Source organism: Trichoplusia ni, chromosome 14 (genome assembly GCF_003590095.1).
Source record: "Trichoplusia ni isolate ovarian cell line Hi5 chromosome 14, tn1, whole genome shotgun sequence".
In the NCBI taxonomy this organism is placed as follows: Eukaryota; Metazoa; Arthropoda; class Insecta; order Lepidoptera; family Noctuidae; genus Trichoplusia; species Trichoplusia ni.
Genome location: NC_039491.1, coordinates 8,587,112 through 8,731,290, shown reverse-complemented (window position 1 = coordinate 8,731,290; position 144,179 = coordinate 8,587,112). Strand labels below are relative to the sequence as shown.

The following is a 144,179-nucleotide window of genomic DNA, read 5'->3' as shown; positions in this document are numbered from 1 at the left end:
ATGGGGTAATTCGGAACTGTTAAGAGAGGAAACCTTGCCGAACCCTATACATATCGCGATAATACAACACACGGCAACAGCAGATTGCATGAGCGATGAAGACTGTGAGAAATTGGTTAGAAGCATCAGATCTTACCACATCAACCACCGAGGGTTCACTGATATCGGACAATCGTGAGTATTAAAAAGATGTTTCTCTTAAAAAAACGACTTCCACAGGAATTTAATCCTTGTGTCGCGGAGGGTTTTACAAACATACAATTAACATGCACAAAGACACCCAGACTCAGAACAAGCATTCGTGAATCACACAAAATTTTATCCTACGCGGAGATCGAACGACACGTCGAGTTTGGAGTAGGTTTGGTGTGGTGACCTCAACCACTCGGCTATCAGTGCAGTCATTTTAAGATACTATGAATAGGATGGATCTGAAGAATAGAGAAGAATTGAATAAACAAATGGGGGTCTATGCCCATTATTAGGTCATTCAAGGCTGATGTTGATGAAACTATATTATATCACCCTTTGGATGACAGTTAGATAACCCCTCAGGTATGTCCGCTATTGTATATTGTTCATATCTGAGAGTAAAATAAATAAATAACAAAATTATAAAATAAATATACAAAATAAATAATAGTAAGATACATCACATAAATATAACTTACTAGGCAGCCGACTTCATCAGCTTGGAAAAGTTACTTAAGGCAATTAGAAAAGATTGAAAGAAGCAAAATTGACTGCGTTATCGTTTTGATTATATATGTATGGTGTGTAGGTGATAAAACGATACCACAGTTAATTTCAAAAAAATACATTTCCAAAGTTCAGGCACAAAAGTAATCACAAAATCCATAGTGAATACAATTTGAACCTTCTTCAACCTGCAAAACAAACAGCCCAATATACTCACTGCGTATGACGTTGTATGTCTGGAGCAGAAGTTACAGAAATAGCCAATGACGTCACAGTGACAGGTGAACAACCTCTACAACCCATAGAAATCACTCCATACCTTGGAAAATGTTAATAATTCGTATCAAGCGAATTCATATTTAAAAGAGGCTTTAGTTAATTCTTTAATTAATTCAGTACTTAATTACAAAGAATAATCTTAAGAACAATTAAATGCTTGGGCGAAATCTAAATGGATAGCCATACAAATGCCATGCAAGCAAAATATATATTTCATTTTATTTGTGCTATTAATAATTTTATAACGAGCAAATGGCAATCGTCCTCCTGTTTAAATATGAACGCTATGGAATCACAAAAACAAATACAATTGGAACAAACAAATATTTAAAAATGTAACAGTTTCATTTTAGAGAACATTCCATATTAAAATTTAAAAGCATTGGAATTCACTCTATCCCGGTTAGTGCTAAATATAAGCTTAAATCTATAATTCATTGTCGAACCACTATCATTGTTTTTCTACTAATATTAATAGCTTATAAATGAAGTATTTTTTTCAGTTGTCTCTCTTTCACAACAATGAATAAATATGATTACTTTAAAAGTTAGTATTCTCTCCTATTTTCCTCCATTTTAAGAAGTTTTGTTATTCCTCAGGTTTCTGATCGGTGGCAACGGCAGAGTGTACGAGGGTGCTGGCTGGCATCACGTCGGAGCCCACACCAAGGACTACAACAAAAGGGCAGTCGGCATCTCGTTTATTGGCGATTTTAGATGTGAGTATGACGTCGATACTTTCCTTACTACATTGAAACACGAAAAGGAAATACTTACAAAAAAAAGCGTCCCTTATTTAATTTGGGCAGATGATGATAACTTTGTAAGACGTTTATTTCTGTTGGTTTCCTTGAAAACAGCTTTCCATTTCGTTCTCACAATATGTGCAGTGTTTCCTTGTTAAAATCCGAAAAGCGAAATTATTTTTGACGTTTATTCGAAAAGTAATTCTGAAAAAGATCCTTGCTTGATCCCATCACACGCTGACAGATGAACAATGAAAGCAAACAGCAACTTATTTGCCAGTTTCTCTTTATTTTCCCCTTTCTAAAGAACTACATAACATAAAACATACCTTATATTCGTAGCCCCATTCCATATGTATTTCAATTCATGAGGGTTTTACTGTATGCGATGATAAATGAAGATCTTTATCATAATCAACACCATGGCTGGTGTACGAAGCATAAAGTCTGATTAGTGTAAATTGAAGCGAGTATCCCTCGCAATAATTTTAAATTGGACCTTTGAAGTGACGCAGACTCTCGGAGTTTTAGCTTGATGACAAACTTGTTCTCTGGGTGGAGTGGAGTTAGGTTTGTATATATGACATGACTCGGCAAACGTTGTTTTGTCATATGTATAATGTTGAGGGATTTTTTGGTGTAGGAAGACATACATACAGTAAGTGTTTGTATTGTCAAAATAGGTAACTAACTTGACATTTATAGTCATAATGAGATTGGACTAAAGCTAGTTTAATGTGACTTTTGCATCTTAACCCATTTGGATAAGAAAATTATGGATTGGAAATAAAATCTCTACGTCGAAACAACACGACATTGAGATATTCTTGAAACAAATGTTTACAAGATCAAAAAGTTACAACTGCGTCATGGTATTTATTTATATTTGAATGTTCCAAATAGGATGAAAGACAATTTATTTCTGAATGTTTACATTTAGAAATATTAGATTTAAGAACGACAATACTCGAAATGTTTAAACACATGTATAATCGGAGGGCTTCAAACATTTACACAGCGTCTAGAACTCGCCAAAATAAAAGAGTACTCCTCGCCTGTAAAAATATAACACGGCCTTTTTTCTTACAGCCAAGATCCCATCGCCTTCGGCTCTAAAGGCTCTCCGCAGTCTGCTAGCATGTGGTGTGGTGAACAAGTATCTGACGGAGGGATACCATTTAGTGGCTCACAGCCAGCTGTCACAGACTGACAGTCCTGGGGAAACGCTGAGGAAGCACGTGGAGATGTGGCCGCACTGGCTGGATCATGCAAGAGAAATGCTAGTCTAAAAAAAAAATTGAAAAATTTTAAATATCCACGACTTAAATTTTTCCATTCAAATTTTATCAAAACCGGTCCAGTCGTTTTTGTATTTTTAAATTACATTATTATCCGGGTTGAGGCCTTGAGGCTACGATGAAAATTTCGTCCTGCTAGCTTATCGGGAAGTGCCTCAAAATTGAGTTACAAAAATTCGCAACGAAAGACAGACAAACAAGAAAGTGAGTGTATAAAGACGTTAGAAAATATAAAACTTACATCAACCAACTTCAAATTAAAAGTTCTCAGTCAAACTTGGTGATACTGAAGAAAATAGTTTCGTCTCGTTATACTTAGATTAGTTATACTTAGTTAAGTTTGCTTCTGGTGATTGGATACAATGTCCAAAGTAGCAAACTAAAAGTAATACCTGCATTCGGACAAACATGTACCGTGTATATTATGTAACAATTATATTCAAAACTATATTTGTTATATTAAAAACGATGTTTTTTAAAAAAAACCACTTGAAATTCTTTACATCTCATGTGTGAGTTAATTTAATAGTGTCAAGTAACTGACAGTAACAGTATTAATAAAAGATAATGAACCAAACAAAATGCGTATTTCTTTAACCTTCCGACAAAGACTTGAAAAAAAATTTTTTTTTTTTAGGTATCTATAGGAAAAGATATTTTGATTAGGCTAGTTCTAAATACACCAAAAAAATATTTCAACGCAGCTTTCACTCTGTTTTAAAACGCTAAATTCATACAATTTCCACTTCCTACACTAGCGCCATTTCGTTGAGTGTTCGAAGTATAATTTGGTCTAGACTGATGGTGTTGGTAGACACTTTTACAAGTTATCCCCCGTACAAGAAGATTCTCTTAACCATACCCTCAATAGTGAACTGTTTAGAATTACTTAAAACCGTCAATTTACCTGTCGCAGTATATTATATATAAGGACCATAATATACACACTTGATAAATCGCTCGACCAGTCCACCAAACGGTCCACAAACCAGTTTATCGCCACCCCTCAACAGATGGCGCTGTACATGGTCGTCTGAATCGCGCTATGGTTGTGTTACAAGGAATTCCTTTAATGTTGATGTTGACGACCACTAAAATGTGCACGTACACTGAATTTTTGGTAATTTCCCGGGAATTTTTGAGAAAATCTCGTTTACGAGATTTTGTAATGCCTATATTTAAATAGTCTCATCAAGTCAGGCTATGTCTTTACTCAAACTAATTATTGTTTGCTTTTCGACATTGTACATTAATGTGTGTAGGTGGTATACGGACAAATTTCAGTTACAATCACGGACTCTGTCGGACACGTAAAAAAAAACCATATTAAAACATCACAAAAAGAAAGAAAAAACTATCGATCTAATAGCAGCAAGTATTATTTCAAAAAAATAAAATGGCTACATTTAACTTCTTTACGATTGTATTATTATGTATATGTATAGATACAGGATTTGGAAGCTTGAAAATCGTTGTAAGTAATTACTATTACAAAGTTCTACGTAAGTTACAATATAATTGAACAAAAAATGTTAATCCAGTCATTATATACGTCAATTCGTTCATAGTGTTACATGCCAACTATTATGCGCAATTATGCCGTTGTTTGTCAAACAATAACATTATGTTGCGTATGTATCTAATTATTTAAACAAATTGTATGGACTAGTTATATAATATGTATATATCCAAACTAACAAATAACTCTGTCAGTATGTTACGATCTGGCACTAAGCTGATTATATTACATTGAAAATAAAAAAAATCATTCCTATCCTTTCCTTTACCACTATTTCCTTTTCCAAACTAAGTCGGGTCGCTTTCAGTCTAACCGGATGCAACAGGAAAGGAGGAAGTTGGTATCAAATAGATGATAACCCACCCACGGACCGACCGTACCAAGCGTAGCTTAACCTGTGGTGGATTAACTTGTGTCATTGTTGTTTGGCTATAAAAATGTATTTTTGATAGTAACTGTCGTGAGAATGATTCATTATTAAATGATGTAACGGTTTACTCACGCGGCGGGTTCGACTTGCTATCCCGCCGCGTCTGCTCATGATTAAGGACTCCGGTTGGGTCCGAAACTAGTCGGGCTACCCCGATAAATACGCGTGTGTAAACCGTTACATCATTTAATTACAAAAATGTATTTTACGAATAAAAAAATAAAACCTAAGTTAGGACTCAAACTGAAGTCCTTCAATGTATTTCTGTCTCTTCTTTCAAATTGGATATAATACAATACTTATTAAAACTAGGAAAAAAGTGTCAAAGACAGTATGACATTTAAAGAGGCTTTTTAATTTACTTTTATCCTTAAATATACGATAGATATCCCCGCGAAAAGAAAACACGTGATACTTACAAAACGAATTTACTAAATATGTTATAGACTAGAACTTAGGTAGACAAGAACCTTTTTAGTGGAGGTACTCAGAATGAAGTTTACAAAAGAAAATAAAATATACGCTACATTAAGTATTAAAGTTTCAACTAGACGTACTTAATCTTGAAAACAAAGGTAAAAAGGGGTTTAAAAAGAACGAAAAATGATGTCTATGTGTAGCATCAATCAGTCTACGCTTCACTAAAAATAAGTTTTTATTTTCATTTGTTTCTATTTGGTCTTGAGTCAACCGTCTCTTTTTAATATTATTAAATAAAGTTAAAACTACTGTTCACCCATCAAAATGACCATCCCAACATTGCAACAGTTGTTAAACCATTTTTTTTTTGATATATCGGAAAATCTTAACCGTTTAGCTATCACGGTACATGAAATACTATCTAATGACAGATGGACACACAGCGAAACTTTGGGTACGTAATCAAAAAAATACGAGTAAAAATTTTCGGCTTATTCGGCTTTTAATTCCGTTCAATTTTGAATATTTATTAGGCAGATTAGTCCGGGACAAATTTAACACAATTGCAATTTTGCACACCAAAGTTTTGTAATCTAGTATTTGCCGAAATACTTCTATAAAATACTACTATGTATACCAAATACAGATATTGGGCGGATAGTACGTTACAATTTTTTGATAGGCGAATCAAATTCGGGCGAATCAACTACTAACCCAAATTTTGAATACACCAGTTGTTTTTCCAAGTAAAGCAATGTGTTAATAACAAGGAGTTCCAGAATATATTCACACGTGTAAGCAATCGACACATACGCAACGTAAACACAGATAAAGCAATTAGGAAATGTTCAATGTACAATATTGTACAAAGTGCAAGTATTGGAAATTGATCCCATTAATAGATAACGAGTGACATATAAACGTATTGTACGCATCTGTACATAATTATCATTTCTCTATCATAAAGGTCATATCACAATCTATTTATGGCACTGGAATGGTGGGAACGTAAATCTAATTTCGATTGCATGGATAGCCGAGTGGTTGAGGTCTCCACGCCAAACCCACAGACAAAAAAGAAAGAAAAAAATATTATCCACGCGTATTTATCGGGAGTGCCCGACTAGTTTCGGACCCAACCGGAGTCCTTAATCATGAGCTGACGCGGCGGGATCACGAGTCGAACTGAGTAAACCGTTACATCATTTAATAATGTATCAGTCTCACGATAGTTATTATAAAAAATAAAAAATATAATTTGCATGTGGCGGGTTCGATCCCCGTGTACAATAAAAGTTGTGTGATCCAAGAATGCTTGTTTCAAGTCTGGGTATCTTTGTGCAAGGTTTATGAAATAAATAAATTACTTAGTGCGAGAGTCATTTTTTATAAAAAATGGAACTAAATATATTCAAAGCTTGTAGATGAATACGGCCTTGTCTGCTTTCTAGTATATTGATCACAATTAGATAAACATGATGAAATCAATGACGTTACAGACACGTGACTATTAATATTCATAATTTGAAAACATGCTTCTGTTTATCAACAAATGCGTTGTGATATATTGTTGTATAACTGTCACCGCTTTATCATTGTACCGAAACTGTTCGTTACCTACCGAAACAATAAAATCTATTCAAATTTTAAACCTTCTATTGGAATATACCAAAAAAAAATGCCCGAAATAAACAGATTCGAATCTTTCTATATCCATAACCGCATCTGAACGCATATTCGTACAATCCCTGGCTTAGAGAAACATACAGGGCCCCAATTCTTATATTTACAATGACCGATAAATGAATGAAAATTGGCTCAAAACGACACTTTTCCTATTCTCTTAAGCATTACCTCCACAATAATTAGAAATTTAGTATGGGACGGTACACAAATTAATCCAATTCTCATTCAGCCATTGTAAAATAGGAAAATCGGGGCCTAGGAGTCAATTGCTACACTCAATGGCTAGCTGACAATGCGACTTGCCCTTCAAAATTCAGGAAACGAAATAGGTATGTTATCCTCTGCTATCCGCCATTGTCGATACAATGTGAAACACAAATGTGTTTTACATTAATCATAGTATTAACACCCAGATTTAATTTCTTCGACATGTTATTTTTCCTTGTTTTGTACGGATGTCAACATTTCTTATTTAAATTACATCATTTTAAGCTCAGATTAATGGTTAATTTTTGATAATACGTATTTTAATAAATGGCGTATTAGTCATTAAATTAATTTAGAATAACTTCGATGAGATAGATATAATATAGACGCAAAAAAAAAACACATATTTCATATAAAATAGTGTTTTTTCGGAATCGATAAAATTAAAGTAAAAGAATGCGTATTAAAATTCCTTTAACAAATAATTTAGTCATCAATGAATTCATTGCTTTATAAATAGTCCGGTTAAGTAAAAGCCGGATTTTTCTAGTTTTAATTAAACAATTATTCCTGGAATTCAAATAATGAAATATATAATGTTTATTTTGGATCAAAGGTGAAGATACCTACTGCGAAGTTACATTTTAAACATGCCAACGTAGTACATGTGCTTCAATTGCGTCAAGTAACAATGATTTGCGTTTTTTTTTCATTTCAGTATTGGCTTATGTAATGTTTATCATTAGTTATAAAGTGCTATATTCTCATAAATGTTCTCTTTACTAGAAGAATACTTTATTTAACACGTTTTGCAGATTTACATGCCCAAGGTGCAGTTCGATCACAAAGCCGCAAAGTACAAATATATATTTTTTTAAGTATTCCGAGACACTACCGATAGACCAGAATCCAGCCTTCCTCACTATGTTCTCCGACACCGTTTTGTGAGTGAATAATTTAGAAAGTATGCCTCAAGTTAGGCATACTTTACATTACAAAATACATTATTCCTTAGTAGGTACTCAGCCTACGTTAGCATCAAACCTGCACCCTGTTAGGTCCATGAATACAGCCGCAAAGCCACCACGACCCACATCGATAAGAGTTAGTGCCTATCCAAATATTCCTTGTCCATATATTCTCATGTACTAAGAGCCTAATCTTTACATGAATGGTCCTTTTATCAACATCATAGGAAATAAATAATCTATACTAATATAAATCTGAAGAGTTTGTTTGTCTGATTGTTTGTTTATTTGTTTGTTTGAACGCGCTAATCTCAGAAACGACTGGTCCGAATTGAAAAATTATTTTTGTGTTGAATAGACCATTCATCGAGGAAGGCTTTAAACCATCACGCTGCGACTAATAGGAGCGAAGATACACTGGAAAATGTGAAAAAAACGGGGCCGGTATAAATCATAACTTATATCTTCTACCCACGGGGACGGAGTTGCGGGGAACAGCTAGTCTTGTATAATTTCCATACTTCAATATGCAGTGCACATAGTTTTAATCTATTTTGTTCACAATAAGTATGTTCTTGCTCAAGGGTCATAGGATCTGACTTCTTGTATTGTATGTTAATCATAACTTAATAAATAGTAATATAAGTCACGTGACTATCATTAGGGGGTAAGTAGAGTTAGCAGGTTTAGTTATTGACAATAAGTGTTGTTTATTTATCTTTAATATCTGTCTGTGATGTATTATGTTTGTTTGTGTTAAATATTTTTTTCTCTAAATCTAAAACAAGTATAAAATTTGGTTTATCAATTGATTTCATCGATATTAAAAGAAATCTAATTGCCAATCAATTCGTCTGTATTTTGTTTTATGTTTGTTACCTCAGTAAATCTTCAACAGATTATTTGAGTAATATAATTATGACAACATCATTAGTCGAATACACAAGATCAGTAATTAATCATCTTACAACATAAATATAGGTAATCTAAACACATTGTTAACCACATGCCAAGCCCGGACTAATTACAAGGTAAAATACGCTGCGATCAGCGGTGACCACCCACCAATTAATATAACAATTTGAATCCGTTTGAGACTGAAGAAGGTCAAGTTGAACTGCGATTCAGTCTAAATACAAGCATAGCGCGGTCTCATCAACGGCCTAGCCTTTTCCCAACTATGTTTGATTCGGCTTCCAGTCTAACCGCATTCAGCTAAGCACCAGTGTTTTACAAAGAGCGACTGCCTATCTGAACTCCTCAACCCAGTTACCAGTTACCAGGGCAACACGATACCCCTTAGTTAGACTAGTAAGAAGCATAGCGCGGTAATAAAGGATTATGAACACGCCTTCTACAGTTCATCCGACGTCGAAGTTCTAAGTGACAGGGCCTGTTTTTTTGGGTGGGAATTCATCAAAAGACTGGGCGGGTCTGTCAGACTTTCACTGACTAAAACTCACACTTGTGTCTTCCTTTGCCCTCTGTGTACTGGATTGCTACGCATTGCCATACACCGACATAAAAGCGCGGATGACGTAGCACGGAGGTTCTGGTTTAGTCAGTAAGAGTCTGACACTACCCGTTGGCTCCCCCGAGGGAGCCGGTGCAAGTGGATTTCGCCGCCTTACAAAAAAGGGCTATAAGTAAAGTAACAACAATTTATCATTAACCGTACCTAGTAAATAAATCACACTCATGTAAAATAAATAAATAAGTAAAATACATGCATGTGTCGTGCATTTATTAATTTAATACATAAAAATAAAATAAAATTTTAGATAGGTATATGTACTATTAAATATAAGGCTATTTGTTACTGCTTCCTCTCTCCTAAGATATTGCTGTGCCCGACAGGGTCCATAATGGTTCTGTATTATTAGATTATAAGACCTTGTTGTACATTATAGAACACAATAAATGATTGAGTATTGAGTCTACTAAGACTGGATTTTAAACAAAAACTTCATAATTTTTCAATTATTTGACACTGAAAATAAAATGAAACTTTTTGTGGCTTCCCAACTTTTTGCCTCTCCTTCTGCATTTGACCTCTAATGGATGTCATTCAAACGGTGTTGAATTAACTGAGCAGGTCATTTGATCTAAATTAGTCCTTTGGGCTTTATTCGGTCATTGACCTTGCTGATTTTTAATAGACCTTTCAGGTCACGCTATCGCAAATGGCAAAAATTAACCATTACTTGCAGATGCCTTTAAATAGGCACGCAAACTTTTTAAAATAATGAATTTAAAACCATACCTATTAAATTATTTAAGAATAGATAATACACATGACATTTTAATAAATGTCATAGAATTATTAAAATATACATATTACAATTAAAAATCAAAGTTTTAACTTAAACTATTAATAATGAAGTAGAATTAATTATTATTATGGTTGTGGGAGCGAGACAGCACAATATCAAGCGTATAGCTGCATCTCTCTTCCACGCACAAAAATACCGCATAAGTGTAATCACAGAGTTAGTCATTTATCTTCCTATCGTTTGCCCGAGAAATTTTATCCCGACTTCTAATTTAACAAACTCAACTCGAAAACAAACTTTTCGAACTTCCACCACTCGATAGCTACTGTCCTAATAAGATTAGTTCTCAAGTTTCTAATGATTCATCGACAATCAAAGGTTAACGTATGATGGTTAAATCTATATCTATACTAATATATAAAGCTGAAGAGTTTTTTTGTTTGTTTGTTTGAACGCGCTAATCTCAGGAACTACTGGTCCAAATTGAAAAATTATTTTGTGTTGAATAGACCATTCATCGAGGAAGGCTTTAAGCTATAAACTATCACGCTGCGACTAATAGAAGCTAAGATACAATGGAAAATGTGAAAAAAGAATCGGGCAGGTATACCTAAATCATAACTTATATCTTCTACCCACGGAGACGAAGTCGCGGGCAACAGCTAGTATAAAATATTTATTACAACGTAAATGCGTAAACAAGGATCATTAATCAATGTTGAACAAAGGGTGATTGCATCTGAATACAATGACTGCAAATGACTATGACTGCAGATTGCTCTTAATTCACTTTTGGGTCATAGGTGGAGACACTAGCACGTGATAAAACACGTGTTTATAATAAAGTTTAATTGGATACGTAGAAATACACGGTAGACATTGAGAACATAATGCACTCGCAATCTATAGGACGTTTTCAATTTACTTTTAAAGAAGTATTTTGTGTAATAATGTTTTATTTCAGTGATGGATTTTAATCCTTGGTGTGGGACACAAACATTCAAGTCATATGCACAAGGCGCCCAGACGCAGATTAAACATTCGTGGATTAAACAAATGCTGGTCCTATGTGGGGATCGAAGTCGCGCAAATTGTTTTTTTTTTTGTTGACCTATACACACTGACTTTGAATGTTAATCGTTGTAAATAAATACCCTTTTGAATGGTAAGGCCTTGGATGGAATTGAATATGTACTTACGGACACCCATCTCCTTGAGGGAGGAAGTGAGGAAAAACCGGTTAAGCAAGGATCGAAAGCATGATCTCATTTTGGAAATTTTAAATTAGCCCATAAAGTGAAAAAAAAGATTTTTTAGAGTATTGGTATACCTATTTCTGTTGTTGGTGACTATGTTGCTTCGATTTTTTTGCTTTGCCCGATCTTAATGTTGCGAGACAAATATGCATTTGCCCGGTCTTTTATTAAAATCATGAGATGTTTGTATAACATTTTTCAAAGCCAGAGTGTCTGCTCGAAATACTGGTTTCGATTACTGGTTGAAATAATCTCTATCATAATCTCCTCGTAAATCAAAAAGCAAATTGAAAAAGCAGCTGTACAAATAATACGTCAGTTTTTACCGACTTGTATCAAAGATAACATGTTTTTTTTTGCATTTATGACGTCAATGGCAAACAGAGGCGTGGTCTTCAAGCTTAATCAAAAGTTTATTGGGCCCATTATTGAAATAGCGTCTTAAATTTTTTGGGGTATCGGCATTTTAATTTGATCCTTGACAATTCCGCCCCGTGGTATTTCGGAAAAGCTTTTTACAAGAAATTCAGAACTTTTTAATGTTTTCAAAACATTTGAAGCCTAATTTTTAAAGGATTAAAGATTATACTCATTAAAAATTAAAAAAAAAACTGCAATGGTTAAGGTCACCACGTCTCGCTCGATCCACTAACTCCCGAGTCTGTTTGTTATTGTGCATGACTTGAATGTTAGTGAAACCCCTGCGACACAACAACAAAGTCACTTATTGCGAATCTTTAAAGAATACCTTCAATTCACAGAGCACCTGCCTAAAAATGAGAGATCAAGCTTCAAAAGACATTGTCCGAAAAAACAAAAGACATGTCTGTATATTTTGGCTAAACATACATTTACCACATCTTCCAACTTGTCCGTCTGTATGGGTGACTGCCCTTCATTGACACTTGCTTGTGTCACTCCAGACACGCAAACCAGTCTCAATTAAAATACTGTTTCATGTCACTTCTAATTACACTGTTTAATTGCCTCAATCAAAATGTTTGTAATAGTTACTTGGGACTCTGACTCTAAATGACTGTGCCCAAATTGAATTGGTAATGAAAAGTTGTAATTTGCAATGATACTAACGAAGAAGTATAAAGTAAAGAACTGTGTAAAGAGTCGAAAATCTTTTAATTCCAAAATGATTATTTCATGCACGCAGGTATGTAATTATTTTTCCTTATCATGTTATAAGCTTCTAAGTATTATATAAAATCCAAGTCAATTGAGATATTTGTTGTTAGACCGTTACACCACCCTGGATAACACAACCAAAACTTCAAATTAATGTAATAATAATTATTATTTGTAGCTCATTTAATTCAAACAATGCGTCAATGAGAAGTAAACCGGTCCTTTATAAAGGCATGCACAGGGCACGTCCAAGATGCAAAGGCCTTATTGAGAACTTTAATCTAAAATGTGATAGGTTATCTGCCAGGGATCATCCATCCCCGCTCTACGGGAGAACAGGCATGAAACATTAAAAGCAGATATTTTCTTTTATTTAGTTTTTTCTTAAAAAAAACTAACTGATTGTAAACCTTGTATCGCGGGGGCTTTCACAAACATGCAAATCACGTTCACAATGACACTCAGAGCCCATGCACGCCTTTAAAAAGGACGGGTTTTTCGCATTAAGATATCCCGTGTTTGAAAAGGGACATGATAAATCTTAGTGTGTTATAACACAAACTTAAAATTGCAGCTTATTATTTAACTTTATCAATTTCTGTGTCTGGACTAGATAAATTAATATCTGACAGCAAAATATCACATTTTTAGGATCTCTGTTACTGAATACTAAATGCTAGAAAATCATCATCTTGTCAACGTTTACCCGTATCGCTAACTAAGGCCCGATTTTTCAATTTATTTCTCAGATAAAAGTTATCTGACGATTGAAAAATCGGGCCTAAGACGCATAAAGTTAATATCGAATTTACAATTTACGACGACTAGGAATAAAATAACTGCCATTTTTTATAATAATCACCAAAATTTTCGAACAGACAAAAAAAAACTGTTTATTGCTTGCAAAAGATACGCTTATCAAAAAATGCAATTAACAAACTATAAAATGCATACATCCCTTTATTAAACACAGGTTTGTAACATGATATTACTCTTTTGATCACGATATAGCTTCGAATGAATTAACCTGCGCCATTGACGTCATACGAAGTTCAAGCACAAATTGAAACCAGTCTAAGGAATGTGTTGCCAACAAAAAAATGAGACCGACGAAAAAAAAATGCAATGCACTGTCCGAATATTATTTGTAGACGGTTATTTGGTTGGTTGGTTTGTAACAAATGTAATATATTTCATTTTGTGTTAAAGCTTTGAAATATTAATCTGCGTTAAATGCGATTATGAAATAACTAAGTGTTGTTTAGTTATTGGTTTGAGAAACAGAACCTTCTTTTCACAGCTCATGGCTGCTATTTAAATTGCAGCAATTAATTCCTTTATGTTCTTTTTCTTCATATTATATTTTTGTTTATAATATTTACGTAATCAGAACAATTTGAATTAATATAACTTTAATTCTTTCTTAAAACCTTTATTGATAATAAACATAGACATGAAAAATAGAAATAAGGAGCAATAACAATAGATGCTCTAAACCTCATCAATTTAAAGTCTAAAGAAATAATTGTTATTTTTTCAATGCACATTACCTCAACACAACGACAGACCATCTCTTAGCAACAAAACGGAATAAAACCAGTTTCAGGAGATATAAGATTTACACTTGAATTATGACCTATCTCTTACACAATAGGCAACAATGAAAATGAGACGTTTACATCACACATTAATAATTATTACCTACTTAGAAAATTATAGCCTTATTACTTTGTATCCGGGCTAATAAATATCTGTTGTTCATTGTATTATTGTAAGATATTAATCTCCATCTATACGTCTTCATCAATTTTGTACTAGCTCTATTCAATTATGACATACCTGTGATAATAGTGGTTAAGGATGATTTAAGACTAATGTCTCTCATGCAGCCAACTAGCTTCATTCGAAAATCCAAAATGGCGATATTTCAGTTTTTTTTTTTTCAATGTTTCTCAACCTCTGTGATGGCGTGGCGTAGCGTGAACGACTTTTTTTTTTAATTTCCTGTTCTGTCAAAATATAGCAAAGTATAAAAAAAATGTTTTGCTTCTTGAGAAGACGAAATTCACTACAAATTTAATCGTACACGTACATTCTCTATATCCGGATAACTACAATTGGACTCAGTAAAGTAATCATCATTTAACTTTCATGATTAATCAAATAGCTGTTCGGGTCTAAAATCCCAAGAGTTCGCCACAAATACCCTCCACAAACTTTAATTCCTAGCCAGTGCAGTTGGTTCCGATCAAACAGAACTTTTCCGCCAATTAAGAGTACCGAGAATGATAAAACGAGATACAAGTTTTAAATTGCTTGAAATACAGAGAACATGACGGCTGATTGCTATGTTAAATATTGCTTTCCTTCCTTTTATTTTCGTATAAAATGTGCACTTATTTTTGTTTAATTAACAGCTGCATTTACAAAAGACATATTTCTTGGTTAGAGGCATTAATTAGTAATGCCCTTTTTCTGGACTCTACATTCTAATTCACAGTGATACCGATGACACTGTAATTTTTACAACTAATTTTTTGATTATTTATTTGCTCAGCCCGCGACTTTATCTGCGTGAAATAATGACTTTTACCCATTTTTTTTATATTATAATAACTTAAGGACCCTATGGGGCATGCAAAGTTTTAGAAGAGAGTTTTGGGATAAGTTAAGTCAGATTTAATTTCATTTTGTAGCATTCTTTTGTTTCTTATTCAATGGTATATCAATATAGCAGCTGACTTAATTAATCGCAATAATATTAGGTTGAATAAAAATAAAAATTCTGTCAGATTTAGGAAACAAAAAGTTTTGTTACCTTGCTTAAGCAAGAAACGGCTGTTTCTTGAACCATTTAAAACTCTACTCAACTAACTGTACTCTATCCCGCATTAAGACTGTTTTCAGTCGGTACCGGTTTCTGTGGGTCAACGTGCGAACTCTTTAGGTTAATGACGCAAAAGCATTTAGAAGAACGAAGCTTATTGTTTGTGTAAATCACGCTTTTAAGGTTCCGTACTCAAAGGGTCAAAATGGAGTGCTGTTACTAAGGCCCGATTACGTCTATCTGTAACCAAGCTGCATCTAATGTACCCTTGTAGCTACATGGTTGTTTTTTTACAGATAATGTATTTATTTCGACGTTCTAACAACAAGTTTTGAAATAAAATAATAAAGAAGAAAAATATAGAAGTTAAGCAACTCGTGAATTAGGAGAGTGTTTTTTGGTTTTAATTTCATTGTTTTTCACCTAACCTATTCGTATAGAATTTTCACATTTAACCAGCTTTTTATTTATCTTGGGTCACCTAGCTTTTGTTGTAAAAGCGTATTGAAGCCAAAACAGTCTTTCAAACATTCAAAGACCAACGAAGGAGATTGTTTTGAAAGCAAAGAGGTCAGAGAAGTTGCTTTGGACTTTGTGTTAAAGTTTGCCTATTGTATGAACAGGACCCGACTTGGATCAGGTTGTAGCCTATAGTTACAATATAGGTCACCCTTTTTTGTATGATTTCACTAAAGTGTGGTTGGTCTCTTGGACTTTCTCATACAATGATTACTCAATGACTAGCTGTTGCTTGCGTGCCCTCCTGCAACGAATTGAAAATGATCCCACGGCAACTTAAAATTGGGATAAACTATTCTATGCTTTAATCCTGGTCATAAACTATCTGTGTACTAAGTTTCGTCTAAATCCGCCAAACAAACCATACATACAAACTTTGTCGTTTATAACATTAGTATTTTTTAAAATTAATATAGCCCATGAATACAAGAGGTGTATTGCTCACTACGCGACAAAGCGGCGTCTTGCTTTCACACCTGTAGCAGCACGAATGGGAAACACTGATCGTATTCTGATCGTTATATTTAATCTTGAATAAGACTAAGTGCTACTTGGCAGCCTTATTTAAACAAATTACTTTTGATGTTGTTTCATACACAGGTGCCTTCCAAGTTCTGCAATAATATCCAGTTCCCCAAATTCTGCTACCCAGTTTAACTTACCTACATGCAGCTTAATAAGTAATAACGATAAATCTTTATAGAATTGTTTAATGTCCTTTCATTTCATTCCGAATTTGAAACACTATCTGTTCAGTTAGCCCCCGAGTGTTTTTTTGTATAGTTCGTTTAAAACACACCCCAAGACCTTAAAAACTTAATTTACAATTTCAACTCACAAGAAACATCCTGAAACTCGAATTTTCAATGAAATACGTAGACTGCTGCATAATATAATATCTGAGAACGAAATATTTCGAACGATTTCATCGTCGTTCGTAAAGTTTAAGAAAATTCAGTTAATTAAGCTTTCAACGTGAATTTTCTATGTTAATATAGTCAGGTAAATTCAGATAGTTATAAAATGCAATGTTGTTATAACTTACACTTAAACGAAATTAGAAAATAGCGTGTGCTATAAATGTAAAATACTGGCTTTGAAACACGGTATTTTAGACTTCACTCTAAAATATATGAAATAAATTTTCTTAAAATATTATTTGATTCTTAGCTTAAACTAAACTAAAAACAAAAAAATACTTATGTTCTCATTATTTTAATTGTTGAAATCTCACCCAGTGAAATGTTCAACAGGGCGAAACACTTAAATAGAAGGTCGGAAGTGAATAAAAAATCCTTTAGACATGGGATTCCCCTGTCTTGTTATTGTATTGAATTAACCAACGGAAGATTTAAGATTATGACTACACCGTAATGAATGAACAGCATACTTTACTGACGCATTTCACACTTATGTCACAACCGTAAGTTATTTTTAATAGTTATTTTCGATTCAATGACATTATCGTTTACTTTTTACGGCTCTTGGCTTTACCGAATCGGATGTGAATGAATCATTGTAGGTTGGGGTTTATGGAGAACTTTTGTTCAATTTGTAAATTACGTAGTATGCGGTCAACTAAGAAGTATTGCGTATTTCATGTTCGTGTAGGTCAAAACACTCATCCTTGACAGAGAAATGACAACTTTATATCACTTTGGCAAGACTTTATTTTGATTTATTTTGACAATGCAAATTTACTCACGCATGTTAATCTGGATCGCCTTCTCACAATAGAGAACAATTAGTATGGTACTTAGGTGACATGAAAAATGGCCAAGGAAACTCTTTAAAAATACTGGAGTATTCTTATGGACTGATCTCATCACTTCCTCGGAGAAGGAAGAGGGTAATTTTAGACTCTTGAAGTCTAAACCTGATCTGTTTTCATCTGCACCTGCTTCATACCAATCAAACTGCTTTAATTCACCGTACCTATAATTAAAAACGAATGTTCAAAATCACTTTTAAGAAATATGTAGCTTTACATGTTTAAACGAATTTCCTACATCTGAACATGTTTTTTTATTGCCGTTAAGTACCTAATGAATAAAACATCTGGGAAGTATATAAAAGTTAGTGAACTTTAAGCTCCTGTTTTTTGAAGTAAAGACAGAACCTGAAGACTTTAGCAGACTTCATAAAGCAGGAAAACGTTACAACTTATGTAATTATACTTATTGTTCTTTTTGGGTTCAAAGGAATTCTTATTATTTCAACCTAACAAAACAACAAAGAAATATGAGAGCCTGTAAAAGGCTGGCTTTAAAAAAATTAAAAAGGCTTCAAAAAATAAGCAGTTAGAGCGAAAAATAAACTGATATTAGCTTATCAGCTAGGTTCTGACTAAAGTACTCGTATATGCCAAGCCTAAGTGTTCTGGTTGATTTATCACTGAGTATGTTTTTTGAATCTTTTGGTGTTAAATGGCTTATCAACGTCTTCATTCAGTACCTATCAGATCAAAAATTTCGAAGTAATCGATGTAGATGCATGAAAAATCGACCTCCTACTTTCTGTATGTAATTTCTTAATGTTTCTTGGATGCCACTACCAAACTGTTAATGAAAACATCGCAAAAAAATCTCTGAATCTGGAATCGCTAACACGAAGTGAACACTGAACAATGATGTTTCCTTTCCTACATAGGAGGTGTTAGATGTGTGGAGCATTTACTACAATATTTTTTACTTAAAAAGTTCTAACCACGATCTCAAGTGCTGGCACTTTACATATCAATTTAAATAAATGAACAACGAATTTACTTCGCCTTATTTCTAGTCGCAGTTGATATCTTTATGCAGATAGATGGTAAATTCTCGTTACTTTTAATTGCAGATAATTAATTAAAAACGACCTCCCTTATTCCTAAGGTGTAATTAATTATGCCTTCATATTACATTGACAATGGAATCACATAATAGGATTTAAGAGGAAAATGCAAGATTAATACGATTGATTATATTACCTGCCTTGGTGATTAAGATGTTGGATGGCTGTCGATTATGTCATTATCTTTTCAAATCTTGGCGAAAAAAAAATGTTTAGGTGCGAGGATTGGCAACACTGAGGATTCCGTATCAATAAACTAAAGAAAAACATTTTTTTATGTAAATAGTCAGCTATGAGATTTATGACTAGGTACCAACAGTTGCGTAAACAAAAATAAACATATTTAAATCGTCCCAGCCGTTTAAGACGCAATCATGTAGGTACCGTACAATTATATGATGCACAAACATTGAACACCTTACTAAAGTTCTGTGATCGCATTATGTCGCATGTCACGTTCCATCCTTGACTGAGCGACACATAAGTTAATATATTTAAAACCGGAACACAGGAAACTGGCATCACCTACGTCTTTTTTGAAGTCAATGTGCAAATAACTTTCAATCGTAAACACCTAAATTCAAGGTCGGAAATGTCCAAGCTAAAACTAATGCGGAACTAGGATAGGATAGTTTCTTTGTGTATAATTTAGTTCGGAAATACTTGTCAATAAATCATTTTATAGATATAATTTGAATTTTTGATCGGTTTTTATATGGTGCCGTACCCAAGGGGTGAAAACAGAATTTACCATCTTCTATCCGTTTGCCTATCCGCCAGTCTGTCTCCAGGCTGAATATCATGAATCGTGATATCGAAATAGCTGAAAATCTTACATGTGATCTATTTGTATTTTGATTGCCGCTAAATCAAAAAATGTAATGATCAAAAATATTTTGGTACGTGACAAAAAAATAAGTTATTTTTTTTATTTAGCCTAATTGCATATGTATGTGTATGTACGTAATGCACTTGACAGGGTTTATTTTATCGAATTTATATCAGTTTCTTTCATTTTACTTCATCCCTCACAAATCAAGCCTAAATCGGGTCGACACCTAGGTACTTAGGTACTAAAAGTACCTTTTCTTATCCCACTGGTCGCCCCTTTAACGCACCCTTTTCAGAATTCCTATGCCATTTATCACAGATTCCACCTACTACTGGCTACTACCCTCGCGCGACCGATACTTAATGCTCAGGATTTCAATGAAAAGAGTTGTATTAAAAAAACATTTAAAAACAACTTGAGTAGAATAAAATTACTCTAAACGATGGGGTAGTAGGTATCCCGGACCTACTCAGGCCTCCTCTTACTACCTTAAAACGCCATCAACAGATCAGCATCATAATCATAATATTGCATCGTCACGCAATGTACATGTACGAAAAATTGCAACTTTGAAACCGGGACGTTTCCGTTGGTGGAAAAATACTTGCAAAGTTCGATAACAGTCAAAGGGACAGATAAAACTAAATCTTGTTAAAACATGACGTTCCACAATTTACATTCAATTAAAAACAAATGCAGATTAACAAAATTACAACCTGTCTTTTAAGCTGAAGGTAAGATGCCGAAATGCATGACCATTTAGCTTGCAGCACAAAACAATGAAGGGATAAAGGTCAGTACGATGACCTGTGAGGATCACAGATTAGCAAACGAGTCCTTCGAACTTCATACATTCAGTTCATTGCCCCTTTCTTTTTTTACTTTAAATAATTATAACAAACACTAAATCATTTTGCGGCACATCCCTTTAAATAACGTGTCTTTTCATTTTGAGGTGGAACAACGGTTTCCTTGTGACGCAAAAAGCTTGATTGATGAAGGTACCTACTGCAAATTAGTGAGGATACAGTTATAAGGGTATTGTGCGTTACAAGAGCAGGTTAGGAAGTTTAAAAAAGAGTGCTTTCTTGTTGCCCGCGGTTGAAAGCTTATACGGCAAGAGTTCAGACAAAATCATCTCTTCATCTGCAAACACATCCCAATGAATGCTTAGAATAATACGAATAGCACCAATTTAATCCAATTTCTATTCATTCATCGGCCATTGCACACAGCAGAATTGGGGCCCAGGAGAGCATTCATTGCGGAAAGGGATCGATGTATAGGCGATCTAACGCGTGATATTGTGCGAAAATAATCCGACTGACGAAATTGTTTCCATCAATACTAGGAACTTAAAAACTTTAAACTAATTCATATGTACATCCTATGAAATATGCGTGGTCATAAAATAAATTATCATAGCTATTTTGTTCTACTATTAATCTACAATAAACGCCGGCATAATCCCGGAATACCATAATTAATAAAAGCCAAGATTACGCAATGTTTAGGAAGTCAAACGCTATGCAAAATATTGTTTTGATACAAATTATTGAATTAATTTATTAATGAATCATGTACTCGCGGATCAGGGAAATCACACGAGGTCATAGGCTGAACGCGATAATTATGTTTGACTAACCCCGTGGCCGAACATTGGCCCCACGTTGTTGACTTACCAATATTGGCGTCAATGTTAAAAATGTTAATCAACATGATGCACTAAAATGTACTCGATAATAAGGTATATTTGATTGAAAAATATAGTTAGTCCGGCAGGGAGATTTGTAAAAAACTTGTATTCTACTAAAGCAAAAAATATCGAACATAAAACGCATCAATGGTGGTGAAATCTATGAAAGTAGGAGTTAATAACATCACTTGTCGGTAAGAAGTGACGTCACGCTAGATGTCATAATACAATGAGATCTAATATTTTTTCGAAATCTGTTTTTTTATTTTATTAGTTTGACTTTCGAATACCCAATTGACCCTTCTTTTATTTATTTACTTCCCCATTGCCTTTCCGAAACATGTCTCCTTATTCTAGTTTATTGTGTTTATACTACAGTTTTGACACAGGCATACTGCACCTATTTATAAAATTTATGTCGAAGATATGTTAATAATAGGAATGTATTTACATAGATATCGTAAAAATATTTTATATTTAGAGAAACCATACAGATCATTGCAGAAAATACATACGTGTTTACAACTTTAATTGAGAATGATTATTATAGATATATTTCGTCAGTTTTTATTAGTAGGAAGTCGTTACATTTGAATTATGACCAAAGACGCGTCACAAATTTTGCACTATTTGTATCGCACATTTCCGAAAATGTAGATTATTTCCGTTTCCATCCGAAATCATAAAGTTAGGGTTCCGCCCGAATTAAATACAACACTAGTGTCATTTATACCGTGTTATTATTGCTGATGTACCTACCCTAATAAGGCTGACTTTGAGTTCACAGATAGCCGAATGCGCGTGCCACGGGATCGATTCCCGCGTAGGACAAGCATTTGTGTGAACCAGTTTTGCATAATTTAGTAGCTAACTCACCATTATTTTTGCCTCGCTACCTTTTTGCGAACCAGTTATGTAAATTTAAATAATTAGTAGTAGTTATAATGTAATATTAATATTAAATAGATAATTAATTAATACTAAACACACACATTGATTAGAAAACAGCATTGCAACAGTCTGCGGAACAAAGGAATAACATTCCGACTCGCACGCGTTGCATATCTTTCATTTTATCAAAACAAACACATTTCAGACTGCATTATCTCAACCATTGGTCTCAGGGAAACACCTTGGTTGTAGTCAAATCGATCGTTTTACTAATAAGGAAGCTTAGTCATACGTTACATTAGAAATTACCATTTATATTTCAAAAACGTGATATGTTATGCTAACACGTGTTTTTATCTTGTTGGCAATAAATTATGTTTGTAAGTTTGTTAACTTTGATTGCTAGGGCTGTACCCGTGTAGTATTCGGTTAGTATTAGTAATGGATTCTTTTAGTTTCTTCATTAAAAAATGCTGTTATAACATGGCCAATATTGAATCCCATGCCTTTTTCATCTATTAAAAAAGAAGGCCCCAATTCCGCTATTTCCAGTTTAAATAGAAATTGGATTAAATTTGACAACATTCGTATTCTCCTAAGCATTTTTCCAACACAATAATTGGAAATTCATTGTATTGACAGTGAGTGTTCCGCCACGTACTGAATTTGACCGTGTGACACTACGCGCTTCATCCCCCGAGGAAGTGGGTGAAAAAATGGTATAAAGATACAATCATAAACTCGTTTCCTTTCACCCACTTCCTGCTTCCAGAACGGAAAATAACACGAGATGAGCAAGCGAATTTTAATAACAGTAATTGAGTTGTCAGCATTTTGTACATGATTATTAAATTGTATTCTGTAGTTTACCTACTTCATTATAATCAATTATAGTAATAACTCAAGTGGAGGGTCAACAACAAAGTATCATTGGACATCGAACATCGAACATCAAGTATCAAGACTTGACATAAACTAAACGACGCAACTCTACTTACAAGTTTACATTTACTTCTATACTTTAAGTTTAGTTATATAAAGAGTACCATCAGTAGCAAAAGCCAATGTATAAGTAGCATATAGAAAATTGGTAGAGTGCGTCTCAAGATTAACAATTAAGCTTAAGTACCTTTGGCTCTACTTTGGCACGATAGCAACTTGTGTGTACAGTTATAAGAATTTTGTTGTTGACTCTACCAATGCGAGTGGACAGGAGTGTCCAACATTTATTGAAACGGACAGACACAAACCAGACATAAAACACGTAGTATGAAAAAAAAACAGTCAAGTAGTATAAGGACATTTTTTGCTTCCAAGACTTATCACTTCTCGCTGACAGTGACAGTTAAACTTTTTTTTTTCTTGGCTGTATTAATAGGCACAGGTCGGCACTGCTCTTGACATTGGCTATATGACCGGAAGCTGACCGTATGATGAAATGATCGGAACACAAAAAAATAGTAATCATGTTGGAATGATTATATGGCTCTTAATAACGGTAAGTTCACAAGGCGAGCCGCTAACCATAAGTTATTTGCGTCGTGAAATCTTGACGTTATTGAAATTGATACAACACGGAGCTGTTTGGTTTCCATTTTATAATTGAGGATCTACTTAATTGTGTTTTCGAAATCGATGATCACGGAACTAGACAAAATTATTATAATTAAGGTAGTTAAGGACTAAAAAAGTCATAGTGTACGGTCAGCAACAAAAATTCCGTCACAACGACAAGATTAAACAAAACTGTTTTTTTGGTGTTTGCTAAGACTAGCAGGCCTTTATAGTACACATTGTTTTGACGCTAGTTTAACTAAAGACTTAACTAAAAACACTAAGCTAATATGGCTCTAACCAACTTTATTTGCTGACAGTGCCAAATCATGATAATTAAAATTATTAAAGACTGATCAATAAAGTTAGCAGATAAGTATTCAAAGAGCAATGTATCTGGATAGCTTTTTAAGACCGATCTAACATAAAATCGAATATATTCAAAACAAGAAATAAATGGAACCATGTAGGTTATTAACTTGGGTAGTAAATTTGGAGATTATTGCAGAAATTAACATCACAATCCATGAATATTCAACTTATCGGAAACGTTTATGACAGAATCGCTAATCACATGGTAATTTCATCCGGTCTCCGGATATTATATCAATTAGCTCGTCAAGGATCTAGATTAGAACATTTTTATTAGGCTAGACTATAATTAAAAATGGGCTCAACAATTACAACATTCTAGATTAACCTATCAGAATAATTTAAAAATATTTTCAGGGGTCGAAATGTTAGGAAAGAAAATTAATATAAAATAGGTAAAGTACAAAATAGTCCGCGTAAGTTTCGTAAATGATTAACGATTTCAAGTCACAGCGTCATCGATTTGAAAATCTTCACTTGTCTAGGGATGGGTGAGTAAGTAATAAAAATCCAAATAATCGATACAAACAATTTATTGTAAAGCTACTTCTTCTTCTTCTTTTTCTTGTTCATCTTAAACTTAAGCTTCTGCTTAATCTTTTCTTTGCGTATCCTCTCCTTAACGATTTGCTGTTTGTTCTTGAACTCTTTAGATTTGGCCTCTGATGATTTTTTGGCGACACGTTCGTTGTGTTTCACCCAGTGGGGTCTGAACTCCGATGCTAGGAGGAGAATAGAATACCGGTAAATATGAGGTATATACACTCAAGTTAAGAATAGGTTAACAAAATATTCGGATAAGCAAGCATTTTACCTATTTTCATAATTCGATGCGATCTTTTTACTTTACATCCCAACTACAGAACTGAAGAGGTGTGAACCGAAACATTGCACAATGCGAAACTAATTAAACTACTACTCACTCGGTAAAGTTGTTTTACTAGCCCGCTAGATGGCAATGTATCATTAACTTAAGCAATTACTATAATAATAATTCCCCACTTACCAGCCTTCTTTCTATTCTTATCTTGGTGTTCATCATCAGAACCCGCGTCCGCAGCGTTTCGTTTGCGCCACTCGTCGTATCGTCCACTGCGGTATGACGCCGGCACGCGACCACCGCTCTCCGTACGAATCATCTTACGACCGCCGTCCTGAGTGGATGGGAGAAAGTATTCATGTTGAAAAGTGTTGATATTAGTATTTTGGTTTAGAAAATGGACGAAGATTAGTAAACTTTATTAATTGTACTTTTAAATGTTTGCATCGGATAGCATGATACTATCTCGATTTTCATTCAACATGATATGTTGGCATCATAATACTGACAACTAGTCTCACGGTCTAATCTAATCGCGAGCAGCATTTTGCTAGGACATAACTAATATCATGAGTCAATAAAGGCATTAGCGGGACATGTGGACAGCAAGGTATAGTCTTAAAAAAGACCTATTCATCTGTAGGAGGCCATAGAAGTAAAGGCGGATTAGGCATGCATTTGTGTGCACGAAGTGCATCTGCAAGTCTAACGCAAGCCAATTATTAATGTGACTATATGTACTTTCTCAGGTATTCTAAGACACCACTGGCAAACGGCAAAGAAAAACATCATGAGAGGAAACCTGGATTTCGAATATTGGTATCTGAAACCGCCAACTCGCAGAAAACTGGCATGGCGATCAAATGCCCGACCGCTCCTCATATGGGAGGAGGACTGCCCAGCAGACAGACATTTACTAGCTCTATGATATAACCACGCTACATACGGGGTCGACATGCACCATCTTCTTCCGCTTGCGGTCCCAGCGCAGCGCGTGCGAGTGCGCGCGCGCCGCGTCGCCGCTGTCCGCGCCCAGCTCCAGCGACGCCGCCTCCGCGCCCGCAGAGAAGTTCACCGCCATACTGGACGCAGAATAGGATATTAAAACTCGCATTTACGAGGTCTTGATCCACATATAGACACCGAAAATTTCGGTTCGAAATGCACTTTATTAAGGTTCTATCCTTTCTAAGGTGAAAGTTTTACGGATGATAAAAAGATTTCGTAAACAACGCGATACGGTGCCACTTTAATGGGTCGCCTTGGCCGGAGTGCGAACTTACAATGTAAAATCGATGAAGCTCTCGGTAATGCCACCAGATATCACATATTCGAAAAATACTTTAATAACATAAAATATTGAGGAACGCTCACAGTTTAGGGAATTTTAAGTTTCTCCTTTTATAAATGAATTTCTAACACAGTAAGACATTATTTGTATGTGTAGAAAATTATCGGTGACATTAGGAAACTGAAGTAATGATTGCCTATCAAGAGATCAAATGCAAACTTGCTATAAATATCACCTACCCCATTTCAGTGTGTTGATCGCTAGCGAAGTGCGATATATAGTTTTCATCACGAACCACTTCCTTCTTCTTTTTCCTCGGCGGTTGGTTCGGAGGCCGGCTGGACTTTACATTACTTGTATCATCTAGAGCACCTTCAGCCTATAACAACGAACGCAACAATATGTAGAATTAGGTAAGATACGAAAATTAATTTTGCTAAACGTCATTGAAAAATAGGTTTTCAGGTATTAAAAATAAGTATGATATTTAAACTGATATTGTTAAGAGATTGTTAAAACCAATTAATTCTTGATCAAAGGTCACAAGTACATACCTTCAATTTCTTGATTTCACGAACTTTTTGTACAGTCTTTCCATGAACCTGTTTCTTTTTCTGCATAGCTAAATACATCGGCGAATCGTTCTTAGTCGAAAGCTCTAGGATAGTCTGAAAAATAAAAAACGTATTTTAAAAATAATACAAACGAGTATTCAATGCGCAGAATTTCTATCTACAGATTATTGCCCTTAAATATCTTGTGTTGCCATAGGAAAAAAACATCGAAATTTAAAATATGTACAAACAATAAGAAAATCCGGACTAAACTTAAATTTACTGCAAACTTACCCCTTTAGGAGTATAGTTCTTAATTTGTTCTATCATATTGACGGCAGCACTGTCGCTCTCGTCATCTAAGAACGGATGTGTGAGTACGGGGAACTGAGTGGTCTTGGCGCGTTTGTTGGCTTCAGCCGACGCTGGCTCTCGCCATTTTATGTATTGCATCCAACCGCGGGCGCACACTCGGGCTGCGTCTTCCTGTAGAGAAATTATAAAATATTTATAGATATAAGTGACTTGTAAAAGGCTAACGGCCTACTACGGCAACAACTACATCCAGAATAGCCAGTTGTAACAGTGGGAGCAAGAACCATTCTACGCTTCCATAATTAAACTGCTGTACATCAACTTACAATTTCCGAGTAATTCTTCTCCCAGGCTCTAACATCTTGATGCCTGAGCTCCAACTGGGAGGTAGGTATAGCGCCCCACACGCCGCTGGGGCAGGCAGACCCGCGCTCCAACACTTGAGACGGGTATATTAGCTCTGCTCCCAGGAATAGTTGGAGGTCTAAGAGATGTGCGACGTCTTCCGCCGCTATGAGGGAGAATGCTCGTCCTGCGCGGCCGGCACGGGCACTGCGACCTGGATGAATAGGGCGGTTAGAAAGGAAATTTAAATTCACATTTTCGCTTTAAGTTTGAGAATGTATGTAACAACAAGTGTATTGATGAATACGGGAGCAACGACCACAATTTATTGCAGTTTATTTAGTTCTTTCAAACCATTTGTTACTCTAAAATATTCTTTAAATAAACCATTCGTTACTCACCAACTCTATGCACGAACAGCTTCGGTTTTGCAGGGAAGTTGTAGTTAATGACAGTGTCTAGAGCTGGGAGATCCAACCCTCGAGCAGCTACGTCAGTAACAATGAGCACCGAACACTTCTTGTTGGTGAAGCGACCGAGCGCGATCTTACGAGCGGAGGGGTCGAGGCCGGAGTACGCGTATGTTGATGTTATACCAGCTTGTTGGAGTATCTAGAAGAAAATTAAAGTTAGGTACTTAGGTACTGCTTGAAGAAATTAGAATTGAAGGTAAGTACTTTAGATAGAACTGTAACTGGGTGATGAGCAACTTGAGATTTTTTTAAGGTAGAATGACAAGAAAATTACGAACAGGGACTTTAGAAGGGAATGTGCATGCAGTTTGTTTCATCAGCCCCTGTTTTTTTTTTAAATAATGATTAAGTTTAAGAACAAGAAAACATGATTAACCATTTAGAAATACTGTGATAACTCAAGTAATTTACTTACCAGATGCAAATGTTCGACATGATGCTTCGTTGCCGCAAAGACGACGGCTTGCGGAGTTTTCGGCGTCAACACTTTGTCCAAAAGTATCAACAATGCCGCTGTCTTTAACTCAGCCCTGACCGCTATCCATCCAAGCCATAAAGTGGATGGTAACTTCCAGTCAACATCCAATCTGACAAGCATAGGGTCAGTTAGACCCGCTCGAGCGAATTCTACGAGCATTTTTGGGAGTGTTGCAGAGAATAATAGTGTTTGACGGGTTGATGGTAACCGGGCGACTATTTCTCGGAGTTGCTCACCAAAACCAAGTTCGAAAAGGCGGTCGGCTTCGTCGAAGACTATGACCTCTGTAATATTGAGTATAATGATAAGTAACAATGATTTCATATATTCGTCTTTTAACTAGAGACTAATAGATGCTTCAAGGATTGAAGATGCTATGACAAACTGTTGCATGATGAAGTGTCTCATACAGCCATTCCATCTACAAATCAAAGGTGTGTATGAAAGAGAGAGAGATGGGGTGGCATTTTCCTACTAGTATAGCTGTTACATGCTAATTCTTGATCATTATGCGGATTTTATGGTTATAAAAATATTCATTCAACAGTAACTTACTAATATTATCTAATTTCAAGCTCATTTCAATGCAGATGTGCAGGAATCTTCCAGGTGTAGCCACAACTATATCTGGAGCTGTGCCTGACATCACACTGAACTGTTGTTCTATTGACTCTCCTCCGAGGATAGCAGCTGATGTCAGACCAGTGAACTTTCCAAGCTCCCTCACAAATTTTAAGGTCTAGGAAGAAGGAAATAAGAGCAGAATTGAGGATTGCAAATTAGGTTAAGTGTTATTTTGTAGTGAGCAAATCAAGTTGTACAAGGTTAATGGCACTTTATTTGTTAGGCTACATTAAATTAAAAATGTGTGGAAGTTTTTATTTAAGTAGTCAAATTATTTTAACTAACAAAATTAATTTAAAGAAACAAGTAGGAATTAACATTCATTATTGGCCTAGCCTTTTCCCAACTATGTTGGGGTCGGCTACCAGTGCAACCGCGTCAAGCATAGCTTAACCTGTGATCGTTTCACTTATGTGGTTATAGCTTAGCCACAAGCTGCTCAAAGATATTTTAAAACATTTAGTAAATTTCTGTTGTCCTTAAAAAAGTTTAAAAAACAAAATTATATTTAGTATAAGTTATGCAATTACCTGTAATGCCAATTCCCTTGTTGGTGATAGTATCAAGCCTCTAAAGTTCTTGCCAGGCAGAGGCTTTGCGTTTGGCGACAGTAGTTTCTCCAACATTGGCAAGACAAAGCAAGCCGTCTTACCTGACCCTGTTCGAGCCATAGCAACCAAGTCTTTTCCAGTTAGGGCTATAGGAATAGTCTAGAAAAGAAATATTTTTTGATAAAGTGTATTTTTTTTTTGTTTTCGAGTAGCTTCATATGGTGTCATTAATGTTGTCCGGTACTGAAAGAGTACACACTGCACAGTTGAAACAGAGGTAGCTTTAAAATAAAAATAGTAATTGACAGGGTTATAGATACAAGTGACTCTAATTTGGCTCTTTATTTAATTTTATTCTTGCACAAATATGCATATTTAACCTTTTAGAGGTTATGTTTTAAAAATATATTTTAGGGACTAACCTTTCGTTGGATAGGTGTTGGTTGCTTATATCCTCTTTTAGTTATACCTTTTATGATTGGGAAACTTAATCCCATGGACTGGAAACCACCAGATGCCTTCTTTTTCTTTTTGTTAGTTTGACTTTCATTTTGATTTTCGCCTTCCTCCGGGGCATCAAAGCCCGGAAGATGGTCTTCCATTTCTTTAGTAGACACCATTGTTACTTATTTCTTAAATATTAAAGATTCATTTTGCAAAGTTATTAGGCACTCGATACTGCACGTGAAGAAATCAGCGTGTTTTTATTTTGACATACAAACGTCAACATCAATTTGACAATTGTTGCAATGAATGACAGCGGAGTGTTTTCAGTGTACAAAATAGTTAAAGATGCAGATAATTCAAAATATTTTTTTGGAACATATTATTAGTCAAATATTTGATGTATTGTTTATCTTAACTTATATTCTGTCGTGTTTCTACTCAAGTTCTTCATTAAAACAATAATGAACTAGGATGTTTGAATTCTGCAGGTCACTCACGTAATAATAAAAAAGTTTGTTATCGAAATTTTTAGAAATCTTGTAGGCGGAAGTCCCGATGAATTTGAATTATGAAGACAAGAAAGACTAACTGCATCGTAAATCGAAGGTGAAAATAATTGAAATGGTAAGTACATTATTATATAAACAACCAATGTTACACGTCTTGTCTTAGTTTAAGCTGTCTTTTTTAGTATTCAAAGTGTGGTGTGGGAAATGTCTCATTGATATTCATAACTATGTTCCATGTCATCAAACAGCAGTTTAGTTCATAAATACTTCGTTCGGTGGTTATAAGAAGATATAAGTTATGACAACTTTGGTTACAATATCGCAATTTTCTTACGGAACCCTAATATTTTTGAACTAAATTATTAAAAATTATAGCCATGTTCAGCGAGGAGAATTTAGCTTCTCAACAGAGAAATATTTTGCAAATCGAAACAGTAGTTTCGAAGACTATTCGTGTTAAACAAACAAATCTTTCCTCTTCATGTTATTAGTATAGACTAGCTATTTGACATTTTATTCCGAAACATCGTTTAAGAACATTGGTCCTTAGCTAAATACTTTATGGCTAAATAATGTTTTATTCGAACGACAGTTTGTCTTTATTTAGTTGTTCTTATAGGTTTAAGGTCTTATAGGCCTTCACTGTATTTTATGCGATAATAATGAAAAAGAAGTTGTTACCTTTCGCACCTGTCTTTAATAGTTCTAAACTTTTTTTTTGGCTTGTGGAATAAAATAACATTTTTTTTTGTAGCACAATAATTACAATGGGAAAATAAAAGTCATAAGAAAAATCATGATTATGTATATTTAAAAAATTAAGATAAACGATAGATGTTAGAGTACCTACTTACAATTACCTGTACATGATGATAAATAACGAATTAATTTCGAGGAGAAAGTTATCTCGATTATCGGACATTTGCAATATTTTCTTAAACAGAATAATTTAATATTTACCGTAAGCGAAAACGTTTATATACAGATATAAATTTCAACTTGAAACAAATATGAGACTATAATGAATATAATATTTAAAGGTACGTCAATTATATACTATCTATTCGTCAAACGTGACATATAGTTCACCCACACACAAATATAAGGGTACATAATAAATACGGATATATTTTAAGCTGAGAGGCAATTTATACAAAACTATGAGTAGCAGTATTAGGGCCAGTTTATATCGGAGAATTGCATGCCGGCTAGCGGAAGAAATAAGTACAAAGAGCGCAAACAATATCATCTAAAACTATGCTATTTTAAGGCATATTATTGCTTGATTCATATCCAGACCCCACATGAGCCCCAGCCATCTTCACTCCAACGGGATTGATATCAATGACTGCACTGCACTTTGCATTTCTAGCGTTTCAATACACAAAACCAAAGCAACAATATAAACTGACCCCAAATGTAGGGTGTCAACTAAAACATGACACTGTAACTAGTTAATTATCGTAATATACAAGAAATATAAATTATATAGACGTCATAAAATAAAATGCACGGTATATACATCCCTGCCTTGACAGACATTCTTGCCATTTGAAAATCAGTCATATTTATTGATCTATAATATCCTTAAACCGTGACTGACTTCCGTTTTACCTAGCAGCATAGCCCTAGTAAACCGGTATTGGAATATCTGCGAAAGAGACGCTGAACGTCTTTAAGGAATCTTATGTAGAGGATTATAAATATAAATAACAAAGAGAAACGATCAAAGGCACGACTTAAACGTACATAAATTACTATTGTTGCTATGTTCCTCTGTCATAAAATTCCTAATACAATAATGTGGAGAGTAAAGTCTTTTATAACAAACACTCCGATTATACAGGGCTCTACCGTATCTTTATTATTTTCTATGTCAGTTAAATTGAGGAGATATTCTGAAATATTAGAGTGGACAGATCGAAAAATATAAGCATCTCGTCATTGCTATAGTTAAAAATTTGGCAACATTCTCACTCCCTTTTTAAACCTTGTAGATGTCGAGAGGTCAATGATACGAGGTATATTCTAATTAACGTTTACTCCTTCATTTTAATAGTACAATATTGGTTCCATTACCTACCTAGCGGCAACACTGCCCACAACACAGAATAACAATAACTCCATTATCATACATACATTGATAAAATTCATAAAACGTCTATTTTGTTATATAGATCCACCTATATTATTTTGGTGTATCCGAGTCTATCTAGCGTTGGACATTTAACAATAAGATTTTCGATTTCCGTATTATTCTAAAGTATTTAACATCTAAAACAATGCCATTTTCACGTTCCTTTGGCATATCGTTCACATTCATGTCAGTAACAGCAATTTATCATTCGCTCCGCATTCTCGTTTTCCAATGTACATACAGGATAAAACTTAAATTTAATCGGCTAAGAAACCTAAATCTAAACCACTCTTCATGCCTGAACAATCAGTCTTCTCATTGCGAAAATTATCATAATTTCATTTTATTATTTACATATTTTATTTTAGAATTTTATAACATTCTATTCGCACAGTAACCTTTATACATGAAAAATATAAATCTGTCAATCTGTTATTTTTACAAAGCACTAAAGGGTTCTACAGTGGACGGGTCAAACATATTTTGTGAATGATAGAGTGTTAATGCTTGAGCAAATAAGACTAAGATTCCAAGGTACAGCGTGTCAGTAGGGTTATGGCACTAAAATTTACAAAATCTACGTGATGTAAGCTTACATGTTCCTGTGACATGTTCGTGAATCTCAGTTGTTCTAAACCAATATAAGTATTGAAAGATCAATTTCAACTCTCATTTAACACTCTGTATAATGAGAAAAATTGAGTTTCAGTAAGAGAGCGATAACACATTCAATTCAAATATTACTTAAGAAACTTTCAACTAGACATTTCGAAGTGAAGGTGCTCATATTGCAAGCTATAATAACGAAACTTAGGAATTAATTTACCCTTATCGACCATCGACAGCAGGAATTCACATGCAAAAAATCACATTCACAGTAGGCTCAATCCTAAAAATTTGAATAATTACTTATATCGGATTGGCGTCATGAATATGTACAGTCTGACACTAAAGAACATTGACTATCGGGGCACGTTCCTTGGTGTTCCGAGCACTCGGCCGGAGGGTCGCATAAGGGTCAAAATTAAGACAAAACACTAGACGAGGATTTAAAGGGCGGCTAGTTCAGCGGGTGGGGGGCGGCTAGAGGATGCCGTTGGTGTAGTACTGGTAGTTGTCGTAGAGGCGCGTGGACAGCGAGTGCAGCGCGTCGCGCACCAGCTTGTCCACCAGCGCCTGCAGCTGCGGCTCCGTGCGGCCCGCGTGGAAGCGCGCGCGGAACGACGACACCGCGCTGTGCGAGCGCAGGCACGCCAGCTGCCCGCCTGCACACAACACAAAGCAGAGCGTGACTACGGACTCAACTGAGGGATGACGAACTGACGACGGGTACGCATCATGTACTTATGCACGATGAGTCTGGTAAATAACACGTCAGATCTCTGATTTTAACATTGAAAGGTTATTATATTATCAAAGTTAAATGGTCACCAAAAAAAACTTAATGAACTTACCCATGCGCATAAGTTCGACGACGTGTATTATCTGATCGCAGTGCTTGCGCGCCGCGATGAGTCCGCGCAAAATCAGAATCTTGAAGTACTGGAACATGTCTGAATTCTCGCCGTCCATCACCTCTACGAACTCTTGCGTCAACTGGAAAACAATTATGTTTACATTAAAGTATGATGATAAATTATAGTTTAGTGTTTAAAGCTACATGTGCTAAGTACGTATGCATCAGACAAACATAAAAAAGTCAAAAATTTACCTTAAATGGTGAACTCTCAAATCCTAAATTCTTGGGTGATATCGAAAAAATGAATCCGAAATCTATGTGGATGATGTGACCCGTGCTATCTAACAAAATGTTTCCATTATGCCTGAAACAAAAAGTACAAAATCAGAAAATAAAATAAATAATGTTCATCTTCATTGGGCTTTTTCCAGGGACTAACTAGTCACTTGATAAACGCTTTTTGGTACAAAAGCGTTTACTAAGTGATTCAATTCATATCATGATTAGAATACTGACCTATCCTTCAGCTGTAATAGATAGCTGGTGAGCGCATACGCAGCAGCCGACTCCACGAAGTTGTTTTGCGCTCGAAGGAACCCTTCGCTGTTGGGCGGGCCGTGTTCTAGCTCCAACCACGCTCGAAGAGTCTTGCCAGACTGCTTCTTTATTTGATGCAGTGATACTGAGTTTAGGACCTAATAAAGAAAAATAAGTGTGATTAGCGGAGTAACTTTATATGTTAACTACAATTTCTTAACACATATCTACAATTTTATTAAAGAGGTTTTAAGAAGTTGTAGAGGTAATCTTTATAGCTGCTTAACCAATTTTGACAATAGAAAGCTGTATTATACAGGGTGTAAGGAACACCGTACCACCAAAGTCGCATAATGACTTTAAAATAACGTGTTAATTAATATTAAAGAAGTCGCTACCGTCGGAGATTAATATTTATAGATTTAGTCATTTTTGAGCACGCAATGAATTGGTTACCGCGCGATCCTTACGCTCAGCGTACGTACTTACACGAACTGTAATGTGGTAGGAGGGCGACACTCGGCGACACGATCGAAACATTCGAAACGCGCGCGCATTTTATAAAAATGTTGTGATGTAACGAAAAACAATCACAAAAAAATACCAATCAATTTACACTATTCTGACTTCAATCTGTGTCTTGTGTATTATTAAATCAAACCTACTCTTACCTTAATCTCGCTCACTTCTAACCAGATAAGGTTCGAAATGTCCGCCATCTACGTGCACACAAATTTTGGCGCGGCGAAAAATCTGCTGCTGAACCCAGGGCAAAAAGTACCGCGTCCAGTAAATGTTCATCGCGAGACTTGCATTGCCACGTGCTTCGCCATAACACATTAGCATGTTGCCATTCTCCCGGGCGGTAAAATAACCTATCGAGCTACTAGGATCGTAATTTAAATAATACACACACAACACACGCACTTATATCACTTAACACAATAAAATTGTCTGCCTACACGATAATTAGTCCGCGAATTACCCGATTGCACATGCACATTCGATTAGCGTAAGGAACAAACTGAGTAAAAATAGGTACTATTTTGAAAAAAGCCGAACTTTCGGTTTAACCTTTGAGTAGTGTTGGACCTAGGTACCTATGATTCTTTATCGATAAATTACATGAGGTCGAAGTGAATATCGTAAAATTATTCTTGACAATAAAGTACTTAACTTAAACTTTTAAAATTGATTAATCACAAAATGTACTTTTGTGTAAGAACATAATTGTTTTATGTGACTGGAATAATTATTTAGCAGTTCGTAGGAAAAAAAATGATAAAATTTTTTAGGCAGGAATTTCATTAGTAGATGATGGATATTAGTAACAAAACAGAGTTTAATTTTAGAAAAAATAAATTATTGTTTATAACAACATGTTTTAGAACTACAGAATTCTAAACAATAACAAACTGTTTATAATAAAAGGTTTAAATAAATTTCGTAGTACGATAAGTTGATAAACGCTGAGAAAGTGATTTTTTATTTTATAACATGGAACCCGTGTAACAAAAATCGATGTACTATTTTATCCAGTGGCACAGGTACGTCACTCGCCGATACCGCTGTAGGTGTTTGTCGGCGCGCTGGCGGTGTCGACAAAGGCGGCTAGCGGTGCCTACAAAGCGCGCGGCTTTTTTTAAAGGAATAGTAGGCAGGATTACGAATAATGAGTGCGAGTGCGCGCGCAATAGTTGCGCTATCTCTTACGGTTGACGCTCATGTATTGGTTCGGTTTTGACGTCACTTTCGGTTAGATTTGCGAGAGAGCGATGACCGACGAGTACCTTTACGAATCAGCTGATCGGGAGCAGTTTTTGTGTTTCATTTACATTGCCTTTTTTCGTGAAAACGGCTTAATAATTACTTTCGTTATGACAATATTATTGAAATACGTAGGAAAAATGATTTTATGACACATAAAATTAAAAAAACGCGAAAAAAAATGCAATTTTCATGAAAAGACCGATGAAAAATTCCAACGCAGGGGGGTCTGGAATCATGTCTAGAACTCAGGTCCCACGGAAAAGTCACGGTGTTCCTTACACCCTGTATGCCGCTTTCTGCTGTTCACAATAATTGTGTTGGCAAAATGCTGAAGAGAATAGGAATAGTTCCAAATTTGATCCAATTTCCATTCATTCATCGGTCACTGTAAATATCAGAATCGGGGCTCAGCTTGTGTTATGATACTGGGTCCGCAGATACGTACCGGCTGTATGAGCCCGCACTCCTTGTCGAGACACAGGATCTCGTAGGGCCGCAGCTTGAGCGGCACCCTCTCGGCGGCCCAGGCGGCCTGCAGGCGCCGCAGCAGCTGCGCCGCCAGCATCTCCTGGCGCAGGTCGTCGCCCACCTTCACGATGCAGCCCAGCAGCCGCCAGCCGCTCAGCGCGCCGTACGGGGACGACGACCGCATGCGGGATAACTTGCTCTCCCATGATTCCTGGAACATTACATTATACTTAGCTGTGAAAAGAATAGGATATCATTCTCCTGATGTTCATGTAGTCTAACATACTCTGCAGTCTTTTCTGGAGCGAAGCAAGTCCATAACAACTACTCTGTCAATATTTTTCCCTATGCACTTTCACGTATTAATTTTCTCACTTCATGTTTACCTTTAACGCTGTAGCAGAGGGGTCCGCAGGATCATGTCGGAAGGCGTTCGGTGGCGGCGCGGCGGTCGCGTCCGCTAATCGCCGTCGCACCTCACCGGCGCCCACAGCTACTGACTCGCGAGAGCCGCAGGAGGATGTTGATAGCGCTGATACGGCTGACACCTAAAAATAAATAAACGTTGTATTTTAGAAAGCGGGAACTGTTTATCTATTCTACTTAATAATATAGCCAAAACTCGAAAACAAGACCAAGTAAGTCATTACTGTATTTTCTTTGTTTCATGTTTCAAGTTCAAGCTCGTATCGAAAGCAAAACATTCTTTAAACAAATACCTAACTATGACTACATATTGCATATTATAACGGGTAGTCCGCGATTCGAATGAAATTTTAATATAATTTTCTTTGAAATTGTTAGTTTGAGTGAAGGGAATCAATGACATTGTCGCTTGGAAACGCATTCGCTATTGAAGTGGAGCTATTAAAAGTTTAGTTTTGTTTCACAATAGTAATGTAATATTTATGTCTCAATAAATAAATGTTTATAGTATTCGCATCACAAATAGGTTAAGGTTAGTTGTTATAACCTACAAAAAGTTACAAGAAACATCAAGCATAGGCGAAATACGCTAGACACGCTAGGATACACGCTTTATTTAACGCACACGTTCCGTTAATAAATATTTGGCAAGTTCATAAAAGAAATAACTTCACTTGGCGATGCAGTTCAACAAGCTTACTTTGGCTATTATCCAACTGTTACATTCATTACAGTCTATAAGACTAACGAGAAACGTGGAACCGAGTGCTGAGAACCTTTCTATAAGGTAATTGCAAGTTAAATTACAGTGGGAGAGTGATTTTCCTTTATAATTATGTTGTCATGAGTTACACATTTCTCAAGGTGTGTTCCAACGAGCTGTCATTTGAATCCAAGAAAGTGTAAACGAGGTCAGTGTGAATCTAATGTTGAAACAATTGTATGAAACGTATGTTTTGCTAGGTTTCCTCATGATTCGTGTTGTATGGCTGCCGTTTGTCGCGTTGTTTGCCGTTATATTAATATGACAGAAGCTACGATGACACTTAAATATAGGTATAGAGTTGTTTATTAATAGTTACAATGCTGAAAGTTGAAATAATTAAACATGAATCCATGATTACAATTTAATTCATTCTAGGAGTTATTTTGATTACATTATTTTAATGACCTTGAAAACTACAATGAACTGAAAACAATGCAACAATCAAGATAAATAACATCATATAAAATAACGACTTTAATATAAAACAAAAAGTTGTTACAAAAACAACAAACGACCGGTCATTGTATACCATCAAAATACAGACTTGTTATTAAGGGGTCGTTCATCTTTGTTTCATACAAAATGTTGAATAAACCATACATCGTCAACACAATAGTTTTAAATGGAAAATATTATAAACTTAAGTCTTGAGGTTTGTGTTATTTACTTGCAAAGTAAAGAACAATTGGTGTGTAGGTAATATTTAAGAATTCTTTGACAATTTCGTCATGCAAACTTATAATGTAACTCGGTCGGTCAATATAATATAAATAATGGTACAAAAACTTTTTGTGTCTTTCCACAGAAACCAGTCCTCTATGTTTCCACAATATCTCTAATTTATATTTTAAGCTTAACTAGTCGTATAAATAAAAGAGTCGTTATCATTCAATACATTATTTAATGTGTGCTTAGTGAGTAGGAACCTACTCATTTTATTACTTTTCAGAAAACGAAATTAAATTAGCACTGAAAGGCAAACAAAGGATACGCGATATTCTTAGTAAAACGAGTTTAAAAGGTTTCATATTCTTATTTTTAAAACCTATTATATTATATAGTACTTAAGGGGCGTGTCAACATTTCAATTTATATCGACATTTATTTCTATTAAACGTTAACAATGAGTCAAAGAAAGCGTTCACCCTTATTCGTAGCCACGTTTGTGTTCACGTGAATATCTCGACGACATTGGCCTTTGGACATGCACGTGGCTTGGACGCCTTACACTAATGCCATTAGCCCGATGAATGATTTACCGATTATCTAGGGCAGGGAACAGGGTTTTGAACTTAGATTGGAGCATAGACTTTGGAATTAGCTATCATAAACAAAAATCTTTATTAAGTTTGCCTTTGAACGGACAATGGACGAATGTTTTTTGTTTCTAAGGTATGGTTTTCTTAATAGAAAAAATGTTTTATTAAACTGGGCAACTGAAATGACTGATTAGTCTGAACTAGAAATAAGGCTGTTAATCTGATCATTTTTTGGGTCAGATTTTTTTTTCTTTTTTGTTTTTTCTTAAATTCTGGTATTTTCGAATTCAAAAGTCAAAAAATTTGGTTTTTAGTCTCGGATCAGACAAAGGTTGTTTAAATAAAAAACACAGTCGAAATGATTAGCGCAATTACGTGAATTAGCAGTATTGTGGATTCACACGCGTATCTGTTGAATTGAGTATTTCATTTCGTCATATTCAAGGGCAATTCGACTGACAGGAAACTGAAATTGGCATCATCGCTCTGTAACTGTGCGTAAAAAATAACCGTGAAACTATCAATTCGACTGCAAAATTTCATAAAATTAAAACGCAAGTGAGCTGTAATTACAGTGATTATGTTATCAGACGTTTATAGATATCGTTTTCTTTTATGTTACAGAGAGTTATGAAATCTAATCATAGTATTTAGGGTTATAAATTTTACTTCATACATATACGTCATAGTTGGGTGAAACTTTTAGCTTATATATCAGAACATTGCCTACATTGATAGTCCATCGGAAAGGCGTTGCTGGTTAGTTTACGGCAAAATTTATAATATTTACGAAACAAGACTTCCTTTTTCAAACGAGTTAGATTAGTCAGAATTTGCAATATATGCAACAAATATGTCAACCAGATACATCGTCTAACTAATTTACAAGCAGGATCCGGTTTTCAATAGAATGTGTGTCAGAAATAGTTCTTAGCATTCGATACTTACAAATAAAAAGTACCATATTTCTCTTAGAATATTATGTGTTTTTAACGACTGACGCACTAAGTAATTTAAGGATGCTATTATAAAAAAAGCACGTGTATTTAATAAGAACAATAAAGATAACAAGCTAAATTCTACGCACTTAAAAATTGAAGGACCAAAGAAGCCTATATATTTGTCCGAGAAACTCACGCTTAAAGACCAGCGACTTTATTACCTGGCTCGGCGTTTTGCAGACAGCCACGCCTATAAATTTTGCTGGACCTCCTTTGGGAAAGTGCTCCTTCGAAAGAAAGAAGGAGATCGGCAAATCATCATAAAAAAAGAAGCTGACCTTGACAGTCTTCAACGAAAGGAATGACAATTAATACAACTAGCTGCGCCTTGTAAAATCCGAGGATACCTTCGCATGTTTTGTTTGCTTCTATCGTTAGGTAATACTCTTTTGGCTTATATTTTTAGTTTTCTTAATTGTAACTCATTGTTAGATACTATCCATTTCTACACTCAAATACTAACTCACACTCACACACACACAATCAATTCACACACAATTCTACAGCATACTCAACACAGGTATTTTTTATTATGCAGTCTAAGTGCATTCTTACATAATATAACTGGAAAAAATTTAATTACATTTGAATTTTTAATAATACTATAAATGATGAATATTGATGAAATTTCTCGAGAACTTGATAATATTTCAGTTGCAGACTCTAAACTATGCACACCTGACGAGTGTATTAAGGTAGCAAAACCTTCCGAGCATAACCTTCGTATTATCCATATTAATATTAGGAGTATTAATAAGAACTTCGAACAATTTATGATAATGCTAACATTAACTAAACTTGAATTTGATCTCTTAATATTCACCGAGTGCTGGCTACAAGTGGCTGGAAATCTTCCAATTTTAAATGGTTACGATTCATATTTTACAAAAAGTAACCCTATAAAAAATGATGGTGTTGTAATATATATTAAAAACTCAATTAACTGTACCACGTATGAGCCAAAGATTCTCGACGCTAATTCTCTGATATGTTGTTTTAACAAAACCGCCATCATTGCAGTTTATAGATCCCCGTCGTACTTAGACCCCAATAACTTCTATGCCAGTTTACACGAGATAGTCACGACCCTCGAATCTTATAATAGTGTTATACTTATAGGCGATATAAATATAGATATTAAAACTGGTAACTCTGATCGCCTGGCACAGGACTACCTAAATCTGACCTCTACCCTTGGTCTGCTTCCTGCTCATACAATCCCTACCAGAATATCTAACTGCCTTGATCATGTTATGTTACGGACCAAGACTCCCGCCACAGTTATTGTTATAGACACTTATGTTACGGACCATTTACCAGTCGTACTACTCTTGAGCTTACGTAAAACTGCCGCATCTCCTACGACGAGAAAATCATTACGTTATGATTATGACGCTATTAAAAATGCGCTAGATAATTTTGATTTCAATCACATATTCAGTATGTTAGACCCTAATCTAGCTACGGACACTTTTATCTCGGACATACATTCGGTTTTAAATGAATTTTCTAAGACTATTATAATTCCTAATCGAAAAACTATCATCAAGCCTTGGATGACAGCAGGTTTACTCCGTTGCTTACGCAATCGTGATAAAATGCATCGCAAAGCTAAAAAAAACCCAGATAATTTAACATTGAAAATAACGTATTCTCGATATCGTAATTTTTATAATTCGCTAATAAAAAAACTAAAAAGGGCCTATGAAAAAGCAGAGTTTACCAAAGCTAAAAACAATCCAAAGGCTACATGGAAAGTAATAAAGCACATTACACACAGCCATCAACAACGACATTCTCCTAACGCTTTGTTAAAATCATCCGAGAATCCTACCACATCTGTTAATAATGTTAATGACTTTTTCATCAACGTAGGTAGAAATCTAGCCTCAAAAATTCTTCACAATCAGCCTGTCTACATTGACCCGTACCAAAATCTCTCTCCATCCCCCGTTAATTCGCTCGTAATTCCACCAGTTGACGAAACGCAAGTGAAAAGTTTAAATTTTAAATTTACGAAATGACTGCGCAATTGGATGGGACAATATATCAGATAAAGTATTAAAACTTTCTTGTGACACTCTGTCGTCGGTCATAGCTCATATTTTTAACTGTGCCATTGATTCTGGTATCTTTCCTAGGGCTTTCAAACGTGCAATTGTTCATCCTATTTATAAATCAGGGGCTAAAGATGATGTGTCTAATTACCGCCCTATCTCAGTACTTAGCTCATTATCCAAGATCTTCGAGAGAATTCTAAACAAGAATCTTACTAATTTTATGACAAAAAATAATTTAATTGCAAAAAATCAATACGGCTTTCGCTCATGTGTCTCCACGGAGGATGCTGTCATCGATTTCGTCAATACCTTGGTCAATAAAATAGACAATCGCTTAAAATGCTATGGCGTCTTTCTAGATTTGACCAAGGCTTTTGACACCGTCTCTATCCCGAAACTAGTGTCTAAGATGGAGCTCATGGGTATCCGTGGGGTAATCCTCAATATTTTTAAAGATTACCTTAGTGATCGTAGCCAATGTGTAAAAATTGATTCCTTTACCAGTAGTGAGCAATTTACTTGTTACGGCATACCACAGGGTAGCATATTAGGGCCTACATTGTTCCAAATTTATATTAACGACCTCTGCCTATTATCTCTCGATAACTGTGACATATTCTGCTATGCCGATGACACAGCTCTTTTAATATACGATAAAGACTGGACCACTGCTAAGAAGAGTGCCGAGACTTCCTTAGAACACATAATGAAATGGCTTACGCTCAACCTTTTAACGTTAAATGTTACCAAGACCAAAGTAATTCAGTTCCTACCACCTAAAACATCCAAATCTTCATCGGTTCCAAATAACTTAATTGCTCACACATGTCAAATTGCTCATGGATGCAACTGCAGAGAACTGGATATGGTCAGTACTATAAAATACTTAGGTGTTAACATTGATGAGAAATTAGATTGGCGTATGCACACGGACGCTGTATGTGGCAGACTCCGAAAACTGGTCTATTTATTTAGAGAACTAAGGTACTCTGCGGACCAGAAAACAGCATCCATGGTCTATTGTTCTCTGGGTGAGTCAATAATAACTTATTGTATACCCGTGTGGGGAGGGACCTTTAAAACTGTTATGTTACAAGTGGAACGAGCACAACGAGCCGTCCTTAAAGTAATGAGCTTCCGAAAAAGAGACTATCCCACTGTCCAGCTGTACTCGGACACTCAAGTTCTTACAGTAAGGCAACTTTATATCCTCCGCACTGTCTTACGTCGACACTCCACGATACCCTCGGACGTTACTCCTACATCCTCAATTCGGCGTACTGGTTTCTTTATCTACAGACCTATTAGATGTCGCTCTGCGCTAGCACAAAGACACTTTTTTGCGCAAAGCTTATATTTATACAATAAAATAAATAGGAAACTTTCAATCCACAACCTTACTCTTAATAAAGTTAAGCTAAGTCTGAAACAATGGCTACAAACCCTTACATATGACGAAACTGAAAATATATTAACAAGATTCTCCTAACTCAAGTTAAAAAACGCACTTAACTCTTTAAGCATAATAAAATCTTACGTTCCCGACAATGTTCAAACACACAAATATTCCACATTCACATATACACCTTCACAACACATACTCGCACCCTCTTTCATACTCACCCACCCTCACCTGTTGCACACATCCTCTCTCACTCACTCACACTCTCTCACACACACACACACACACATCCTCACACACACACACACACACACACACAAATCTACACTCACCCACCCTCACTCCTACCTACATGTGAATTGAGTTGTTCAGTTCTGTTTGTTGTTTGCTTGCACTTTTTTTTTTTTTTTTTTTGTTTTATTTTCTTTCCTTCTGTTAGTTAGTTAAGTTTCTATTGCTCATAAAACGTAAGCTCCTTAAAAGTGGAAGAGGGCGCTGACTCCCGTAACACAGGTTACGTACCTAGCACGGGTGTCAGAGACTTCATAAATATTGATGTACTTTTTTATGACAATAAAGATTATTATTTTATTATTTATTATTAGTAGTCTGTCCTCCTCAACCTATGTGCCACAGTCTACGAACATTCAAATCACATGCATGAGACACCCAGACTCCGAACAAGCGTCCGTTGATAGCATGCAAGTTCAGATCAGTCGATGATGAACTGACGTTTCTCATTTAGATCACGCAAGTGGGGATGGAATCAGCGAAAAGTTAAACACAATAGGTTTGGCGTTGTGACGAATACCTCTCGGCCATCCGTGTAGTCAAAGATTTAGTGATCTGGTAATCGTTCACGATTTATCTAGATAGAGTTTGGGGTCAATGGCTAAAAATTTCGAGTTTAACACAGGCGAGGACATATCATGCATGTATGATGTCAGTACACGTAAGCACTAGTGGTATACATAAACAAGATTGACATCGTATATTAAACGATATTGAACCGTAAATATTCGTGTGGGCATTAATTGGGCATGGTACAATTGGTGCGATAGTATCGTGAGATAAGGATGTATTTTAGTATTATGTCAGGCACGTAGAATATATTTTTAGAATACACTATAATATGTATTAGAATGTAAAATATTGAATGGATATGATGTCTTTCTAAGATAGATCTGTATTTTTGTCACGGATTTGTCTAATATATAAAATTCCCGTGTCACGATGTTAGTTACCTTACTCCTGCGAAACGGCTTTACCGATTTTTACCAAATTTTATATGCGTATTCAGTAGGTCTGAAAATCGGCCAAAATCTATTTTTCATACCCCTTAGTGATAAGAGTTGCTCACACTAAAAACAATTATTTTATTTTTTTGACGAATCTTTTTGTTTTTATTTTTTTATAATGTGACATTAAAAAATACATACAACTAGAAATAATTGATTAGGCAAAACCAAGTTTGCTGGGTCAGCTAGTATTATATAATTTAGATCAACACGTGCAATATAGGTATGTGGAAGACTTACAATATAGAAAAGGAAAAATATGCGGTATTCAGTAAGTGTTATGTCTCATCGTGTAGTAACATGAAATACTTGATAGGAATGTAGCAAGGTATGATACAGGGGATTTCACTAATACCGCTGGTATTTTTCATTCAATCATAATTGATCAATGTTCCTTGCAATTGGATGCTAAGCAATCCAAGCATAGCACGTGTATATTGCTTTTGCATGTTTATAATACCGGCCACGCGTACAATAAGACAAGAGAAAACAACGCTTACGGATATTTTTATATATTTTATAAACAAGAACATGACCTCATGACGCTATGATACCGGGCATAGATGAGGGCAATGTCAGTAATCAAGACATAACGTTAGTAGCTTAAAATTTGTGCATGCGTGTAAGTCTAAAATCATAGAACGGGTTCATAAACAATTTTTTAGAATCGAAATCGCCACAAAACACCATGCGACGAACAATCTTTCATTGGATTTCTCATCCATTATGAAGGACGTTCTTATCAGTCTTACGGCACAACGTCTTAACATGAAAGACACCAGATCAACCACTAAAATATATATCATAGTCACATACCTGAGACAAGCTATCCGGCGCGGGCGCTCTATGCGAGTACTGAGTGCTGAGTTCCTCGTCATCATGGCTCCAACAGTCACCAGCGTCACCATCATCCAAGCCAGAGTACAAAGATAGGGCTGGCCACTCCGGTACTAAGTTCTCCTCGCTCTTCGTGTGTCGGATGGGAGGTGAGTGCGGGGCTGGCGGCGCAGGGGGCAGCAAGCGCGGGGGCAGGGGCTCGTGCCCGTCCGTCTCTAGGACCTCCACGTACATTATGTAAGGTGCCTGCAGACAAAAATGTATCATTAGATCTATTCTAACATTATAAAGCTGAAGAGTTTGTTTGAACGCGCTAATCTCAGGAACTACTGGTTCAAATTGAAAATTATTTTTGTGCTCAATAGACCATTCATCGAGGAAGGTTTTAGGCTATATAACACGCTGCAGTTAATAGGAGCGGAGATACCATGGAAAATGAGGCAAAAACGGGGAAAAATATTCATCTTCGAAGGCTTCCGTTCAAAAATTCCTAACTTTTATCTTCTAACCACGCGAAAGAAGTCGCGGGGAACAGCTGGTCAGTGGTATAAAGTTTACATTTCATGGATGGTGAGATCACATCACTCACATCATTTAAATAGGTGTGATGAACTAGCAACGACAATGAACTTGTCTAAGCGACCTTGTTTTGTAGGATGATTACAAGCGCCATATTAATTTCAAGGTAAACTATGTATAATGGGTTTTATCTGAGAAGGGTTGAGTGCCTGTTCTTCATTAAAGCATTTCCGTATAGATAACAAAAGTTAAAATTTCGATGCAGAATGACACGTATTTATTTAATCAGATCGCTAAATGATTCGTATCTGGTCACGTTACACATTAATTGAATATACTATATTCAGAAAACTGAAATGCTTAGTTATCTAACTGGATGTTTTCTTAGTGCAGACGCACCAATAAATAGACGATATAGCAGACTGCTACAGGTGTGCCAGTCCAAGATAACATACAATTCAATATTCTTCTTTTATTACGTCTGATGGTAAAGAAACACATTATACGACTTTATCATTATAAACTTATCAGATAAATTGAATAGTCTCGTAACCGGTTCTTATCATAGTATTGTCGCCGCATATTATATTGAACCAGTTCTACTGCGAAACAGAATATTCTTAACATCTTCTAAGTTCTTTTCTAAGACAAAAGAGCATCGACTAGAGTTCATTAGCTTTCAACTTAAAAGTAGTTTTCTGAATGATAACAAACATTTCTTGAGTTATTGTAGGCGTATTCACTTCATAGAGGAAGATTATACATAATCAAGCAATAAACATAGATATTTGAGGATGCATCCCACTCCTAACAAATCATTGAGCATTTTACAGAACCCACGCATTGTGAAAGACCTTGGCCTTTTTAAGCCGGAAACCTGACAGCAATTGGTCGAAAACACTGGATACAGGTTTCTGTGTACAACAAGCTGTTTTTATAATTACATTTCTCCTACCTATTAACATATTTAACATATCTAAACACGTATGTAATTAATACAAACGACAATGACCGACATTGTACGCGAATACTCATTTAATGTATCTAATGGCATAATTAACTAAATGGCGATAATTACACAGAAACGCATGCTTACAAGTTAAAAAATTCTAACCTAATTCTTATTTAGAGTAGAATTTTGTTTCACAATTTGAATTCTAACGTATTAGTTGGTCGGTGAAGGGAAACTATGAGGAAACCTCATGCAATGCCTTAAATCTCGCCTTGACGGATAATGAGGCCACCCTTTTGGCGTAAAGCGTGCGTTTTATGTGGATACATCATGCCAAGGTGACTGCTAACAAACTGCCTATTATTTCCTCAGCTTAGTGAATGACAATGGGAAGAAATTTCGAAAGTATTACGAAATTTATTGTTACGTGAGTCCGTTTAAGAGCTATAATAAAAAGGCGGGACTGACGAAATGTTTCGTTGAACAAAAGAAAGAATGTAGGATGTTTTTCCAAATGTTAACACAAGTGAAATGAACTTTATTGTTTCCGTGTTGGTATAATATAATCACCGTCGGCAGTAGAAAGTGGAAAACTAAAATTTTATGTGTAATTTTAATGGAATGAATAGAGCATCGCCAAAGAACTAACCCTAGAAAAGCTTTTGCAGAGTACCTACTTAAAATTATGAGCGTTAAATGTTTACACGTTACTTTTTCTATAATATTATAGGCTATGGAACAAAACTACAGACGTACAAGCTATGACGTTATTCCGATCACAAACGGTTCAAATAACGTCAGAACACTAACACAATCACCTAACGCTATGACAACTGTAGATTACATATATCAAGTTCATATCGCGAATAGAAAACAATGGCTGTGACGTGACGAAAACTAAATAACTAAGGTTATGAAGATAAATCAGATTAAGTTATCGCCCGTAAACACTGGATGACATTCAATATCGTTGTTAATATAATATTAGTAGACCGGCTTCAATTATTCAGATGCTTTGAAGCCTTACGTATTCAAATTGTAAAGTGTATTATCGTTAATGCTATTAGGTTGATATAGTCTCGGTTAGAAAGGTGGTAAAGACAGAAGATTACCACTTAATGAGTATAGAACCTTGTATGTTGCGATGCTTCGATACGTCAAGCGTTCCCTAGGGATATTTTTTTGGAGTTCATACTTGATTAGCATGATGTAGAAGAAGAGCATCTAATTTATTTATTTATATTTAATTGATAGAAAAATAAATATCAGATTAAAGAATATTCATAAATAGTTAATGCAATTCAATAAATTAATTAACTTGAAAGTCATTTATAATAAGATATCAAGGATGATATTACAAAACGGCTATTTAGAAGTGGTTCACAGAAGCGATATTAATTCAGTCTTGATATTAAAAGCAATATCAACTATTCACCTTTAATACGTATTGCGTAGCCTTCTAATCTATGACATCAAAATCCTTTTAGTAAAGAATTTGATCAACGTAAGTATTTAAGTCAATGTAGTCATAGAGGTGACCTTCAGAAGTGTTTTAATACTTTTAATACAACAATAGTCAAATGAGTCTGGTCCTAATAAAAGGTTTTATGCAATTCTCGACCTTATAAACGAAACTTAAAGTATATTTTCGATAATTATTTTAAGTTACACATGATATATAACGTTTATTGAATATGCTGGACTATCTATTTAATTATAGAGTTAAACTACATTTTTAGCCTAGTAACAATCATAACTCGTTTAAACAAAGGGCCTCTGTTACGTATAACTTCGCTAAAAATAGAATCATCTCATTAAATAGTTTCTTAGAAACTTCTCCAAGAAATCAACCAATTAGATAATAGTTATCATGCTACGAACATTCCATTATATAAAGCGAACTATTTTAATATGATAGTTATTTATATTTCTGTGATTCTGTACATTATAACAAGATTATGTTTATAACTGTACTTCTATAGGTATAACCTGTTTTGACGTTAGCTACACTATATCTCAATAAACCTTTTCGCGTGAATACGTCATGAATTGCTATCATTGTATAGGGTCAACAGCCGCGAAATAATCTTTATATACTCACTTTTAAATGGAAAATAAACCTAAGAAGACATCTATCCATTCTGTTTATGTATTAAACGTTTTTATTTTCATATTTAAACTTAAAGAAGCGTCCCTCTTGAGTTTTTCAATTAACTTTGATGGAAAGCTTTGATTATACACATAACACGTTGCGAACATTTTTATGTTACTCATAGTTATAATAAAGAGTTTTCTCACCTTATCCTTGCTGTTAAGCACGGCGGCTGCATGTGGTGGTATCCTGAGTACATAGTGCGGCCTCTGGTGTAGCGGCAGCCACACCCTCGCCGGCAGGTTGAGGTCTAATGTCGCTAGTTCGGCCCTGAGACGCCCGTTACGGCGCTCCTTGTCCGCCACCCCGGCTAGACGACGCCCGATGTTTGTCAGTGACGTCAGAAACTGAAATGTTTTACGAATGAATTAAATTCACGTTTACATTTTGTGTACGTCATTTCCTATAATTATTTTGGTAACAATACTTAGTTTTTTTGTCTTAAATTAGTTACAAAAAAAAAAAACATCGGAAACGTTCAAGCGTAAAAGTATTATTCTATAAACAATCGTTACTTCAATGACACAGCATTGATCAGTCACTGAAACTGAGAATAAATCCAACGGTCTAAGCATGCTAAGTATTCAGTAAACATAGAACTCGTGTAAAGCATCTGGTTAACAACATAAATATTATATTTTTCTCCTTGCAAGTAGACCTTTAAGTCAATGCTGCAGTGAATAAGCATTGGGTCACGTGTGCCACTAACGTGTCGAGCATAATATTGACTATTGTGTGACTTATCACAGGTTATAAGTACCTGTCAATAGATTTACTTACTAATGCAATAAAACTAACCCTAATATGATATTTGTATGTTGAACATTGCACTCGATTAGTCAACATACTAATGAGAGCTTACTTAGTACCTCTTGTTATGTATCTATCCTAAAATATACTACTTTACAGGAGATGCAATACTACTTAAATGCAATAACACAGTTGTGGTTTATTTATTTAGCTTGATCATTTTATAAAAACGAAAGAGGCTTATAGTATTTTTTCATTGCAAACTCCAAAAAGCAAAATAAAAGCTAATAACATGAGACATTGGATACATGAGAAAGGTGGGTGTTATCTTGCAAAGATGTATTAGCAGAGGTAAAGAAAGTCAATACAGCCGGTGAAAAGTTGATCTTTCTAGTGTCGAGAGTCGAAGATCGAATAGAAAATTGATGGATGTCGAAAGCAATCTCGGATTAGATTAAATGAACACAAAAAGGCTCCATTCTTGTTGAGATACGAACTGAGTTGATTGCAAATAATGTTATTGGGCTGTAATGACTTTATAACAAAACAAATTACCCCTTAATGATCCTACGCGCTGTTTGTACTTTGGAGTACCTTAACGATGTTTTGTGTACGAAACTCGAGATTTTGCTGAAAAGGATTGTATGTACCCAATACGGGTTTTTCCTCATTTCAAAAATAATAATGGATACTTTTTGCAGAAAATGATTCGATATTACTTACCTATGTGCAAAGAGGTATCATTATGTCAGCCACTATAGAAAGTTGCCAAGAAAAATCTAACACTTTCCTACAAGCTTTCACAACGTGTGTACGGCTTGTAATAGGTGAATAAGTACAAACGGGTGACATCTTGTTCGAGGCTTTGTCATTAGGTACTAATTTAGCTTCTATTGTTTAATTATATTCTCATTGATACAGATTGTTGTGGCCTTGACTCCTAAACTGGGTTATCAGAAATATCGTGTAGATGTACCTTGAGATATTGTTAATAATAACTCTATTCAACAAGATAATAACACCGTACATTTCGAGGCACTGAGAATTCAAAGTTTAAGTGGGACTATAGGAAGAACTCAGGAAGGTAAACACGTATGTACAATATTGAAATTCCCTCCAAAGCAACAATAAGGATATACATAAAGATTTCCTTGTAGAATCTTTAGAATTAACCTGTTCATCTGCTCTGTCAGTCTAAACAATGTTATGCACAATACAACGTATGCGTACAGTCGTGATGCGACAAAATTGCAAGGCATAGAGATAGCAATCTTTTACAACCTTTAAGTAGACAAATAGAAGAAGAGTTACATGGTCTCCAGATGAATTATAAGCTCTATGAGAATACCTTCTAACCAACCTAGGTATCTACGTGAATGAATGTGGAGGAAAGCACGCCACAAAAAGTAATAAAATATGTTTTGTCGATTATTCATGAACATGTGTTTAGAAGTGTTGTTGATTACAATAAGCCCGGCTTAACACGTGCGTCTAGTATGGTTATCGGTGAAATGTACAACACAAACTTATGAAGTGACCTTTCATAGAAAAAAAAAATAAAAACATTTCATCCAATCTACTTAGACGAAATAAAATGAATACTAAAAGACAAGCTACTTACAAAACAGTATTTTAGCTTGTAACAAATTAGTACATGGTAAATGGTGTAAAGTAACTAAATTGTTGTGGTTATGGCATCTTAAATATGTTATTACTCTATCGTGAAAACACATAATATACCCAACATACATATACTCGACATGAACTGTAAACTTTTCTCAGTAGTGCATAAATACACAAACAGCTGTGTACGATCTTTATGTCTTGGAATTACACGAGTCTTACTTTTACTCAGAACTTGGGTTCGATAACCAACATATTCTAGTAATCTGACTTCAAATGGCTCATTTTGAAAGGAAGTATTTGTTGAAAATTTAAGATTTTGGGATAACCAATGCAATATCAAACAAATCGCTTTCAACGGAAGTTTTACATTTCGGAAATAGATAACAGTCGTTTATGAGGAATCGGTGTATCTTATAGATTTTATCAATACAAATACTAATAGCCCAATGTAAAATAAGAACCATGACGCACTTTCTTAGTTCAAGTAGCATATACAGAAAACTAGGTACTTGTTTTCTCATTGTGCTTGGATCGTGGAAACTAAATTCAATGAAGTGCATGCTTCGTAAACAGCTGTTTTGCTGTTATTCACTGTGTGTTTACATGCAAGACAGTAATGCTATTAGTGCAGATTGAATTTGTTTTGCTAAAGGTTTCAATTGCTCTTGTTTTGTTTGTATTCATGTGATACAAGTTCTCAAGAAAGTTTTTAATAACAAACGCATCATGCGTTCAAGAAATCAATGGACGGGGGAAATCCATGAAAAGTTCCGAAATAAATGAAATGAGTCGGAAAATACTCGAAGACAAATATAAAGTCATCTCGAAATGTATCCAATGACTCAGTACTTGCTCACGTCACATACGAAAAAGTATAATTTTATAGAGTGACAAAAAATTTGCATGTACTGGGAAGATGTTTACTGTCTTCTTAATGTTTAATTTAAATGAATCATTCACTACAACGCCGGCAGACGAAGTAAACAGATTTAACAGAGTACAAACAAAATATTTGGAGTAATCAGTTCTCAGTTCCAAAAAACCTTAGGTGATCATGACAAGGTATGACTCATGGGTCTAATGAAATGATAAATAGCTGTTTAATTGTCTATATGTCTATGTCTGGCATACATACATTTATACGTTGAATGAGAATGTGACAAAATGGTACTCTTTACGACCGACACTTAAAATCAAATGATGGCATTACTGTATATTTTACAGGCATAAAATCTCATGTTTAACTATTATGGCGTTTAACAGTACAGTATTTTATGTAGTGTTAGTATCAATATCCGCTTCGTTCGCAGAGGTGAGTTTACAGACGAGATACATTCATCTGACACACGTGAAGGTGACACGATTTGATCATTGCCGTAGGTGTAAGCAGTAAACGATTTATCACAACTAGCTATACGTAATATTATTTAGTGAGCGGTCATTTTAGCGCAAGGTCGTCTTGTATATTTAGGTTTTTACTAAGTTCGTTATCAAATAAATCTGAGATCTTGAGCGCAACTGGAACACGCTATGTTTTAACGGCTGTAAGGGAAAATGTAATTTACTGGTGTTAAGTTAGCCTTTCGAATGATTACTATTATTGGTACTGCAAAAGTAAATTCATTTCATAGAAAAAAAGATGGAGCTCTAGGCATAGAACCAACTGATTAGAAGATTAAGCGTAAAAAGCCAGTCCATGTTATTACAGTACATTCTGGGGCAAGCTAGTTACAGACCGGAGACTAAAATCTACAAGGCGACGGGACATCGCAGGTCAAGGAAATGACGATATTAATTAAATGCATTCCACAGTAATTGTATGCTATTAGCTTCATACGACGACGAGAGGAATACTAAAGACTGTGATGATTCGCAAGTTCGCAACTAGTTTGACAGAAAATTTAAAATAGACATTTTGAATAAATTAAGAAAACTAGACCCATTTAATTTCAAAATAGAAGTGTAGTTCGGACTTGCTACGGATTAACCTTTATATAAAATAGCCTAAAGAGGAAGGTCTAAAAAATTACGCCCAGAAAGGTCTTTAGTAAATGCTAGTTGCATATCAAGAAAGCCCACGTATTTTTTTTCTGTTACATGATCAAGTGAATGTTATTTATAGAACCTTGATATGAACTTCTAAAAACCAATTACCTAATCTATCATTAGCTAATTTATTTACAATATTAATGACCAGGGGCCCAATTCAAAAATAAGGTTGTATTCAAACTATAAGCAATGTTAATTTGTTATTTTTGCTTTTTGAATTCTACACGGATACACCATAATGCAGACATGCTAATATCTAAAATGATTAATTGTAACAGCCTTGAGAATTGTCTGAAGCAGCTTACACAGCTGTTAATTACATTTCTGTAATTATGTTAGTGCACGGTGTCACTTAAGCCAAGGTTCCACAGTCCACGTAGGCTGTGGCTCACGACGCGGATACACGCGTGCCGCAAAATGTGAACGCGAATGTCTTTAGTGGATAAACAAGATATTTCGACACTATATAAAACATACTCCAATTTAGTGAATTTAGTAATATCCGCAACGACAAAAGTTGGAAGACATATGATTACGATAATTTGGAATTTTAGATTTAAGTAAGGAGTCGATTATCTACAAACTAAATGACACATCATAGCCCCTTTTAACGTAACACTCATAATGAATATCTTATTTACTGGCTAAACCCAACGTTTCCATAAACACATAAATTCGCGTAACAACAAATAAATATTTTTTATCGTTATCAACCATGTGTTTCGTCATTATCAATGTTAAGGCACTTAGTAATATGCAATGTCAATATTCTCATACTTTTTATACACCACGATATGTATGTTTTAAAATAATGATATCTAGACACATTATTTGCAAAAAACATTTGCTTAATTTTATGAAATATATTGCTTACGCTTCCGCAAAATAAAGGTATGTGCGTTGTAATTAAAATTATAAGAAATCCAATTAGTCCGTAGTTCAAGAAATAATTATCAAAAGATTTTTTTGCAAAATTAAGATTCTTACCTGAATTTGAGGTGCTAATCGTGGTGCTCCACACGAACACTGCTCTCCACATAGGCAACCGTTGTCGAAAGCACGACCAGAGGCAAGGTCTCCCAAATGCCTTCCAGAAGGAACCGCAAGCCTCAACGCTGATGCGTCAGACTGCGACCTATGGTGGCCTCGCCTCGCCGCAGGCCTGATCTCCTCCGCCAAAATGGAATCTCTTAGTTTCGTCGCCCTCGACCTTTTAACATCTCCACCAAAAGCCGTCAATAACCACGCCAGCCTAAGTGAAAACTCAGCACTTTGTTTACACCTGTGCACCAAATACGGTTTCAGCACGTCTGCCACATCGCTCATTTCTATATACATGGTTGCTATTTGTGGCAGGTAGAAATCCACATCCTCGTATGGGAATGAAAATAATTTGTTCGCCAGGTAGGTCTGAACGCCTGGCTCTTTCGAGTTGAACAGATATGAAATTGCCATGCTCATATCAAACAATTTACTTTCAAACAACCGGAGCAGAAAGTCTTTGTTTTTCGATGTTTCTGCGGCACAAACATCAGATTTCACTACCGAATCCACTATTATTTCTGAAGGGTCAGGCGGTTTATCAGTGTCTTCTGGATTACCGGAATCAAGACTTTCTCTAGATCTAGCAGCGGCTGGTGGTTGTGGTCGTTCTTCATCATTGCCATCAGGAGGAGTGTGAATGCCGGAGTCGTCGGAGCCGGTGGGCACCTCTGGTGGAAGCGCTAGTCTCGGAGCGGGCACTTCGATAGGTAATCGAAGTGGCGCCCCCTCCGGCGACGTTGGTGTCATGTCTTCTGGTATCCGCTGAAGAACGGAATCTAGTGATCTGTTTCTTTGATGACCGCATCCTGCTGGCGGTCCGCTTGCACCCGTCACATGCCTACAACAATAGAAAAAATATTTGAAGATACTTACACAAAAAGCAAATACTAAAAGGGTCCTAACACAAACTGCGGAATCCTAACTAGCATTATAATTACGTACTTATAGAACGGATCCTCGTAATGCTGTATGCCGATGACAATAATCTTTCTAACCATTTGCACAGTTTACACTATAACTCACAGAAATCCAACACTTATAAACACAGAGCACGATTATTCAATTAGCCTCCTCACATAAACATAGTGGTTGCGCTCAAGCACAGGCGTAGCGTTAAAACAATGCGAGCAGCCTTGCGATATATCATAGCGCGTAATTAAACACTGAACATTGTGCAAGCGCGGTACAGACGTCCTACTCCGCTGCCGCCGTATGGCCAACTGTTTTACGCAACAAATAGACGCGCCGCTCCGCATACCATTCGAATAAGGATCACCTCGATTACGCAGCCGAAACGCAACCAAACAACTACGAAACAGTATAAACAAATATCTTCGCAAAGATTTCGCCGACCGAGTTTACAACGCTTTTGTTATTTTAGAAACGTGGAACTAGTGGAAGAACACGTTTTATTTACATATTTGTACATATGAAGCTTAGCATGTCACCTGTGCAAATTCACGTAACAGAATTTGGATAATAGAGCCTTGTAGAGTTAGTTGACGCAACCTAGTATAAAATAAAGTTAGTCAATTTTGTCAGTTCATTGACATTTGAATTCAATACAGTTAAGTTGATATTAATAAAGGATAACGCTCACTGGATTTATATTTCGTATTCATTCAATGGTCACAAAAGCAGTTCCTTATGAGACAGCACGGCGTATGCGCTACTGTCGCAAGGAATTTAAATAAGATGGTTACAGTTACAATCGTAAATATTATGTAGAACTTAACTAATGTACCCCTATTGTATTCCGAACATATTTGTACTTTTTGCAACAAGTAAGTAGGAAATGCTGTGACATAACAGAGATTCAAGAACGCATACGAACTCACTAAGTAGGAGAAAGCGGCCGATGACCCCGAAAACTTTATCACAGAGTTAGCTATCATTCTCAGAAGAAACATGTAACGCAGTGCAGTCTTAAGAGGCAAAGACGTTCTCAATGCGGCCGTGTATTCACACAAGAAAGTAGAGGAAGTGGAAGTATGTAGTGGCCACTCAAAGCCTCCAGTGAACGAACATTCCACGAGGAGCGTGAGTGGCGAACGAATTATCGTTGGTTTATTTTTAAAACGTTATCGGGGATAGTACATATGTTGCGTCCTGCTAACAGATGTGCCGTTAAGTGTTGAAGCATCGAAAGAGAGGAGCCATTCATACAATTCTATTTTAATGACGTGAAGAGTACGCGCGCTCTAAAATATAGATGCAGATGCTTAAATTACATAGGAGCCATTCACTGAGAAGTATATGATTCTTGATTACACGGTTGCAGATATCATAGGAAAATATTCTTTACAGTTTCATTAAAACAATTGTTAGATTTCTAATACTGAGAAAACGTGACTGCAATTGTAATATAAGATTATTTTCAATGTTATCATAACATTTTCTGAGTACATCGGTACTAGAGAACGACGCTGTAGGTCTACTCATTTATCTCGCTTTCTACATAATACAACCATCGTAAACATTAAAGATTTTACGATCAATTACCTTCAACATTGGCTATTGGGGATATATGGAGCAAAGCCAAAATGTTTAGTTCACCAGACAAGGATAGCCAGCAACAAATTACAATGCGCGAGTCCATGAAATTTTAACAAGCGTTCGTTTATTTATTATTTAAGGAAATATTAATAGTGGATTACTAAGGAAATATGTAGGTATACGGTATGTATACTTGAATTGCTTCAATAATTCAATTACTATGCATGGAAATATATTTTTTATTCAGAACAAGAGGCTTTTAAACTTAAGCTAAATTACACGTGAAGTATATATTCTTGTCATTCACATTTGGTCCCAAAACCTTTTCCGGTATAGTGTATACTATACGACAACTTGTTTATGTTATCACCCCCTATGTAGGTCAAACCTCCGCGACCGATGGACTTATACAAATAGCCGACCGGCGACCTCGCGTGCTTGACAGGTAAGAAACTATCCAACAAATTCAATATGATGATGATTTTCTAACAGCTTCGTATCACGCATTAGAAATCACTTCAAACAATGTTTCTGCAAACGTCACAATGCACTTAAAACGAGCGATCACAACAAAACAATTACCGCTTATAAAACCTGACTACAGCGCCAATAAAAAAATATTCAGGGAATTGACACCACTTGACGGTAACTATTGCTATATTGATTTCAATTAGGTGTTTACATCTGCGATGGCGCCATTTACTATTGACATCAATAAACCTGGAACGCCCCAAAAGAAATAAATCGTCAACCCTGATGTCTTGCCTAGAATTTTCTACCAAGCAAGTATGGAGATATCTGTTAGGCAGTTTAGTGCTTCGACGAAAGTTTTTAATAGCTCTATAAAGTCTGTAATACCAACGATTAGTTATTGATATTCGTTGAAAAGCCACGTTCCAGCGATTGTTTTAAGTAACAGGTGAATGTTGCCGGGCACTGGCTAGCGAGATACTTGAAGGCCTCTGTACTGCACGAGTACATTTCTCGACGCGTATTGACGTCAGTATCAAACAATAGCGGATTGATTTGTGTCGGTACCGACAGTCCGATACCACACTGCGGTATTCTGTGTGAATACTATGAATAGTATTAATATTAGTGAAAGTCAGTGGTAAGGATTACTGCAAACTGATTTAATTATACAATCAGTGATGTTAATCGTTTTTATTTTATCGACGATGAGTAACCAAGTTATCATTAGAAAACTAATCAAAATGCTTATTATTTAATTATGACTCATCATCATGGTAATATACTTCTGTTTACTAAACAATGTAAGCCATCACATTTTAGAAGACGGAGAAAGCTCCGTGCACAGAATATAAAAGGCTGTGGTAACAGTCATTACATTATAATTGCTTTTATAAGTAAAAATATGATCGCCAAGTGTCGACGGAACATGAATTTCGTGCGGTATGCTCTTAGTATCGTAATAGCGAAAGTGAACGCCTCTTTCGACCTTGTGGCTGGCTATGCTGGCCATCGCATCAAATATTATTGTGTTTCTGTATACTTACTATATTGTGTTGAGGAGCAATATGAATTTTAACGAAAACAACTCAAAATCGACTGCTTATTTTGTTTGAAAAGAATATTAATTATTGAAAATTCATGAGAAAGAGTTCTTTTAACATTTCGTGATTTTAACAAAATATTTTACTGAGCGGTATTTAGATGGAACCATTTTTATGCTCAAACCACGTTAATTTCATAGCGAATCTAATTATTTAAAAGTAATTTATGAGGTCTTGGAGGCAATACTAGGTGAATAGTACTATAGTACTGTAGAAACAAATTTCTTATTACGCAAAAATAATTACCCACCAAGTTGAAGTTTTACATACCCTATTCGTGGAATCTAGCAAACATCAAAATCAGGACAAAATAAAACAAATTTACGAAACACATTTACAAGTATAGCGGGTAAAATAACAACAAAAAGCAGACTGAAACATGTGACTACAGAGCAAATGCTACATTAACACGGAGGATACAATTTCCGTTTCTGTATGACCTAGTTACTGAACAAGATTTAATTTAGCTCGGATAAATTCAGGAAACACTAATTGAAACCTGTCAATAGTAAGAAACTGGTATTATCGAGAACATAATGATTCAATGTATTTAGATGTAAAGTACAAAACGGAGCCATAATACTGTTTTCAATCTAGCCAGTCAAAGAAACGAGGTCGTCGGAAAATAAAGAAAATCTATCACATTCTAGATTCAAGCTATTCTTTATACCCACCAAATGCATGATCCAATTACATAACATTGTAATCGTTTTATACAAACGAAAAGCCATAAACTAATGTAAAAGAGGATTGAGTAACGGAATGTATTCTCAATGGCACCTGGACCGTAATATTAAGTTGTGCAAGATATTGTGAACGATGGATTGCAAATTTTATCTACTTACTGTAATAAAAAGATAGGCTTTACATCACTTTGGTATTAATCTGTTGTTACTGATTCAATCTTCAAAATTCTTCCTAGTTCATTAAGAAACATGTTCAGTTTATCTGAATAATGTTTAAGCTCTATCGTCAATTACTAATATTTTACATATGTCCGTAATCAAAGTGTCGTGAAAATATTGAGAGATGCAGACGAGACAAACCATCGGACTAAGCACGGAAGGATCATGTTATGAAAATAATATACCAAACAACTCGGACACAATTAAACAATGTCAATTTAATAGAGATGTCCATTTCAATTACTGTTAAGGGCAGACATACTGGCATAGAGTCACGCCTCAAATGTACGTGTGCCTCATACAAAATCAATAAATAAATACTTGCTAACGATACTATACATGCGAATGTTGATCACCACGTGTTACACAATTAACTCTATACGAAGGCACCAGTAATCCAATATACGGCTCTAACGTAACGTAAACGTATATACAATAATGGGATATTAGACGTTACTTGATTTTCTTGTGGGGTTTCTTCGATACAGGCTTTATGAGATTTTATTCACATAGATGTCGCTAAATTCCTTATGTAAGGTATCTCACCAATAAATTGATATATAGAGAGCTTTGAAAGCTAAATCAATTGGGCCATAGATAAAAGAAAACGAAGTAGTCTTTGAGATAGACTTCCAAAACATACATATCTTAATGCGTAAACAAAAACTGAAAATCATACATAGGTAAGTTTGAATCTCGTGTGTCGTCACTCATGTGTACATTTTAACAGACAAATGACGTTATTTTTTATACGTTCCACCATCTTTGATGTGTTTTACTAACATACGGACTAATTTTTGTTCAGTCAAATATCAAATAGCTGTGGGGTTGTTTGGGATAAAATTTTACAGACGACATCTGATGATGCCGCGACTTACACAAGTACGCTTCAAAATTTCGTGTTAAGTCGGCAGCTAAAAATAAATAACGCCCGTTTGTTCGGGGAGTCTGTCCTAATAACCTCCTGTAGAGATTATTTCTCTCCCGCCGAGATCATAACAAAGGACAGCAAGGGGAATTACTAACGTTGTTGAAAACAAATCTCAATAACCGAGTTCAGAGAAGTAAATAATGTTGATTTATTATGTAAGCGTACAAAAGTAGGATAGACTTTTATACTAACTAGACTTTTTTATTTCGTTTTTGTATTTCTGTTTCACTACTATTTACTAAATATGGATTCCATTTGAAATGTTTGCTAAGTCGAAACAAGTTTTACGAAACTTGTTATTAAAACCGTATTAATTATTTTTTTATTATTATTGCTAAAAAACAACCAAAACAAAGAAGCGCAACTATTTTCTCACAGGAAACTTGTTTGTTTTTTTTAATGGTTCTGTTAAGCCGTACCTAGTGTCTACTTAGAATGCAGATTTAAAGAAATCTTCAGGTTTAGCCTTTGGAACGCAATTAACGTCAACTAACAGAACACTAAATAATTACAATACTAATTAAACAAAGAAGCTACAAATAAAGTTTACCGTGAGAAGTAATTAACTTACGTTGAGTAGTTACCTAAGGCATAATAAGTCAATAGATTTTAGTTTGAAGGTTAAATTTCAAGTAATTGGTTTGTAAAATCACTTCCGATTCATACGTAGCAGGTATTGAAATAATCTTTATAATAAGCAGATAAGATCACAAAATATTTAAAGAGTAAAACACCTTCCTCTATATAAAAACATACAAGTTTCGGGATACAGGGATGAAGGAGGTACAAAAAATCAGCGAGGCTTCGCAAATGTTTGTCAGCATCTGCGTCTGCGTACATCTGTCGAATATAACGGTCCCGGATTGGTCGACGGTGGTTTGCAAACCATCTGCCACTCGTTACGATTTTATACAGAGATAAGTGTCGGACGACAGATGGAAAATATTCAAACATAAATATTAAATCAAGATTTATTATTTTTGACTCTTAATTTCGTAACTACATTCTTGAAACAAATTTAATATTTTCACTCAAAACTGACAAAGCAACTGTCGTCTCACAAAATTAAATTGCTTAATTATTCAAACGTTGATAAGAATTTGTACTTTGACCTAACTACTATAAATAAGATGGTACCTAATACCGCTGCACGGCGGTAGGTTAGTTACTGACCGCCAGCTGAATTTATATGCGTTCACATGCTTTTAGATAACCACAATGGGAAAAGTACACGAAATAAATCAAGCATTTAATGTGTAGAAGTGTATAGACCGAGGAAAGAATTCCATTGTGGTACCAAAACGCATTAACGCATGCGATGCAATCGAAGTTCGAACACGTGCATTGATAAGAACATTTTAACCGGTACAGTGATCTGATTAATTATGTATAATAGTTTATTGTTATTTTGTCATGTAGAAGAGCAAACTTAGAGCATTAATTGGTTCAACGTGTGACCTCGACTGGTGCTTATGTACTAAGCGTCGGAAACATTTATGCTCACGATACTTGGGTGTACGGAATGATATTAATCTGTCGCTCATCCGGAATATGATAAAATATTTGGAACTAGGAGTAGGGAAAAACAATAAACGTGTGAAATCTGAAGATTTTGATTAGATTAAGTCCTTTTGAGTAAGTCTTCTCTCTACTGCAACACATTTAAAGTAATTTACAGAGCCTTCATAAATTTTAGATACTTGTGATGTAGCCAAGAGGTGGTGCCCATTGGGACGAAATACATCATCACGACGCTAACTTAACCTGCTAGAAATTTGAACAAACTTGAGCACAATATCGATTTATTTTACATAAATAAGAGTAGGTAGACTTGTTATAAAGTTTATGCTTGTGAATCTACATAGTAAATAGGCCTTGAATGTTAACAAGGTCAGAAAGGATCGTAGGCGTGTCGATCCAATTGTGATCTAAAATTCAATAAATTGAATAGGGGACTCAATCGGCCCGTACATATTCGGCGAAAGGTCAACAGCAGACGACCACAATTGTGGATGGCACCCCTATCTTTTTAATTATTAATGAAAAGATCTTGATGATTCACACGCAGTATTTTAGTCCACATTACAGTGAGGTAATCTTTGTGGAATCAAAGAAATTATGTGTTTGTAAATATTAAAAGCTTTTGTATCTTTAATTGGTGTACGATTAAGTTAATTGTAAACCACGGCTGGGTATCATATTAACATGACAAGTATAAATATTTAAATTACATATTATATAATGCACCACGTAATACATAAATGCGTTGAATATTGATGGTGGTTTTATTATGATGGACATGACGGTTGGCAAAATGATTTAGGAGTTTTCGTAAACACCAATAAAATGAATTATCGAGTATCGAATCGCAGAGGTTCTAATGCCACGCCTCAGAGTTACATTTTTATGAAGGTGGAAGCGTGACAGCGCAATACGCAGCGTAGAGCGGTATCTCTCTTTCACACCCGCAATATCACTTTAAGACGTGGTGGTAGCAACACTCAGATCTAGCCACTCCTACATTCTAACTTAGGTTACTTTAACAAAAAGCCAGCAAACTTTGAAAGCGAATATATCTCAGTTCTTAAGTGCAATGTTATGCTTTTATCTTCGCTTTTAAAAGCCAGTGAGAACAAGATACTGTGCTTAGTAGCAGACAAAGTGACCGGTGCAATTTCCGGCCATTTGCCACCGGATCAGACTATTTCTGCCGTGCGTCTATCATAGTGCCACGTCCTTCCTTTTGACCTAATACTACAATACCACTCACTGGCATATTATGCTTAACTAAGACATTTTTTTAATTTTAATTTATTAATCTTGAACTAATTATAGTCACACGCGTCGCACTATATATGGAGAATGCAAAAAAATGTATGTAACAGGTGGCATCGGTATGGCTAGTTAACAAGCTACCTCATTTTGGTAAATGTACGAGAGTGAATGTTATGTCAATTTGATTCAATGTACTAGTAATACCGAGCTTATTTTTAGAAAATCACTCCATTTTTTCAAATGAGAATTTTAAACTTCATTCTAGGCCGTTTTTTTTTTGTTGCATAATAATAGCGTAAATTCACGCCTCTTCACTGGAACAGAAACGTTTTGAAATTTAAAAGGTATGTTGTAAATGACCTAATCAACGCTATCTTTGTACTACAACAATAAGAAATCAAGCGATGGGATGGTTATTGCCTTTTAAATAAAATACTCTAAAATACCATACTCTATCATTGACAAGGTCCAACAAATAATTATGTAAGATCCGTAGGAACAAATAAAAATTAGGTATTCTGTACACATTCACAGATTCTGACACATGTCTTACATTTGGATAATCACCAAAAATCATGAAATCCATAAAGTTGGAAGAACGTAGTAAAATAACTCACCTTTGTTTACCAGCTTTAACCGTAATTTATTCAACCAACACACGTTTTAACTAAGGTTAATATTTGTTCTAACCTTTGTAGGTGCGGTAACGTATATATGTTAATAATAATTGCTCAGTGAGTATATCTATCATTATATAATCTCATCAAACACCATGCATTTTATTAGCGATACTTTCATAAACGTCTTCCTAATCCCCCACTTAATAAAACCACGGAAGTTGACGTTCTCCAGCGGTAGATCAGGAAGTCGTTGTGAAGAATTTTACTCATAATGAGGTTAATTTACGATCGATACTGATCAAATATTTATGACTCATTAAAATAGCTAATGTATCTTGGTAAAAGAGTATACAGAGTACATAGTTTGTTTACGCAGTAAGCTTCATAAATATTTTTGTGTTCTCTTTACAATGAAGTTTCCTAAACACTCAAAAACGTTAGCTTCCTTCCATTGCAAGGGCAATTATACCGCTTCCTCTGAACACAATAAAATGTAAAAACCACTTTCCGTGACGAAGCAACAATTAAGTGAGGGTGACACAACTGCATTTTACTCAATTTACTTATTTTATGAAAAGAGAAACATTTTAAATCAGATGAATGAAAACAGATACTTTTAGAATCATTGGAGGTTTACAGAAAATACGTCTTCGTACGAAGTCTAAAAATATTAAATAAAGTGATACATATTTTATTCGTTAATGAACGCAAAAGGGAAATCCTGACTTAAAATAGATCCGTCGGCATCATGCGTCATTATGATTTGTAGTTATTATATTTCATACTTAAAACATTTGTAAAATAGTAAAACAATACATCAAAAGTTTTGATAATAGCAATTGGCAATTGAAATCTAGTCGTAAATCCATGAGTGACGTAAATTCCACCTTTTACGAAACAGATTATGTAGGTACCTTAGTCAAATCTATTTCTGAAACTGTTCATAGGCTTATAGAAAGTTATGATCAGTCTTTGAAATGCGAAATTCCAATCAACACAAATATTTTCAGTGGAACAAAAAGTAAAAAAAATATAAGGACCTCCCATATTTCCGTCCAGGTGTTTCAAGAGATGCTAAAGCTTCGAGCAAAAAATAGCAATCTTGTCATCGAATCAACTAATGACATCATAATTATTAAACTCAATAAAACATATGGCGAGCGTGGGGATTATTATCTGTATAACAGAGCTAGGGAGTCTGTCACACCATAGCCGGATACCATCATGTATGTTTAAAACAATACGAGATGCTTGTTTCATTACAATATCAGTACAGTGTTCAAATACCCAGATACGTTTATGTTTTAATCGGGGTGCGAAGTTTCTGAAACTAGGTTTACTCGTACCTGTCGAATACAGGTCAGACAATCAGTATACCCCATTAGGTATACCATGTATATTATCTAACGTACATTGTTTTGAACTTCGCGATATATCATTCGTAAGAATACAATAAATCCATTAGGGCAATGTTTTACGACGTCTCGCAGACAGCCACATCAAGTAGTAATGTATTACCAGCTACTCGCTTCTTACTGGCCTCATTGTTATTTTATTGACTACAGAAAGCCAATATTTTACCCGGTCGATCTAAGCAATCACTGTTCTGGAGATACACTGTTACGATTGAGGATAAACGAATGTTATTTAACTCCCTATCAATGTGCAAGCAGTATTAAAAAACCGCATCATATAATTTTTTTTGCACTTTACGTAAGTTTAAATTATTTGAACAATGGACCTCTAGGCTACTTTTAATTGTTATGCAGTCAATTGCATAAGAGTACGGGTAGTTGTCTTGCTAGTTCGGTGATGGCAATAAGTCTTGATTATAAACCTGATGCGTTTCTATATTACCTAAGCTTAAAACAAATTTAAAGACTCGTTTGCTGACATTACATTAATCATGGCAAGTAATATTACTTTATTATATGAACCGAAACCCACGGTAAGTGGCCCGCTTAATTTTTACGACAAAATCGACCTTGTAGCGTGCAAGGCGAGTTAAACCTATGTATTGCCACTTCCGAACCGAACGAACAAGGCCGACTGCCGAATTATCCGAGCAAATATTTCAATTGAAACCAGCTAGTCACTGAACGTTGCAGTTCATTAGCGCGTTCATTTTAAATGTCAGCTTCAGCGAGTTTACTAGGTGTCTGCGTGTCGAGCTAAAATAATCGTTTCAAGGATTACCCAGAATGTATTGTTTGTAAACCACCCAAAAAAGCCGTGACTAGCAAGGAAAATCATCTGCCAATTTCATGCAGCAAAACATTGGGATGTATTCCAAATTTTGGATGAAACATTCACTGACTTTAGCTTTTCATTGAATCAGGAAAATAACGTAGCAGTATTTATTTAAACGATGATCTTACGGAGATACTAAAATTATCGATTGTTTAGCAAGTAATATTTTTTATTAAATCCAACAACTTAATTCAATTATGGTCTTTGCAGAAAAACCTTCTCTTATTTCGCTTGTTTTATTTAGTCCTTCGAAAGATCTATTCCTTAACAATGATTAGCAGACAAATACGTCAAAATGACTAAGCGCGTTACACATAACGACCGAGTGTCTTGACCTATGTAAGATTACGTAGATTAAATCATCATACTTAAGTCACAAGGGGCAGTTGCATCGGACAGTGGGCGACGATACGTCAGTGCCCCTCTCGTGGGTGAGGGCCTCTGATTGATGATTTCCGTCCATTGTGTCACTCCCTTTTGTACACCCCACAGGCCTATAACATTCCAGCTCGTTTAGCGCTCACCGTGACGAATATCATTCGAATAGGCTATCAACTGACGTAGTACTCTGTTACTAAATTTATCAAACCAGAAGTCAGACATAGTAGCCGTTTTGTGAATCATGGTTTTCCATAAATTGGCGCACAGAATGGAACGATGGTAGAAATTAATTATGTTCTAGAAACATGATACGACGTGACCTACACTGGAGGCATCGGCTTCGTTGTGTAGGGGTGTGTTTTAATATCATGTGTATAATAAATATAACCTATTTGGGGGTTTCTGGGGCGTCCCCATTTTACAGGTCAACGTACAGTTCTTCCCATTTAACTCCAGTTAGGGTATTTACCGCTTTGTATTATGAATATTTTATACCCAATGAAAGGTTTATGTGCCAGTAGTACTTGAGATTAAATATAAAAATCAAGTCATTCAAGCCGACTGGTTAAATTAAGCATTGCCAGACAAAATAAAAAGTTTTGAGACAAAACAGACAATATGAGTCAACAAGCTAATATAACATTTGCCGTAACTGCGACTAACAGGAAATAATATTGTACATTTATCTGAGTTATGTTGACGCTGGGACTTTTTAGTTTTACATTTGATAATTGAATCAACCATAACTTTTCACTGTAAGTACGTGTTCATAGTTCTTAATATTCCAATCCTGTATTTTCTTGAAGTCAATTATTTTAAAATACATCATTAATAAGGAATGATATCATTCTGTGATATTTAGTGGGTTCTTCGTATCTACTTTCGCATTGTTAATGCGTCATCTGACTATAACCAGATTGAACAACCGTATTTTTGATCGTCGCGACTAATGGTAAGCTACCAGTGAGCAACATTAAGAACGTGGGCGGGATTAGGATGCCGGCACACAGGACGATGCTTTGATATCCGTTTAATCTTAATATGAAGAGTCAACACATTAAATATGGTATACTTTAAACGTGGTATATTGCTTAACGGTGAAATCCTACACAATCGACGTCTCTCGGTGACAAATCTGCACACAATGAAAGATCAAACACGAATGGTATTGTTCAGACAATCTTCATGCACAATATAACATATAATACGTTATCATCACGTCTGTGACCACTTGCGAATACTAAGACGAAGTTTGGTTATTTGAAGACATTAACCTCTCAGGAACACTTTAAATCGATAGTGTGTTGTTGCCTTAGCCGGCCTCGATAATAAATCCGTGGGACGAGGTATTATGGTCCCGTCTCTTGTAGTCTCACAATGAAATATCTGTTCAGTACGTTGGTCCGTTAGTCGTCCCATGAGATTGCTAATGCGACGCCATCCGTTATGATTGCCTCCAATAAACACTGCGGCGAGAACTGAGCAGTCCTCGTTGGTAAGAGTATGAATGCAACATAAATCGCATACTTTGGATGATGATAATATGCCATTATTTTATACGAACTATCGTGTTGTTTATTTTGTATTCTGTGAAGAAGAAAATCTAGTAAATTGCATGTGATTAGTTGTTTTTTGATATCATGCGATTTTCGGATGTCTCAAGTCGTCATGCATTGTATCATGAGCACTACAATTAGAGAATCAAACAAAACTGACGCATGCTTCGGCCTCTGATCGGTGCAAGTACACTATGAGTACTATGACTCATAATAACTGTTGTAAGTTTTAAAAGAGGAAAAGAGTTTTTGAATGCTTTAATCTTTATCTTCCATACATAATATATACGTGTATAATATGAAATTACTTGTACTATCAAATGTAGAAAGTGATAATATTGTCCTCACGAATTATTCATAAATTTTGATAAATATTGGTCTTTAGATTAGATACGAAATACAAATGTTTTACCTAGCCATTTATTCATGTAAATGTTGCTAGTCTTGTCGCCTGAATACTCTTTGATTGGATTTAATCCACTTCACTTGAGAATCGAGATGAGGCCTACTTACGAGTTGGTTTTGCTCTAGATCATTAGCAGACGAACTGCGCTAGATTTAATAGTAGGTATATAATAATTGCGATTCTATGTATTAAGTAATAATTTTCCTCCAATAGCACTTTACTGACTATTGAATAGTTGTTTATTTACTTCTCATTTATTTACCAACAGTTTATTGCATACAAAGCATTCCTCAAGTTTTACGATGGTTAGAGTTGTAAAGAAAATATTTGAAGTTTTATAGCACAATACGTATATTGAAAATAACTTACATTTACCTCAACAGTAAAATGAGTTATAAATTGGAAATACCCACACTATTATTAAGCACTATATACAAAATACATGAACGCAACAAATATACAAAATTGTGGCGAATGACATGAGAGATCTAAACTTAGCCATTTTCCTCAAACTTCAGTAATTAACGATTGTTTAATTAGTAATTACTATTCGACCTATTAGTCACCAACAAGAGTATGGATAATCACGTCTATGAATCATAATTTACGTAGATACGGAACCGTGATTCGGGTTCAACTTGGACTTTAACATGTCAACATTGTAATAAAAGATTGTAAGCAGTATCACATTATCTTCATTCAGCGACGATATATTTCCAAACACTTTTTCTACTTATAAAACTTAGGGTAACGTAATACACAAGGTTTAGTATACAATTTCAAATGTGTCGATATTAAATTACGATCGGGTCAATTTCACGGAACAATTGGGTTGGTCAGATTTCACAAACTGCGCTGAATTGCTACTGCAAGGTATTAATTATTGAGATAATTAATTATGTATGTAGTAACCCTTATTATAGTAGAATTTATTATTAATTTTATCATGATAATATCGTAATGGAATTGAATTCATAACCGACAGCTACGTTAACTAAGGATCATAATTAAAATAAAATTCGATATTATCTCCAAAAGCGTAAATTATCGTCAATGAAGTCATATTCTCTTAATACGCGAGGAGTAACAAAAACAAAACAGTGAAGCCCGCAACATAAACTTTATACTTCTAAAAAATATTTATTACATTCTAACAACTGCTGAACTAATTACGTTAAGCCTTACAAGTTTTTAATGTAGAGAAACAAACTCATTGAACGCCACGTGATCATGACACCAACTTTGCCCAGTTCACGTGTACCGAGTTATCAGCTGGCGACCGAATTAAACGTTTTTAAATATATTTCTTGTAAGACACTGTATGACGCTACATTAGTGCTATGACTCAGAGCCAAAACGTACTTTAGCTGGAGTGTATAAAAAACATAAATAAACTTGCGTGGTCAAGATTACAAATACATGTGTAAAAGTTTTTGGCCAAGGTCCAAGCAAAAAACCGTACAGGACTGCTTTATAACATCATTAATATACTGTTAATCATTTACAAGTACTAATTGTACTTAAACCCAAAACCATTAGTTTATCATAAACTGATCTTAGTGTCCTACTTAAACGAAGACTGGACGACTGGACCTTGTTAAATATGTCACAATATCTTATCATCACATTTCGCCAGTATTATTTACACAAGTTAATGTATTCAGAGGCGTGTGCATGCATCGAACATACTGTTCCACAATAATTAGTACTCATATCATACACAGGGGAACGCAATCGTGTCACGGATTGACTTCAAAAAATGCGTATGATAATAACAAGACCATAATTGTATGAGCTCCGAACTGATAAGGTTGCTTGAGAATTATTAGTCTTAATCAGTACGAAGGAAGATTGTATTTTGATATACAAGAGCTATGCGAGGTGGGTCTAGTTAGTTTGGACGATAACAATAAAGCAGCTCGTTTAATAATCGCGGGCGTCTCGGGCAGTAGCGTGTCGCATTCCACGAGTGCCTTGTTGATTGGCAACAATGAAGGGTCAACATCATTAAATTGTAATTGGCTAAGCAAAATTACTTTCTGTCAAGACACTAGATAACTAATTTTACGCAGGCGCCAAATGACTCAGAGATACGAGCAGAAAGATTAAAAGATAAAAGTTTTTACTTTTGATGCCCAAGTAGATAGGAAACACATCGACGCTAGCAAGCAGATAGCACAGTTGAATAATAAATATGAATGGTTTACGCAACATACTTTTGCTTTTGTATTTTTTTGGTATACTGGCGAAGAAGGAGCTGACTACGATATAACTTCCGATGTTCGAACATGGCCAATAAAGAAATTGAAAGCATTTTATTTATAAAGCGTTTCACAACTTACGTGACCGTGTTTGATAAGTATTCGCTATTTCAACCTAGTAAAAATATAAAGTCACGAGAAGTTCAACCTACTATAGGTACTAATTGGATAGGTTAACAAAACCAGTGTCACGTTTAACATAGGCTATTCATTTCACCGTCAAAATTAGTAATTTTAAATAATATAATTAAAGGATCGACTATGATCCACAAAGCGTTTTTGTTATCAGCGATCGTAAACAAAAAGCAATTAATCATCAGAGCGAGCCGTTGATTAATCCTTTCAAATTGTTAACTAAATTTAAACTGGGCGTGAAAATGTACGCTTAGAGGGAAAATTAAACACTCCGAATAACAGATTTGGTATTGTTTAATGAAGTGACTTAATAAATTCTGAAAACGTAGCATGGATGAGCGGTGGAGAAGACCGTAGGAAAAACGCCAGTCAAGGAAATCATTAAGCATGACAGTGAGGCTACATTGATGCATAAAAGGAATTTACATTTATAAATTACGGATCGTGGACGAAAAATTGTCGTTGATCTTCGACGACAATTTGACAACCTTGTATAATATTGGTTGCGAATGCCACTGAGATGACAAAAATAGCTTGTCTTAAATGGTTACGTTGCCTCGTCGCGTCAAATATTGCTTACTAAATAAGTTGCTTTCTTTGCCTAAGGATGTAAGCCGGAATAAAACGTATTTTCAGGCCAACAAAAACAATAGAAAATAAAACCGCTTCATCAATAGAGGTTTGGATAAGGAAGGAAAATTAGGCGAATCAATTGCTTCCTAAAAAAAACCTTCGTTGCACATCCCCGGAGGAAAGTGAAAACTCCGCCTTATTCTAGTCCTAACATTAATAAAGATTAACTTTGACGGAAAGTAATTTAGCAAGCTCTAGTTGGCTTAGAAAATATTAATTTACGAGATATGGAAGGATTCCCTTGCTTCTGAATTTTGAAAAGATTCATTTATTTGCCGACGCGAAATTCTCTTTAACAACTTACTTAATCTAACTTTCTTAAATTATTAGCTTTTTGAGCCCATATATGTAATGTGATCCTTATCATTTTTGGTGTATCAATGTCAGAAGTAAGTTTTTTGTTCAAGAACAAAACTTTTTATACGTAAACCTACGTATTTATATTTTCATTGATAATGTTAACAGTTCAAGGGTTTTACGAGAGTTGAAACATAAAAAGTGGCGTGTTGAGGTAAGACCGTAAGACCATCAGGAAATCGTGGCGGCCGCTTTCCGCCGAGACGGTGTCCACTTTTACTTTCGCCCCCGTACATTCACCTGGGCCGAGAGCCGCGGTCAAAGACGCCCTACATACCGTTCACTCGATGTTTACTGAATCTCTATTAGCGAAACACTGATTTACTTCGATAGCTAAATTAGAACGCGAAATAGGGAAGTGCTTTTTATGTATACATTTTATAGGAGTAACGTACGTAAACACGTAATTATCTACGTTCATATTAATTATTATCCATTAGGGGAGAAACATTTAGGGCATGTATCAACTATATTATGATTAATAATTAAGTGTTCATTAAATAAAATCGTAAGTTTTTAGTAATAGTTAATATCGTAAAAATTATCCAAAGAGTTATCTAGTATGTATAACAATTTTTATTGATGTATATATATATATCATTACATTTTTAAAAATTAAACACCCGAACTGAAAAATAAACCATACCTTTGTCTGTGTTTTGCAAATACTAACCTTAATTTTACAAAAGCACTAATTACCATAGCTTGCAGTCAGACTATAATCAATCAATGTTTTTAGCCTAGAAAGTGTGAATCATGACTTTAGGTCAAGTATCTGTTTTATACTTCCCGAGTAAAAGAGGTAACAGGTGTTTAACTTAATATAATATAGCTGAGTTTAAATGTGTTGGTTTAAAGGAAACATCTTTTAGTATTTAAATCCCTGATCCTGAAGAAAATGAAAGGCCATTAAACATACAATGACACTTAACACAAGTAATAAAAACCATAAATATAAATTGTTGAGTGGTGTTTATCTATGAAATTACCAATTAATGCAGCTTAGATTATTTTGTGAGGAAAAACCCACTGATAATGTGCCTGACAATTTATTATTTATGATAAGCAGAGCACATAATTAGCACAGCACAGCATAGCACGTACAGACGTGTGCACAAGAACTTGCACATGGTATTCATTGACCTCGAGAAAGCTTATGATAGGGTGCCTCGTGAAGTGTTATGGTGGGCTATGAAAGAGAAAGGTGTGCCTGGAAAGTATGTGGAGTTAATTCGTGCTATGTACAGGCAATCTTGTACATACGTCCGATCGTCTGCTGGCAACTCCGACCAGTTCAGTGTGGCAGTGGGCTTGCACCAAGGGTCGGCATTAAGCCCTTACCTCTTCCTGCTGATTATGGATGCCCTTACGGCAGACATACAGGAAGAGGCACCCTGGTGCATGCTGTTTGCCGATGACATTGTTCTGGTTGGGGAAAATGGACCCGAGATCCAGAGCAGATTGGAGGTGTGGCAACAGAAGCTGGAGAGTGTGGGCTTGAAAATCAGCAGAACAAAGACAGAATACATGTTCTGCGATTTCGGCGGTCTCTCCAGTCCTGAAGCTGTAAAGCTTGATGGTGTGCGCCTTCCAGTCGGCTCCGACTTCCGGTATCTTGGTTCATTCATTCAGAGCGATGGCGAAATAGATCGGGCGGTTAAGCACCGAATTAACGCAGGATGGATGAAATGGCGGCAGGTAACGGGAACGATTTGTGACCCCCACATTCCCCTTAAATTTAAGGGGAAGATCTATAAGACCATTGTCAGACCTGCTGTCTTGTATGGATCAGAGTGCTGGGCGACAAAAGGGATGAATGAAAGACAATTGCATGCAGCAGAGATGAGAATGTTAAGAGGAATGTGTGGTGTTACGAGAGCGGATAGAGTAAGAAATGAGTATATAAGGGGAAGTTTGAAAGTGGCACCGGTTACAGAGAAACTACGTGGTAACCGGCTGTCATGGTATGGGCATGTTATGCGGAGGAATGAAAATCATGTGGTAAGGAAAGCGCTAAGCATGGATGTGGATGGATATAGGGGAAGAGGACGACCAAAGAAACGATGGATGGATTGTGTGAAAGACGATATGGCTGTAAAGTGTGTTTCTTGTGAGATGACGGCCGATAGGAAGGTATGGAAGAAGATGACATGTTGCGCCGACCCCAAATAAAATAATTGGGATAAGGGCAGGGGAATGATGAAGCAGAGCACATAATTGATATGGTGGTTCATTATCCATACAATTTCTCTTGATGTTAACTTTAACAGTCAATTATTGTCTAAATAGAAAAACACTCATGCAACAAGTGACATATAGTAAAAAATGTTTTAAATATCTGTAGTGTTGTAGTTAAAGTATATAACAACAAGAGACTCCATTGAATAACTTGACTGAGCAAGCACCAGTTACACATTTGTTTTTTTCTAGCATATGCATGTTACTTTATGCACAACCACATTCTATTAAAAATCAATAACAGGTGTTCAGTTACTAGAGCATAAATTACCTTACATATTAATAAATCTAGCGGAAATAATGGTATACGAGTAAAAAAGGAAATAATTAAGCGGCAACATCTGAAGGTTCAAATAGAATAATTTGTTGCTACTCAAATGTTGTAATATACTTAATTAAAATTAAGTGTTTTAATTAAGTTATAAAATTATTTTAATATTAACATTTCACATTAGAGGATTATTCACAAAGGTTTGTGTTTAACTTGAATAAACATAAAGTAATAAGTTAAGTAAATTATGCAAAACTCCTAAATTAAGTAAATAACTTTCTATTATAAAAAAGAAACTAGCATATTAAAATATTAACTGATTAGGTAACTTTAGACAGACATATAGATCATATCATTAATTATGCTTGGGTTTATTTAGATTATCTTTTCTTACAAATATATTGTCAAATAAATCTAACAGATAATTAAATCAATTTTTGATATAACTATATAAATTGTGAAATAAATAACAATATTCTATCATATCTATAAGAAACAATTTCATTTAAGGACATTAAAACATTTTTGCTCTATGGATAAGATTATAATATCAACAATAGATAAGTAAATGAGTGAAACAACATACAAAAACTAAAGTAGTTTATTTGTGATAGTTAGCAATCTTGATAAATTAATTCAGTAGTTAAGTAGATACCTATTACAAGTAGGAAGGAGGTTTTAATACTCTTCAATTCAGCAGAATGCAGTACCTATTTACTTGCCTTGTTTTAATATATTATGAATAATAAAACTGAGAGATATGATATATGAATGATTTCTTGAATTAAAGAAGGTAGAATAGCATGTTTAGTTTACATGCTAGTCTTCTTCATCTCCTGCTGATGTTATTTGTTTATTATGCTGGCGTATTGTCATCTCAACTGTACTTCAACCTCTAACAATTGCAATTAAGTCTTATAACAGTACAGTCATTACAAAACAATACATTTAAAAATGATGATGATGACTGGCCTGTTGGTCTAGTGGTTAGTGACCCTGACTGCTATATCGGAGGTCGTGGGTTCGATTCCCACCCAGAACAAATGTTTGTGTGATGAGCACGATCATTTGTTCTGTGTCTGGGTGTAATTTATCTATATTATTTATGTATTTAGAAATATATAAGTAAGTTTATCAGTTGTCTGGTTACCATAACACAAGCTCTGCTTAGCTTGGGATCAGATAACCGTGTGTGAGTTGTCCCAAGATTTATATTATTATATTATATATTATATTATACATTTAAAAAGGTATTTCAATATAGTTTATTGCATACTGCTTGTTTCCTTAATCAAAAATCAATTTTAGTCAGTATTTTTACAGAGTAACTATATATTATATTTTCTTCATTACTTAAGTAACACAGTGTTTTACCGTCTAAGAAAAGGAAGGTTTTAACAAAGAATATTAAACCACAAACTTGGAACCCCTGTAAGTTTGTAAAAACAACTTGTTATCATCAGTTATCTATATTTAAATTAATCACTGTTTATCTGTATCAAGATACACAATATCAAATTGAGGAAAGATAATAATCACTTATCTTTTTTATTACACTGTCACAAGAACCTATGTTACGTGCCATTAGCATACCAGAATATCATTTGAAGACAATTTAAACACTTTCTGAGAAGATACAAACCAAAACACGAGACGTAAAACGTGGTGATATTCCATCTGCAATCTGCAGGGATGCATCATATCATATCGAAACTCTTGAAAACAAATAGTAAACGGAACTTGGAAATTTACATACCTAAAATCCAGGCTGAGGTTTCTCTGATGAGCCGTGGCTTTCGAGTTTCGGGAGTCGCTTCGACTTCCGTGGACGGGTACATCCTCCAACATGCTCACACACGCGATGCAGCGGCACAACACAATATACCCATATCACTACCTCCCCGTAGTAAAATCACAAAGTAAATAACAACATGGCGTCCATAACGAATACTACACAAACGTAGATGACCCCAGCTGAATCTTTTATAACCAGATCCCGAACAAAACTATCTACTCACAGCCCTCAATATAACTTTATATTCATATATTGTAACACAATATTACAATATAGGTTGCTAAAACATGTAAACCTTCAGCTGCCCTACAAACTAAACCAACACGTAACCCAGAGATTTGTGTGAAAAACAAACAAAGAAAAAACTCGTAAAACGATTTTTGAATATAAATCAACGGTACGCGTAATAAAAGAAACAAATTCTTCAAAATTAAAGAAATCGATGACGCTCCAACCGAGACGACATCATATTATTTTTTATTTTGTGGGTTTTTTTTCTGTTAGCAGTCACGAAATACTTTCGACAAGCAACACAAAGTCACAGTGCTATAATGATCAGTTTTTCCGTTCACTTTTATCCTTACTGCGTTTAGAATAAGGACTATAATTAATAAACGTAAAATAAAGTCACATAGTTGGAAAACTCACAATTCACTGTGTATATTTACTAGAACTTTAATGTTGCCATGCATGATAAACTGTGCTTAGTACAGATAGAAAATCCGAAGATTAGTCATATTGTGTTAATTTTGTAGACAGCTCCTTAAGTATTTCTAATTCATAAAACTGTAGTAATGGTGGTTACGTAGTTTGAATTCCAATAATAAAATTATAATAATAAGAATTCAGGACAGGGACACTGCAACGCCTTTAGAAATATTAGTAATTTTAATGTTTGGATAGACTTCGATCTAACAGTTTTGCGGAATTTTGTATAAAGATAGTTTTCTATGAAGTAGGGATTCGGTTTAGATTTTCTTCAGTTCCTTTATCTACTGCGGCCTCTTGAAGAATAGTTTTTCTTTAGTTAATTTTTTTATTGGAATGGCAACATTTGGCACTGCATTTCTTCCTCTCATCAGAAATACTCATCATGTGAATATTTCTAATATTCATAATGTAGGTGCGTTAAGACTTCTGAAAGTGAACCTTTTGCTACACTTTGCACACCAACATATTTGAATAGTTTTATTGGATCAATTGCGGTCACTAAAGATTACTTAAACGTTGGTAGAAACTAAGATATTTTGTCATTCTGAGTTAAAATAAATTCAAATTGTAGGTAGTTAAGCTAAAAAGTTTGGCTTTTTAACTCAGACAACTATCTGAGAAAGATTCAAAAGACATATTTTAGTATCAAAATACTTGATTATTCAGTGAAGCATTAAATAAATATAAAATCTTAACATAGTGCATTTCAAGCTATAAATAAGAGTTACTATAGTACTGCATTTAACAATATGGAATGCAACATATTATGGTTTTGGAGAAGGCTCCGTAGATTGTCTTGTTGAAGGCTGTCTCTTGTGAACATTAGGTTTCCTGAGTCTATGGTAGTTAGGCATGACTTTGCTTAAAAAGTCCAGTTGCAGTAGTTGTGAGGGTTGTTTCTCCAATGCTTCTCTGATGTGATGATCAGAGCCCCAGATGACAGTATTATCTGCTAATGTTTGAGGTGCAGTCAACCGACAAGCAGCACCTGAAAAAATAAAGCACTTACTGATATATATAACTTCATTATTTAGGTCTCCCCGATTTCCTATAGAATTATTAATTTAAAAAATATTGAATAAAAAGGTATGCATGTATAATTACCAATAACACAACCACTTCCTATTTTAACTTCTTCTCCAACAAAAGATCTGCATTCAAAGACATTGCTTTCTCCTATATGACCACAAGGTGACTCCAACTTGCACCCAACTTCAAATACATTATGAGCACCAATGAAAAGGGGCTTTGGAGGATTCTCTTGCTTATCACTTTTCCTGAAAAAAAAAAAAACAAGTCTATCATTAAAATCATAAGGATAGTTTCTTATAAACTTTATGCCACTTGTAGTGAAGGCACTAAGGCTACAGCTTATGTTAATCTGTAGCTACTAGAGTAGGAAGTCAAAGGTTTAAGTATTAAACATGTACTAAATTTGCTAAAAAGATACTTACTTGTGAATGATAGTTGAGTATTCTTCTATAATACAGTACTCAGCTATAATAATTGGTCCACCCTCTGCTATGATTGTCACTCTTGGGTGAATGACTGTCCCTCCTCCAATGGTGATGTCACCCTCTAGAGTACAGTCTTCGCAAACAGTAGCCCCAGGCAGAATTTTAACGCTAAAACACAAATATTAATAAGTAAGTTTGGCTGATGAAAATTACGGATTTTACATACTGAATAGTAGTTGTAAGCCAATTACTTGTGTGACATAATAACATCTATAATGTAGCTCCCCTAAAGTAGTACAAAATAATCTAAAAAGAGGTTTATATTGAAGCAGTAATATCGTTCGTAACTCTAATAAATTGTTGAATTGCAAATTTGACATTTATGACTTTATGACAGTATTGACAATAAAGTTTAGTGAAGTTGACACAAGTCGTGATCTCATTTGTGTTTTTAATGGAATAGTGAGAAAACAAAGAATTACTATGTAATAATTAAGTTACGAACATTTAATTTAATAATATTTAAATATATTTACGGGTGTAAATAATAAAATGGTGAATGTGTTAAAACCAATCGTTTAAGAAAGAATTCAAATTTACGGTTTTGTCCTTTCACTGATACGGGTAAATAAGTTATGTCACAAATGTCACAACTGTCGAAATCTGAAAAAACTTGTCATGAAGGGAAGTGGCGGCAAAACAGTGAAACTAAAAGCCCGCACCTGTAAATTGTAATAGACTTATTAATTATTATGTAAAAAATAAATATTGTGAACATACAGAAGTGTTAACGCTTAGTTATATAACCTATAGTACAAAGAATTTTACTATAAACAGATTATTTCCGTTTAAATATGGAGATAAGCTTCCCATTTCCATTTAAGCCTTACGCTATTCAAGAAAAGTTTATGAAAGAACTTTATTTAACAATTGATAATGAAAAACTGGGAATATTTGAGAGTCCTACTGGAACGGTGAGTCAATAAAACATCTAACACAACTAAGAAGATAAATTGATGTAGGTTCAAGTTCATTAATTGCCCAAAGGAATGTGTTTTGAAGTGAAATATATTTTAATGTGAATAATTATTATTCGATACATTGATCGCATTTGTCTCTTTTAAGATGCATAACATCGTACAAATTGAATGATAAGGTCTATAGGAAAGTTAAGGATGCACATACACTCCATAATTTGTACTATTTGCTTTATTTGCTTTAAAGTCTAATATCTATAATCTAAATATATATGTCTGGGCTATTTCAGGGTAAATCACTAAGCATATGCTGTGGAGCTTTGAAATGGCTGAAAGACAGCCATCAGAAAACTGTACAAAACTTAGAAAACGAAATTACAAAATTAAAAGTTGATTTAGCTGGGAGTGCTGGTAGGTAAAAGTGTTTTGACATTTTCATGACCTCTAGATCAAGTGTACCCTAAACTCTAAATATAAAATTGTGTTTGAAAATGGTAACCACTCCTGATGTATCTTGTACATAAACAATTTTTCAATTGTTTATTAGTTGTCCTTTATTTTTACACTGAATTTTTAGAAAAAAAAGGTAGACTAAGATTATTTACTTTCTGTTTAGTACCTTAGCCTAATGGATTGGATTTAAAGAATTATACTTTTATTACCGCAATGCATAGGAGTGAAACTGTAAACTGATGTTATATTTTACTATTTAGTAAAACTTAGACCTAACTCGGCTTTCTACCTTAAAACATACTTTTATATAATTCCAGGCTCAGATGACTGGCTTACAGAAGAATATGAGAAGATAAAGAAGAATCAAACATTAGTAACATTACAATTAAAACTAGACAAAATAAATAAACAAAAGGAATTATTCGATCAGATGAGAATCAAAGTTGCAAAGCAAAAAACTAATACAGGCAACAAGATTGATTTGTATTTTCAAAAGAAGGATAAGTTTAAAGGAGATGATAATAAAGAGAATGGTTTAGAAGAGAAGGTGGAGACAGAAGAAGATAGAGATTTGATTTTAGAAGAATGTAATAATGAGAAGAATGATGAGTCGGGTGATGAGGAAACTGTAGATGAAGATGAGGAACAAATAACTAAGGTATTAGTAATTTAATGATATTTTCACTGGAATTTGATATATTAAGCTCCTAAGTGATTTAGTTTTAAAACCCTTTTCACATTCATCATAATTCTGGGCATGAGTTTGTGGGTTCCTGAAAAATTTTCATGAATGAATCAGAATGCTCTCAAAAAAGAAAAACTATATCCCAGTATATAGTTTTTCTTTTTTGATTCTTCGGAAAAAATACACTAGTTAAGGTCATAACCTCGCCAACTGGTTCACTTCACTATGATGCTTAAAATGTTTTAATTCTTACTTCATCTAATAATAGCCGTAGTACTTTACAAGCTTAGGTAAAAATTATATTAAATCAAGCAGTCTGCAGTATGAAAAAATATGGTGAGGATAATGATGTTCTTAATTTGTGTTACTTTTTTCCGGAAAATCACCCTACTACTATACTACTAACTTTTTATATTAAGTATTACTTGCTCTTGTAAAGTGTAAACTTTGCATAGACTTTTACTTCTAATCATTTACATAAAAGTCAACAAAAAAGTTTGAATCTTTCGGTATTTCTTGGTCATAAGAACAAAATGAGTAAGATCACTGCTTTAGCTCCACTACATAAAGTTACTATTTCTCTCTCCAGGTATACATAAGCAGCAGGACACACAGCCAGCTATCACAGTTTATAGGTGAGATTAAAAGGACAGCCTTCAAGGAAGACACAGGAGTGGTGACATTGGCATCCAGACAGCATTACTGTATTAATTCTGAAGTTAATAAGCTGAAGAATGTTAATCTTATTAATGAGAGGTATGTCTGACAAGCTGTGTTTCATTCTCACAAAACAGGGCATGTTAGCCTTGGACTGGAGTATATGGAAGGAGGAAAGGAAGGCTTCTGCCCTGTAGTGTGCATTAACAACTAAAAATAATGAGTCAGGTACTCTTAATATGTAGCTTCTTCTTATTATGTGGTTGGTATAAACAGTCTAACTGCATTGTACCAACATACCATTCAAAAATTAAGAAGTGATTCTGGGTAAGGTTGAGCTTATACACATACATAACAGTACTAATGATCAAAAATGTTGCAGTGACTTCGATTTTCGCTTAAACATTTAAAGATAATACAAATACCTTTTGTTTCTCAGATGTCTCGACATGCAAAAATCAAAAACCAAATCAACATCAGTAGGAGAAGAAGGGAAAGTCCTTAAAAAGACTAAGACAAGGTCTTGTGCAGCTTGCCCATACTACAATCAAAACAATATCACTCGCTTAAAGGAGAGAATGCTGGTAGACATCATGGATATGGAGGACCTGGTCAAATGTGGCAAAGAGTTGAAGGCATGCCCTTATTATGCCACAAGAATGGCTATGGATGATGCAGAGGTATTTATTGTGTAGAGTTAAGCTTGTTTTTTGAAGTTCTTGCGCTTGTTACAGTTGTTAGGCATGTCTTTTTTTTAATCCTTATGTTGTAATATGAGGCAATTATAGAATGTGTCTGCAGTACAGAAATACGACAGAGAAGTTAATCAATTGACTCCTAATATCTTTAAATGTGATAATTGTTTCAAATACCGTGTCTTTCATTGATAATAATGAACCTTTGTATTTTTATACGAAAGTCTGCTAACTGAACAGTGAAGTTTTCAGTACGGATGTCTTATTTAGCAAGGGGAAAATTATTATCAACATGCAACCTACAGTTTTCTCCAGAACGACTTCTCAATTAGTCTATATTCCAGGTAGTACTCATAAGTCATGCTGGCATAGTCAGTTCTGGCGCTCGATCTGGCATCTCTTTAAAACTAGACAACAATATACTAATACTGGACGAAGCTCACGGACTGACTGCAGCGCTAGAGAACGCTCATTCAGCCCCCGTGTCCATCAAACAGCTGTCTTCAGTGAAAACCTTTTTACATTTTTATATCAACAAGTATAGATCAAGGCTGAGTAGTAAGAATCTGCTCTCTTTAAATCAAATCAGTTTTGTAGTAGGGAAATTGTTAGGTAAGTGTGTAACTTCAAATATTTTTAATATTTTTAGTTTTAGTAATTATTAGAGAAAGAATTTGTGTATGTAATTTGCATGCTTGTGAATTTATGTTATATATCGTGTGAATCTACTTTAGTTTACTTTAAAAAGAAAAATATCAAATAAAATAAATAAATCAGTATTGCAGGCTTCTTAGGCCGACATAGCTGATAAGCTACTATGCCTACTATTAATCGTAAAATAAATTTAATATGTACTCAATTTGTTAAATCTTTAAGTTCTAATTCCCATGCAGGTATGATAAAATCGAAACCAGGAGAGAAAAACCAAGACACAACAATATTCAGCTTAGAAGATTTTGTTATAAAGGCAGAGATAGACCACATGAACTTGAGACCTCTAGTAGAATTCTGTAGGAACACAAGACTGGCTCCTAAGCTCCATGGGTTCTCTATGAGGTACAGTCAGCAGGCACTTGAAGAGGAAATAAAGAAAAGTACCGTCAGCAAAAAAAGTTCCTTTGAAATGTTCATGAATAATATTTCGAAAAAGAAACCTGGTGAGAAAGTCGAAGAGGATAAAGTTGAAGAAAAACCAGTTGCGCAAGTTAACGTCAATGTTAGTAATTTATTACACTTAGGCTAATTTTTTGTGTCTCGCAAACTCAAGTCTACACACTTTCTTACCTTCGAACGAGGACTTGCAATCAAAAAGCTAGGCAATTGATGCATGTATTCTGCAATAACGATAGATATAGATCCATTATTATACATTTGTTTAAATCTCGTCATAGTTATAAAGACGACAGTCTATTATTATTATCACGTTCGTGAGGTTTAATCGGTATTGATGGAGTCGACTTGCGAGCGACTAAAAACTCGACTTGGGTCCAAAACTAGTGAGGCAATCCCGATATAAATAAATATGCTTGAGAAAACCGATGTTTAATAAATATTAACGATACCTTACACATACTTAACATAGCTAGAGTTTGACTATTTATTCCGTTTAAACTGCAGGTACCTACTGAAACATCCGCAGGTAGCGGCTTATACGCGCTCCTAGACTTTCTAGAGATGCTCTGTGATCGTAGCGAGAACGGTCGAGTGTTGGCCCAGAGAGACGACCAGGCTGGACTACTGAAGTACCTATTATTAAACCCTGCTGAACATTTTGCTGAAGTTGTTAAGCAGTGTCGATCTGTAAGTGTTGCCATATTCACCTCAATTTGACACTACACATATGTTCCAGAAAACTGACTCAGAATGGTTTGATTGCCTATTTTTGTTAAAGTGATATGAGTTTTTATATTTAAAAGCTGGCAGTGAACCCTATGTGATAAACTTCCAATGCAAAAAATTAGGTCAGGAAGTTAAAGTTAAATTAAATGAATGTTCCCCTATCCTTCGGTTTCTAGGTAATAGTTGCTGGAGGCACAATGGAGCCTATTTCGGAATTTCATGAGTTACTTACAAGCAGCTCCAATACTGACAAAATCAAAGATGACTTAGTCAACATAGTCAGATGCGAGCATGTAGTACCTTCAGAAAACGTGCTGGGAGTGTGTCTGTCGAAGGGACCCACCAATGTCAATCTCAACTTCTCATATGAAAATAGAATGTCGAATGAATTGGTAAGTTTTGTGGCTAAACTTACATACACAATAAAAAAAAAACAAACTAAACTCGACCTAGTTGCTATTTCAAATAATAGAAAATCGAAATTTGTCAACATAAATAAAAGTAGAAATAGCTTGAATAACAAAAAGTATTATTTGAACCCTGCATTTACGCCTATTGTACAGCAGATCATACATTGCTGTATAATTCCTGCGCACATTGGAATAATTCGAATATCCCAACTCAGTACAAGATTAAAATCTTTTAATCTAAAAGGTTTAACTCATTTAAACCTTTTTGGTTTACAGCTCAGTGAAGTAGGTCGTATCCTTAGAAACGTCTGCAGCATAGTACCGGGTGGTGTTGTGTGCTTCTTACCATCATATTCATATGAACAAACAGTTTACGACCATCTCAAAAACAATAAAGTTATAGAAGCCATAACTAAGAAGAAGACTATTTTCCGTGAGCCAAAATCAGCTGCTGATGTTGACCAAGTGAGTGATAATTTGAACCTTATGTATATGAAGATAAAGTTGGTATTTAAATGGAATGACTTGTATTTATTTTTTCTTTAAGGTCTTGCATAAATTCGCCGCAGCCGTTAAGTTAAAAGATGGACAGCATAACGGAGCCTTACTCCTAAGTGTTGTGGGTGGAAAACTTAGTGAAGGATTAAATTTTAGGTAAAACCTTTTTTTTGAGAACCGTGTTTTCGGGTACAAAAATTGAGAACCTACTTTTAAATAGGAGGTCAAATAACAATTTATGTTTGTTTTCAGTGATGACCTAGGGCGATGTGTCATGGTAATTGGAATGCCTTATCCCAATGTAAAATCCCCGGAATTACAAGAGAAAATGAATTACTTGAAGAAAGTCGCAGGCGGTAGTGCTGGCAACATTTATTACGAGAATCTGTGCATGAAGGCTGTTAACCAGTGTATTGGTAAGATTTTACTAGATTTGCCTTTCCAGTATAGTAGTTTTTCCAACAGTAAAAACATGTTATATTAATAGCCATTTCTCGCGGCCTGTTTGGATTTTGTTGTGTCGAACCCAAGTCTCACGCCATAAAGTACATACTGGCAAATTATTTAGATAAGTATTGCGTCGTGAAATATAGATTATATTATTATTACAGGCAGAGCAGTGAGACACGCCAATGATTATGCTAGCGTTGTTTTGGTTGACGAAAGATATTCGAGACCTCAAACTATGTCGGCATTACCGTCATTTGTACAAGTATGTATTGTGGTATTTACTATTAATAGTGTCCGAAATGTGCATATTCTTACGCTCACTTTCTTTTTCAGAAATCACTTATAGCAAATTGCAATTTTGGGGCAATGATTGGGAATATGGCAAAATTCTTCACAAGACATAAAGAAAAATAACCAAGACATTTTTTCTCTAATTATTAATTTGAAGCTATTTATTCGTAAAACAATGTGATAAATTAAATAATTTTATACATATTTACACTTTGTTTTGTATACTGGAACTGTTATACCTTATGATTTTTGACAAATATTATCTTTCAGTAATGGCTGTAATTCATTTTCAAACATATAATTTGATTGTTTTATAGTCAAATCACTTGCATAAACTCAATACATTTACCAGGTAATCTAGTCGAGTCGAAACATGTTGTCAAGATTGTATGTTGTCCTAATCTGATAGAGCAACAGGTAATGTTGTGCCACAAGGTCCTTGGAAGTAGAAATGGAAGTTTGGTGTGGCGGGTGTAGGTTCTATGTTGAACTCTGCTACAATTGCCCCTCGGTCTGCCGCTTGTGGTGCAAACATGGCTGCTGGGTACACAATTGATGATGTACCCACCACTAGACATAAATCACAGGTTGATATGGCTGCCTCTGAAATTATAGGAAACTTAATTAAATATTAAATGTCGCGAGTCGACTCGCGAGCCCGCCGCGTCAGCTCGGATTAAGGACTCTGAGTAAAACATTGAACAATTTAATAATGGATCAGACTCACGATAGTTACAAATTTTGGCAATATGCAAATTTGAAATAAAATCCACAATAGTCTGCTAGAGTTATAAGGACCTTACTACCTCAGAAAGCAAGTTATTATTTGTTTGCCTTAATATAGGTTCCACTAGTAGGTATCACAGAATAACTTACCAGCTCTTTGCAAGACCTCATAGTCTAAGTTCTCTCCAAACCAGACAATGTGTGGACGGAGTAGTGCGCGACAACTGTGCCTCCTGCAGTGTGGCAGTGCTTGTTCTGGAATATCTGATCCAGCCACATTCTCATCGGGAGCGCCTCTGCCTGCTAGTGCCTAAATTTTTTTAGAAGATATTGCTTTTGCAAGATGAAGTTCACTTGATAAAAAAAAAACGATGCAAATGCTGCAAAAAAAATATAACAAAAAACATACCTCACAGATGGGGTTGTTAAGGTTAGTTACCACCTCATTACATTTAGTACACCTGGTTTTGAATAGATTACCATGGAGTTCAATTAAATTTTTAGACCCAGCCCTCCCATGTAATCCATCTACATTTTGGGTAATCACAGTAATTTTCTTTATTTTGCCATATTTTGCTTCATATTTAGCAATGGCTTTGTGACCCTGAAATTAAAAAAGTATTGTTAAAAACAAAACATACGTATTATTTAATGTAAAGTATAAAGTCTCAAATATATATACAGCATTAGGTTCCGCTTTAGAGGCCACTTCTCGTCTGTAGTGATAGAACTCCCAAACTAAACTGGGACTGGTCTTGAATGCGCCTGGTGTAGCCAAAGCCGATGCTTGGAATTTTCTCCAAAAGCCTCCAGCACCGCGAAATGTTGGAATACCAGACTCTGCACTAATACCGGCTCCAGAAAGAATGACAATCTCTTTCGCGGACTTCAAAACCTCTTTAAATTTTGACATATCACTAGACTGTCGTAATGCCATTATTCTAGGAAAACTGCAAATAACTGTGGGTCTACTTATTGGAGTAATCAATCTAATGCACATAATTATAACAGAAGTAAATACAAAGTTCAAAAGTGTAAATATTTATATCAAATTAAGTGTCACTGTCAGCTGATTTTTCTTTGACGTTTCGTTTCGTTTCCTCTACAAATAAACAGTACATGTTATAAACTTGTTAAGAATTGAATGTGCAAGTGTAGTGTATCAGTTGTAAGACGTACTTTAAATAACATGATTATAAAATTCGACACTCATTTGCATAAACACCGCCATTTTATTACAAAGGGGCAATAAAGTTACAAACCGTTTCATTTTATTTACAAATGAAAAAAGTTTTATGTTTCATAAAAATATGCTGGTTCGTCAAGTTTTGTACAGGCATAAAATTACAAAGGATTCAAAAATAAAAAGATTTCTCTTTGGATATGTTCTTACAGGGAATACCGGGTGTTCTTTGGTTTGATGAGATCATCAAGGTTTCTGATGTGGGTTGCAAATATTACGGTTAATATCTTGCTAGTATGATCATGATTTCTACTCTGAAATTAGACTTGATTAAGAGCAAAATATGCCAAAATCTTTGAGAGTACAATAAACGAATACTGCCCTAACTCTATTATGATTATAATTGCTGTATTAATAGCAGTTTGTACGTAGCTAGTAACTATTGAAGTGTAGAACGCGGACAGTAAGGAACGTAGTCAAAGCATAAAACAGGCTGTTTAGCAACACGTACAGGCTGTTATCAAGATACATAGCTCGATAGAGTGAAATATTCAGGTATCCGCAGAAGGTATAAGTAAATAGTTTCACGTCGCTGCTATGCCGAACCATTATGGAGTCATCTTTTTTTAAATTTTACAGCGTAAGTAGATATTGAATGCACGGTAGCAACATTCAGCTTTGTGGCAAAGAATTCCTTTCCTTCTTTAGGCCACAAAAAGAAGTAGGATTACTGTTCACGTAATCCGCATGTCTTCCACACCGTGTAGTCAATTGACGACTGCGTGCAGCTTGCATGCATATATCCTAGATAGAAATTAAACTGTCCTCGGAGTTTCATAGTTGTATGACTCTCTCGTCATGGGGTTCTCGACAGCAGGCCTAATAGACTTAGATAATCACACTTCGATTATTTTATATTGATCTCAATAAGAATTCCGACCCTCTATCAAGTTAAATAGTTAGCGTGAATAATTTTACCGATTTTTTGTTTACAAATCAGAAATAGCAATAAACAATGGTATGATAATCTAATTAAACAGACACTTCCCAAGTTTGTATCTGTTTTTTATTACATTTTGTTCAAAGATGAGTATTGATTGAATCAATAAATATAACAGACTGGAGAAACAATAATAATTGTGAACTGTGAAGGTCTAATTTGTAGCTTGTCGTGTGAATATTACAAGTTACAACAGTTGTTATTTTTTAATAGGTCAATGAACAGTTTGTTCTCTTTCTTGTACGATTTATAGTTCCTGTGCAACGTAATAAAGAGGAGATGTAGGTGTAATAGTAACTGAAAATACTTTTTGGCTAAGTAACTAATATTTTGCTAAGAGAATTTCCGGTTTCTACAAAGATTCGAAATATTTTTTTATCAAATTCTATTAACACTACTGGCAATAATTAGTAAATGAGTTATAATAATAATAAATATTATAAAATGTTTATTTTCTCATCATCACACAATTTTGCAATACCTATTTTTGTACTAAAATAGAGTGGTGCCTGTGATAGATCGGAATACATCGGGAAAAATTGCTGATTCCAAAATGAAACTTGATATTGCCAGCGCAAAAGTGAACAAGTAGGGTGAATCATCATCCTATATGGAAGGAGGTCTGTGGTAGGTACATTAACAGGTATGTATTATTTTTATTTATTGTATAATAGTTGGTACCAAACAAAGGAATCAACTAAATCGTTTTTAACCAATACAGCAAATCATCAAGCACTCGTAAACTTTTGGTCAACTTATACTTACACTTTTGGAACTGGATGTAGTAAGATAGTTAATATTTTTTATATTTTAGATATGAGTCTCTGCCCAAGACGGATAGCTTATGTACTTAGATCTAATTTTCCGTCTGGATTCCGGCACGGATAACCGAGTTAAGGTTGCCAAGCCAAACCCACATGTCGTGGGACGAACGTTTGTGTGATCCATAAATACTTGTTCCGATCGGGGTGTCTTGAGCATGTGTCTTGAATGTTTGTGACATTCCCCACGACACAACGATTACATTTTAAACAAGGTTTAAACACTTTGCGAGAGGCGTTTCTAAAAAAAAATACATTAATAGTAGAATCTCTATGGTACTAATTTAAATCGTATTAAAACCAGCCAGTTCAAATACAAAAAGGTTTCACACAAAGCTCGATATTTCGGAATAATAAAAAGTGATCTCCTTTTAGTTCCTGTAGCTTTACAAATACGAGTATGAACCTCGCAGACGAATGCTAATAACTCTGTCAATATTGGTCAGCAACAACAGCGAGCGGTTTCAACCGGACCATTGTTATCGTGACGGCGTTTAATCAATGCTTTACGCTGCGTTAGTCCTAATAGCTAGTGTTAAATGAAACATATCTAAATGTTGTTCAAATGGTTGTTATTAGTGTGTAGTTGATGCATAGCAGTTTATTTATTATACTTTAGGAGGAGAGCAGCTATTTGTCTATATTTTTTGTCTCAGCACTTCCGACAAAACGCTTGGATGAAACGCTTTTGTTGATGCTTTTTTTATTTATATTAAAATAGCTATCAGCTGGTACCAACAATATATTTATCGATTAAAAAAATCAAAATACCCACGTTTTTAAATGTCAAGACATTATAATTTTTTCAAAAACAGTCCAGCCATCTGTCATCGGATTTGAAGATGCCCTGAAAATTTCAGAATGCTAGCTTATCGGGAAAGTTCTAAAATTGAACCGGAACCACAAACAAACAGACAAACAAGAAAGTGAGTATATAAAAACTTCTGGAAAACGTGGGCGATTGTTATCGAGGTTGGCTCAATAGTTTTCATTTGAAGGTAAATTGTGAGTAATTATAATGAATGCAAGTAGCTTCTCTGTACAAGATATCTTTGTATTACACTAGGATAGTAACAGATCAGGGTTATTCTGTCAACATTTACCTCCAGGTCCTCATAGGCCGTACCACGACACCTTAAACTAACAAGTTTGCTATGAAAAGGAGATGTCGCTCTACGCAGTGTATAGCGCTATTCTGCTTTCACAAATACACCAGTCTTACTTCCAGACTTCGTGGTAGAGCCCTTCAGTCCGTATTAGTTTTGTTTAACGACCTCCATTCAGTGAGGAATGTTGGTAAAATTATCGTAACTACCTTTGATTGATGATATGCGCATCTTCTTATCAGATAATTATAGTATACGACCTAGAGATGTTGAAATAAAAATAGTCTGTGATTTATAAGGTTAAAGCCAAGAATACGGTAGATACTAAATATTTTTTCATTCATCAATTAAACCTATGAAGATAATTAAGATATTAAATAAGATAGGTACTTTGTATAGGTATAGGTATTTATATATATTCAAATGTCATAGAATATTGTATCTTCAAACAATATTCGTCGTACTGAAAAAATATGCCGAGCGAAAAATAATCCCTTAAAAATTCTCAAGAAAACTGTACTCCGTCACACGTAAGAACTTGACTAAAACGTAGAGATATTGAGACACGACGAGATTCTTGAATATCTCGTATAATACAGTCGAGAACATCGCATGTATACTGTATGTTATTGAGGTAGATATACGCTTTCTGCCACAGTTTCTTGCAATACGTAGCCGCGCGCGGTTGTGTCTACCGAAAGCAGTTTTCACAGTTTCCGCGACGAAAATACTGGCCGCGTTCTCTGAACAAATTTCATCGTTCTTTTAACTTGAATTATTTTATTTGAATTTGAATATTGAGCTGTTTTTTTTCTCAGTGAGTGTTATAATTAAATAAATGAAGATCAATTAAAATAATATAGGTCGTGTTATAGTCAAGGTGGTGTGGTATTTTGGTACTCGGGCGTAACGCCAAATAGTGTTGATTATGATACTGTGACGATGACGATGTAATTGGTAAACATCGATAAAAAAAGTTGAAAACTAAAATACATTTTCAACGAGTAATGTGTGAAATATTAATTAGTTTCCATAATGGTTTCTTAACACAATGGGTTTATAGAAGCCTAATCATTTTTTGATGACTGCTTGTGAATTGTTTCTTTTTGAGTGACGAAAACTATTATTTACATATATAAGTGTTGGAAATGTGTTTGCTATGAACGTGCCTACTATTAAAACGGATTCGGAGGTTGGTCTCCAATCTCAGAGCACTTCTCGCCTCCAGCCAAGGCGAAATGCTGGACCTCCGAAGAAGTCTTTAGCTTCGAAGTTATGGGATTTACTGCAGCCCTTAGCTAGGCTATGGGGGGTTATTACGGCAGTCGGTAAGCAAAAGCTTAGAATAGTAAAATCTTTATCTGTTGTTTTTGATAATACAGACCAGAAAAACTAGAGCGTCAATACGAAGAGATTAATTGTGTCATATGACGTTGATTGGCGTTTTTAATATTAGTGCTTGGTATATGTGATATGTGGTATGTGGTATGGTATGGCTTCAAAAGAGAAAGGGGAATTATTGGTAGTATAACCCAGTAGAGGTCGTTGAACATTTTCGATATTGATACTTAAAGGTATTTACCTTTAAGTAAATATATTTCAGTTGTCCTTAACAGCGCACCTCTGCTTACCCTTCAGGGGTTAAAGTCGTGAGTCTTTAAATATATTTTCGAGGAATATTGAATGCATTAGTGCCAAATGTTGTTTACAGGATCTGTCACAACACATTTGGCTATTTGCAACATCTGTGTACCGTTTGAGAATGGTAATAGGAAGAAAAGTGCTCGAGAAATGAGGGTGGTATCTAAATGTAATTGTTTTATACTGAGGGCCTATTAGGTTTTACAGTGAGGCTCTTGCAGGTGTGGAAACGAGATGCTGCTCTACGTTTTGTAGTTCTCTATCTCGCTTTTGTACGTGCAAACGGAAGTGGTAATACTGTCTGAAGTCTGTATGTATCGTGATAATATTAGGCTAAAAAAAAAATTTTTTGGCGACGTAATTTTTCCAAATGGTGGCAAAATTATTTAGAAATTCGTTTGATTTTATGAAGGTGTTTTTTTTTAAAGTGGTATTCGAATTGTTGATTCAACAGAAAACAGTTTGTATAATGTTGATTTACACTTTAGTGATTGCTAATTCATATTCAGCACATAAATATTTATTTTTAGTTTATCAAAAATCTTAGATTTATTTGTTCTTAATTATTTCTTACCCTCCTATATACAGAGGACAAAATTGTAAAGACTTTTAAAGAATTTTCGGCTCAATCAAAGACCGCCATAACCGTTAAAAATCCTTAGATATTTTTCCATTGCAAAAGAAGATATGGAGCGGCGAAATGGAGCAGAAATTTTACTCGCTTTGTCTGATGTGTACCCATAATATTTGTAGAATAACAGCTGCTTGATTTCAGCATGTTTATGTTTGTCATAAGGAAGCATTCACAACAATGCTTCAAATGACACATTTCACTTTTGTTATTTTACTTTTTGTTTTACGAGTATATACTTCAAATGATTAATTTCGGTAATCGTTTATATAATATATAGTTACATAGTTAAACCCGAATAGTTGCGAAGATTCTGAAAAAAAAACAATGCTGTATATCATTAAGGCGAAATCAAAACAAAAGAGAGTCTTTATATTATATGTGGAATAAGTTTTCACATAGAAGCATTTCCCATCTTCCTTTTTTAACGGAGATGATGATCAAAAAATTAAATCTATATTCTAATTGTTACGTTTCCGAGATTCCGAAACTTTTGTGATTAGTTTTCGAATTAAAACCTACATTTGTCTTGTAATGACGAGAAAAACATATATTTCAAATGAACACACTAGAAAATATTGCCCCAAAACAATATCAGGTATTCAATAATTATATTAAGCTGACACATATCTGTCGTAATATCGAAGCACATTAAGATTGGAATTCTGGAAGTAATATTAATTATGTAGAGTATTTAATGCTTGCATACTTAACTACTGGAATAATTTACGTCAGTCTACATTCATAATGTATGCAGAGTGTTGTTATAATATATTATATTAACATAGGGGCACACGATAAAGTAAGGTATAAGATGCAAGAATGCGCTGACTCTCTAATAAAAATTGTATTTTATACAATCAATTAATTATTGATAAAAGCTCTTTTATGAACTTGTTAATCCTGTGTATAATTGTTTTTTTTTAAACAACTCCCGCACTTAATAATTTCGTCCTTGTATTTGTATCATTCTTGAACAATAAGCAATGAACAATTGAAGTCTAGTTACTAGTTTAAGTAACTAGACTTCTAATTATCAATGCACCTATGGATATTTACGCGTACTTTACAATATACATATACCTACTTAAAATTATGTCAGTAGAAGTGCGGAGGTGATTCTCCGACGAACAATAACAGAGTAAAGGATAGTAACTTCGCAAACGTATGTTCTGTCGCCGGAAGAATCATCCAGTGCTTTAAGTTAACGTACTTTTCGAACTCAAATACCAACCGTATTATAGGTATTAATAGAGCACTGTTTATGTAAAAAAAATATTGTTTTTCTTACACTTTAATTTAAATAGTTGTGAAGAAAATGTAGAGTTTAGACAAACGCTCTCAATGTGTCACACGTTGCTGTTCTTGATCATATTGTAGGGTTTTTACGACCGCCGTTTCCCGAGCAAAGTAGCCCTTGAATCGCAATATGTCTAGATATATATAAAAAGAGACGTTACCTATATAATTTATTATGATACTGTTGTCTTGTTTTTCGTACTAAGCTTAAATGAACATGTAATATTATAGAACCAGACACAAAGTGAAATTCAAGTAGAAATTACATTTCTGTCTATGGCATTATGGCTCCCGAACGGAATTTCAAGTTTAAATTTTAACTTATGCTTAAAAATGATTCAGCCATGAAGAGTCTTCAGAAGTCCTCCTCGGCAAAACATTTGAGGTCAAATTAAGCAAAATTTTGACACGAGCGTAAACATTTACCAAGCATTGGCGAAAGCACAAAGTGAAATTAAAAAAAAAAAAACTATAAATCTTGTGTACTTAGTCAACACAGACAGATCTACATAATATTCCTACTTTACATAAAAAAATGCGATTCACCTCGCTACAATCAGGGTTCTGTATAAATATGGTAAGGTTTTTTTATTTTAATATAGGTTACATACCTACCTATCAAATGTTTGATCTTGATTTTTATTTAACTAACATCAAAAAACATCATCAGAGGGACAAATTTCTACACGACGATATTGTTTCAAGATTTATGAGATACATCTCGGTGCCAGACTGACACATTGACCACGGACCCATAGTAATAGTACAGCCTAAAAAACATGGAATACCGTTTTACAATTTTCGTAAGGAACCCAAAAACTCGTTAAAAAGTCATTGTAACTATTGACTGTGACGTCTGTATAAACATTGTTATTTGAACAAATATTTCGATTTGACGACACACAATATTCCAGTTTATATTACGTAGTGATTTCGGCTTTACGAAAATACGTATATTTACTGTACGTGTTTGTTTAGGTATTAATTATGTACACTGTCTTCATATCAAGTAATTATGATTCTCAAGAACGGTGGTAGAATTATTGTTGTACTGCTGTATATTGAGTAAATAAAAGAGCATTTTTTTAAAAAGGCTAAATAAGCAATTGTTTTTTTCAAAATCGACTATTTTATTATTTCTAAAATGTAAAAATTACGTTGTATAACAGCGCCTTTATTAAAATAGTAGATCAACTGCAGTACTATAAATAGGCTAAAGAAAAACACATACGTTTGGTGACATTCATTTGTGGACGAGTACTACAAATTGATTTGGCCCCAACCAATTTATAAACATAAACAACGTTACGTCTTAAACTTGATCTATATATTTATTATTTACATTTATTTATTTTTTAAGCGGCAACAAAAATAAATTATATCTGTGAAAATTTCAACTGTCTACATATCAGGGCCCATAAGATGCAGCCTGTCACAGAAACAGGGTTTCATTTTTATCTATTTGATACGGAACCCTAAAAAAGATTCATTAAGAATTTCTGTTGACATGAAAACATAACACAGTTTTCGGACAGTTGCTATTCGTGTCAAAGCAAAATGAATCAGAAAAACTCTTCGTATGCAGAACTCTAAATTTCCTTCACTTAGAATATTCAGTAATAGAAGCCACATAGCGTCCAATTGACTGTATATTGTTACCTAAAGCGTCTTTTCTGACTTGTTGATCTGACCAGGTTAGGTGACGATGAAACAAAATCCCGGAAAATAATGTTATAGGAAAACAATATAATTGGATTTTTCTGTCAGGAAAATCTCAGTGTTTCCTACGTAGCGTGTAGTTTAGGGTGGGCCGATATAGTTTCTTATTTAGAAGTTCCGTCAAGCCGTGAGATCTGTTCTTAATTTCTCTTTTCTCGTATCGCCGGCGTTTACGTGTAAGATAAAAGATAACATATGTTGGTGTTTGTGTTCATTATGATTGATGTTTGTGCTCATATGATTGATGATACGTGCGCTAAAATATCTTTTGCGATGTTGGCATGTCTCTACCTTTTGTATATGTTAGCAATGAGTAAATTGAATAGCAGGTATTTGAGAGCTCAGTTCGTCCTTCTGCAAAAATGTCACGTATAGTTGTAGTAGAAAGGCAGCTCATTTTATTACATTTTATACTTACATTGATAGAACTAGAATAAACGTAATGTCCCAATTCTAACGACTGTTCTCACATATAGGACAGGTTTGAACAACTATCACCATAGATTACTGCGGGTTGGCGAGTTCAGATACCAATATTTGGTATCTAGATTTCCTCAACATATTTTCCTTCAACATTTTGTCAGTGGTGTTTTAGGGTAATTAAGAAAGTATCATAAAACTTTAAAAAGAAAATATGGATATATGCCTGCTAATAGCTAAACAATGGGAATCTCTTCAGGCATAGGTAGTATAGGTACAGCGTAAGCTTCGCCTCTATTATTCTTATCCATGAAAAAGCCTTACGTTTGTCTGTCTACCATCATGTCGATATTAAAATAATCAGGAATTTAATTTCGCTAGTCCTGCCAAAGAATGTGAGGTAGACTGCGAACAATGAATTCTGGGATAAAATCTTTGCGGGTCTCTTCATTCCTGGGGTCACTGAGCCACATTCCTTTTACACCATTTTCTCTCTCAGTGAATAAACCAAGTGAGACTTACGCCCGATGATATTTTTCACTACAAATATAATAATGCGGGATATGTGAACAATATAGATGAGAAAGAAAGGTACTGGAGAAAAAAACAGAATTCTTTTTCTCTGAGTAGTGTGAAGTTGCACAACTTTCGCGGACCTATTAAAACAAAAACAATGTCTTATTAAACTAATGATTCAGAATATTCCAGATTCAAATTATCTGATAAAATATTCGAGAAAAACATTTCCTTTCCAGATACATAACTTACACATATTAACCACTTTCCAATCCCGCCTATTGATACAAATGTTAAACAATAGACATTTTATGAGAACTAGTTTAAAATGTACTTCAGCAATCTAAAAACTAACTCACTCTACAAAATGATTTAAATCGACGTATTTAACACCGTCACGATAACATTTAGCATACAATTGATACAACATCTTTAACATTATAACATAATATAGTAAAGCTTCAACTGGCTTCGATCCCAAGTACTCGAGAGACAGCTTGTGCAAATCGACTGGCTCTGCCAACACCTAAGTGCAGTACAAACCTACAATCTGTATAATCTTGGATGGACCACACGCGATATGATAATATACGTGTAGAGACGAATTTTATCTTACATCTAGCTGGTACAGGAGTTTTAGAAGTGTGAGGGCTAATCTGAAGCTACATCTAAGAACGATAAATGCTAAATAGGTGTGTTTTGACGTGATTTTTTGCTGAATCGATCGTCAGATTTTCCAGTTTTTGTTAATAATAATATTATTCCGCAAATTTCAGACAACGTTATCTAGAATCAAACTCAGCAAAACTTATATTATGAGTACTAGATAACTGATAAACATACTTATATTCCTAAATACATATAATAGATAAATTACACCAAGACACAGAACATGCTCATCACACCAACATTTGTCATAGATGAGAATCGAACCCAAGATCTCTGGTGTAGCAATCAGTTCACTAACCACTCGACCAACCGGACAGACAAAAAATACATTTTTAGTTACCACTTTTTAAACTTTTTAGGTGTATGTTTTGGCAAACTTAAGTCCTAGATTCTCTAACAGTACAACCTTTTTAAATTATCCAATTTAACCAACACGCTCATTTTAAAATCCCATTATGTTCATAACGAGTTACTCGAATTCCGATTAACATATGAAAGACTGGAACCTAAGCTTGACAATTGAATTAGAACTACGAGACGGAGCGAACTGCGAGCTCTAAGAATAGCATAAAAGGAATCTTGTTATCTGATATAAATAATAGCTAAATCTAGTTGTGTGATAAATGACAAGTAAAGTATAGAAAGGAAAAGGTCAAGTGCTCGTCGGACTCGTGATATTGAGGATTCCGTAAGAATGCATTACAAAAGACACTCATCAAAATGACCGTATCAAACGTTCCTTGACATCGATTCCTTTTTTATTAATTGTTCTTATAACCACAACAGAATTACATCACTTGTGTACTTCACCTGTCTAGCTATAACGATTTATGAGATACAGTCAGGTGACAAATGGCCCACGGAACGGACAGACGTCGGAGCCTTAGTACATAATATAGTTCCGATTTTACTCATTTTGGAACGGAACCCAAGTAAAGTCAAACTATTCATACAATTTTTTGTAATTTTGCTCACCATTCATTATATTAAATTTATACTACAACTTCTTACTAGATTCAAACAGACATGAAATTACTTACAGTGTTTAATTTGAACAGTATACTCAACAAATTAGTTGAAACTGAAAACAATAAACGGGAACTAATATTAAAGTTTCGTTTGTTTCAATAGAATTAAATCGTTATACCACTTTGGCATTCTATAGCTACGTATAAACTTCATTTTAACTTGCGACCACTTCCCAAACCAGGTTGTTGTATGTGAGAAAGCGAGACGTCGTGATACGCCGCGTAGAACTCTATCTCTTTCCCACAAACAGCTGTTTTAAGAGTTTGCAGTCGGCTTAAACCACTGGGCGCCACTTGACATGAAATAAAAGAGACAGTGGGTTAACAGCACTCGAGAATTCATATTGAATTAACTATTTTAATTCACTAGGCGGCTACGACCGTTTTGTAGGGAAATATTTTGTTGCGATATTATTACGTAATATATAGAAAGTATTTTGTAGAGTTACTATGGTAACTAAATGTTATTGAAAGTACCAAGGAGGTGCTTTACATTAAAGAAAAAAAATACTTAAAAAACTCTGGATGTGAGCAGTATCGAAAGGTAGAAAAGTTAAAGACAAGGAGAAAAAAATGTATATCAAGTCTATCTCAAAAATGCAATTTTCTTACCTGAGATAGGAAGAGATAAGATAAGCTAAGTTTTCTTAACCCGAAATAATGCTCTTATCAAAAAAAGCGGCGCCATTCAATTGATCCAGTCAAAACTTCGAATCAGAGCGGTCCTTTTATCATGATTCGACCAGTTCGAAAATATTGTACAATGGTACGTGAACGTTTATCAATCCTACTATTATTGTAAAGGTGAAAGTTTGTTTGTGTGAACAAATGTTTGTTAATCTTTCACGCAAAAACCACCGTATGGATATAAACGAAATTTGGTACGCAGATAGTTTATAACCTTTATCCCGATAATGTTGATTCATTATCGATTTCTAGCAGGGCGAGCCCCTGACAAAAGCTAGTTATCTGTAGGAATATTTGTATATATATCTTTGCTTCATTTTGAATGATCCGACAGGCATATATGATTGCTTACGTGTAGATTCAATTGGTTGGACACTTATGAATATTAATATTTGGACGTGACTGCGAACAGCTATGGCATCTTTATGTTAAAAATGTTTCATATCTCTGATTGAAATGTATAATGAGTGTGTCACGTGTACCTACTAAAAACATGCAGAGATCGTGAACACGTATGGATAGCGAAATTTGATTAGAATAAAATACATAAAAAATTAAAAAATGCAAAAATGTTTCTTGCCGTTTTTAAAACCTCCTTTGTTTAACCTAATCTAATCTGATATACTTATCAGTGCAAGTACACCTTACTTAGGTATATTAAGCATACAATTTTCTAAATATCCTTTTAATATCTGGCTACTTCTCCCTTTCAAAGCAAGTCTGTCATACGCGTGAGAGCGAGATAGTGAATACGACGGTATAGAGCACCCTCTCACAACTGCAACTGTCCACTTAAGATGGGAGGCCTTGTGGTAGTGTTCATCAACTTTTCAACCGACTACGAAAACCAGGAGGTTGTCAATACGTCTGTTTTTTTATTGCTTGTTAGCTCATAACTTCTGACTAGATGAAGGGATTTTGTTGATTCATTTTAAATTTAACGTTCAAAATATCTGTCATTTGGTTCCATAATTACATCAAGATTGGTGGAGTAGTTTTTATTTAAAGTCTTTTGTTGTTAAAAATATTATACATATAGGTAACTTTACTCTAAAAATTCACGGAATTATTATCTTATATCCTTATCTCAATTTTATCTTGTCAAGGCAACTCATCTGCATGTCTTGTCTTGTTTATCGCAATATCAGTGTATGACGTGGGAAGAATCGTTTTATTGGTTTGCAACGCATTTATGAGAAGTCGGTTGAAAATGTCGTTGTGATTATTTCTGCAATAGTCTGATACCCCATTGTTGTGATTAAGTCAGCATCTATCCATTTCTTCTATACTTACAAAGTCTAGACTTTGAATATTCTGGACGTATGCCAAATATATCCGTGACCTAAGTTTTTCTGTGCTTGACCTACCATTCTATGAATGAAATACTATATTTAGTTAAGATCTATTTCTTTCAAATTCTTACTATGTGTCCACATTGTTTTGATCTGGATCCTATCCACTGTTTTTTTATACATCTTTTTTGTTCAGATTCTGTATTAAGTTCCTGCAGTTTTAATGCCGTATTTATGCCACTATTTCTTGAGATCGCATAATAATTATAATTATCAGTAAACCCAATACCAGTCTCAGTTCCTGCTCATAACTTTTATTCCCATGAGAAATGACCATTTCTTTTTGACCTACCGTTTACAGAACTTTCCGTCTTTAGGAAAAGTTGTTAAAGAAAAAGTTTTATAATGCTAACAAAGGGAACTGATGTTGGTCCTGTATCATTGAATTTTTGATGTTTCCGGGAAGTCTTGGCTTTACATTACCAAACTCATTCTGTCTAGGTATTTTTTTTCCTTCTTCTAATTCAACGGAAAGATTTTCAAAATTTTCTTTTAAACAAATCGTACTTTTTGTCGTTGATTTTTGAAGCACAGCCGATGAACGGACATGAACTAATTTGGGTAATCGTTTATTCCGCAAAAAACACTGGCTGGTTTACGTGAAGTTGACCATTTATGCATAGAAGCGAAATATACACACACAAGTATAAATAAATAACATTTATAAAATCGATAAATGTCGCAAAAAATACTAGTCTAACAAAGGATATTCTTCCGGCGTCTTGAATGGGATCTAACAAACATACGTCTTCATTCGTCGAAATTTCGCGGCGCTATAAATATCTGGGTTCGAGCATCAATGCGCTACTATTTATAAAATCAACGGCGATCTATCTTGTAGCGAGATGTGTGGAGGATTCCTTTTCAATTTCCTTGAGTAACATATTGCAATCGATGCTTATCACGTGTAATACTTATTTTATCTTCAATGGTTCATCGGATCTCTTCGCCTTTATACCCAGTCGCACAATCCAAGATGGAGTCGGCTATGGTTCTTGCCGAAACTTCGTAAAAAGTTTGTATTTCATGCTTTTGTTTATTTATTTACATACTAGCTGTTGCCCACGACTTCGTCCACGTGGTTAGAATTTTCCCCATTTTTTTCATATTTTCCATTGTATCTTCGCTCCTCTTAGTCGCAGCGTGATGTTATATAGCCTATAGCCTTCCTTGATAAATGGTATATTCAACACAAAAATAATTTTTCGAATCGAACCAGTAGTTCCTGAGATTAGCGCGTTCAAACAAACAAACAAGCAAACTCTTCAGCTTTATATATTAGTATAGATAAATTGGTAGAAAACACACGTACAGCGACCAACTGCAAAGATCTTTTGCCTATTGGTCTCCTTCAAATCAAATGATATGTGTAATACTGTCTATGAAATCTCACATAATTATAAATATTACTGCGTATATCGCTTTAGAAATAGTCATTGGATGGTCAATCGTCTCTGATAAGGACTATAGAGTAAACAGAACGATTTGATTCTGCGTGGTTGTTTAAATGATATGGCCATGGGTATGATGAAATTGATTAGTAGTTTATTTATTGATAGAAGTTCTGACAGATTGTGAAGTTTTAATTATTGCTTCGATGTTTTCACTAAGGTTCTACTAGAATTCATCCGTTTTTGGGATAGTTATTTCTGATTGCACGGATGGCCGAATAGTTGATATCACCACGCTAAACACATTGTGCCCGACGTGTCGCGGGTTCGATCGATAGTTTATGTTATTCACGGATGCTTGTCCTGAGTCTCTGTGTAGTAGCAAAAATCTAATTATTTTTGTGGTAATAGGCTGTCTGATACTACTCTTAATTCCCCGTCAAGATTCTAAGACTTCTTAAGATCTAATTATCCATTTTATTCATAATTTTTTGTTTAACTAATAATGTATTAATGGAATAGTATAGATATATAACAGTACCTGTCTACTTACCTATGTAAGTGTAAATGACAGATGTTGTCCCAAAAGGACACTTCCACAAACTTCTAAAAATACAATTCTTGCCATAGACGGCAAAATATAGAGTTACGTATTGTGCTCACGTTTGTACATAATGTCGATGGTAATTCTCTTTTTTCGTCCTTAGGGCCCGTGTTGCGGGGATCATTTTACTATTGTTGTAGTTTTATTTTATATTTGTAGACTCAGCGTTTGTTTGTAAAGTTGGTAATTATTAACAGCCGAAGCGGGTTCAATTTGTGAGCGGAAGGTATCGGGGTATTCTAGTCATGAACCTGTGATAGAAGACGATAAGCTGACACAGTTGATTGATACTCTCGTAAATATCAACAGGCACAATTGGAGACTATTTATAAAAAGTTGGCAAAAAGTATTTATTCATCAAAGAGTGGAGAAGAGCAAGGCCCGCTTTGCGTTCAGGCAGCTTACCCTGCAGTTTTTAAAACGAAATAATGTACTTACATTTATTGTAGACACAAAGTGAAAGAACTTTTTATATAACGGATGTATTTTGCCCCAAATCTCGGAATGAGCTACTATAGAAGCACAAAACAAATATTTATATGGATGCTGAAAGCGCTGGCTAGCTTTGTTCAGACTAGTTTTGACTTCCAGTGTTTGTGCATCCGAAATTAGTGTTTGTACGACGTTAAAATGAAGAGAATGAGACAAAACAACTTTTTTTGGTAATAGCTGGAATAAAGGAGAGGATCGTAATTAATACTTTCGTTTTTACTCCCAATGACGTCTTTTCTATCACAAGAGTCTTTAATGGTATAAAAGGACGAAAATTACATAAAATATTTACTATTTCGTATCAATGTATGTTGTGGTACTTGGAGCTGATGTGTGTTTGTGATCGCAACACGGGGTATGGAAATCAATGATTTGAAACGTCTGACACGATCCTAATATATAGGTATCATAAATATAGATTTATGATCCATCCCTGCTTTGAATTGTTCTACGAATAAGGTTTTAGTCGCAGACGATATAAAGATACAGCTCGTCTTAAATCACTACCACACTGGCTAAGAAAAACTAACTTAAATTACTAACGAGCTGTCTGAAGAAAGTGTTACGCAATATTTTAAACAGTTTTACGTAAAAAGATTTTATCCAGATGTTTAAATTTCGACCTTGTTGAGTTTGCAATATTAGATCAAATTATTTTTAGAATCACCATTACGCGGTTGTTCTAAAAATAATTTTATCTTATCGTTTTTTAGTTGCCTCAAGTAACCGTAACGTTAAGGTTCTATGTGAATGAAACATTGACGTATATAACTTTTTGGAATGAAACTAACAAGTGTTAATTATAAACAATGATAATTTTATTCATCATTCAAATTCTAGTGATCTGATGATTATATGTAATTCTTACTAAAGTTTTTTATTTGCAATGCTTCTCACAGGATTGGATAACCATAATCTGTTCAAACATCTTCAACTTTTTTCATACCAACTAGCTGACTCACGTCCAAAATCGATTCAGTAGTTCTTGAGATTTCCTCTACAACGTCACTAACTCGCAAACTTTACCTGTTTATGACATATACTGTATCCATACAATCATATCAATCTTCATTCAGTTTTCAACACTAAGGTACCTAACATTGCATGTTTCCCTGAAATATTTCATACACGTGTATAGCTTATCCAATTGAGAGTTTCCTGCAAAACACAATACCGTTGTTATTCAAGGAAAAGTTTTGATATCCACTTTTTAGATTTGTGATGTTTTCCTGTCTATGTCCTACGTTGTAGTTTTCTTTATCATCTTTGTTCATGCTAGGATATCGATAGATTTGTATAAACTGTGATGGGATACTCTTTATGTAGCACCAGGCAAATTTCCCGATTCCAATTGTTCTATAAGATTATTTTCTCACTAATATGTCTATGTTCTCATAAATGTGAAATGCAGTGTGTTTGTATGTATATACGCTTGTTAATTAGCGGGTCAAATTTCGATGAAATTCGTTATCGAAGTAGCAAACACCATTCTTTAACGAAGTCAGTCACTACCTCGTAGGGGAACGAAGCGGCTAACTTGGTAATGCGTTGCAATTCATCACGTCGTACCTAACAACTTACAACCTATTAACCGATTGAAACATAAATACGAAGTATTTAATCTTCCTCATACTCATAAAAAACAGTACAATAAGCTAATATGATCTAAATAAATCTGTGTATGAAATAAAGAAAGCGAAACGCTAACACAAGTAGGTGCCTAGTAAATAATTAATGTTTCAATCTTCGGCACTTCGGCAATGCTGAGCAGAGTTTGAAATTCCGTTTACAGTTCATTGCTTTGAATGTCTTGACTAATGTATTTGTGTCACGGTTAATGAATATTGTATAGGTTTAACTTAATAATTTACGATATTTACGTAAGAACTGGTGTTAACAAAAAGTTGGAGTGAAGAGTCTGCCTAGCGACATTAAGGCCAATTATGATAAAGAAAAAGAAATTGATGACCCATAATTATACCATTGTATGTACTAAAAAGTCTGATAACAGAAGGACGGACAAACAGACAGACATCAGGGCTTTAGTTACAGTACGGAACCTTAAAATTGAAGTATGAATAAGTTAAGGAAATAGAAAGAATAATCAGGCTTCGTTAAAAAATGTTTGCTTTCTATGGATGGTTTTAATACCGACACATTCAAGCTAATACGCATAACACAGCTTTGTAATTCCACGAGCTTCTTTCAATAAAAACAGAGAGTTGACTAAATCTTAATAAAACACAAAAGAAGGTCCTTGTTGAAAATTCTCTAAAAAAGAAGGATAACTCTTCCAGTTCTCAAGCCAGTGCCAAAAAATATATCTGGCAGAAGCGCAAACTTAACAAACTTCCAAGTATTTCTGACACTTTCAACTTTGTAACTTAGGGGAAACTGAATTTCGTCAGCTAAGTTTTCTAGATAATAACTTCTCCTACACATATAATAAAGCAGCATACCTGCTAAGGATGTCTGCGCTCCTGGTAATTCTTTATAGCTTTTGTCGTTACACCGAGGCTTACTTAAAACACATTTTTTATCATGTTTTCCTATTGTGTTTTAAATGGCCTTATAATTTTGTGTCCTCACAAATTTCAAGCTTAATGACAATAAAATTGATTTAAAATGCCTTAAAGAGCTGTTATCTTGGTTTAATGGTAGCAAAACAGTGAAAATAAGTACGAGAATCGGCTGAGTTTTCTTAAGTTGTAAATAGTTATTTAATGAGTTTTGTAAAGAGGATGAATATTAAAATTTTAGTCTTCAACGCTTTATCGCTGCACTTATATTCGTGATTAATTATAATCACATTCAGTTTCATAGGTATTTTTTTTCTATACTGGTTTACTCACGCGTGTTTATCGGGATAGTTTCGGACTCAACCGGAGACCTAAATTACCCGCCATTATTAAGGACTAACCGATTGGGTCCGAAACTATTAGGGGTATCCCGATAAATACGTGTGAGAAAACTGTTACTATATGAATAACTATGTCATTAATTGATAAAATTAGTAATTCGCTTACCGCACGGGCTGTTTCCATGTGGCCCCGAACAGAGAATCGTTCTTCTCAGAGAATAGAGAAAAATTTGGGAGAGGCCATTGCCCAGCAGTGGGACACAGTAGGCTATATAAAAAAAGGAACAAAATAAGGCTTACTTAAAGGAGACAGTCATTCTTCTATTAGTTTTTTACAGGGTTAATCGACTTGGCTAGGTTTCGACTTGGACAGAATTCGAAAAACAGTTCTAAATGTTTCAATAGTGTGTGAGATTAACCTCTCATTTTTAGTCGCACTTTTGTCATATACCTGTTATCGAGCGTTTCGTTCACCTATTTTTCTGGTCTGTACGAAAAAATAGTGGATGAGTAAATGTTATTCGACTGATGGTTTTTTGTTTTTCAGTTATGAGCGGCGCCGGAACAGAGCTTCTGGTCCTGGGGTACGAAATAGCACCGGGATTGCTGTGAGTACATTTAGCAATTATTTTTACAGTTTTTGTTACTGAGAATCAGTTTGTCAGTTGCTGACTACTGGGAAACACAAATTACAAAACAAAAAGGTTTTTTTTTATAGGTATGAAATCGGTTTTGTTTTTCATTGTCCATCATATTGTAGTTACTAAAATGGAAGCGTTATTTGCCCCGCAACCATTAATTGGTCAAATTATAGTGAATGGAACTAACTTACTATTGTGTATTAATTTCCGAAGGTCACAGGTCTTAAACATAAGCCTTCTCTTAAACTGTCAATTGATATTGTTCAGATGAAGGCAAAAATACGTTTAAAGTATTTGTATGAGTAAAGATTTTTAATTATTGATTATAAAAATACACAGTCATCATCCCCATGAAATATAACGAAATATTCTTAGGAAGAAACAGTATTCCTTAAGCATAAAAACGTGCAACCCTTTTACCACTTGCTACTGTAACGGCCATTTAAAACCAATCTTTAGCAGTAGATCTACCTATTACTGCCACAATGCCCACCCGAATAGTCATTTGTTTTTGACTGAGACTGGTCTGGGTCATATCTCATATAGCTAACGACTAGCGTGTCCAAAACAGTTCCACAAACTTGATAGCTATTTGAGCAACGATAGCCATCTATAACAGTTTATACAAAGTGAACTCTTTCCGAAAATTTCCCATTTATTTTCTAGGATCAATATTAAGTAAATGGTGATGACATTATGATAGTGCAAACTTGCGAAATAAAACGCATTTTATTTATCAGCATTCCTATAAATGATACTTATTACGTGCTGATATTTTGCAGGCTTTCGTTACAAGAATTTAGCTCAACTTTAGTTAATTTATTACTCCTTGGATCGGAAAACGGCTGTAAACTTTTTTATGACTTCCAATTTCCTAAAAGTAAAAGATTAAAGTTATTTTTAGCCGGGTCTCGTTGTTTGTGGTGTTAAATTCGTTGCTGTGGCTTCAAATATAAATGTTTTATTAATAGGGAAAAAAGAGGTATATCGGTATTTTTCCTTCTAGAGTAGATTCTGAGATGAAATATCTATAATCAAGTTTTATAAACATTGAATACGTGTAATAATAATCTATCCGTCTGTACAATAGCCTGTACGTAAAATTAAAACAATAGGCATATTCATATATGACTCACTGGGCTGGGATGTGTAGGTATAGGTACATTCGTTGCCCGCGGTTGGTGTATGAATGATTGCAACGCATTGCCATACACCGACACAAAAACGCGGATGACGTAGCGCGGCGTTCAGGTTTAGTCAGTAAACGTCTGACACTACCCATTTACTCCCCCGAGTGAGCGGGTGTCCATTTGGATTCCCCCGCCTTCAAAAAAAAGGTATATATACGTAAAAAATACATCCATAAAAAATATCGTGCATCGTTCTGCAAAGTCGAGGCCTCATAAAATTTCCAGAACTAGTGTATAAAAACGAATATGATTTATCTGAAGCTAACGCCCCACTTAGCTGTGGATCTCGATCTAAAGATATAATTCTAGTAAATGGTCCTTGTTTGTAGCACCAATACGGAACCTTCAGTGACAACAACCCAGAACAAACAGACCCCAGGCCCGTTTACTTTCGTGATCTACGGCCGAGTATTTTCAGTTTACGCCAGCTAAATTCTCGTAAATGCCAGAGCTGTCATGTGCGGTTTCGGCTGTTGTATCGAGTGTTTTACTAACGGTAGTTTTTGAGCCAGTTTGCTGTAACTGAAAATGAGAAAGTGTAAAGTCATTATACCAAATATTTCTGCACATTGTTCTTTTATTTGAAAGAATTTAATTCTTCATTTACTGAACACTCTTTTTACCCTTTGGACATGGGACTTAAAAAGTGATGGCATATCCAAGCTATGTCCAAATCTGACAACCAGTGTAACTAAGGGGTATCGTGTTGCCAAATAACTGGGTTGAGTTGAGGAGGTAAGATAGGCAGATGTTGTAAAACCGTTAAGTACCAGCTTAACTGAATTTGGTTAGACTGGAAACCGATAGTTGGGAAAGGGCTAGGTTTGTTTGATGGTATATCCAAGGTGTTTTATGGTGATCCCTGACATATAACCTTAATTCCAGGGTGGGAGCTGCTCTCGTCCTGATCTTGGAGACGATGTGGGTAGCCGCGTTATTCGTGGACTTGCTGTGTCGCCGCGGGGAGTACACGCTGTCACTCCGCTGTTGGGACTTCATGCGGTGGTCGTGCGGACGTGCGCGTGCGCCGTTCTACGCATGTGCGGCGACTGCGCTGCTGTTTGCTCATCTGACGCTGCTGGCTACAATTGCAGGTTATTTTGTAGATTGCTTATTTTTTTTTTAAATTATGTGTCCTAGAATCGCTATAAGGATTGAAATCTCGAAAGATTAAAATTGTAGCTAGTACCATGGTTCAAGAAGAACAGCCTGATTACAGATGGACAGATGGTCTTAGTTATAGGGCTCCGTTTTTACACTTTGGTCCCGAATCCCTAAGAAGTAACCCTTTTAAACGAAAATGAGCTTACTTAACATATAAATGCCTATATTAAAATATGTATCATATGATGATTATGATGCGACAAGTAACACACACCATCTCATCCTAGTAATCTATCGAATTCCAAAGGATCGGACACATGTACTCTTCTAAAATAACTAAAAACCTTTGCATAACGTTTTTACATCCCCAAATTGTTACCAAGTATTTGATGTGTAATACTATAAATCAGTACGTGACAGGCAGGCGTGTTGCTCAAAGATTGAAGCTTTTTGTTCACTCTAAAATACTTGGGAAGCGGTGAAGGGTGACTGAAGAGACGTAAGTGCTGCTCCGACGCTCCAAGTATTCTGATTATTATTCGAGATGAATAAAATTATGTTTGTGAGAAATTTTATTTTTCAAACTGTGTGTTGTGAAAAAAAAAGCTGATGCTTCGCAGTTTTTTTTAAATTATACTATCTATTTTGTGCCAATGTCAAATATGTCCTTGATTGTATGTGATATAACCTCCATGGTTTGTTTCGACATTTCTTCTTAGGATTGTCCTTCCGATAAGAAATGTCGACTCCAGTATTAGCAAAAACGAAGACATCCAAAAATGTTGAAGTATTCTTTGATACTTACAGAATCAATTATTTTCACTCATTTCATAGAAAAAGTAAAAAAAAAAATAGATCCTAGTTCGAAACATGCAAGTTCTTCAATAAGAAATGCCAGGCTATAAATATGTCGCCACCACGTACCTGTCACTGTACATTAAACTCTTTGAAAAACATAAAGTTCGTGCCTTAAAGCTTAGTGTTCCAACGCGACCCGAATTCTGTTTGTGCAATCTAAGAGATGTTTACGCAGAATGTTTTCGTTGCTTCAAGAACGTTACTCATGAACTCGCTAAAATATTGCTGAGGTTCTTCTAGTAAAAAGCAACTTAATTAGTTAAAATAAGAGGTTAAAAATATGAGAGCGATGTTCAATTCTTTTATTGGTTACTAGATAGTTTCCTTAATTTAACAAAAACTCTTGCTTTTAAATTATGATTACAATTCGGTCAAGATTACTATCAAGAAGGTCATGTAATTCAGTCAGGCCACCGTTTTTGCTAAGTCGTTAACGTCTCTTGGAATTTTCATCATAATCTTAATGTAATATTTGTAGGTGGCATGTTGCTAGTCCTGGCGGCGCTAAGGGCTGCTGTGCCATTCTCGCCGTACGCCACGCACGGTCCGCACTCCCCGCGCGCCGGCAGCTCCCTGCTAAGTCAGCACGACTCGCCGCTTCCAGACGTGTTCTACAACGCCGGCCACAACGAAGAGGAGGACAGGTACTTTATATTTATGTTCTCCTGGTACCTCACTAGACACTAAACTATCTAGGTAACGCGATTCAGCTGAATTTAATTTGCATACATTGAACGCGACGCGTGTTTGATGGTTACCATTTGTTTATGTTCGCCTAGTACTCTGACCCGCGTCCTACCGAGGTAGCATTATACGATTGCTGATCGACTATCGACTGTTATACTAGCGGAGCGCTCTGAAACGGACAGGTACGATTTGTCTATGTTTTCCTGGTACCTTCGTCGTTTATTAACAGGTGTTCAGTTTGTAGGTATAGAATAGAATAGATTGTAAATAATTGAGATTCTGTTGTTCCACTGACGTCATATCGAATGTTTTCTCATAACATTAGTCACCGTGGAAATAAAATAAAATTATGACATTATTCCACCTATTATCTTTAATTAATGCAAATTACCTTGTGCATTGTTAACAGCTTCAAATATCGTGTATGCCAATAAAAATATGTGTATTTTTAGCCACGCAAGAAATAATTATTTTTCTAGCTTTTATTTAAAAATCACTTTCATATTGCAGATCGGAAGAGATGACAGTTCTGGACATCAAGACCACAGAGAGATCGCGGTCAGTGACACCAAAGCCGCCACTTTTGAACTTTGATTCGTAAAATATTTTTGTATTAGATAGATTACTTTAGCCAATGAAGAATCGTGTATGGCAATAGCGAATGTATGGACAACTTTTACCTATCAAATAAATTGTTCGTCCACTATCCAAGACAGAGTGTATCGATGCAAATTAAAAATTCAAAGGTTTGTCAAAGGACCGGAAAATGTAAAAGTGTATCTAAAGTCGGAATCCCGTGCTATCGGGACGAAACAAGGTGTCATTTTCAAGTAGGATTCCGATCGCGCTCCATTTTTTTCATTTGACGTTCAATTTTTTAAAATGTGCACGGCGTGTTTTCTTTTTAGAAAAAGAATTTATTATTCCAGCCAGCTAGCTGTAGAATACACCTAGCCTTTTTACACAGTAAAGTGTACAGTACAGTTTTTACTTTTTTTTCTGGTTCATGGAGTTTTCATACATATTTCAGTTTAAAGAGCTCAGATTACCAGAATTCCATTAACTAATTTTACACCCATTTTGTAATTTGCATCTATTATACGAAAATGTGTCAAATTTCACCTTCTCTCTCAAAGTGACACAATTTTATTGCGTTCTTTGAAATTTTCCGCTAGCGTTCATCGTTTCAAGTTTCATTTACAAAGGGGCTTTGTAAAAATATAATGTAACAGAAAGTCCTTAAAATTTAATTCATTTTTATTCGTGTCTACAATAGTCAAAGTTGTTATTGTTCTGTATGGTGGTAAATGTAGGTTTAAACTAGAAAACTACATCTAAGTTTTATTACTTTTATAATGTTTATACGTACGAAGAAACTGTGATAGTATAGATTGTAGTTATGTGCGGAGTTCTGTGGAGCTATATTATAATTAAATTATATTACAATTAAATTGTATTTTCTTTTTCATCCTTTTGGCTTAGTACTGCATAATATGAGTAGGCCGCTTTCATTATCTGGAAAATAAAGTTATTTATTATGTCTTCTGCAACCAAACCTCTGTATGGACTCTTATCATATGGGACGCGCAATGCAATTCTTCATCTTCCCTCATAATAACAACAGTCCCTACTTCAAGACTTCTTAGTACAGGCACTTTATCTCTTTCTCCTATAGTCTACCCATAGTCTTCCTTGCTGTATTGTGTGGTAAAAATGCCTAAACGAAAATGGTACAAGCAAAAACAGTAGGCAATCACCTGATTCTATTGTTTGATAAGGGGGGATTTTATCGCTTTTATTGAATTGTATTTTATGTTTCTTGTCGTGAATGTATTAAGCAATATTGGAAGGAAGTATGTTTTAGGTATTTTTCTAATATCTCCTCGTCTTAATCGAACTATGTCTGACGCTGAGTCAGATAGAACCAATTATTAAAGAAAATGAACTTAATATGATGAACTTAATTAAAATTCCAAAATTATTAATTCTAGAGCTCTGAAATACATATACTTTAAGTTCAACTAACTCATAAAAGCATTGCGTGGCAAGGTCCATACAGCATGAAGTTTTTACTGTTTCTTTATGCATTTATTACTTTCGTATTTTTACTTTCGCTTCGAACTATTATGTATGGAATTGATTGTTTTAGAGCGTTCGTCGTATGATGTTGAGACAAGTAATCACGTGATGTGCATGTGAATAGAGTAGTTGAATGTAAGAATTTTGATTGGGAATAATTTGGTTTTATTATTATGCAATATACCTTAAGTTTATGAATAAATGTGAGGAAGAGAAGGCTGTTAGTTAATAGATACTCTAACAGATATAATTTCCGTGATTCATGACGTGATCCAAGTTGGAGAGCAGGGAAAATAGAGAGTAGTTAAAATTATGGCACGTTAAACCAGTCAAACCTTGAAAAAATAACTGCAAATCAAAAGAAAAGCAACCAGAACTACTTTAGGACACAAAAAACTTAACAGTGCAAAGGTAAGTAAGTGAAAATAAACTCAAATACAATGCAATAAGGTTAATTATCTTACAGCAAGGAAACACGCGTTATCCATGTGAGTGAAGCCAGCGGCGGTCAGCCTCAGAGGACGTTGAGCCCTCATCATCATCATGAGCAGCAGACGTCGTTGTCGCGGAGGGATCCGCTCCCACTTGCACTGCATCACCGCGTCTGATATACGCTCGGCCTGGTCACCGAGATTTAACTAGTTAGCCTTGTAAAGGTTATAGTGAGAGATGTATGTGAAAGGTGGTCTGATGATGTGAAAGTTGCAGAAGTGATTCTAAACGTTATGTTGTCCAATATCTCGCTTCCTCTTCTGCTAGTCTTACTTTAGAAGGTGAAGAGCGGGTCCTCCTAATACAGGTAAATGCTTACCTAAAGCGGGTTGCTATGTAAGACTGACTGAAAAAGTTTGTTTGACGAATAAACATTTTTTTTTAATGTGTTGGACGAACCACCACCTTCTTTACCACAGTCACTACCTTCTTTTCACTATAACATTGTATACGCATTAATGTTGAACAGACAAAAAAAACTTATTAGTCCAAATACCTGTAGAGTCAACTCATTTCCAGTGAAGCATTGTATCGCCAGCTGAATGATCATGGCCACAAAAAATGCCAATGACGTCACCAATTTAACAGACTTGAAACTCGATGCGTCTTGCTGCAAAGGTACACGTAATTAATTTAGGAAGCAACAGAAAGGAGGTTCTATTCGGCTTAACAAGAGGCTTGTTATTTTTGGCACGATTCCAAAGTAGAGACATCAAACTGTCATTTGTAGTCCCCACCACTCAAGCCACGTAAGTTTCAGATTACTTCAGTTCCTGCTTACGGTCTCATTATCTTCAGAACTTTCCCATTTATACATGAAGTTTTGGTGTGTGGAACTTTCATTGTTTAGGCAATTCAATTGTAATGGTATTGATTTGGAAGGTGGGGTAAACAATGGTAAATAGGTCACTTTAGGAATACTTAATTTGTTTCGTATAATGGCTGGTAAAAACCGACTTTATGATATTTATTCACAAATAAACAATTTATAGACGAACAAAGTAGAATTTTACGCTCAAAGTCCATCTAAGTTCTTAATAATAAACAGCCCGGAACGACAATAAAAATTAGTATCAAATTTTATGCAAAAATAAAAGCGAAGTAAATCAGAGAATTTTACCGAAACTTGAACCATTACAACGCAAATAGCAGCCATGCTGGATAGCAGTTGAGTCATAAACCCGTAAGAATAAGTCCTGGAGAATAACTCGACGCAACTGAAAACCAAGTTCAAAAATATTACAACAGTAGTAGGTAGTGAAAACTTTATTCTAATATCTGTGCAGATAGGTGAATATAAAGCACAGATTATGTTGATCTAAGAGTGGAAAAAAGGCAAACCAACTGACAATATTGAGGTTGTAATCCTGAGATATTGCAGTGCGTCATATCCACGAGACTCCGTCCCCTTATTGCTTTCGTATCGACTGTGAATTGACATTTTTTACGCAGCGGGATACCCATCATTTTTCAGACCTGCCCTTTATTGACCCCGCAAATATCTCTATTTGTTGAAGGAGGCACGTTTCCAATAAGCGCGGGAGTCGCGCCTTTCGGATTCTATTAAAATGAAAATAAACGTCTTGAATAAACATATCTGTCCTTTATGTAAGGTTTATTAGTACGATTTGGTTGCGTACAATTGTTTAAGGATGAGGGGAAAAAGACTGTATGATGATATTTTTTCCTTTACAATATTATCGGAGATAGAAAGGCTTTAGGATTCCGCTCTCCTTTTTATTGCCATCAGACATTGTATTCCCATTTGCAACAGATCGTGTTCCGATGTAATACGTTTCTTCCATCCGATTAGGTTTTCTAGTTCGCTATAATTGCCGGCTATTTATGTGGGGTTATTCGTTAAAGTGCGCTAGTTTGGCTCGAGATCCCGGTCCTTACAGTTAATTCACATTGCACTTTATGGCAGTTTAGGATGTTCGACTGGAGGGCCAGTCCAAGTCGGTCGGATGCCAAAAACTTTAGCGTGCACTCAGGGGTAGTCCCGACTCAGTCGAAGCCAACGATTTGTTTGTGATTCCTGTTTTACTTGATTAATTTTTCAGAGCGTATTTTTTTGCCTGACGATTGTAAATTGAATGAAGTTTTCGTTTGATTTATTTTTAATTTTGTAGTAACAATGTATAGGTATTTCTATTTAAAAAGCTATGGTTTTATGATCTACTGTTTGCCGTATAGTATTTAAATAACATATTACAGTATGTCGTTTTGGTTGTAAATTATTTGAGTAAAGTAAAAGACAAAATCGACCTATGCATGAACTTGAAACAAAAAAATTAAAACTTAGTTACGATCAAAACTTTTGTTTTAATGTTTCATTGTGTTGCCAGATTTAAAGAACTTATATACCTGTATACCGCATCTTTTACTTTTATTATAACCTTAATGACCCAAAATATATACTTATAACTAACAAGACCAATTCTATTTAAACAACGACAATAACATCTACAAGTAAATCAAATCAGCGACTAAAAAAGTGTAAAACATTTCTCTACACTTTTATAATCCGGAAAAATGCTGAGCAAACAGATTGAAAAGTCAGGATGGAATACAAAGTGTCCCTGATTATCTAGCCCGGTCTGATTACTTAACACGACGTAACATGGCTATTCCTTAGGGTAATAACTAACTAGGACGCAATGACTTTGTCAGACACGTTGCCAAGTGATGCATATTAAATGACTTCTTAATCCATAGGCGACGATTTAGAATAACCTCTTATGTCTAATGTGTATAAAGCTTTGTCGTTTTTAAAGTCTTTACTTCATAAGTTTTTACTTTACTACTTATATTTTAAAATGCTTTATAATCTTTTTGCATTCCTGATGGTTGTAATAATCATAATGACTCGATCTACCACATACTTATTTGGCCAGTCTGCTATTGCTAGCCTACGATGGGTAATACTTTTTCTGGCAAGATTGTTACGTCTCAATGAAGTACAACCCTTATATTCGCAGACGCTCTTTGAATATAACTCGGGACATTATGTCTATAACTGTCATATTCCTCAGTGTTTGACCCCCCTTATCATTACCATATTTCATTGATGAAATATAAAACAAAGGACGCATGGACCCAAGTTTATCGCGAAGACAATCGGGGATTACAGTATTTTATTTGGTTCCTTACCAAGAGTTAGCGTGGTATTCAAGATTTATTTTATTTGTACGCCCCTAAAATTATGACTACTTATAACTCAGATTACTTAGTTTGATTTAGGTGTTTGTTAGAACATTCTTTTGTTTTTGTTCTGTGTCTGTGTATGGAAGGATTTGTTATTTTTTTAGACGCAGCTGTGTAGTATGTATTTTTTTTAATTATGGTTTTTTATTACATTATGTGATACTCACTGCAAAAAAAACTTAAAAGGACACACAATAAGTTAAGTCATATACTCGTACAACTCAAGCTTTGAATGTAATAAGGATCATGAAAATATTTTGTAACTTATTTCACACTTACTTTATAAGTACTTGATGTTGCTTAAAACAAACCCTAAATGTATTTTGTAGAGCAGTTTCAATTTCCTCTTTCGAGAAAAACGACTGAACAATTTTTTCACTGTTATCATCTATGTCGATTGCGCTGGATTCTCCCCCTGGTACATTAACTGCGTCATGATGTAATCCTTGGCGTAGAGTTCCCATTGTGCGATCGTATGCAGTCGTTATTGCTTCGTGTAGTATCTCGAACTGAGAGCTCATATGCAGGATAACTGACGCAATAAACGTGTCTATCGTCATGACAATATGCCCAGTCCACAGTAACCCCACGGTCTCCAGAACAAACGTAGGTATAAATGAGCTATCCTTCTGGTAATTCCAAGGTATGTAAATCGGCTGAGGTAGAGTCCGAAATGGCCGCTCTGATGTATCGTTCAGATTCGCGACGATGGCTTTCCATTTTATATCTTGTATTGTTCCGTAAACATTTGTGTTACCGATAGTCATCCATCCAAAGAATAGGAACGACCCTGTCATAATTTTAGAGAAACGTACGGTTTTCCTATTTTTATCTTCGTTCTGATAGTAGTCGTACATTTCAATTTCTAAAGTTCGAACTATGGCTTGTATCTGAGCATTTCTGAAGAAGAAAATGCATAGTTTGATGAGGGTTAGGTTGTGGGTGATGACGAAGGAGAGACTGAACATGAACCGGTCGAGGTCTTTTTTGCCGACGAAGGGATCGATGGTCTCTAGGCCAACGAAGCCCGCGACCCAGATGACTTGGGTAGCGATGGAGTAGTACAAGTACCAGCTGGGGAAGTTCTCCGTGTTCTCCTCATCAGGCTGGTGCCACCATCCTAAACCCAAGAACCTTAATAGTCGAAAGTGCAGCACAAAGTACCGACTCGGCCGCTCAGTCTCAGTCATGGTGTTCACTCTGCAGATTTATGAATATTACTAACACTTTCGTGTCTCTTGATTGACATTATGAATGTTACTTCGTTAATGTACAGGAGGTTCAAAAGTTGTGCTGTGCTTGAATAGAAAAGGCGCCTCAAAGGGTTGTATAAATAGTGATCGTATGCACATTGATATCGCGATAAAATACTTGACATGCAATGTTTAGGATTCCACAGTTTTTTTCAAGTAATATAAGCCTACCAACATTGATTACTGTACCTACCTTTCATTACATATTGTAAAACATGATTAGAGGAAATTTTAATTAAAACCTGTTTTGAAACATAAAGATAACAGGAACACTTTGTGAGATTGTTGCTTCTTGTCTAGTTTGCTCTTAGCAGGGAAACGAGAGATGAAAAACGCCGGTGCTCTACAAACGAAAAAGCGAACGACACCTCTACAAACATATCCGTCAAGTATAGTACCTGAGCCTAAGTAGTACGGAACCGAGGCATATTGGTGTATTTTAGTCCCGTCCCTTTCTATTCTTCGTTAAATATCATTTGGAATAGATCAAATTGACGTATCACTTCACTTGTATCGACTTCTATCTGTTAGGTATGCATAAAAAATATTGAACACTATAAAAGATTAAGGGTTTCTCCCCCTTAAAGCATCTGAGTTCACGATGAAATCTTAGTGACCGCACACATTAAAATTTCTGAACGATATACCTAAATGTTGTAATTATAGTTTGTTTATAAGAAAATGTGCTCAAACCCACCAAACTAATATCACTGAAGCCGACGCCATTTTTAAAAAGGACCTCATTTATTCATATCTCCATTGCCAAAAGCAAAATCTCGAAGGTTCATGCTGTAGGCCAGTTACTGGCCCGAAAAAGACCCCGCGCGTGTAATTACCTATTTAGGGTAGCCCTGTAAATTTACAAGATGAGGTTGTTAAAAAACAATTTTGCTATGTTATAGATATTCATTTGTACATCCTCGGTTATTTATTAATAAAGGATTTTAAGTAAAATCCTAATATGTTCTGGCCATTTTTATTTAAAGATTTTGATTGAATGTTTTATCAATTCCAGTTTTAAACTTGAATTTGGTATGGATATTTCTTGACACGAAGGCGTCGAAATCAAATGTTCTAATTTAATTTTTTTTAATAATTAGTTATCATGAATATGGTTGTAAAACTTAAAAACAAAACATTTTAAAAACATGGCTGTGCTATTTACTTTCGAGAAGATCGTTCGCTACTCTTTCAAAAGGTTAACTTTCTAAATTACTTATACTTTGTTCTTAAAGCGCAAGGGATGTTACCGTTACGTAAATATGGTGATGTACGTAGTTTCCCCCGAGACGTGAAGGGCGGCCCTTAGTATAAGAGCGAGGCACCACTTAGCTGCTGAAATTTCATGTAACTGCTGAAAATGAAGGGAAAATAGGCATAAAGAGTTTTCTTACTCGGTTGATACTTTTAAGAAAATGTGGAGAAAACGGGGGGAATTAGCTGCTGTTATTATATACAGAAAATAACTTTAAACAAGGCTGTACATGATGATGGAAACAAACAACAAATTCATAGAAAAATTAAAAGTAGAGTCGTATTTTTATTTAAAAATTCAACTCAAAATGCAATCCTCGGAAGTATCTTCGTGCTTATTACAAATCTGCTAACACAGCTTTCAGTATGCAAGTGACATAATTGGATAATTTTCTCCGTTTCCAATTAAAGTTTTCACAAAGAATAACTTAAAACTTTCATTAACAGTCACTTTGACTTTGTTTATTATGGAATTTGATTTATTTTGATATTACTATAAGAATTATTTAAAAATTAACAGTTAAACTTCCCTATATACTTGACCTTTTTTCTTAATCTCTATAAAATGTTCTGCTGTAGTGTTTACTACAACAAGAGATAAACAAAAAACATTTTTTAGTAGAATATCTCTTAGGTACTTTACATTTGTCCTGGTTAGAACATCCCGGAAGGAGTTTCCCGGGATAGCTAGCATCTGTGTATCAATGAAGAAGGAAAAAGGATTGATCAACTATTTGATTATACGAAAGTAATATTTTGCAAAAATCAGTAGCAGGAAAAACATTTTTAAATATACAAAATACCATATGAATTAAAGATTCACCATATTTTTATGGTACCGTCAGCAATAGAAGGCGATGAAAACTGTCACTTTCACACCGCAGCATTGCTGAAATACAATATTACTGAAAACTTATTGAACACCAATTTTATACACGCCTTTAAACGTTTAATCAGTTTGTAACCAATTTTCACAGATTTTTTTTCCGACCCCACATATAACTTGTGTATCAAGATAACACGTGGTACCTATTATGTGCACCGGGTACGGACGCGACCAGAATGTGAGAAATATTATCCCCGGGAATGATATTTGATTATGTTCCGAATATGATTCTTTATTTAGTATCTTTGAGAGATATTCTTTGACATCTTTTTGCTGTTGACCTTTGTATTATAACTATTATGAGGTAATCTATCTTTCCCATTTTGCTAAGTTGATTTTAACAGATAATATAATCTGTATACGTGGTCTAACAGCGGTATTCGATAGTAATTTTTTCAGTTGTAAATAGTTTGCGTTGTGCATAGTCATTGTAAAGTTTTGCGCTTTTTTTGAGGTTTTGATATCAGAATATCTAATGAAAATATACAGTGTCTGGCCACTGGATTAGCTTATCTAGGGCTTAGTTTTTTCTCTTCCAATACTTGAGAAAGAATAAAATTACTGCAGACAGGTTTCTTAGTTAATTTATTTAATGTAAACAGTTCCTTAACATTTTTTTGCAAGACCACTTTATTTTTACTGTCTAAAGTAATTTGTAAAATATTATAAAACAATCAGACTGTATACCTTCACACCCTTCTTGACTAATATCAAGTATTCATGAACTGGCACCGAATGATTTTACTATTCTATTGAGGCACGTAATAATTACTAGTCTTCAAACTGAATCGCCGTAAGTGTTAATTTCATATGAATTATGAATATTTACCTATTACCTATAACACACTATAACAAATTTAATTCGAAAAAACTTTCCATTCTTACACGTGTTTAAGTAAATATTTTGGTAACCAAAAATATCTATTGTCTGAAGTTATAAAGTACTAGCTGTTGCTCGTGACAACACTGGCTTTGATAGGGTAATGGGACTGTCAAGACTACATTTTATCCCGACATTCCCGCGAAAACGGGAACCGCCGTACAATGTTAACCAAATGCAAAGCATATAAAGCATCATAGTTCTTTCCAAAAAAAGTTTCATATAGACCATGACCCCCCATTACGACTACCCTACGTATAAAGTAGGCTATACCCTTCTCAGGGTCTAGGCTACCTTGTACCAAATTTCATTACAATCGGTTCAGTAGTTTTGTCGTGAAATCGAGACGGACAAACTTACTTTGAGGGGTACTTTCGATTCATAATATAAAGTATAGATTAACACAAAAATATCTTAGTTTCATTTATCATTAGTTAGATTTGATCTTTATTCAAAAACTGAATATTTGAACGTTATTTATGAATTGATTTAATGTAGATAATTTTTTCAAATAATTCATTAATCAATCGAGGTGATAAAGGCCAGTATAACACAATATTGAACAAAGAACCGTTTTTTATCAAATATCAAAATAGATTTTTCTCTTTTTCAGTAGAAAGAGATAACTGTAGAGATAGATAGATACATGGTCTCGTAATATATTGTTTCAGTATACCACACGCGTGGTCCACTTTCTTTAGTGGACTCGTAAGTAAGGCTTCTATTTAGTATCAATTTACTATATTGGATTGTGGTATAGACGAGAGCAATTAACCTTTTTTGTGGCGCTATATTTAGCAGACCCGAAATGTATCGTGTAGATTCCTGGGCTATTAGATGTTTTTTCTTAAGTTTTTTTTTTGGTGGAGTCTGTAACTGGAATTCCTTCATAAAGGAAAACTTGCGGTAATTTCGTAGTACAGTATTTAAAATATTATCGAAACGGTTTGGGGAGTATAATCGCGTAGAGGAGATTTAAAATTCAAAATAATATATAATAGTGAAAACTAACAGTTTTAGATAAAATTGAATTTTACAAGAAACACATTATATCCTGGAGCGATACTAAACTATAGGTATCTTAGCTGCCTTAAGTCAGTTCTTGATGGTTGCAGGAACAGTTCCATTTAATGGTCAATAGGAAACCAACACGAAGGGGATAATCTGGCTGTAAAGCGAGTGGAGCAAACAAATACAGTGTTAACCTAACCTATCCTTATCGCGGTGCTTTGGGTCTTTGTACCCTGAGATTTTGGTTTACTTTAAGTTCATTTTGGTGCATGCTGAATTTATAGCCATCATAGTAGTTCTTGAAGTTAAAAATAGTGCACTTTTGCGTCAAGGTTTGGTGTTTGTTTCTGTTGTTTGATCTTTTAAAACAATATAAAATGCAGTTTTTTTTTAGATATGTGACAAAGAATATATTTTTATCTCCATTATTTTTATTTGATATTTTTCGATCCGTCTCAACTTCGATAAGTTTCGACTATTGTTTTTTCATTCTAGATAGATTTGTGTTAATTCTAAGTTATTTATCGGTATATGATTTTCGAAATTACATATTTAAAAACGCCGAAAATCAAACGTCCCATATAATTTCAAGAAATTTCATGTGATAAAATCAAGTTGACACCTAAGCACAAACACAGATAGTGGGTAATATACTATAGACCTATACACCCTTATTCATCATGTTTCCTTGACTTATAGGATCCGGAATACCTATTCCAAGATGAGAACAGAATACATAGATAACATTTAGGGTAGAGTCAACAACGTAAACCTAAGAGCGCTTGATTTACAAACCATTTTGATAGTACAAAATGCAATAGGTAAGTTTTTATACCTAGTACATAAAAAAAACACAGGCTATCCACTGAAAACTTTTTATCTACCCAAATTACTGTGTATTAGATCGCTTTAGGAGAGTTTGAAAATATAACTTTGTACATCGTTTTTTTGCTGACTCTACGTACCTATTACAATGGTTAATATGGTCATATACCCTTGATGATAGCTTTGGTTTGGCTATCTCAAGATGAAGGATTGATAAAGGACTCTTCTTGTTTGTCCCTTTTTGGCTGAATGAAAGGGAAACGATGGGCTTGTATATATTATTCTATGCAGGTGAGTTCTATAAAAATGTTAATAAGAGTCGGTCTTGCGACTTTAAGGAACAAAAGATATTAGCAAAACGGATTCTTAACCTCGATTTTGAATTTAAACATTTGTTGTTATAGCGACAAAAGAAATGCATCATCTGTCAAAGTTACAACTGTTTAGCCATAACGTTTCATACGATAAGAGCGTGGAGACAAACAGACAGATAGACAGCAGAGTCTTTGAAATAGGGTACCGTTTCTTCCTATGGGTACGTTATCCTAAAAATTATCAGCAAATCTCCGAATTTACTTTAAAAACAATGGTAAAGCTCGTCGAATACACGAATCCTAAACAAAAAATGCGGGTTATTTGTTGTCTAATAATAATTACTGCATGGGACCACCACAGGGGCGCTTCAAGTCGTTAAAAGGATTGTGTGCGATTTTGTAGAGCATAACCAGTCCAGCGTATTATGCTTAATAGGGGTCAGAGTTTTAGGTGAGGTCATAAAGAATATTGAAGAAGCCGCTTTCTTTTCTTTGCTGACTTATGCCTCTACATTTCTTCAACGTACGTGAACGCACGTAGTTTCTTTTGCTCTATATTTTTTTATGATATGAGACGTATGTTAATGTTTATCCACTTATACCTATCTTGTAAAAAAAGGGCAGTACTGTTATTTTACACACCTCAGATGATGTTATAAAAGTTCTACATACAATTTTGATATTTTCCTCTTTAAGTTACATTAACTTGTGATACAGGAACTTTTACTGACATTTTACATCACTTAAATGCAAGTAATTATACAATGGATTAAATACTCCATCACATAGGTTTATTACCAAAGCATGGCACGTAGCGCCATCTCGTACAATCATCGGAATATTTTCGGGGGCAGGGGAAAATCTCAGATTTGCGTAAACTTTTATCCATATTTTTAACAATCAAATACGTAAATATAACTGCATCACGTAAATAAACCTGTAAATTTTGTTTGATCTGTTATGATCGTGATTGGAACCAATGTACCTATGCTTCAAACCTGGATAGTAGGTTTGTAGGTCATGCAAATATTTATAGTATTCGTGTACACAATGAATTCGGCAACAATGTATTCGAAAGCTATGGTATTATTACCTAAAATGTGCAATTGACTAGATTCATTTATTCGTGTCAAAAGCTCAAAAATGTAGAGTCAATAAGTTGTCTTCATATTCATCTTCATTAGAGCATTGTCCATTTCTTTAGCTACATTTTTAAATCAATTAATAAAGTTCACATGATCTGCCTGCATACCAAAGCCTAGCGATAAATTCTTGGCAAAGTCTACATAGAAGTCTGTTGCTCAGCGAGTAGCGTTACTAATCGATGTTAAATCAACTCGATAGATGGCGTTGTAGGGAGTTTCTAAATTGAACTAAACTGCTCACGTGTGCCGAGTATTAATTAATTTGAATGTAATTTAAAGGCATAATTACATTTTGCCTTAATTATAAGTAGTTAGTATCACTAAATGCACAGTTATTTCTAAAAACATGTGAAATGCTCACATTTTTCGACAATTATCGCGAATATGTGCGCGCGCATTTTGGTCTTTACAGCGCTGAAGCGCTTTATTTTAGCTCTTGTAGAGCGCAAATAAAGAACTGAGTGTTGAAGATACCATTAAAGTATTCAATTAAAGTCGAAGTGGGATATAAAATTTAACACATTATGTTTGAGCTTTTGATAGTTTACGATAAAGGATGTCAAGTAATCTGATGATACTGACAGATTTTTATTTATAATAATCCATTGGTATTTTAGGTGGTGTTTATTTTTCCATTCTTTGTCTAAATTGCATGACTTGGAATTAAATTAGGTCTTTTAAGTTGCTATTGCTTTCATTTTTTCTTCACGTCTCCGCTATAGAAATCATGTGACACGCTCGCAAAAAAACTGTTTAAAAAAAGCGCTGAAGCCGCTTAAAACCTTGTTACACGAATATCGTACGATCTTAAAGCATTATAACCTCTCTGCTAACAGTTCCCTCTATGCGAGCCGTAAGACTGTACGGTCCTACATTAAATCAGTCATGACCTAAACAACTATTCGTAAATTCATTTTGCAGGTGATTTTGATATGAACAGACGTGTCATTTGTGACGTTGTAATTTTAAATCATTCTTAAATATCTCGGGGACATTATTTAAAGTTGCCAAGGTTATGTGATGTTTATGTATTTAGATATTTCTTGTTTAATTATAATGCGTTGAAACGTCTTGTTGCCGACAAAAACTCAGTGCACGTCAATTTTTTTTTCGCTGCTGTTACGAGATTTTTGTGAGTAATATTGGTATTTTATTATTTGTTGTAAAAATTTCGATTGTTTCCTTTTTTTAACTGGTTGTTGTTAGTTAGTATTGCTCAAGTTTAATTACGGAAATAAATCATTCTCAAGCGCGAAATTGCATCACTGTTAAGTTTACGCGTGAAGTATAAAGTCGATGTTTACGTATTTATTCGCTGGCAACGTTGAATAGCGGGAAACTTCAAACGTCTGTTGTTTAGCTATAATATATTGTAATTAATGAATTAACATTTGGAAGAGGTGATTGACTTTGAACTTCAAATTCAAAATACTGACGTAAAATTCTAGGAATGTCTAGTTTATTTTTAATTAATTGAATTGAATTAAAATCAGAATTGAATTAAAAAATAACAGAAGAATTATTTATTGGAGATAGATTTATGCATATAAATATTTTTCATTCTAGTATTATTTAACAAATCAATAGGTAGAAATCGGGGATTTTACAAATTTCAAAATACGTGTATGTAATTAATTTGATGGGGAAAAATCTTAGAAGGAAATAAAATGAAAGTAATACAAAGTTTTTGTAAAATAAAACCGTACAAACCGTGTTAAATATAATTATGCAAATTTAATATCACAGATATATTTAAAAAACATAATTATAATGTCCCGTTAAATGGTTGAGAAGTATTATCCTAAATATATTAACGATACGCCTACTGTTATAAACATAAATTGCAATATTTTCCTACACGATAAAAATCTCTAAAAAAAACAAATGGACTTTGAACCCGCGTGATTCTTGAAACAGTCAACCTTATACATTCGATACGTGCGTCTATTGATTCCATGCAATGTCAATTTAATTCGATGTTACTATAACGATAACATTCATATAATTCACTCGCGTGATATAAGTTAGAAATAAAAATCGGATTCAAAGTTTTAAAGTGCACGCAACTTCTCCCAATTTATGTAATAATTTCATCCTATTACTGCTCTTCACCCATTAGTCACAGCGTGATGGTAAATATCATGTAGCTTTCTTAATAAATGGGCTATATAAAACTAGTGTGAAGTAGAGTGAATTTTTAAAATCGGACCAGTCGTTCTTGAGATTAGCGCCTTCAAACAAATGAATATATACACTTTTGAGCTTTATAATATAAATTTCGATTAGGTATGTAAATGTATTGAATATCTTACAAAAAATAACTACTTATGACTTGAGAGCAAATATTCGTTTCACGCACACGCTACTTAGTTGGGATGCTGTAGTATAATATATTTTAACTTATCTCCGTTATTTTGTAAAATCATACAATAAGTAACCATGTGGACTTAAAGTATACATTGCATATGAATTAATAAAATCCGGGCAATGAACCACAAGTCGAAAAAACGTAAGTATTCAAAGAACATTGTTAAACTTGACCAAAATGTATTTCACAATATGTTTAAATATTAAAAAATACCGGCGTTTGTCTATAGTACCATAGGTCTTTGAACTCTGCAAGATCTTGAATAACTTACTGTTTTTTGCGAGAGGCGTACTTCTCCGTTACTAGCTTAACAAACCAAATAATTTTACCGCTTCTAAAACATTTTTATAATTTATTTTAAACGACTTATACGATGGTGTAGATATTTCATGACAAAAATTGAACTTGCAACAAAATAATATAAGGTTGCTAGCTGACCTGACCGAGTAAACGTTTTGGGATACAAATTAATTCTAGGAAATAAAAAACAAAACGAAATTGGGTGTATGACAAAATCTAGCCAATATGCATAAAAAACTTTCGAGAATCAGTATAGATTAGATTCTCACCCTGAACTTTACTGAAATTTAGATAAGAGCAGTGTCAAACGGTAAAACGACATCACTTTGATTAATTAATATAATAGTTTTTTTCTCAGTAAGTGCAAGAAATTTCTTTCTGTAAAACGTTTATCTCATCCTTCGCAACTGTAGAGCTTATGAACAATTTAAGATAGGAGGCACAGTTGGGAGAAATCATGCATGATTCCCAAACTGTACCCCTTACGCCATGTAAACATGGTGAAATTCATGTTAAGTCATTCATTATCCTATCTATCTAGAGTTTTAGTATCAGAACATTAGGTTATTAATGTTCGGATATATCTAGCGAATGAAAATCAATAGTTGCTCTATGATAATACGAACTGATGGTTATACTTTTTGCTGGCTGAATTTCAGAATGAATCGTTTTTTGAAATCATCCATATCAAAATTTTAATGTAGGATACTGTCGGTGTCAAGTTGTCCTCCTATTGTAAAATATGTAATGTGTAGTAATATTCAATGAGTTTTATGCAATAGGTTGTATATTTTTTGTCACAATTTATTTTGTAGAGTCTTCTTTTTTATGCTCTACTGTCAAGCCGTGTTGAAATTACTATATATATGTTGATATTTGACCGGTAAAACTGGACAGGGAATCTTGCGAAAAGGCTAGTTTGACGGATTTTCTCGTTTTTTATATAGTAGTAGTTTTTAGTATATTTACAAAGATGAGAGAAAATGAGAATTCTTTAGTTGAAATGTGTTAACGCTAACAGGTACGATTCGATAAAACACTCCCCAAAAAGATGATGTAAACCATCGTTAAGCATAAATATATGAATGTACATATAATTGTAAACGGTAAATAAATTAAGCAGATATCAAACACACTTTTATTCGAGTGCATTACAGATTAAATGAAACTTTTATTGATTTATAAAATGTTAATAATTTCCGTTACATTATCTATTGCAATATAATTAACACCTCTATCACATTTTATTAGATACAAGTTTATTGATGACAAGAGGATTTACCGGTCACCTTTTTCATTCATCCTATGTTCCCTTGGGATCACTTTTAAATTGTAGAGCGTGGGACCGGGGACAACAGCTAGTTTAAAAGTTGCAATATTTAAGTGCTGGCATGACATACCTAGGAACAAGCATTTTAGTCTAAATGATAGTAAATAGTTGTGCGGCAATGGAACCAAAACCTAACTATGTAGCGACCTATGGTCGTGAACTCGTGACCCAATACCACCGGTTATACATGTATAATCGGGCAAGAACATAAACCATTAATTTTAAGAAGCTCTTATATTTGTTGGATATTTACCTCAGAGAACGTATAGCCAAGTAATACAATTTACTTCAAAACAAATTGAATTCAATGAAACTGTACTACAAAGTAAAGAATATGTTTGTACTGACAAAATAAATTCTACGTAAAATTTCAATTAAATACTAAAGTGCTCAATTCGTACAATAATATATTTACTATGACCTCGATTCTAGGAAATGTACGGATTGTACCAATACTAACTGAATATGCTTACTTTAAAATATTACGTATTGTTACATTTACATAAGCCATTGCCAATTATCTTTGTTAACAATTAAATATATTTTTTCCTAAAACCCTGGCATTATGTGAAGCCAAGCCAAGTCTTTTAAATAAAATTTGTAGACATACATCGTTATCTTAAAACGAGGATAATAAAGATTCACTACAATTACAATGTCGTTATAATATAAAATGCAATATCTTTACAACTAATAAATACATAAAATAAGTCACCTGCGGCCAGACGGCTGATAAAAACAAAAATAAATGATTCAATGTAAGGTCACATGCGATAGTTATGCTCGTTGCTATGGCAAAATGGAATTAGGAAAAATGTTTTTTTTAAAAAGCGAAGCCTATGCACTCTTTCGTACAGTAACATCTTAAAAGTCTACAAAATATTTTGTTGGGGCGGTTATTAAGGGAGACCTCTCTCTAAAACTTTTTATACACACTAATTTATTCAGTGACTAAAATTGTTAAATACTCTTTTAGTCATTTCTAAAATGTGTCTGTTCTTTACAAGGTACACAATTTACAAAACTGTTAGTACTTTCTGTCCACAAAAATACCTCGTATGCTTGGACGGATCCATCCATCCATTTCGTAATTCGGAACTCGTGTTCTTAGTTTTCAAATTTTCCCTGTTTAACTTTTTGAGATCACAGAAAGGTAAAACTTTATTCCAGATCTTTCGAAAATCTAGCCAGTGTTTTAACATCCAATTTTAATTTCCCGATAAAGAGATCAATGTTCTCTATATTGTGTAATGCGAGGCACGCTCAACCCGCGTGAGGACAGTAGGCGGCCATTCAATCAATTTAATTGATTGCTGCGATAGTGTAGCTTGTTTCAATTATACAGCCGGCCACATTCAATGCTTTCATTTGTGTCGTCGTTTTCATGTCTACCTTTATGGATGTCTGATTTTGATAAGGAATGTTCAGGATGGATGATTTGTTTTGATTAATTTTTAAGTCTCAAGTTGAAATTAACTGGTGTTACTGGACCTTAATGTTGAATTGTTTTCCAAATTGTTTTTTTATTGGATTTACTTTTGCAAGATGGTCGCGCTTTATAAATCGCTGTTACTTAAAATTTTGGGAACCTACCTAAAAAATCGAAGAAGTTAATACAATACTATAAATATATACCAACAAAATAGTCTTTACAGAGCAGACAAAACATAAAACGCAAAGATTTTTACACGTGGAAAGATATAATACTGATGCAGCGAAAACTGAATTCTGAACTATTTTTACGATCCTATATCTGGCATTGATCACGAAAACGTTTATGTTTAGCAAAAAATTTTAATTATTCACAATTGCACAACATGCTTTCCTAAAAAGTATTTTTAGACAAACAGCTATTCCACTGCTGGGAAAAGTCATTTCGCTTGTTTCTAGATTGTTGAGAGCTTAAAAAAAGAGTTAAAAAAAGTCACTATAAAAATATGGTACTGAGATAGAGCGTAGTTTCTTAACAGTTGTGTTTATTGAGTCAAACGTTTAATTAATATTTCGTAAATGAAGCGTCGCTACTTCGTTGACGACTTTAGTTCCAACGAAACGTGCCCATCAAAGATCTATGAGCTTCTACAGCAGTAGTTGTACTAAAGACATAAAAAAATGATTCGTACTATTACTTAAAAAATAATTGTATATTCAATTTTTAACAACTTCTAAAAGGCGAAAATTGCCAATTTATTTTTGTTTGTTATCTTAGAAATTTGGGACTGGATTAACCGATTTCATTTGAAGTGAAATAGCTATAATCTGGTCCCATCAAATTTCACCAAGTTTGGCTCTGTAGTTTTTTTTTAAGTCCGTCGTATGTTTTCCTTGATAAAAAATATTGAACTATCTTTTATCAACTTGGTAACCAAAATGTCCGTCTGATTGCATCACGAACATTTTCAGAGGCACTGCACCTTTCGTTTGTATCATGCAATATCAAATTATAAAGCCACTTTAGTAGTATTTTAACCCATCTTGTGCTCTATATTTACACTTATAAATGAGATAAAAGTCTTAGATGTACTTCATGATAACAATAATCTCGTGTTATCATTACGATCATATTTATATTCAGACTTTGTTAAGATCAAAATATTATGTGTGAGAATAAACGAACGAGCTGCATCATGCATGGCTGTTGCTGTAGAAGTTTTTTAAATATATAAAAATATTGTGTAATTTTAGAAAATATGGAAGTGAGTTGTTTTTTTAATTAAGGAAAAATTAAAATGATTATTTGTAAATTGTGCTAATTTTAATACTAATACGAATAATCGGTAAAACAATATAGAGATGTGTTTGACTTCTAGTGACTCTATTGACTTTCATCAACTCTAATTTTTCATACACAGGAGTACTAAAACTACTTTAAATTGTGTTATTAGGCTATATTATTATTTTTTTGTGATTTGTGATTCTGCGCTACATATATGCTTCAAAATAACACTGCCGGAATCTGATGACAGTAAAAGTCAACCCGAAAGTTATCAGGAAAATTCCAAAGGATCGTTAGAAAGAAGGTTGGAGGTACTATACCTGTTTAATTAACCTTATATTTTGATTGTTACAGTTCAACATGGTTCAGTCGGTGTTCGGGCCGTGGGACTACGCCATCATGGCGGCGACGATGGTCGCGTCAGTTGCTATTGGACTGTATTTCCGCTTTAGTGGTGGAAAACAGAAAACAAATGAGGTGCGTACACTTATTTTGTTTTTTAACGTCATTGTAAGGTGATCGCGTACGATGTAGATTGACCGCCAATCTCTTGTTTTTGATTGCGGATCGTAATTTAGATGGCGTGTAGGTATTCATTCTTGGAAGATTAATATGAACATTTTAATGAACCAGTTTTCGGTATTTTGAAGTAAAAAGTATCATAGATATTCATATTTGGTAAAGTTACAGGGATAATACTAAAAAAAATATTTTAAATTCAGGACTGTTTCCTTGAAATCCCTGACTTTGAAGTATCAATATTTATCATTATCTTACAACTTACTGCCTACAATTCTTGTAGCTTTTCGGCCTGTGGAAACTAAACTGCTCATTACATAGCGTGCAGTCTAAAACGTTTGTAAACGAATCGTAGTAGTTATGACAATACTATGTTTGAATCTCCGTTTACGGTCTACACCCACGGTACGGTAGTATAAATAAAAGTGTGTGAGAACCGTATTTTTGGTAGTCGCGGTCTCAACTTGCAGTGGAATACAAAAAGTAGGGAAATTTTGTTGTTATTAGACCTTTGAAATGCTACTAGTCGAATATAATTCGTTTCAATCAACTCATTTACTTGCGGTCCATTTGATTTCATTGTCGTTGGACATTTGTCATTTGCTTAATCATCATTATCATGACTTCTAGTATCGTTATTTCATTCATTAATAGAAATGTTTGTTTCAGGAATACCTCCTCGCCGACCGCAACATGTCCATCTTCCCCGTGGCCGTCTCCCTCATGGCTTCATTCATGTCAGCCATCACTCTCCTCGGGGTATCAGCAGAGAACTATTACTACGGCATGCAGTTCGTCGTCATAAACTTATCCTACGGCATAGCCACCCCTATAGCCAGCAGACTGTACTTACCGGTCTTCTTCGGCCTACAAAAGACCAGTACTTATGAATACTTAGAACTAAGATTTGGACCACACATCCGTATGCTGGCATCCATGACTTACACTTTACAAATGGTGCTCTACAATGGCATAGTTTTATACGCTCCGGCGATTGTATTAGAAGCTGTAACAGGGTTGGATAGACTGATCTCAATATTAGTAGTAGGTTTAGCTTGTACTTTCTACTCTACTCTGGGAGGCATGAAGGCTGTCTTGTTCACCGACCTTCTACAATCAGCTCTCATGTTTGGAGCAGTGTTCAGTATTGTTATATTTGCATCAATACAAGTTGGAGGATTCGGAAATATTTTCGTTATAGCTCGGGAAGGTGGAAGACTGGACTTTTCTAAGTGAGTACAAAACACATACGACACGATTTTTTGTTTTTAATGTTAATAAATTTACTGATTGTGTATTTTTGTTCTGTTTATAGTTTCAGTGTTGATCCTACGGAAAGACATACTTGGTGGTCTCTGGTAATTGGTGGTTTAGTCACCTATCTCTCGTTGTATGCTGTAAATCACACACAGGTAAATATAAAAGCTTACTGTGACTATATTTTTATAATAATGTCATTCCTAAATCAATGAAACAAAATCTCAAGAACTGTGATCTAAAACTCGAACAAATGCATTCAAGTTTAGAACAAAGAAACAATAAGCAGTTTTTTTTTCTTTACATTGGATTGTTGGAACGACATTTATGAGTTACGGTTCTCAAAGTTGCTATGCAATATTAATTTATAGATACCGTTTTGATAGCGGTAATTCATATTTCTTTTTCCTGCAGTAAAATCATACATTAAGCTGACAAGGCGTATCGATGTAAATATTTAATTTTGAAAGTACAGTGTATTATTATTGTGTAACCGTTCAACAAAACAGGCAATCACACATTGGTCGTTAATGATAATAATTAGATTCTAGTATTGAGGTAGGACGTAATAGCGAGATATTGACAATCACTATTAAAATCAATCTTACTGCACATTAATATAGGGTCCATTTTCTAATACAAAGTTAGGAATTTTTCATGACGACTTAATCTCATTAATATTCCTTCAACATTTGATAGTATTAATTAAAAGCACATTGTTTTGACGTTCATTTAAGTACGTTATCGGGCCTAAAAGTAGCATATTATGTCCTTAAATAGAGTTCAAGAAATATATCAGAATCAGTTGACTGAACCGCTAGTCGTATAAGTTTATCTGACAGACAGACAATACCTACTTTCTTTACTTATGATAGTGAGGTATTCTACTGCCATAGCTTGTAATCAGTATAAGAATAGTCCTCAAGTCTGTTAGATAGTTTAATCTGTACTTGTCGATGCGTTTCTTATCAATGTTTGCTTGTCTTATATAATTTATAAGGAAATGGTAGATGGAAGGTAGTAAGGTCACATAGGAACTTACATAGTCGTCGTGTTATGAACTCATGTAGACGATGAAGATTTTATATTATTGATGATGCCGTGTCCAAGGGGTAAAATCGGTACCCAAAGGGGAAAACGGAACCCGGTTATTGTGACTCTATTTACTAGGCTGTATCTCAGGATCCGTTGTAGCTGGACAGTACAAATTTGATTATCGATAAAATAATTATTACTGCCTCAAAAACTAAAAGAATAAAAATAACAATTTGACAACCATTTGTAGTCCATAGTGATCTTTTGTTGACTGGTTTATAGGCTATAGCCTGTAGGTATGGCTTAAGATTGAGATACTCGTGAGGTCCGAATAAAAGGTTCCAAGAACACAATTCGCTTTTTTATTGACGTATCACTGTTTGAGATATTTGGCCCTCTCCACAATGCCCGAAGGTCCCTGGGGACATATTATATTTGTACGACCTTGTCCGGACAGTTTCAAACGACATGTTTACAAATGTTTATTTGTTTTATAAAACATTTTATTGCAACATCAATGTTCTCTATTTATACCTATAAAGTCAGATCAGACAGATAGCCGGATTCTTTCATAGTGAAACTGCGATTTTAGGATGACATTTTGTTATTACATATTTCTCTTTTACTCTGTTGGATATTTTTGGGGTCATATAGATGACTTATTTGCCCATCTTGAGAACAAGCCCAAAATCAATTTCCTTAAATTATTATTTAAAGCGATTTTTTTTCTTACATTCTTTTTTCTCTATCTCTTATCGCGATAATGTCGATGACTTATTTGCCAATCCCAAGAACAATCAGATCGAAGACCAATTTAAATTTTCTCAAATTTCTGTTTCGAATTTTCCAATTTATAATATTTTTTTGTTTCCCAGGTACAACGTCTGCAAACAGTGAATACATTAGACAGATCTCAGAAGTGCTTGTGGTGGAGTTGGCCTGTTCTCTCCGTGCTCAGCGTGGTGACATGCATGAGTGGGTTGGGCATTTACGCCGTGTATAAGGACTGCGATCCTTTCCTCAGCCATAGTATTACTGCTGTGAGTATTAAAGATTTTTTCTGATATTTTTTTGGAAATCTACCACACGTAAGAAATTCATCCTAGTGTCGCATGTCACAAACATGCACAAAGACAAACCGTAAGTTGTCAGTTTATTCCGTATGCATATTATTATGTGTGAACCAATATTGATGAAAAATAATATAGAACAATAGCCGTCCCGTTGCTGCCTTTCAAATACAATTGAACATTGAAATCAATTACCATAGCAATAGCCTCTGAATCATGGCACTTCTTCTCTATAGTAGGAATTTCCTACGACAACCTTTTCAATTAGAAACAAAAATAAATTTACCTTTTAAATGTAATAATGGCAAACAAAAACAGTCAATGATATTTTGATTAAGACTTTTCTATAAGTATTTTTTTTTTGCTATGAACAGATGGACCAATTGATGCCGTACTACGTGGTGGATGCTATGAAGCACATCCCCGGGCTGGCGGGGCTCTTCGTGGCTGGAATATTCAGTGCCTCCCTCTCTACTATATCTGCATCTTGTAACGCTTTGGCGGCTGTTACGTTGACTGATTATGTTGGCAGGTAATTCATGAAACTATCTACCACAAAAAAAAAGGTTTTATTTATTTTTTTATTCAAAGGAGTCACAATATAAAAAAAAAACCAGTTAATTTCGATTTCGAATTTCGAATTCAGTCTGATATAATATTTTTGTTGCTGTTTGTGCTGTTTTGTCTTAAATCGAAAACGTTTGTGTCATTGTTTAATCCAAATAAAACCTTATCTTCTCCAACAGATGGTGCAAAGTCCGTCAATCCTACATCCCCTGGCTGACCAAGCTGGCCGCCTGTTTCTACGGTCTGGTGTTCCTAGCCCTTGCCTTCATCGCGGAGTACTTGGGAGGTGTGCTGCAGGCTGCCCTCACGATATTCGGGGCAGTTGGAGGCCCGTTATTAGGGGTCTTCACTCTCGGCATGTTCACTACATATGCTACCGAAGGGGTGAGTTTATTCAGTCCTTATTGTTATGTTGGTAATGTATTGTTCCTCAAGGTGATTTGCTTGAATTCTGTTAGTCGGTTTTGTTTTTCTGTAGTGCGAAAAAAAATATCGAAGAAGAGTAATATCTATGGTGAATTAATATAGTTTTGTCTATACGGAAGAGCTTGCATTAAGAATATAAATAATAACCAGGTTTTGTTATCCAATCTTCATTGCCCTCGTAGTTTATATAGATTGTTTATTTAATGTCACTATGATTAGAAGTGTCCTACATCCTTGTCTAATATATCTCTACTTTAAAAGGTGGCTTTCGACCCACCACCACTTCTTATAGTAGTATTATTATGGTTGTGCAAGCGTGACAGCTATACACGGCGTAGAGCGGCATCTCTCTCTTTCACCCGCAATAAAATCACTATAAAACTAATGGTAGGCCCCCTGGATATTGAACACGAATATTTTCTAGATCATTCAAATATAACAATAGTATAATTAGTTCAGGGCTGTGTCACTACTAAATTGCTTAAAAACTGTAAGAAAATGAAACTGCGCTCAAATGTTAACCACGTGTGACATTGACCGGTTAAATTTAGATAAAAAACGTTTATTTATTTATGTTTATTCTGAGAAAGAGTCAACCGTATCATTGACTGCACGGTTAGTGTAATAATCGGTTACTTCTCAACCGACTTAAAAAAAAGAGGATTTTCACAATTCACTTTCGGACTGGGTGAACTAATTATGTTGAGCATTTTTTTATTTAACGTCAAAATTACTGTCCCATATAATTATCAAGCTTGGTTCATTAGTTTTATTTGTAGAAGTTTTTGTTGTTTAATAATAATATTATCTAATTATACAATGCCTGTAATATTTATAGACAAAGACAATTACAAAGAAAATTTTAAAAGCGTCTTTTTATTCTTATTGTTTGATCTTCTTTTGTCATTGGGATACCATTGTTTTTGAAACGAATGCAGATGATTATGTCAATATCTCCAGCCTGTATAAACAGAATGATTTAAAACATTGCTCGGTAATGTAATATGAGTAATGTGGGCAAGTTCCATTGTTTGAGAAAACAAAACTATTTGGGATACTCAACTGTTTTTATCTGAAGATTATTTTCTCATTTAGATATGAGGTGGTTAGAGCTTTGAAGCATTGACTGCTAAAGTAAACAGTTTTATCGTTGGAAAATCATCATGAAAAACCACTTTTTTGTATTGATGTTGGTCTTTCGTTGGGGATTTATGTCATCTTAGACTTCAACATAAATAATTCTGTTTCTATGTGCTTAGTATACAAGGTTTTATAATATTATTATTATGCTGAAGACGATTAAGAAGCTGTAGATTTGCAACAATCACATTTAAAAAAGTTACACTATTTGCGAAACAATCATGACTTAAGCCTACTATTTGCGACGATAATTAGCATCAATGTTACTAATGGTTTTAAGTATCAGTTGAAAAAAAATATGTTGAGTTATCTTAACGCTGAATCCAACTGAAAAGCAAAAACACTATCGATCAACGTTAACAAGCTCACAGAGACGAGTGTGACGTCTACACAAAAAAATTGTATATAACACGACCTTATCGAATCTTACGCAACAGATGTTTATCTATACAGAAGTTATTTCCTGGTTCACCAATAGAATAGATTACAATGAATGCGAATAAGAAAAGGACTAAAATAGCTTCAAAAAATCTTATTTTCCTGTTCGAATTAAAAAAAAGTCAACAGGTAATCGAACGAGAATCAACCTCATCACTTGGGAATTAAGTCTACTTTATCTTTCAGGATGTCTGTATCAATTTACTGTCAATATGGTGTAGTAAAATTTCCACTGATAATTGAACGAAAATCAACTTCAGGACCTCGAAAATTAAGTCTAGTTTACCTTGTTCGCTCCAAACTGCCTGCCAGTGCGCTATCCAATAGTTTCTTAGATCATTAAATGAAAGTAAACCTCACGCTCTTGAAAATTAAGTCTTTTTTCCCCTGTTTCAGGCTGCCTGCATCAGTCTGCTGAGTGGAATGGCGATGATGCTGTGGTTCAGTTTTGGAGGTCCACGGCCTCCGATCGCGAAGCTGCCGCTTAGTGTCGAAGGCTGTGGCTTCAACGTCACCGTGCCAGAAGTCTCGTACAATCCTAAGGATTACTTCTACATGTACAGAGTTTCTTACCAGTGGACGAGTCCTGTAAGTATTGCAGTGCTATATGATTTATTAAAGTGTTGGTATATGTCCTTATAATCTTTTTTTTCTAAGGTGTAGTGATACAAGTTCCTAACAGTAATGTCCTATAACTTTGTTTTGAACAACGTTTTCTTGTGTATGAAAATCCATGGCTTGCATGACCTTTGATTCCACGATTGGGTTTCCATATCCCATTTTTCCATCACCAATAAATTTTATAATTAAAACGAAGCTAAGAACAGTCTTTATTAAGTGAAATATGCCTAAAAATACTTGAACATAATTCACCGTCAGTACCAAAACTTTTTAACATCGTTTAATCCGTTCGAGAGGTATGATGCTACAGACGGACAGGCAGACACATCAAACTCATAACCACACACTTATTTTTGCGTTAAGTGTTTATAAATATAATCATAGGAATGAACAAATAAAATTAAGAAGCAACGTCGACTTCAAGTTATAAACCCATATCTCATGTTGACATCATCTCATACAGAGTACATTGACGGTGGACAAAACTAGACCTATTTTGGTAACAGTATAAACATGATTCAATTCCTTTGTAATTCCCGTTCTATGACTATGTATGCACACTATGAATGGAATCACGGTCGTTAGGTCAATAGGTTGTGCTGAGTAGATCATTGTGTAACTGATAACGAGAATTACGATATAAATAACATTTATGTAATTAATATCAAACGAATGACGAAGGAATCACGTGCTTTGATGTAAATCTTGCTATGTAGGTATATAAGGCTTGTCTATAATAAGACAATGTTGTTGGTATGAGAGCAAAACTATACAATGTTGCGTGGGACATTTTTTTTTATTGATAAATTTGGTTACTTGAGACTTGCTTGAGACGGAATTCAGAATGTATTTATTTTTTCTTTAAAGTTAGTATTAAATCTAGAATATTAAAAATAGTCGTGAAAATTTCAACGATTTTAAACTAAGAATCAATTAGAAATGCAAAATTGGCGCCATGTTTGAATTTTGGCACTGGTATTATTTTCCCTACAACTGTTTCGTTTCGTCTGTGTTATATCTAACATATCCCTTAGCATAAATACGAAGTCCTGAAGCATATCCTCAACGTTCAAATTTAAATAGCTCATTACATAAAATATTTACAAAACTCCGTATCTTTCGCTCTTACGTATTTCATTCGTTAGTGGCGTTAGTGCTATATCAATGTCATTAATATTTACACACGTTTTAATCTTACCAATTACTGCTACTAGTAAAATCCGATTTAAACCAAATGCAACTACTTTTGTTTTTTGCTTAAACCGCAACTATGCTAAGACTATGTTACATACGATTGCCTAGCAGGCTTGATGACCTGAATAATACCGGTTATATGACGTCTTTGTATCTTAGTACTTTAAGTAGCATTTAGAAATCGCAAAAAATGTGCGAGAGTGCAAATATCAATTCGATAAATGATTTCTTTCTTTTGGAACCCAATTCTCTATCTACGTTTTCTCTTTATGACTACATTATCCTAACCTTTTCCCAACTATGTTCAAGGCAGCTTCCAACTAACCGGATGGAGCTATGTACCAGTGTTTTACAAAGAGCAACTTACTCGTACTATCTGATCTCCTCAACCCACCGTTACCAGGGCAACACGATACCCCTTAATCTGAATGGTTGCCATATTTTCTAACTACTCGCAACGAATGTCAAAGATGTGTAAATAACAGCGTTCTTAAGCCACTCTGTACATGACTACAATTTCTCTAATCTGTTTTTCTTTTCCTTCCAGATGGGTTTTATCTGGGTGATGGTAGTCGGCACGTTGATATCGTTGCTATGGCGACAGCAGCAGCCTTGGGAGCGAGCGGGGCTCTCGCACCCTGACCCAGAACTCTTCACACCGCCTCTAGCCAGGCGACTAAGAGCCAGACACGGGGAAAAACCTGCCGTGCAGGTAACCAAAGAGTAGCCTAGAGTAGAACGCATAGAACGCACTGCATGATGGACGCACAAGTAGATTTTCCAAATTAACCAAATTTAAATACTTTTTCTTTTAGCCTGTAGATGCTAGCTTGTAGTACGGTGTTTTAGAAGCAGCATGTTTTAGTATTAGAATGTTTTAGAAGTGTTTGCTTTACCTGCCGAAGACGACTTATTGGGTTTTTCTTTTTATTTTCTGACTTCTTAATAGAGCTGTATAAAGAGAGTTGTAATTATTTATTTTTGCAAGGGTAAGATGTTTTTTTGGGTTACTAACTTGTGGAAAGATATTAATGAAAATGTATGATCTTATTTGTCTGGTATGGTTTATTTAAGTAAATTAAAATGTGCAAAATTAAAAGCTAAAACTACAGGTCATTAGCTGGTATTTTTTTTTCTTATTTAATTCAAGAGTTATTTTCATAATTTTGTTTAACTCCTATTATTATATTATTGCTACTTCACATAGCAAGTTCTTAAGTTAAGTATATTTTTATAAGTATAAAGTAAAATTAATAACACCTACCTACTCAAGTAGGTGCACTAATAAATGTTTTCTTATTGCATGGCTTGATACTCACCCTTTGGATATTAATTTCGGCAATTAAGATGCAAACGAACTGACAGAGGTGGGTAAATATATCTCAAAAATTCTCGACTCAATAGCTACTAGTAGCTATTATTGGCCTAAATTATTGAAGTGACCGCGAACTGTCCATAAACAGTGTGATGAGCAAACAGGAACAAGGTGAAAGGCTTCAGCACGGCTCGGCGGTATCAGGATTTATCTGATCTGCACCTACCTTTTTTAGCAACGTCTCCCGGACTGGCGGACGGTTTGGCATGCATAGCAATAGGGTAGGGTACTCGTGGAAGGGTACTCTCGGCAATAAGGAGCCAACTTCTTTCGCATTTTGGAAGCCGACGTGTTAAGTGCATTAGCCCCTTGGCCTCCTACTGTTGCAATACCCGCTGCACGAAATGTGGCTCCTTGCCGGGGATCCTACAATCAGGGTGGGAAAGCGAGTACTGTATGAGCTGCCTACCTTGCTAATATGACGGGAATTTGAATAGGCTGCTGGAAACCTAACATTGCCTGCAACCTTAAAGCATGAATGCGTCGTGCAAGCGAGATTGTGGTGTATTACAAGGCTTGCAGTAGCGTCTTGCTCCTACTTTTACGAGGTTTTGTAAAGCCCGGTAAACTCCTTGTACATGCCCAAAGATGACCCTTGCCTCTGATATTTTGTTTGCCTTCTCAATCATTTGCACACAATACTACTTAGTGCCACTTTGTCATAACGTCACAATATTTAAACCTGCATGGATAAGTTTGTACAGAATGCTTTTATATTCTCTTAAAATTGTTTTATTATTTATTTTAAATATATACCTACGAAGAAACGGAATTGTAACTGGATGTGGTTGTAAATTCCATAGCCAAGTAGTAGGTTTAATTTTAAATACGTGTGAAACATATCTTTACGTAACATCGTTTTTAATTTTATTTACCAGTCGGTGACCGGTCGATTTGTACAAGCATTTGTAAATTAAGTTTGCGAACTCAACGGGTAAAAATACCTCCCGTTGAAGATGGTTTTATATTATGTAATTACCTGCGTAAACAATTTTTCAAGAATATATCACGTGTTAAAACTTACACCTATACAATTTCCGTTTCTTTACTTTCCTTACCTACACATTTTACCATCATCATCATTTTTGCTTTTTGTGAATTCAGTAGTATAGTTTGATTCTAGATGACACGTGTGTGAATTGATTCCTTAGCACAGCTATTGGTGATTTGAACTTAGGACTTCTGAAAGGTTTGTATATTTTATCTTTTGAAAAAAGCTTGCATATTACCGGGATCATTGGCATGTGATGGGCTAAATTATTTTAAGGTAACTTCCCCTATTTAAAAATAAAAAAACTGTGTATTTAATGTTATAAGCTTTTTTTAAGGCGTATAAGCATAAATTCATATGCCTTTAGATACATTTAAAAAATGTTACGTTCGTTGATATTAACCATATAATCATATATCGAATGTTGTCGCAATTGACTTACTTAAATGTAGAGGTTTAATTTGTAACTTTGAGAACGATATAAGTACACATTATAATGACTAATTATAATTTTGGAATATAAAGACAAGTCACTAACAAATTTGAAAACAAAATCCTATTAAAAATAGGATCTTGTTCCATAGCTGAAAGACAATTAAATTAAGACATTTTTTATTATATTTTTCAGTGTAAACTATTGAAGTCGAATGGTGTTCAAGAGTAATTTTCTCCACTATTTTTATAGAAGTTTTTTTTAGTTTTAAGATATTATTATTTAATAGTAATTTGTTTTTCTTTGTGATTTAGAAATGTTTGTTACATTCCTAGTTTAAAAACATTGTATTTATAGACAAATAATATATTGCAGGCGGTATTTTTGTAAACAAACACTTAATTTATTTTGGAAACGAAAATTAGAATATCTTTTATTACATCATTTTATTTGGACGATCATCAAAATTAGTATTAGATTAGCAATAAAATTATTTATGTAAAAAATATTTATTTAAAATAAGTGGAAGAACACTATATTACCAATTGTGTCTGTGTAGATCAGTGTCAAAATGGTTGATGACACATTTTAGTTTATAAGAGGAATACTAGACAATACTACCTATCTGTCTAAAAATATTGGTACAGATAGATATTTGCCTAAATACTTAATGAGATCGAATTATAACTATATGACCTGAATAAAAATCTTTAGCTAATGTGGGAGGTCTTTTTGTAATGCTCTGCCGAATATAATCTAAATAATTGAATCCGATGGACCTCGTGAGGAACGTCTATGTAGGATTTCTATTAATTCGACCTTAATTGAGAAAAATATATTCTAAACTACACAAGTGTCATATTGACGACTGTAGAACTTGTTGAACTGAATTCAAATGTATGGAATATTAATTACATTTACACATTTGGGCGATTTTATCAGCGCTTGTAGGAAAAAGGAATTGTTGAGGTTGGGTAGATGACTTGACTTAAGAATTAGCCTTATAGCACGGTATAGATAATAGACGTGCTCACGTTGATAGAAAATGTTTAACAAACCATTATATACTTAATTGACTGCAAAGATGGCCGAGTGGTCGAGGTCACCACGAAAACTACTGTGCGCGTAGTTTCACTTTTTTCGGAGGGACGCAATGCACAATTTTGTTTATAATTTATTCACTCGTATTTATCGTGGCTGCCCGATTAGTTTTGGACGAAATCATGTGTTGAGGTGGCAACAGGCGAGCGAGTCTATTGCTTCGTCACCAATAAGTGTATGTTTTTATGAAAAGAGTGTTCCAATCTTTAGTAAATCGTCATTTTTTGCTTTTAGATCCTTCTTCTTTATATAGGCTGTGTATTTTTAAATAATGTAAACCAAACTATGTGACGTTTTAAGTTTATTTTTATGTTACTATACACAAGGGTGCAACTAAATTGTAATATTATTATTGTACTTATTTTTTTAGACATAAGATTGTAAATGTAATGGCATCACGGAATTACATTAATTCCTACAGCAAAAATCTATTTACACGATTCTTCGACTCTTACTTGTATAAATATTTGGATGGCTAAATAAGAAAAAGGCTTTTACAAGGCACGGACAATGCCATTTTAGTCTCCATGCAACTTTTGAAAATAGTATGGTGTTTCTAAGGTCTGACTGATGAACAGGTACACTGCAAATCTAACTATACATTATTCAACAACTATTCATTATTTTCCTCTTTATTTGTCCACTACTATATCGCATCTCGGTATTCGCGGTACCGTTGCCCAAATATTTATATAAGTAAGGCAGTTAATAATACAATATGTAACAATATACCTCTGTTTTCTTGATTCCATCACATTCCATCCGCTTGTAATACAGAGTTTAAAAAACAAGGAAATGTTTATAAAACTGATTGAATCACATTTTCGACCGAAACTTTGAGTTAAATTGAGAGACGTAAATACAATTCAATTTATTTATAATAATATTTATTTTAATATAAATAATTATACTTAATATTAGAAATTAAGAATACATTTTTGAAATTCAGTATTTATTTATAAATAAATATAAATACATAAATGTTTGTATAAGATACTGCGTGATGCAAATTGTCTTCCAATTTTCGGTGAACCGATTGTGTGTTGTCTTTGTGAAATAGTTGATGCATTTTAATTGTGTAGTTTTAATGTTATGCTTCTTAAATGCACATATCGTATTTTGTAAATTATCTTAATTATGAAAATGTATATTTAAATTATCAAGCCGACAGACCACCTCATGCTATTGTTATTTTTGCTCGCAGGGTTAAGCTAGCTACTCAAATATGCTCGCTATGCAAACATGAATAGCTGGCAGAAA

The 144,179-nt window shown here is 34.7% G+C and overlaps 9 protein-coding genes across 14 annotated transcripts in view; 4 read left to right on the top strand and 5 right to left on the bottom strand.

Moving 5' to 3' along the window:
* The window catches only part of LOC113500570 (peptidoglycan recognition protein-like), a 4,110-nt gene extending 1,059 nt beyond the window's left edge, over positions 1–3,051 (top strand). Inside the window, exons 2-4 of the mRNA XM_026881417.1 lie at positions 1–174; positions 1,579–1,697; positions 2,814–3,051. The exon at positions 1–174 is cut by the window's left edge and continues 31 nt beyond it. Coding sequence (XP_026737218.1) covers positions 1–174; positions 1,579–1,697; positions 2,814–3,013 — 493 coding nt within the window. The 3' untranslated portion in view covers positions 3,014–3,051. The remainder of the gene's footprint in view (positions 175–1,578; positions 1,698–2,813) is intronic.
* A 21,905-nt stretch (positions 3,052–24,956) lies between these two features.
* Positions 24,957–30,623, bottom strand: LOC113500580 (ATP-dependent RNA helicase DDX54). Its single transcript, XM_026881431.1, has 12 exons — positions 30,315–30,623; positions 29,872–30,051; positions 29,273–29,456; positions 28,655–29,001; positions 28,168–28,378; positions 27,748–27,980; positions 27,401–27,592; positions 27,107–27,220; positions 26,792–26,931; positions 26,208–26,343; positions 25,448–25,595; positions 24,957–25,163 (listed from the first exon to the last, which is right to left on the bottom strand). Exons 1-12 carry the CDS (start codon positions 30,510–30,512, stop codon positions 24,985–24,987), a joined length of 2,262 nt encoding a protein of 753 aa, XP_026737232.1. The 5' UTR covers positions 30,513–30,623; the 3' UTR covers positions 24,957–24,984.
* A 1,014-nt stretch (positions 30,624–31,637) lies between these two features.
* LOC113500579 (phosphatidylinositol 4-kinase beta) lies at positions 31,638–77,534 on the bottom strand. Of its 2 annotated transcripts, none has more exons than XM_026881429.1 (10): positions 76,906–77,534; positions 55,304–56,198; positions 50,038–50,238; positions 46,248–46,514; positions 37,606–37,767; positions 37,197–37,430; positions 34,961–35,139; positions 34,697–34,808; positions 34,440–34,581; positions 31,638–34,250 (listed from the first exon to the last, which is right to left on the bottom strand). In XM_026881429.1, the coding sequence occupies exons 1-10, from the start codon at positions 76,995–76,997 to the stop codon at positions 34,069–34,071; spliced, it is 2,466 nt and encodes an 821-aa protein (XP_026737230.1). In that variant the 5' UTR covers positions 76,998–77,534; the 3' UTR covers positions 31,638–34,068. The 2 variants fall into 2 exon arrangements, with proteins under 2 accessions (XP_026737230.1, XP_026737231.1); XM_026881430.1 differs by lacking the exon at positions 76,906–77,534 and adding an exon at positions 56,303–57,793.
* A 758-nt stretch (positions 77,535–78,292) lies between these two features.
* LOC113500583 (dynactin subunit 6) lies at positions 78,293–79,501 on the bottom strand. Its single transcript, XM_026881433.1, has 4 exons — positions 79,364–79,501; positions 79,110–79,280; positions 78,760–78,932; positions 78,293–78,643 (listed from the first exon to the last, which is right to left on the bottom strand). The coding sequence occupies exons 1-4, from the start codon at positions 79,372–79,374 to the stop codon at positions 78,420–78,422; spliced, it is 579 nt and encodes a 192-aa protein (XP_026737234.1). The 5' UTR covers positions 79,375–79,501; the 3' UTR covers positions 78,293–78,419.
* Positions 79,502–79,575: 74 nt separating this feature from the next.
* On the top strand, positions 79,576–86,206 carry LOC113500578 (ATP-dependent DNA helicase DDX11). The gene is made up of 14 exons (XM_026881428.1): positions 79,576–80,086; positions 80,380–80,500; positions 80,860–81,200; positions 81,817–81,983; positions 82,324–82,564; positions 82,924–83,191; positions 83,473–83,795; positions 84,197–84,379; positions 84,595–84,810; positions 85,105–85,293; positions 85,376–85,482; positions 85,579–85,742; positions 85,938–86,038; positions 86,110–86,206. The coding sequence occupies exons 1-14, from the start codon at positions 79,967–79,969 to the stop codon at positions 86,188–86,190; spliced, it is 2,622 nt and encodes an 873-aa protein (XP_026737229.1). The 5' UTR covers positions 79,576–79,966; the 3' UTR covers positions 86,191–86,206.
* A 194-nt stretch (positions 86,207–86,400) lies between these two features.
* LOC113500582 (NAD-dependent protein deacylase-like) lies at positions 86,401–87,877 on the bottom strand. Its single transcript, XM_026881432.1, has 4 exons — positions 87,476–87,877; positions 87,203–87,397; positions 86,944–87,103; positions 86,401–86,670 (listed from the first exon to the last, which is right to left on the bottom strand). Exons 1-4 carry the CDS (start codon positions 87,791–87,793, stop codon positions 86,465–86,467), a joined length of 879 nt encoding a protein of 292 aa, XP_026737233.1. The 5' UTR covers positions 87,794–87,877; the 3' UTR covers positions 86,401–86,464.
* Positions 87,878–91,550: 3,673 nt separating this feature from the next.
* On the top strand, positions 91,551–112,138 carry LOC113500527. Of its 2 annotated transcripts, XR_003401215.1 has the most exons (6): positions 91,551–92,231; positions 106,760–106,820; positions 108,929–109,137; positions 110,484–110,649; positions 110,785–110,874; positions 111,203–111,272. XR_003401215.1 is itself a non-coding variant. In XM_026881357.1 (5 exons), exons 1-5 carry the CDS (start codon positions 92,063–92,065, stop codon positions 111,291–111,293), a joined length of 696 nt encoding a protein of 231 aa, XP_026737158.1. In that variant the 5' UTR covers positions 91,551–92,062; the 3' UTR covers positions 111,294–112,138. The 2 variants fall into 2 exon arrangements, 1 of the variants encoding a protein (XP_026737158.1); XM_026881357.1 differs by lacking the exon at positions 110,785–110,874 and having other exon boundaries at positions 111,203–112,138.
* Positions 112,125–117,913, bottom strand: LOC113500528 (odorant receptor 7a-like). The gene is made up of 5 exons (XM_026881358.1): positions 116,750–117,913; positions 114,384–114,480; positions 113,760–113,873; positions 113,236–113,391; positions 112,125–112,207 (listed from the first exon to the last, which is right to left on the bottom strand). Exons 1-5 carry the CDS (start codon positions 117,658–117,660, stop codon positions 112,139–112,141), a joined length of 1,347 nt encoding a protein of 448 aa, XP_026737159.1. The 5' UTR covers positions 117,661–117,913; the 3' UTR covers positions 112,125–112,138.
* Positions 117,914–124,868: 6,955 nt separating this feature from the next.
* LOC113500411 (putative sodium-dependent multivitamin transporter) lies at positions 124,869–142,124 on the top strand. Of its 4 annotated transcripts, XR_003401198.1 has the most exons (11): positions 130,680–130,732; positions 131,107–131,229; positions 131,941–132,503; positions 132,587–132,683; positions 134,439–134,603; positions 135,008–135,165; positions 135,380–135,584; positions 137,601–137,792; positions 139,567–139,731; positions 141,518–141,583; positions 142,014–142,090. XR_003401198.1 is itself a non-coding variant. In XM_026881169.1 (10 exons), exons 2-10 carry the CDS (start codon positions 131,113–131,115, stop codon positions 142,047–142,049), a joined length of 1,698 nt encoding a protein of 565 aa, XP_026736970.1. In that variant the 5' UTR covers positions 124,869–125,170; positions 131,107–131,112; the 3' UTR covers positions 142,050–142,124. The 4 variants fall into 4 exon arrangements, 3 of the variants coding, with proteins under 3 accessions (XP_026736970.1, XP_026736969.1, XP_026736971.1); XM_026881169.1 differs by lacking the exons at positions 130,680–130,732; positions 141,518–141,583 and adding an exon at positions 124,869–125,170 and having other exon boundaries at positions 142,014–142,124; XM_026881168.1 differs by lacking the exon at positions 141,518–141,583 and having other exon boundaries at positions 142,014–142,124.
* Positions 142,125–144,179: the final 2,055 nt, after the last annotated feature.

What these genes read in the sequence shown, in the direction of transcription:
- LOC113500580 (XM_026881431.1), bottom strand. Translation starts at nt 30,512, where the DNA reads ATGGTGTCTACTAAAGAAATGGAAGACCATCTTCCGGGCTTTGATGCC. An exon ending in CAAGGGAATTGGCATTACAG is followed by an intron (nt 29,457 to 29,871) that starts GTAATTGCATAA and finishes CCTTCTTCCTAG; the next exon opens with ACCTTAAAATTTGTGAGGGA. An exon ending in AGATGGTGCATGTCGACCCC is followed by an intron (nt 25,596 to 26,207) that starts GTATGTAGCGTG and finishes CCATCCACTCAG; the next exon opens with GACGGCGGTCGTAAGATGAT.
- LOC113500579 (XM_026881429.1), bottom strand. Translation starts at nt 76,997, where the DNA reads ATGTTGGAGGATGTACCCGTCCACGGAAGTCGAAGCGACTCCCGAAAC. An exon ending in CGCCGGATAGCTTGTCTCAG is followed by an intron (nt 37,768 to 46,247) that starts GTATGTGACTAT and finishes ATTTATTTTTAG; the next exon opens with GTGTCAGCCGTATCAGCGCT. An exon ending in TTGAGAGTTCACCATTTAAG is followed by an intron (nt 34,582 to 34,696) that starts GTAAATTTTTGA and finishes ATTGTTTTCCAG; the next exon opens with TTGACGCAAGAGTTCGTAGA.
- LOC113500583 (XM_026881433.1), bottom strand. An exon ending in TACTCAACTATCATTCACAA is followed by an intron (nt 78,933 to 79,109) that starts GTAAGTATCTTT and finishes TTTTTTTTTCAG; the next exon opens with GAAAAGTGATAAGCAAGAGA. An exon ending in AGGAAGTGGTTGTGTTATTG is followed by an intron (nt 78,644 to 78,759) that starts GTAATTATACAT and finishes TTATTTTTTCAG; the next exon opens with GTGCTGCTTGTCGGTTGACT.
- LOC113500578 (XM_026881428.1), top strand. Translation starts at nt 79,967, where the DNA reads ATGGAGATAAGCTTCCCATTTCCATTTAAGCCTTACGCTATTCAAGAA. An exon ending in TTGAGAGTCCTACTGGAACG is followed by an intron (nt 80,087 to 80,379) that starts GTGAGTCAATAA and finishes GGGCTATTTCAG; the next exon opens with GGTAAATCACTAAGCATATG. An exon ending in GTTAATCTTATTAATGAGAG is followed by an intron (nt 81,984 to 82,323) that starts GTATGTCTGACA and finishes TTTGTTTCTCAG; the next exon opens with ATGTCTCGACATGCAAAAAT.
- LOC113500582 (XM_026881432.1), bottom strand. Translation starts at nt 87,793, where the DNA reads ATGTGCATTAGATTGATTACTCCAATAAGTAGACCCACAGTTATTTGC. An exon ending in CTAAAGCGGAACCTAATGCT is followed by an intron (nt 87,398 to 87,475) that starts GTATATATATTT and finishes TTTTAATTTCAG; the next exon opens with GGTCACAAAGCCATTGCTAA. An exon ending in TTAACAACCCCATCTGTGAG is followed by an intron (nt 87,104 to 87,202) that starts GTATGTTTTTTG and finishes AAAAAAATTTAG; the next exon opens with GCACTAGCAGGCAGAGGCGC.
- LOC113500527 (XM_026881357.1), top strand. Translation starts at nt 92,063, where the DNA reads ATGAACGTGCCTACTATTAAAACGGATTCGGAGGTTGGTCTCCAATCT. An exon ending in GGGGGTTATTACGGCAGTCG is followed by an intron (nt 92,232 to 106,759) that starts GTAAGCAAAAGC and finishes TTTGTTTTTCAG; the next exon opens with TTATGAGCGGCGCCGGAACA. An exon ending in GAAATAGCACCGGGATTGCT is followed by an intron (nt 106,821 to 108,928) that starts GTGAGTACATTT and finishes CCTTAATTCCAG; the next exon opens with GGTGGGAGCTGCTCTCGTCC.
- LOC113500528 (XM_026881358.1), bottom strand. Translation starts at nt 117,660, where the DNA reads ATGACTGAGACTGAGCGGCCGAGTCGGTACTTTGTGCTGCACTTTCGA. An exon ending in GAAATGAGTTGACTCTACAG is followed by an intron (nt 113,392 to 113,759) that starts GTATTTGGACTA and finishes CTCGGTGACCAG; the next exon opens with GCCGAGCGTATATCAGACGC. An exon ending in ATAACGCGTGTTTCCTTGCT is followed by an intron (nt 112,208 to 113,235) that starts GTAAGATAATTA and finishes TTTATTTTCCAG; the next exon opens with ATAATGAAAGCGGCCTACTC.
- LOC113500411 (XM_026881168.1), top strand. An exon ending in TTGACTGATTATGTTGGCAG is followed by an intron (nt 135,166 to 135,379) that starts GTAATTCATGAA and finishes CTTCTCCAACAG; the next exon opens with ATGGTGCAAAGTCCGTCAAT. An exon ending in CTTACCAGTGGACGAGTCCT is followed by an intron (nt 137,793 to 139,566) that starts GTAAGTATTGCA and finishes TTTTCCTTCCAG; the next exon opens with ATGGGTTTTATCTGGGTGAT.